The following is a 143,590-nucleotide window of genomic DNA, read 5'->3' as shown; positions in this document are numbered from 1 at the left end:
GAAGATTTTTGATGTAGGGGGGGGGAATGTCCATTTAGGGCTTTATACGTGAATAGGAGGAGTTTGAAGTTGATTCTGTACCGTACAGGGAGCCAGTGGAGAGAGGCCAGAATCGGGGTGATGTGGTCCCTTTTACGGGTACCCGTCAGGAGTCTCGCTGCGGCGTTTTGGACCAGTTGCAGGCGGGACAGGGAAGATTGGCTGATCCCAGTGTATAGGGAGTTGCAGTCGTCTAGGCGGGAGGAAATGAAAGCGTGAATGATTTTTTCTGTGTCGTCGAATTGGAGGAAAGGTTTGATTTTAGCTATGGTTCGAAGTTGGAAGAAGCTGGCTTTTACCACAGCGTTGACTTGCTTATCAAATTTTAATGCAGAGTCAAATATCATGCCGAGGTTTTTGACATGCGGTTTGACTAGGCAGGATAGACTTCCAAGACTGCCTGTTATCGATTTGATGGAGTCGGGGGGGGGGGGGGGGGGGGGGGGGGGGGGGGGTGGGCGAATAGGATGACCTCAGACTTGCTCTCATTTAATTGGAGGAAGTCCTGTGCCATCCAACATTTTATGTCCTCAAGGCAGTGTAAGAGGCTGTTTAAATTTACCTGGTTGTTGGGTTTCAGGGGGAGGTTTGAAGATGGGAATGTTAGACTGAAGGATGTGGGTGCCCTTCTGAGAACTGGAGATTAAGACATAATGCTGGTGCTAAGTAAAGCCATCTTTGCCCAGTACCTTTGCTCTATATCACCAGAGGTGCTTAATTGAGTGGTAACAATAAAATTAGGTGCTCAACTAGACTACTCGTGTGGTTGACCTAGGAGCCTTAAGATCAGGAAATTAGGGCAAAGAGTAGAAAAAATTTCAGCCTCCTAAACATACATCCTTTACCTTGAAAATATCAAAGCATACCCACAACTGCGTTTTCATTTTGTCTGAGGAAATATCAATTCAAATTCTTACATCGCTGTGGTATAGGGTTGTTGACGATGAGTTTATACTAAGATTCAAAGGTTGATTTTTATCACAATTTTTTGAAAAACAGCATGTTAATGACAGTGGTTTGGGCGTTGCACCATGCAAGTTACTTTAAAGCTAATTTTAGTCTTGCAATAAACTGTTACAGTTTCTGGCAAAGTCAAACTGCAGGAGTGATTGCTAAGTAAACAGCACATAATTGAGTGAAATATTATTTCATGTTTAAGTGAGGGTAACTAACATAGACTTTAATACTAGAGAGTCATAATTCCTTCACTGTTATGGTTTCTTGTCAACAGTTGTTAAGTGTTTAGTTTAATTTAGAGGCACAGCATGGAAACAGGCCTTTCGGCCCACCGAGTCCACACTGACCAGTGATCGCTGCACATTAACACTACCCTACACACACTAGTGACAATTTTACATTTATACATTCATATCAAGCCAATTAACCTACAAACCTGTACGTCTTTGGAGTGCGGAAGGAAACTGAAGATCTCGGAGAAAACCCCATAGGTCAGTGTGAGAATGTACAAACTCCATACAATCAAGATCGAACCCAGGTCTCTGGCACTGTAAGGCAGTAGCTCTACCGCTATGTTACTGAACCATCCTGAGTTCTATATTTAATTGCAAAAACGTGACTTAAATACTACAATTTGCAAAGAGATATCATGCAGCATATTCATTTGTTACTTTTTCTTCAGAAGTCTGAAGAAGAGTCTCGACCCGAAACGTCACCCATTCCTTCTCTCCAGAAATGCTGCCTGACCAGCTGAGTTACTCCAGCATTTTGTGATACCTTCGATTTGTACCAGCATCTGCAGTTATTTTCTTCCAATAGCAGTTGATATTTGCCCTCCTTGTGAGTCTCTCAGATCAACCCATAGAACAGAGTTTTGCACTGTGCACCTTGGATGAATTTCGACCAAGACAAATGAATCTCTTTGCAGACTTTCGTGGCAAACACACATTCATCAAAAAAATGACCTTATTCCCAGAGTAGCCGCCTCTAGGGCAACGCTCCAGTTGTACAAAAATAATGTAATGGATAGTATTCTATGGCAAATAAATGGAATGACTTGAGCACTGAAAGGAACCATTTTGTTTGCAACATGACAGACCCACCCTTTTCAACACCAGGGAGTGAGAATACAGAGGGTCTTTGCACAACTTGGTGCAACCATACACAAAGGCAGCAAACTCATCAGATTTGTACATCATGTTACAAAAATCTCCATCAGGGCCCCAACAAGCTCCTTACTCGCTTCCTATGACACGGCGGGATAGATTTCGTCATGCCCTGGGGATTTGTCCACTTTAATGTGTACCAATATCTCAAACACTTCCTCTTTCCTGATACACGTGTTCCAGATTGGCAGTGTACAACTTCCTCTCACCCTCCACCCTGCTTGCTGATGCAAATTATTCATTCAGGACATCACACACATCCCCTGGCTCCACACACAGACTTCCCTTTCAGAAGCAAAAGAAGGCCGAGGAGGCCTGCACTTTCTTGTTTCTAATCTATAAGCTATATACTAAAACTCTCATTTGTTTGTTTGTTTGTTTGTTCCTGAACTACAACCATAACGGTGCACGATAGAGCGACAATTTTAGGCCCACCCTACTCACCGTCGTCCCTTTGGTGCTAATGGAAGAGGTTTAATTGAAATTGATGTTATATTTTTTAAGTTATTCACTTTTTAAAGTTTAAATCTATCTCCTAGGGAGGGAGGGAGAGAAGGGGTGGAGGGAAGGGGAGGAAGGAGGATAAGGGAGGTTGAGGGGGATGGAGTGGGGGGGGAGGGGAAGGGGAGAGTGGAAGAGGAGGGGAAGGGGAGGGGGTGGAGGGAGGCGAGAAGGGAGGGAGGGGGAAGGTGGGGTGGAGGAGCGGAGTCAAACTTCCATCGAATGCACAGGCTGAGAGTTAGTGAATGACGAGAGATCAAAATCAAGATCTTGATTAGTACGGGTGTCAGGGGTTATGGGGAGAAGGCTGGAGAATGGGGTTGAGAGGAATAGACCAGCCATGATTGAATGGCGGAGTAGACTTGATGAGCCAAATAGCCTAATTCTGCTCCCATAACAGGATGCTCATATCACAGCATTATCCGAATGAAGAGTCTCAACCTGAAACGTTACCTATTCATGTTCTCCTGGGTTGCTGCCTGACTCGCCGAGTTACTCCAATACTTTGTGCCCTTTAGTGGTTGAGTTAAATGCCTGGTTTAACTGCCTTGCCCTGACAAGGCCTATGTTTTCATTTAAATACATTGCTGAGATGCCACAAATCCGACTTGCAAACTGTTTGGGTGATGAGCACCTCTCAGTAACAGAACCGTCGCTACCTAGTGAGGACCCTTACAATGGTACAGCTGTTGTGCAGCAATGTAAGCACAGTGGAGTTTGCATTGCACATTGTTGGCTGGCACAGAGAAATATATACAAAGTGGGTTTAGCATGGTGCAGCAGTTTATATAGTGTGGATGGCACAGTGGAATAACACTTGTATGGGTGGGGTGGGCAATGCAGCAATGTACTTGGTGGTGTGACCACAGTGCGGCAACACTTTCAGTGTGGGTGGAAACACTCCAGAATCTTGTACATGATACTACCTTGCAAGAGCAAAGTTGTTCTGCAGCTATGCATTTCAACAGCGGACAGACTTCACCGCTTGAGTTGAGAAGGAATTTTTTTTTTTTAAATTTAAAACGTAACCTCAAATGCCATATACAATGGCAATTCTGGATATCTGAAAATGTGACCTGTGGAAGGAAGAAAATGATTCACAACCCATAATTGCAGTACTTCCCATAAAACGATGGATGAGTAGGTGTCTGATACAGACTGTACACATGAAAATTATTAAAATGATGCCCAGTCCTACTGCATTCTTACTGCTAGTGTTTCTACTGCTAGTGTAGAAACAGGAGGGAACATGGGCAACCTACTCCTAGAACATGAGAACCTACTGTTCTCAATCTATACTATTCTCAGTCAATGCTTCTAATTTTAAACTGAAGTACCAAGCTTCTCTTGCTTTGTGAGTCATCTTACATACTCATCTGCAACAATCATTCTATGGTGCAGTTCAATAGTGTCTAACTTGAAGGTCTAAAGCTGTTCTACCACCTACAAAGCATAAATTAAGAGCATGGATGAGTGCCCTTCTTCTGCCCAGATGAGCACAGATCCAGCAACACCCATGAAACTCAACAACATCCTAGGCATGCAAAGCAGCATTCTTGGTAGACAGAAAAAGAGACAAAGGGCTGGAGTAACTTGGCAGGTCAGGCAGCCTCTCTGGAGAACATGGATTTGGGCTGGGATCCTTCATCAGACTAATGGACATCCTTTGACCACACCAATATTTATTCTCTCCACTGCTGGTGGACCCCCTACAAAATCTACTGCAGCTACTCGTATAGGTTACTCTGACAGGAGCTCCAATTCCTCACCAGGGACAATGGTTAATGAGTATACCACCACCTATAGGTTCTTCTCTGTATAACTTCACATGCTGATTTGGAAATGTATTGTTCAAATTCTCAAACCACCAAACCTGTGGAAATAAATTCACCAGGACAGCTGTTAAAAAAGGCAGCCCACCACAATCTGTTTAAGAAAAATCAGGCACAAAAGGCTGGAGTAACTGAACTCGACCCAAAATTTCACCTATTCTTTTTCTTCAGAGATGCTGCTTAAACCGCTGAGTGACTCCAGCTTTTTGTATCACAAAACGCTGGAGTAACTCAGCAGGTCAGGCAGCATCTAGGAGAGAGGGAATCGGTTCTTCAGACCCGACCCGAAACGTCACCCATTCCCTCTCTCCTAGATGCTGCCTGACCTGCTGAGTTACTCCAGCATTTTGTGATACCTTCGATTTGTACCAGCTTTTTGTGTTTATCTTTGGTGTAAACCAGCATCTGCAGTTCCTTCCTACACAAAGAAAAATTAGGGATAGGCAAGAAATACTGGACACTGACCACACCTCAAAAAAATTATATATAAAAATATAATTGTTGATTAACACCAAAATGGTTTTCTGGAGCTGAGCTATAACTTGCATCCCAAGGTCATTCTGTGTACCATCGCTCCTAAGATCCCTGCTATTTACTATATGTCCCAAGAGAAATTGACCTCCCAAAATACATTACCTCACACTGCATAAATTGCAACTGCCGCCACTCAGTTAAAAAAATCAGTTAATCTGTCCTGCTGTATCTTTAAACAACTATCTTTGCTATGTACAACTTCACCCATTTTCATGTTGTCTACAAACTTACCAATCATCCTCCAATATTTTCATCCAAATATATATACATATATACACATACACATCAGTCTGAAGAAGGGTCTCGACCCGAAACGTCACCCATTCCTTCTCTCCTGAGATGCTGCCTGACCTGCTGCGTTACTTCAGCATTTTGTGAATAAATCGATTTGTACCAGCATCTGCAGTTATTTTCTTATACACATACATAAATGTATATTTTATTATATGTGTGTTTTATATATATAATCTATTAGTTTATTACCACATTATGGTTTCAATTTTTCTACTGCAACCGTTTCCTATTACCCAGCCAATTTTTGATGTATCTCCTTTCAGATGCTGAGTGACCAGCTACATAATTTCACTTTACACTGAGCTGCATTAATCATTTCAATAATTGTGCAGTAGAAAAATTGAAAGTGCTGTTTTTGATGTAGAGTGTGTTTCAAAAAAAGTTATTTTGAAACTCCTTGTTGCTGTCTTATAACTATTGTAGTCTTTGCAGATAGGAAAATGCTTCAACACACGTGCACATACCAGTTTCAGCTTTTAGAAACATAAAAACATAGAAAATAGGTGCAGGAGTAGGCCATTCGGCCCTTCGAGCCTGCACCGCCATTCAATATGATCATGGCTGATCATCCAGCTCAGTAGCCTGTACCTGCCTTCTCTCCATACCCCCTGATCCCTTTAGCAAAAAGGGCCACATCTAACTCCCTCTTAAATATAGCCAATGAACTGGCCTCAACTACCTTCTGTGGCAGAGAATTCCACAGACTCACCACTCTGTGTGAAGAAATGTTTTCTCATCTCGGTCCTAAAAGACTTCCCCCTTATCCTTAAGCTGTGACCCCTGGTTCTGGACTCCCCCAACATCGGGAACAATCTTCCCGCATCTAGCCTCTCCAACCCCTTAAGAATTTTATATGTTTCTATAAGATCCCCCCTCAGACTTCTAAATTCCAGCGAGTACAAGCCCAGTCTATCCAGTCTTTCCTCATATGAAAGTCCCGCCATCCCAGGGATCAATCTGGTGAACCTTCTCTGTACTCCCTCTAAGGCAAGAACGTCTTTCCTCAGTTTAGGAGACCAAAACTGCACACAATACTCCAGGTGCGGTCTCACCAAGGCCCTGTACAACTGCAGCAGAACCTCCCTGCTCCTAAACTCAAATCCTCTAGCTATGAATGCCAACATACCATTCGCTTTCTTCACTGCCTGCTGCACCTGCATGCTTGCTTTCAATTTATTCACAAAATGCTGGAGTAACTCAGCAGGTCAGGCAGCATCTCGGGAGAGAAGGAATGGGTGACGTTTCGGGTCGAGACCCTTCTTTCAGACCCTTGCTTTCAATGACTGGTGCACCATGACACCCAGGTCACGTTGCATCTCCCCTTCTCCCAATCGGTCACCATTCAGGTAACACTCTGCTTTCCTGTTCTTGCCGCCAAAGTGGATAACCTCACATTTATCCACATTATATTGCATCTGCCATGCATTTACCCACTCGCCTAATCTATCCAAGTCACTCTGCAGCCTCCTAGCATCCTCCTCGCAGCTAACACTGCCACCCAGCTTCGTGTCATCCGCAAACGTAGAGATGTTGCATTCAATTCCCTCGTCCAGATCATTAATATACACTGTAAATAACTGGGGTCCCAGCACTGAGCGTTGCGGTACCCCACTAGTCACTGCCTGCCATTCCGAAAAGGACCCGTTTATTCCTACTCTTTGCTTCCTGTCCGCCAACCAATTTTCTATCCACCTCAACACTGAACCCTCAATACCATGTGCTTTAAGTTTGTACACCAATCTCCTATGTGGGACCTTGTCGAAGGCCTTCTGAAAGTCCAGATATAACACATCGACTGGTTCTCCCTTATCCACTCTACTAGTTACATCCTCGAAAAATTCTATAAGATTCGTCAGACATGATTTGCCTTTGGTAAATCCATGCTGACTTTGTCCGATGATTTCACCACTTTCCAAATGTGATGCTATCACATCTTTAATAACTGACTCTAGCATTTTCCCCACTACCGATGTTAGGCTAACTGGTCTATAATTCCCCGTTTTCTCTCTCCCTCCCTTTTTAAAAAGTGGGGTTACATTAGCTACCCTCCAGTCCTCAGGAACTACTCCAGAATCTAAAGAGTTTTGAAAAATTATCACTAATGCATCCACTATTTCTGAGGCTACTTCCTTAAGCACTCTGGGATGCAGCCTATCTGGCCCTGGGGATTTATCTGCCTTTAATCCATTTAATTTACCTAACACAACTTCCCGACTAACCTGGATTTCCCTCAGTTCCTCCATCTCATTAGACCCCCGGTCCCCCACTATTTCCGGCAGACGGTTTATGTCTTCCTTAGTGAAGACAGAACCAAAGTATTTGTTCAATTGGTCTGCCATCTCCTTGTTCCCTATGATCAATTCACCTGTTTCCGACTGCAAGGGACCTACATTTGTCTTAACTAATCTTTTTCTCTTGACATATCTATAAAAGCTTTTAATAATAATAATAATAAGCATTTATTTTATATAGCGCTTTACCAGGTGCTCAAAGCGCTTTACAAAAACAGTCATAACATAAAAACAAACAGACAAACTATCCTGATGGAGAAGCGGCGAACAAACAGCGCCAGCGTCCTCTCACGTCAGGGTCCGGCAGTAGACAACAAAAAGCACAGGACACACAGATACAATTTTAACACAAACAGCCATCACAGTGATTGCTCCTCACTGTGATGGAAGGCAAAGAAAAGTCATTATCTCCTCCTCATTCTTCTCCCGTGGCGCCACGAGGCGATCGAGGCTCCCAACTTTTGAAGCCCCTACCGGGCGATGGAAAGTCCCAGGGCCGAGCCGAGCCGAGCAGGCCGATGAAGGTCCTGAGCCCCCACCGGGCGATGGAAAGTCCCAGGGCCGAGCCGAGCCGAGCAGGCCGATGAAGGTCCTGAGCCCCCACCGGGCGATGGAAAGTGCCGCGGCCAGGCCACGCAGGGCCATGAGGGGCCTGCGAGCGGGTCGATCAAACCTCGCGATCCGGGGCGGTCGAAGCTGCTACGGCTGGAGCTTCCGAAAGCCGGTCGCCAACCAGGGACCTGCGAGCTCCCGATGTTGCGGTCTACAGGGCCCACGGCCGAAGCCTCCGAGATGGTAAGTCCAGGCCCTGCGACCGGAGTCTTCAAGGTCGATCCCAGCTGGAGGCCGCCGACTCCACGATGTTAGGCCGTAGCGCGAACGGAGATACGACACGGTAAAGGTCGCATCTCCGTTGAGGAGGAGATTAGAAAAAAATGTTTCCCCCACCCCCCCACCATCCCCCACATAAACAGAGTTAAAAATAGAACAAAACGTACATTAAACGATGACAATAGACAAAAAACAAAAAAAGACAGAGAGACTGCCGGTGAGCCGCAGCTGCAGAACACAGCCACACTTTTGCAGTCAGTTTTTATGTTCCTTGCCAGTTTTCCCTCATAATCTATTTTCCCTTTCCTAATTAAGCCCTTTGTCCTCCTCTGCCGAACTCTGAATTTCTCCCAGTCCTCTGGTATGCTACTTTTTCTGGCTAATCTGTATGCTTCATCTTTTGTTTTAATACTATCCTTGATTTCCCTTGTTAGCCATGGATACACTACCTTTCCTGGTTTGTTCTTTTGCCAAACTGGGATGAACACTTGTTGTAGTTCATCCATGCGACCTTTAAATGCCTTCCATTGCATGTCCACCGTCAACCCTTTCAGCATCAATCGCCAGTCTATCTTGGACAATTCACGCCTCATACCCTCAAAGTTACCTTTCTTTAAGTTCAGAACACTTGTTTCTGTATTGACTTTGTCACTCTCCATCCTAATGAAGAACTCCACCATATTATGATCACTCTTGCCCAAGGGGCCTCGCACAACAAGACTGCTAACTAACCCTTCCTCATTACTCAATACCCAGTCTAGAATGGCCTGTTCTCTCGTTGGTTCCTCGACATGTTGGTTTAGAAAACCATCTCTCAAATATTCCAAGAAATCCTCTTCCTCAGCACCCCTGCCAGTTTGGTTCACCCAATCGATATGTAGATTGAAGTCACCCATTATAACTGCTGCACCTTTAGTGCACGCATTTCTAATTTCCTGCTTGATGCCATCCCCAACCTCACTACTGCTGTTAGGTGGCCTGTACACAACTCCCACTAGCGTTTTCTGCCCCTTAGTGTTTCGTAGCTCTACCCATATCGATTCCACTTCCTCCAAGCTAATGTCCTTCCTTTCCACTGCTTTAATCTCCTCTCTAACCAGTAACACTACCCCACCTCCTTTTCCTTTCTGTCTATCCCGCCTGAATATAGAATATCCCTGGATGTTGAGCTCCTAGCCTTGGTCACCCTGGAGCCATGTCTCCGTAATCCCAACTATATCATAATCATTAATAACTATCTCCACATTTAATTCATCCACCTTATTACGTATACTCCTTGCATTGAGACACAAAGCCTTCAGGCTTGTTTTTACAACTCTCTTACCCCTTATACAATTATGTTGAAAAGCGGCCCTTTTTGATTTTTGCCCTGGATTTGTCTGCCTGCCACTTTTACTTTTCACCTTGCTACCTGTTGCTTCTACCCTCATTTTACACCCTCTGTCTTTCTGCTCCTGCTCCCATCCCCCTGCCACATTAGTTTAAATCCTCCCCGACAGCACTAGCAAACACTCCCCCTAGGACATTGGTTCCATTCCAGCTCAGGTGCAGACCGTCCTGTTTGTACTGGTCCCACCTCTCCCAGAACTGGTTCCAATGTCCTAAAAATTTGAATCCCTCCCCCTTGCACCATTTTTCAAGCCACGTATTCATCTGAAATATCCTCCTATTCCTACTCTGACTAGCACGTGGCACTGGTAGTAATCCAGAGATTATTACCTTTGAGGTCCTACTTTTAAGTTTATCTCCTAGCTCTCTAAATTCACCTTGTAGGACCTCATCCCGTTTTTTACCTAAATCGTTGGTGCCAATGTGCACCACGATAACTGGCTGCTCACCCTCCCCCTTCAGAATGTCCTGCAGCCGCTCAGAGATATCCCTGACCCTTGCACCAGGGAGGCAACATACCATCCTGGAGTCTCGTTTGCGGCCGCAGAAACGCCTGTCTATTCCCCTTTTAGCAGAGTCCATATCCAATCTAAGGTAATAAAGTGAAAAACATTGTTTCGACTTGGTCAAGATGGTGTCAGATAGTGATAAATCGCTTCCAATGAAGCACTCATACCATCACTCCATTTATTAAATGTATTATAATACATATAACTAGTATCCTACCATACAGCTGCATGCCGCAGGTCAGCTAATGACAAAGCAATTCCTGTGACTGCTGCACAATTGTTGGTCATTCAGGGAACAAACTAGCCCGTGTCAAGCAAACAAACCCTGTCCAATTTATTAAAAGTATTACATACACAATTCCGTAGACTCAGAAAATGCACAGGAAAGGATATTTGGGAGTGATTTCCAGTTAGCAATCCCTCCTGGAGTTCAGACTTCCCTTAATTACGGATGTTTGTGTTAAAATTGTGTGTCTTGTGTCTTTTATTCTGTACTGTTGTGGCTGCGTGGCAAATGATTTTTGTTCGATTTATTTTGAATGACAATTTAATTCAATTCAATATTATTTTATCTTTGCTTAATTCAAATTGCTGATAAGGTAATATTTTAACTGCAAGAATGATCAAAGAATGATCAATCAATTAAGAGATAATTTAAATAAAATACCAAGCATAAAGTACATCTTGATTTCAAAATGTAACCATGATTGTCACATTTCTAAAACAAAGTTCTAATGCAATGCTACACAGGATCATAGAATATCATTTGTAATTCTAATGAGAAAGAAATGACTTGGAAGATTGACCTTATGATATAATACATAAAGTACAAGCCTTGGGTGACACTTTTAACAGAATTCCAGTCATTATGTGTTTTTCTGATTAAGCAGTCCTATAGGATTGAAGATGTTGCTTTTTCTCTGGTTTTGTGGATTCTGAGGTGGCTAATGAAGCTAATGTGGGAATGTGGACACTACATCAGACCCCTATTTATTGATTATAGCTCAGCCTTCAATATCATAATCACAACCAAGCATCTCTAAACTCCTGGTCCTAGGGGTCAGAACTTCTCAGCAACCGGATTCTCAACCTCTTGATGCAGACCATAACTAATAAAAATAGGTGACACCACATCCTCCACGATATTGGTGCTATTTTTCCAATGGCTTGCAATGTCTGCTCTGCGGAATCCAGAAGCAGTTAGGAAAGCTAGGGTCATTGATGTCTGGTAGACTACGTGTATGTGCTCTGTGAGGTCTTGATCTTCAAATACACTTTTCCTCAATCAACCAGAGAGTATGTTAGCACATTGAAGTGTTAGTGAACTTTATCATCGATGACTATCTTGACAAAGAGATATCTCGCAAGTTATGGGAAGTCAGCCATTTTCTCCTTGGCTTTGATGTTATTAGACTGTAGTATTGTGCAGCAGGAGTGGCACAGTAGTTACTACGAAGACCGCGCATTTTGAGAAATATGGGTTCAATACTGATCATTGGTGCTACCTGCATGGAGTGTATATCTTATTATCATACATGTCCACTACAAATCAGAGCATCGCTCAATGCAGGCAAATTAAATAGTCAACATAGAATTATGCAGTTATATTAATTGTAATATTTTTGGTCCAAAAAGATGTTAATGTTGAAAAATCAAGGCAACATGTTTGCAAAGAATGTAGCTGGGTTGGAACAAGTGAGGAAAGTTCCAACGGTTCCAACAGTTGAGGTAAAATGTGGGAAAATGTGCTAATGACAGCTTTGGTTGGAAAAATAGAATGTAGTTTGAATGGAGAGAATGGGTGTCTTGTACATGAAGCACTGAAACTAAGTGTATAATTCAGCAAATAATTAACAAGGCAAGTGGAGTAAAAACTAAAATTCCTGGCAAGGCAATAGTTTCCAAACTGGACTTTAGTTTATGTAGAGTTCAAGTTTGTGGGCTCTGCCTAAGCGTATTTTGTTTTAACAAGATATGCAGTGAGTACAGTAAATACTATGGAGATAACAAAGTTTAGAATGCAGTTTAAATATTAGATTTGTATAATCTCATAATTTTCATTTGCAGTGGCGAACTTGTAAAGTGATGAACATGTAAATAATTAGTAACAAAATCAAACTAGTTAATTCACAAGTTACAGTAGAATTAGGCCATTCAGCACATCGAGTCTACTCCGCCATTCAATCATGGCTGATCTCTGCCTCCTAATCCCATTTTCCTGCCTTCTCCCCGTTCCAATCAAGAATTTGTCTACCTCTACCGTAAAAATATCCGCTGACTTGGACTCCACAGCCCTCTGTGGCCATAAGTTCCACAGATTAACTACCCTCTGACTAAAGAAGTTCCTCTTTACCTACTTTCGCAAAGAGAGCCCTTTAATTTTGAGGCTATTACCTCTGGTCCGAGACTCTCCCTCCAGTGGAAACATCCTTTCCACATCCAGTCTATCTATGCCTTTCATTAATTGGTTTAGAACCTGTAGGACCAAGGAATACATCTGTGGATTCTGCTAAGGAATCTGCCCGGACCCTTAACTAATGTGCTCCCTCCCCCCCCACCCCCACCCCCACCCCCGGACCTTTACCTAATGCGCTCCCCCCCCCTCCTCTTCCACCACCCCCCCTCCTCTTCCCCCCCCCCCCCGCCCCCTCCTGGGAACAGACATTGCAACCTCCTCAATTCACTGTCGCACCGAACACCACTGCCCCACCCAGCTCGGGCACGCCCCGCAAAGAGTGGTTCGGCCTGAACCAGCTCCGCACAGGGGTCGGCCAGTTCAATGCCAACATGCATCGTTGTGGGCTGCATGCATCAGCAGCCTGCGTGTGTGGAGCAGACCAGCAAACAGCGCAGCACTTCATTTTCGACTGCACTGTCCTCCGTCCCCCTGGTGAAGGGGTAGACCCCACGGCCCTCGACAACAGCACATTGCACTGGCTACAGCGCCTGGAGGGCGTTACATTATTACTGCTGCCTCAAACGCAAGAAGAAGCACACCTACAGCACCTGTACACTGTACGCTGCGCCAGTTTGCCGCAGCAGCGGGTTGTTGGCGCCAACTGTTTTGTTAGTGTGTTTCCTTTCTGTAACCTGCTCCATTACAGCTACACAACTAATTAACAGAGGCTTTACACTCGAGTCTTGGGTTCAGCCATTTTAATTCAGGATCTCCTTGGCTACCGCCTCATGGGTAATATATCCTCGGTACTGCACCACCGGGTGCGCTATTTCCATAACATCCCCCTTTATTTACAAAACAGATATGTACAGGAACTTTACATGTATAGCCATAAATTAAATTCTTCCATGGCATCTTATTTCACTGAGTCCAACATGTCTCCAACAGTCCATTTTCCAACATGCCTTTGACAATCCATTTCCGTGGTAGCTTCCAACTTTTCCTCCCTTGGTTCTGCGACAGTTCAGTGCTCGGAATTATCTAAATTTTGGATGGAAGGAACTATTTGGTCACTGTGGATTATTTCTCAGGATATTGGGAAATAGACTATCTAGAGAAAACACTGGCAGTGAATGTCATCCATAAAATCAAAGGCCAGTTCGCAACATATGGAATACCAGATCAGCTCATCACAGATAATGGGCCACAGTTCACAGCTGAGGAGGTTTACCAAGAAGTGGCAGTTTGAACATACGAGCACATCACCCTATTATCCACAGAGTAATGGAAAAGCGGAGAGCAGTGTGAAAGTTGCAAAGTCATTGCTGAGGAAGGCTAAGGCTGCCGGAGCTGACCCTTACCTGAGCATACACCAACACCTTTTCGCAACACACCAACACCTGGCATGAGTAGCAGTCCAGTTCAAAGACTGATGAACAGACGTACCAGGACCATTCTATCTACTACTCAGAGGCTGCTCAAAACCTGAAATTCAGAAAAAAATAGATGAGTTGAGAGCAGCTAGAGACAAACAAGCAGACAACAGAGGATCTCAAGATCTGATTCCCCTGAAAGCTGGCGATCCAGTCCGAGTGAAGCCGACCGATGATCGACTGGAGGAAGGCTGTGGTTGTAGGCCGTGTTGCGCAACCCAGATCTTATGAAGTCAGAAGCGAGGACGGCGTCATCTATCGTCGGAATCGGCGCCATCTGAGAAAGACCAACGAGCCGTGTCATCGCGCTGATGTTGACCCGGATGACCTGGTGACGTCACCTGAACCGGAGCGAGACCATCTGAGGAAGACCAACGAGCCATTTCATCGCGTTGATGTTGACCTAGGTGACCTGGTGACGTTGCCTGAACCGGAGCGAGAAAATCGACCTATGAGCCGACCACCGGTCCCCAGGAAGCATCAAACCCTGACAACAAGATCTGGCAGATGCGTTCGAAAACCACGCTATCTGCAGGATTATGTGCCCAAATAAGGATAGGGCCTGTACATGTAGTTGAGTATAGATATAAAGGCTATTAGGTTATGTTTAAAAAGTTAATGTTATATTTTCGGTTATAGTTTGATATACATTGTTTTATGTAGAAGTAGTGGTGATGACTTCCGGTGGCGTTATGGACTGAACAAGTCGCACGTCAACTAGCTCCGTGAACATTCCGATTTAGGAAGAGAGGAACGGGTCGGGCCCGTTGCAACTTACCGGCAATTTTCAACGAAGGGTGGGTGACGTCATCAGATCGCGACTTTTAAAAGTAAATTTCGACAAGTCGCACCCCCCGGTTAAAAACCGTTAAAAAAGGAACGGTCAGAATAAGACCCGTGGAAGAAGAAGAATCAAGCCAGATGGAACCCTCTGCTACAGCCCAAACCTCAGCATCGGGTCAGGAAGAAACTGCTAGACGAGCAACCCGGAATCCACAGCCTAAAAAAATTGGATTGGAAGAATTTCGCAGCGTTGTGGGTGAGGAGCTTTCAGATATGAAGTCTAAAGTGGTAAATATGACAGTTGAATTACAAGAAATGAAAGCTGAATTAGTTTCCCTTAAAGGAATGAAGGGGGATATACTATCCACTATTAAGGAGCAGTTGGATAAATCAAAGGCTGAAATGAATGAACACATGGAGGAAGTAACCTCCAAGTTACAAAAGTTGGACTCTGATTTTTCTGGTAAGCTGAATCACATTACCGCGTCAATAGAGCAACATGATGAGGCTATAGGTGACTTGGAAAGTTTAGCCGAGACAAGTGCTGAAACTACAAAAGTAGTATTGTCGGAGACTCAGCGTCTTTCTGATTTAGTGATGAGATTAACCGAAAAATGTACTGACTTAGAGGGTCATTCAAAACGACAAAATTTAAGAATCCTTGGTGTTAAAGAAGGCAAAGAAAAAGATAAAAACGTTCGTGATTTTACTGCTGAGTTATTACAGGAAGTTTTGAAAATGGATTCAAAACCCTTGCTGGATCGAGCCCATAGAGCACTGAGAGCACGGCCAGGTGCTAATGCGCCTCCAAGACATTTGATTCTGAGGGTGCATAATGCTCACGTTTTAGAAGATATGCTGACAAAAATTGCTAGTAACAGAGCTTTATCATTCCGAGGCGATGAGATTCGCATCTTCAGAGATTACCCCTTTGAGGTGGTTAAGAAAAGAGCACTGTTTAATGAGACAAGATCTATTCTTAAGAAGATCCCAGCGCTCAGATTTGGTATGTTGTATCCAGCAAAACTCCGAGTGACCTACAATCAAAAAGAATCCTTTTTTACTGACTATAATAAAGCACTGGAATTTGCTCGGGAGATCGAAAGGTCGCTGAAGGCTTGATTATGATTTCATGGCTATCTTAATTGGCAGACATTTAATTGGACTTTAAAAATATGAAAATTCAAAGATTTAAGTTTAGTGTATATACTATACGTATATTAACCGTAATTAATAATTATTAATTAAAAAAAACATGTATATTTTTATTAATTATCACTAATAAGAAGTATAAGTAATATTTGTTTTATGTAAACCTTACTTTGAATGCTTAATTAATACACTTTAGATAGAAAAATCGATTTAATATAGACTAATTAGTTTCGGGCCTGCCCCGTTTATCTCTCTTTTTAAAAAACAAAAAAACAAATAATAATTGTGTTAACAAACGGAGCTAGTATTAATTTTTTTTTACATCTTACGGAAGTCCTTAGATTTTTTGCCACCTTAGGGTGGCTAACACTAACTGCACTAATTGTAGTTGTAGCTTTAGTTGTCTCTTCTTTTTTCCTGCACTCTTTTAACCTTTTAGATATTGATTTTTTTTTTAGATTTAACTTTTATTATCATGTTTTTTTTCAGAAATTATATACTTTTGGGAGATATTTCCGGGAGGCACTCTACGCTGTACAAAAAATCATCCACCCTTCATTCAAGAAAAATGTTGTAGTCCGGGTGCCAGACCATTTGCTTTATTATAGACCATTCATTGGTTAAGATGCAAGATTCTATTAGGAAAACAGGGGTTAAAGGTATTACATTTTGTAGTTGGAATGTCAAGGGTGTTAATGAACCAATTAAAAGAGGTAAAGTACTTTCACATTTAAAATCTATTGATGCAGACATAATGTTCCTTCAGGAAACTCATCTAAAAAATGTAGCACATAATAGACTGAAAGGCAAATGGATTGATAAAGTATTTCACTCATCGTTTCCCTTTAAATCAAGAGGTGTTGCTATTTTAATTCGTAAGGGTATACCATTTATAAATACTTCCTCTATAGTCGACACTGAAGGTAGATATGTTATATTAGTGGGAGAACTATATTCTACAAAATTGATATTGGTGAATGTCTACGCACCAAATTTTGATAATCCGTTATTTTTTTTAAAAATATTTAATACCATTCCAGAATTTGGACAATATAATTTGATAATTGGAGGAGATTTAAATTGTACATTAGATCCTTATTTGGATAGATCTTCAACTCAAAGGAAAACAAAATCCAAGTCGTGTGAATTATTAAACTCTTATATAAATAATGCAAATATAAAAGATGTTTGGAGGATTGATAATCCTTCAGGCCGAGAGTATTCATTTTATTCACCAGTGCATAAAACTTATTCAAGAATTGATTATTTCTTGGTGGACTCCAAACTTATTCCTTATACGTATAATTCAAAATATCATAATATTATTATATCCGATCATGCCCCTTTAACATTTAGGGTAAAACTCCAAGGAGCAACGGGGAAACAGACTAATTGGAGATTTAACCCGCAAATCTTAAATGAAAAAGCATGTTATGACTATCTTAAATCGCAATTTGAGATTTTTTTTAACGCAAATGACCTTCCTGAAACACCTGCGTCCCTGCTTTGGGAAACATTTAAAGCGTTTGTGAGAGGATGTATTATTGCTTTTCAAGCGTCTCAAAACAAGAAGAACCGAGCTGAACAGAATGACCTGGAAAGTCAGATAAGACAGTTAGACATAACAAATGCCATCGCTCCCTCTATTGAAATACATAATAAAATTGCAGTTCTCAAATATAAGTTAAATTATATCCTTTCAGCTCATATTTTAAGGCTTTTTCAATATACTAAACAAAAACATTTTGAATTTGGAGATAAACCACAGAAATTGCTAGCACGTCAACTCCGTAAATTAGAAGATGATTCTACAATTCATAAAATTAGATCAGAAAATGGAGATTTGCTTAAACTACCTAAGGATATTAATCAGAGATTTTTGCAATTTTATCAGTCATTATATTCATCAAAAATAACAGATACTTCTGCGCAGATGCAAAAGTTTTTGCAGGAATGTAACCTTCCTGGTTTGAATGTGAGTGATAGAAATTTACTGGGCGCAGAAATAACTATGAAAGATGTTGAAGAGACTATTAAATCCATGAAAAATGGGAAGACTCCTGGCCCTGATGGCTTAAATAATGAGTTTTATAAAAAATTCAGTGGTTTGATCTCTCCACGTTTGCAAACTGTATATAGTCACGCCTTTAAACAACAGAGATTGCCACAAACTCTGACTGAATCAACAATAATCCTCATTCCTAAAAAAGATAAGGATTCTGAAGATCCTGGTTCGTATAGGGCGATAGCTCTTTTAAATACTGATCAGAAGATATTAGCGAAAATCTTAGCTCAGAGATTAAGTCTAGTTATAGACAAATTGATACACCCCGATCAATCAGGCTTTATAGCCAAACGATATTCATTTTTCAATTTGAGACGCTTGTTTAATATAATTTATTCAAATAGACTATTAAATGAAGATTTAGCAATCATCTCGCTAGATGCTGAAAAAGCATTTGATCAAGTAGAATGGCCTTATCTTTTCTCAGTGATGGAAAAATTTCAACTAGGTGAAAATTTTTGTGCATGGGTGAAACTTTTATATACATCCCCAACAGCTAGAATATTAACTAATCAAATGCTGTCATCTAAATTTCATTTAGCTAGGGGTTGTAGACAAGGATGTCCACTATCACCACTTTTATTTGCCCTAATTATAGAACCACTTGCTGAGAGTATTAGATCAAATTCACATATTTATGGCTACAACACTAAACATACAACCAATAAAATTTCTTTATATGCGGATGATGTATTAATATATATTACAAAGCCAGAAATTAGCATTCCGAATTTATTAAATCTCATAACTCAATTTGGTTCATTTTCAGGTTATAGAATTAACTGGTATAAAAGTGAAATTATGCCAATAATGGAGCATAATCCGGCCATACTTCAACAATTTCCTTTCAAAATTGCCTATGAAAAGTTTAAATATCTTGGAATTTACGTGACTAGGAAATATACTTCTTTATTTAAATCAAATTTTCCTCCTTTACTTGTTAAATTACACAGAAATATCCAATTTTGGAAAACACTTCCTATATCATTAGTTGGTCGTAGTAATGCTATAAAGATGATCTTTCTGCCACAGCTACTATACTTATTTCAAGCAATTCCGATCTACCTTCCAAAAAAGTTTTTTAAAAAAATTGATTCAATTGTTACTAATTTTATTTGGGACTACAAGACTCATAGAATAAATAAAAGACACTTATGTAAGTCTAAAATTAATGGAGGAATTGCTTTACCTAACTTTTTATTTTATTATTGGGCGGTTAATATTAAAAATATAACCTGCTGGTTGGATGATTCTGATCAACAACCGGATTGGTTAAAGATGGAGAAAGAGGATTGTTTACCATTCGATATTGGTGCGATCCTCTTAGCTCCAATAAATTTAAATAAAAAAACATATGGAGGTAATTCCATTATACATAGTGTTATCCGTACCTGGAAACAATTAAAGCTTACGTTAAAATTGAGTAAATTATCTGTTTTCCTTCCTATTGCGAATAATCCTTCTTTTAAACCGTCTGTCTTAGATAGAGGCTTTGCTCAATGGAAAAGTTATGGAATCAAAAGGGTGGGAGATCTTTATCATAAGGGAACTTTTCTTTCGTTTCAGGAGTTACAGCAGAAGTACGGATTACATGTTAATAATTATTTTAGATATTTACAACTTAGAGATTATGTAAAATCACACATGCAAGAATATAAGTTTAGAGGTCCAGAAATACTTGATGTATGCCTGAATCGACATTATAACTCAAATAAATTAATATCTTTTATTTACAATATTCTCCTTGACATTGACATTCCGTCATCAGAATCTTATAGACGAGCATGGGAGGACGAATTGAATCAAGTTATAATGCAAGATATATGGGATGAAAGTTTACAACATATACATCAATGTTCATTGAATACTAGACATTCCCTAATACAATTTAAAATAATACATAGATTACATTATTCGAAGACGAAATTAAATAGGATTTTTCCTAGTATCTCTCCTATGTGTGATAAATGTCAATTTCAAGAAGCTAATTTAACTCATATTTTCGTAACTTGTATAAAAATGCAAAACTTCTGGTTGGAGATTTTTAAAATAGTTTCTAAAGTTATTAATAAAAAATTAGATATGGACCCAAAATTAATTATATTAGGATTATCAGAACATACTACAAATTTTACAGTAAGTCAGGTACATTTTCTTGATTACAGTCTAATAACGGCGAAAAAACTAATACTTAAATTTTGGAAAAAACCAATAACCCCCACAATTAAAATGTGGACTATGGAAATGACAGAGACCCTGCATTTGGAAAAAATAAGGTTTGCCTTAATCGACAAACCTGAGTTATTTTTAAAAATATGGTCTCCATTTATTGAATTTTTAGAAAAGTAAATGGGCTTGGCACAGGACTAAAATAAAAAAATAAAAAAAATTTAAATAAAAAGTTGAAACTTGAGTTGGGGGTTGGATGTATAGCTGTGGTTTTTGTCTCCCGGATCTACTCCCGTTAATTTTTATTGTTAGATCCTTTTTTCTTTTTTTTTTTAACCCTCTTACTCTCTTTCTCCCCAAGTTTATAGTTTTATATTTTTATTTTTACTTTCTCTCTTCAAAAATTTAAAAATTGAAGCTATGTAAGAACTTTGTAACAAATGTGTTTTTTCTTATTTCGATTTGTACATATGCTTTTCAAAAGAAAATAAAAAAAAAAAAAAAAAAAAGATCTGGCAGATGCGTTCGAAAACCACGCTATCTGCAGGATTATGTGCCCAAATAAGGATAGGGCCTGTACATGTAGTTGAGTATAGATATAAAGGCTATTAGGTTATGTTTAAAAAGTTAATGTTATATTTTCGGTTATAGTTTGATATACATTGTTTTATGTAGAAGTAGTGGTGATGGCCATTTTAAAACTAAATAAATAAACAAACAAATTAATAAATAAAAAAGGGAAAGGAAATGAGGAACCAGACATGTTGTGTTCAAAGTTCGCCGACAACCCAGACGACGCGACAAAACCTCCGTTGTTCTCAAGCCAGACAACTGCACATTTACACTGTCATAAAGAGAAATAAGTGCTTACTGACATCATCCAGACAGATAAAACGCTATCAAAAGATACGTCCAATATTCTTTGCTCTTCAATCAGTTTTAATGCTGAATATAGATATTATCTAGTTTCAGGAATACAGGCCTAGCCAACACAACTACCCACTATAGTCCCAAGTCATCGTTGCTAATTAGCATTTTATGCCACTCCAAGGTCATATTTCCTTCCTGGTTTATTTACCGACACTGAACAGAATAATCTAGAAGAGAGTGCACGCATTAACTTTAGAGTTGTATCCTTGATGTTATGGCAAAAATCCATTTGACCTTTTTATATATTTTGCCTTTCCACAAAGGGTTCTTCAGTTAGATTCTTGCTCGTCCATAGTTCTTGTCTTCTTGGGGAAAAACAAATCTGTGGTGTTTAATTAGAATCCAAAATGGATGACTCCACATTCCACAGCCCAGTGGTAAGAACATTGACTTCTCCAACTTTAGATAGTTCCTCTGTCCCTCTCTTCCCCTCCTCCTTCCCAGATCTCCGTCTCCACCTATATCCTTCCTTTGTCCCGCCCCCCTGAAGGGTCTCGACCCGAAACGTCACCCATTCCTTCTCTCCTGAGATGCTGCCTGACCTGCTGAGTAACTCCAGCATTTTGTGAATAAATATCACATTCAATGCTGAACTACATTGTCATCACTCCCAATTTGTTAATGCCATTTCTCAATTTTCTGTTTCTATCTACACAATTTACTGCATGAGGGTGTTGATCTGAAAAGTCACCTATCCATATTCTCTTGAGATGCCTGACTCATTGGGTTACTTCAGCATTTTTTTTAAAATCTTCCTTTGGTAAATCAGCATCTGCAGTTACTTGTTATCACACTATTTACTGTTAGCAATGTCATTAAAAGATTTTACTGGTTTGGGAACTATCCAAGTCTGCAAGAAATTGCAGTGAGGTGGGGATATAGCCCAGTCCGTCACGCAAACCAGGGTTTCCCTCTGAATCCATGTGCACTTCACGCAACCTCAGAAAAGCAGCCAACGTATTCAGAGACTTGTCTCACCCTGGTCATTCCTTCTTCTCCCTGCTCTTTTTGGGCCTCTCTCCTCACTCGCACACAAAAGATGGACGCCGTTAGCGGAGCCGCCCGCCAACAATCGGGCTCCCCTCTCCTCCACAACCGCCGCGAGTAATCCCAGCTCAGCTAGGCCACAGCCACCGTGGCGCTGCCCGTCTCCAGCAGTCCGCCGCTCCGGGAGAGTAATAGTGGGGAGGGGCGGGAGGAGAGAGTGGGGGTGGTGGGGAATGGGGGGGGGAGGTGGTGGGGTAGAGTAAGAGTGGCGCTGGGGGAGGAGAATGGGGGGGATGTGGGAATGGGCCCAACGGGCCCACTTGGTCTAGTAAACAATAAATGTGTTGACTTTCCCCTTTTCAATAAATTAGATAAAACTACAGTAAAACTAGTAAATTCAAGTTATGGAGATACCAGCACCCTGCTTGATTCCCCACTTAATGGCGGTGCTACTTAGATGCAGGGGGAGTCCAATGGTGAAAGGAATACATATCCAAAATGATTGAACGCAAGAACTCTAAAGAAAGCTTTGTATACATACAGCTCCTTTTTATCCTTTGATGCTGAATGGAGTATTTCTAAATAGGCACTGTTGTAACTTAAGGATTTTGTTATATGTAGCACATTTGCTGCAGAATTTTGTGCATATCTGTAGCAATTATTATACTACATGCAACACTGCCATGATTGAGAATCTGACTGCAATTTGTGCACATATCTGGGAGAAAAAGTATGTGTATTATAAATTTATATACTTACTATTTTACTTACCTTCCCTCGCTGTCATATGATGCGGATCAAACACACAAGCTTCGGTGATGTATATGTATTACTGACCCAAGAATATTTTCTTTCAATTAATTTGTGTATCCCATACATTCGCTCAATTGTTGAAATTAACAATGGTTTAACAACATACATCAACTTAACACTATCACTAAACTAAAAGAACAAAGCAGGAAAATGTATGTTCTTGCTACTTAACAGAGCCAGTTGCTTCCAGGACTTCCGCTGTTGGGTAGTATAAGAAAATAACTGCAGATGCTGGCACAAATCGAAGGTATTTATTCACAAAATGCTGGAGTAACTCAGTGTCATTTTCACTTGTACTTGAACAATTACTTGAGGATCCGATGCTAATTGCTGCAGTGGCAACTGGCAAAATTGACTTTGCATCATATGTATAATATATTCCCAAGAATAGTGCAGACAGTTTCTCAAAGATGTTGAATGCCATCTCTGACCAATACAGGTCAGACGGCAGTGGGCTTGATGTACCTCGAGGTAAATAGGCAACAAATTACATAACCCTGTGCAAAATTATAGCAATCTTTTAACTGGACATAAAAGGAAACGTTGCACACTGCTGGAGTAGTTAGCTACACCTACACATATAAAGGTGATTAAAAATGGTTTACCATTATAACAGACTTTGAAATGCTAATTAAACAGGTATAAATAGACAAATCCAGAGCAGTGCAAACCAGCCACCCACATCTCACAAAGCCAGAATTAGATTACTTCAATTTTATTAATGTGATTAGTTGAATAGTCAAAAGCGGTTTAGTTGTCACATATGCAACTGCATGGTGAAATTCTTTTTTCATATATATTACACATGCGGGTGCCGCCATTGTTCAAAGTCGAAAGTCCAGACGGCTCTCGCGCGCTCATCGCACTGGAGCAGTTCCTGCGAACCGACATCCCTCTCCTCTCCTGGCCATCTTTATGTCCCAGCGCACCTCCTGAAGACGCTGGAGGTATTACCCCGGTGCACCCTCTTCGCGTCCGACTTCACCAGCTCATCCTGGTTACACTGGCTGCCAAGCTTTCGGGTGGGTTCCTGATCTCGCTGACCAACGAGTCTTTGGGCTAGGTCCCGCCAACCGCGAGCTTTAGGGTGAGGTCCAGAGACCGAGGCGGGCGAGCCGGGCCTGCTGCTAATCACAATAGCATGAGGAGTTTCTCACCAAAACTCCACCACAAAACAATCTGCAATCACATCTTAAAATCCTCAAATACAAATTTGATTTTATCCTTGCCCCAGACTTCTGAGAGATAACTAAGATTTCATCTCAACATAGCTGACAACAAACATCAGTTTGTGAAAATGTCGAAATGAATTCAATTATCTGCATATGGAAGTCATAATACACAGTGATGGATGTCAGCTATTCTTGTAAGTTTTAAAAGTTATTTACTATAGAATCCATGGGAGGCTTGTTTGCACTTCCAGAGCCTCCTGAAGTCACACTTGCCTAAATAGGGTCCAAACTGCACGTGAAAAGAGTAAGGGACAGAAAAATCATGGTTGCATAAGTTGCATATAACACCACCAGTTTCACATACTATTTAATAAATGATCACAACTCCTCTGTAAAACAAATTTAAATACGTAATGTAGAAATCCAGAAAGCAAAGATTATTCCCACAATGGAAGTGGAAGTACAAACACTTTATTAGAACAGATTTTCAGTGCAAGCCCAAAATACAGCTCATTTCACAATATTGTTGCTTCGCATTGTACAAAAACCCACAAAAACCTGATTATAAACTCAGGTTTCAATGCTCATAGCTCTTACCAAACCCCACCATTTTTCATGTCAAAGCTTCTTGTTTTTTCACTGTTATACTTTTCATTTACCATAGCCACATATTTCCCACCAATGCTCCCCTTGACTAACTTGGAAAGGCAAGCCATACATACAGAAGGCAGTAATTAGAATCTGAGGAATACAGAACCAGTATTGTCAATTCATGTCTATTCTACTACCTTACTACAGAACTATGGAGACACAAGGAATCTTGGGCAAAACACAAACTGCTGGAGTAACTCAATGGGTCAGCATCTCTGGAGAACAGGATTAGACAGTGTTTTGGGTCGGTACCTTTTTTCAGACTGATTGGGTGGGCGTCACAGGAAGGAGGAGGGTTTAAAAAAAGATGGCGGTGGGGAATTATCATTCCTCTTCTCTCCTTATTTGATATCCTCACCCTCGTCTCCTTTTCATATCAAGCCTTTGACCACCCGTCAACCAATCAAAACCCCACACCTGCATCCACCCATCACTGGCCAGGCTTTGTTGCGTCCCCACCTCTTTTCCAGCTTTCTTCCCCCCTTTTTCAATCAGTCTGAAGAAGGGTCTCAACCCAAAATGTCATATCCGTGCCCTCCAGAGATGCTGCCTGACCTGCTGAGTTACTCCAGCACTGTGTGTTCCAATAGAGACCTAGTTACGTAGCAAATACGGGCAATTTTCATCTAATAACAACTCTACGGTTCTAATGCCCGTGGCACTTAATTTTTTTGGAGCTTACAAGCCAAAACAAATAGATCAATCATTTCTGGAAAAGTTTACATTAAATAAATACATATATATATATATATACACAGTGATTAATAGCATTTTACAACATTCTAGTACTTGGATGCAGAGTGGTAGTAAACAGGTTTATTCCTGCATGTTTGAAGTTGAGAGGATTTTCAATTACCACTGCTCCATTAGGGAAAAGCATTGTCCAACTTACTTTGTTGTACAATAAGTCATCTTTTAAATATAGGCCTTACAAAAATACCACATCTAAAGAATCTGTTGATGCAACTTTTCACTCATGAAAGCTATATTTTCCACGATCGAAGCCATATGACTGGAAAGATTTCATTCAAAACGTGGATACCCAAAACACGGAATTCACTTAATAGTTTCAGGCCCAGAAAATAATTTACCAATCCGTGCTCACCAGACTCCACAGGTAATCGCAGATGAAACTGTCGGAGTGCTTAGTAGAATCAATGTTAATGGATTGTGCCAAACCCACTCCAAAGTGAACTGGAATATATAGTTAAGGAAATCACTGCAATCTCATCAATCCCAAAAAGCATTCTACTTTCTAACACTTGAATAATTAAAAGTGATTGAATGTAAAGTTAAGATATAAGAATCTACTGGCATGTTTTGACCAAAAATAATGTAATCAATTTTTATAAAAGACACCTTGATCAATTGTGTAAGAAAATAACTGCAGATGCTGGTACAAATCAAAGGTATTTATTTCACAAAATGCTGGAGTAACTCAGCAGGTCAGGCAGCATCTCAGGAGAGAAGGAATGGGTGACATTTCGGGTCGAGACCCTTCTTCACCCATTCCTTCTCTCCTGAGATGCTGCCTGACCTGCTGAGTTACTCCAGCATTTTGCGAAATAAATACCTTTGATCAATTGTTATACGTGCACACAACGTAAGAAAATGGCAGTATGGAACATAATAATGACCAATATTCTCAAATTTGACCAGAATGCCAGAAGAGAAATGAAACTTAAAGGCCCAAAACAGTCCCTATTAAAACATTATCTTTTAAGCAATTAAAAAAATAAATCAAGTTAATCAGTTTTCTGTGCTATTCATTAATAAAATTACTTTAAATACTAGCTCATTAACTGTTTCTCTGATAATTCTGGCTTGCCTGAAATTTATTTCTTCTTATCTTTCAACCTTTATGATACATTAATTTTCAACCATAATTGCAAAGAAGTTTCAGTTCTCTTACAGAGTAGTTCATGAATTTTAACATGTGGAGCACATGGTCTTTCAAAATGATCCAATTGTATTTCAACTGATCAACCAAATTAGACCCAAAGTAGTTTGCAGCTTGGAAACTGGCCAGTCTGCCCAATCTGTCCAGGTCTCCACCATTTATTTTTAAACTAGCTTTCTTCACACTGCCTTTTATCTTTAATTCAAATTAAATCTCCATATCTTTGGAAGTGAAGGAAAAAATGTAGACCTGCTGATCTATTTTATGGCAGGCAAGTTATTAGAAACTATAACTAAAAATTGAGTGGCTGATCATAAATAAATCTTTGGGATCTCAATTTTTGAATGGTACATGAAAGACATTTTTTAGGATTTCAAATATAATGAATAGGATAAATGGGGTGAAGTGGTTGGTGTGTCAGCCCCCAAGCATAACTTTCAATTCATCAGCTGAATTCATTTTTGTAGTCACATTTGAAAGGATACCGTCTCTTACAAGTGAAGGGTCACAGTCATAGTCCCAAATGATCTTAGTGTCAGCGGTTAAGGGGAGAAGGCAGGAGATGGGGTTAAGAGGGAAAGATAGATCAGCCTGATTCTGCTCCTGTTACTTATCACCTTATAACTTTAAAAAAGACTGGAAATTAAGCATGATTAAGGATGGACCAATCTCCCGAATATTGCTTTAAACATTTTAAATCCGCAATCAATGGATGTGTTCTATTGGGATTAAAAAAGACAAAGCAAGTGGATGGATTATTGAAGAATTTTTTGATAGCAAGAACTATAATACCATCTTATACTCCAATTCATTTGTTCCCCATGAAACACTCCAAGTCTTTTTCTCTGGAAAATGTTGAAAATCTGTGCCACCACTGCTCAATTTACTCCCTTTTAGTTTGAAGATCTCGGCCCCCAAGCATAACTTTAAATTCATCAGCAGAATTCATCTTTGTAGTCACATTTGAAAGGATACCGCCTCTTACAAGTGAAGGGTCACAGTCATAGTCCCAAATGATCTTAGTAACCTTGTGGAAGATGTGGGCCAAGTACCTATGCAAACCATATTTAAATATAAGTACTCCACAAAAAAAAACACATGTTGCCAACAGCAGCAAGACTTCAAGTTGAGACAGTAACATATCTTTAACATACTGTGTGCTGGTCAGAGAAACAGCTTTACTTTGAAATTTCTTATTTGTTTGGAAATTTTTAAGTAATCTTAACTATCTTGCTTGATTATTACAGAATGCTCAATGCTTTGTTAGCAGGTTGCTGGTGCATCTGGAGGTCAGGTGTTCATTTTAAGTACTGCGCAATTTTACTGCAATCTATAACCACAACTTACCATTACGATGGCTCGCAATCCTTCAACAAACAGCATACCGGCTGTCATAAAGACTGAATTATTTATCCGCGCTGAGCAAAGAAGCTGGTTGATCTCCCTCCACACATCACTTAATCCATAAGTCGCTCCATATCAGAATATAATACTAAAGACAGTGAAGGTAGACGTGGCTTTTCAACATAATTTAAAGTATTTTAACTTACTTAGTTGATGGAATAACGACTGTAGTATCTTCATCTACCTCCTCTTCCAATTTAGACATTTCTTTTGCAGACTTCTCAAGTTCCTCCAGTTCTTTCTGTAACAATGTGAACTTTATATATTAAGGAAATTAACAGGATTAAGTTGGTTATTGTAAAATTGCTCATTTTGCAACATTATAAACCTTTTCCTTTAATCCGCTAATGCTGTTGGTTTTCTTTGCTTAAAATATAGATGTGTGTTAATCGAAAATTATGTATTCATTCTAAACCCACACCAGTTTGCCTACAGAGCAAATAGGTCTACAGGGGATGCCATCGACACTGCTCTTCACACTGCACTGACCCACCTTGAACACCAGGGGAGCTATGTGAGGATGCTCTTCCTCGACTTCAGCTCTGCCTTTAACACGGTCATCCCGAGCAGACTGGTCACCAAACTTTCCGACCTTGGATTTTCACAAACCATCTGCCAATGGATCAAGGACTTCCTGACCAACCGCCCCCAGACCGTCAAAATAGGCCCTCACCTCTCCTCCACCATTACACTGAGCACCGGCTCACCACAGGGCTGTGTGTTGAGCCCCATCCTTTACTCCCTCTACACTCACGACTGCGCCCCCACCCATCCCACCAACACCATCATCAAGTTCGCGGATGACACGACTGTGGTTGGACTCATCTCAGAAGGAGATGAGACAGCCTATAGGGATGAAATCCAAAGGCTGGCAGCATGGTGTTCAGTGAACAATCTGGTCCTGAACTCCTCCAAAACAAAGGAACTTATAATTGACTTTAGAAAAACCAGTGGAGATTACGACCCACTCTACATCAATGGGGTCTGTGTGGAAAGGGTACCAGCTTTCAGGTTCCTGGGTACGCACATCGCAGAGGATCTCACCTGGTCTACCAACACCATCACCACAGTAAAGAAGGCACAGCAGAGACTCCACTTCCTGAGGATCCTCAGGAAAACCAACCTGCAGGAGAAGCTCATGTTGTCCTTCTATCGCTGCTCCATCGAGAGTGTGCTGGCATACTGTATAACCACATGGTATGCCAGCTGCTCAGAAAAGGACACGAAGGCCCTTCAGAGGCTCATCACGACGGCCCAGAAGATCATCGGCTGCTCACTGCCCTCCCTGGAGCACCTGTTCAGCCTACGCTGCCTCAGTAGAGCAGACAAAATAATAAAAGATCCATCCCACCCCGGCCACCGTCTGTTTGTTCATCTGCCCTCTGGTCGACGTTTCAGGTCGATCAAATCCCGAACAAACAGACTTAAGAACAGTTTTTACCCCAGGGCCATACGAGAACTGAACACTACCTTTGCACTAGGCAACACCGTTAAAAAATCTTGTACTTAATATAATTGTATTTAATTGTATTTATGTATTTATTTGTTTTTGCATTTATTGCATATATGTTTGTACGCACCGTCAGGATTGGCTATTTTTTAATTTCGTTGTACTCATTGCAATGACAATAAATGAATATTATTATTATTATTATTATTAAATTGTTAGCCATTGTTTGTTGTCAATTTCATGTAGCTTCCCCATCTATTATACCCAAATCACACCATGCCTTTGTAATTTAGCTTTATTCGGATTTGAGGCTCTAGTATCAGATTGGACTAAATCACTTTCAATTTTTGTATAAATCTTCAGTATGGGTGGCAATAAATACAGGCCTTGCCTCTGATGCCCAAATTCCAATAATGAATATAAACATAAACCACAAGAATCTTATCTTCCACTTCAATCAACCCTTTGTCACATTCTCAGATCCAAAATTCCTGAGTTGGTTCACATACTCAACTACAAGATTTCTCTAATATGCTTCATGAATTCATCCTCCACACTGTTATTGCTCATTTGGTTTAAAGTTGGTGTGGATTAAAGTTCTCCATTATTATTATCCTTGTTAATGCATCTGAATGCATCCTCGTCTAGCACCCTCATTCAGCAGGATTGCTCAGCAGGAAGCACTTCAAAGGTCACACCAAGAAACTCTAAACAAAGCAAATTCCACTAAATGCAGGAAATGCAAACCAAAAGCAGAGAATGCCAACCAGCCATTATCTACCGTGATACATTCGTTTTGAACCAAAGCTAGAAATAATCATTTCTATCTCCAAAGATGATCTACTGAATATTTCCAATTTGCTGTTTTACAGTTGAAACTGGACCGGAAGTCAAATTGCAATTAAGAGCTGGAAAAACACAGGAATTTGCATGCCAGTGAGCATTACTGTTTGAGCTAGAAAAAGTACTGAAGTCTTTCTATCTTAAGCACAACATAGGAATAAAGGATATGAAAGTTCCACTTCATTCTTAGAATTCTGTTGTTGAGTGTCTTTCCACTTTTCTTTAATCTTCTGTAATTCCAGATAACTTTTCTCTCTTTGTTCTCCCACATCTATAACTTCCTGTGCCACGTGCTCCTGTGATTGCAGAATCTCTGAAAATACCAAAATATGGACTATAATGTCAAACTCCTTGGACAAACCACAACTATTTTCAGAAACCAAACCTTGCTTTGTAAGCATGAAAAATGTCCCTTCCATTCCAAAAACAGTGATTTGCTTAGAATTTGAATTCTAGTCATTATAAAAATTGAGGAAAGAGTAAGATTGCAAATAAAAAATAATCAACTCACATATACATACACAAATCTAATTTCTCACAAGTTATGAATGCACACTCAATTTGTCCTTCCCCCGCTCCCTCCTGTAATGGAATTAAGTAACGATGACGTCAAAGTCTGCTGGAAAATCAAACCTTCAAAGGTCTAGTTTCAGATTCCAGTTATTTTCTAACTTTTACGACTAAGCTTACTAATGGGAGATTTTAGATAATTTACTTAAAATTCCAAATTTGCTTGGCTTACCCCTTAACTGCTGCTTCACACATTTTTCTACTTCCATATAGACATTCACCATGTTGGCCTTATAATTCATGGCATTCTGCAGAAGTACTTCCCCTTGACAACCAGAGAGGATAATCATCAACTCATCTGCTAATGCCTTAATCTCCTGCATTTGTGCCTCCATCTTTTCAGTACACAACCTGAAGGCAGAAGACAAACAATTTAGTTTGGTGACATTCATTGACAATTTATGCTACAGGAGACTGAGCCCAGTCCATCACAGGCACAGCCCTCCTCTCCATCAAAATAATTTACACGAGGCGGAAGGCAGCGTGTGTCATTACGAACCCAACCATCCAGGCTATGCCCCTTCCCAAAACCACCATTGGGCAGGATGTATGTAATCCTGAAGTCCCACACCAGCAGGTTGAGGAGCTGCTACTTTACTACAACTATCAGCTTCTAGAACATATAATAATAAACCCAACTTGACCTGCTGCTGACCTTCCGTGAAATACCATGGTGTCCGCATCTCCCACATTTCCATTCAATTAACTTTTAAATGGGAGGGTGCCAAGCACGGGGGAAAGGGGCTGATGCCTTTTCCAAGATTGTGAAGGGAGGGTACTGAGCAACCATTCGCAGGGTTACAAGGGGAGGCACTGTTATCACTCCCCACCCAACATCCAGTGGGTGCAAGAGGAAAGACTAACATCCCCCCCCCCCCTCCTCACACGCAGGACTGAAGGGGAGGTATAGACATCTTCCCCACCCTTTGGGATAAGGGGGGGGGGGGGGGAAGAAACTTACATCTCCCCCCCACCCCTTGAGTTAGAAGGGGAGGAACTGACACTTCACCCTCCCTCCCGGGGATGAACAGACATGTCCCCCACTCTTTGGGGTGAGGGGGTACTAACATCTCCTCATCTCCCTCAGGGACGCAAGGCCAGGGGAGGGACTGACATCTCCTCCTACTCCTCCCCAACACCCAGGAGCTGCAATGGGAAGGACAGAAATATCCCCACTCTCCCCATGGTCCTGATGGGGAAGGGACTGACGTCTCCCCCCCCCCCCCCCACCTGGGATGAGGGTCTCGTTGGGGGGGGGGTGGTCTCGTTGGGGGGGGGGGGGAGATGGTCTCGTTGGGGGGGTGAAGGTCTCGTTGGGGGGGTGAAGAGGGTCTCGTTGGGGAGGGTGAAGAGGGTCTCGATGGGGGGGGTGAAGAGGGTCTCGTTGGGGGGGGAGAAGGTCTCGTTGGGGGGGTGAAGAGGGTCTCGATGGGGGGGGTGAAGAGGGTCTCGTTGGGGGGGGGGTGGTCTCGTTGGGGGGGGGGAAGATGGTCTCGTTGGGGGGGGGGGTGAAGAGGGTCTCGTTGGGGGGGGGTGGTCTCGTTGGGGGGGTGAAGAAGGTCTCGTTGGGGGGGGGGGTGAAGAGGGTCTCGTTGGGGGGGGGGGGGTGAAGAGCGTCTCGTTGGGGGGGGGGGGGGGAGAGATGGCCGAAGTTGGTGCTGCACTGACCTGCCGCCGAGTTAGTTTCCGATCAACCTGCCCCCTCTCCCCGCTGACTGTCCTTGAGTCTAACCCCTGTCAGGGCCGCGGCTCCTCTCCACTCCCCCTTGGCCGCCCAGTCCTTCTCCGCCCCTCAACTTGTGGCCGCTGATCTCGTCCCCCAGAGGAGCTGCGGCTCCTCTCTCCCCTCTGTCCCTGTCCCTCCTCTATTCCACGGCTCCCTCCTCTCCTCTCCCCCCGCTCCCTCCTCTCCTCTTCCCCCACTCCCTCCTCTATTTCCCCCCCCCCGCTCCCTCCTCTCTCCCCCCCCCCCGCTCCCTCCTCTCTTCCCCCACTCCCTCCTCTATTCCCCCCCGCTCCCTCCTCTCTTCCCCGCTCCCTCCTCTATTCCCCCGCTCCCTCCTCTCTCCCCCCCCCCGCTCCCTCCTCTCTTCCCCCACTCCCTCCTCTATTCCCCCCCGCTCCCTCCTCTCTTCCCCGCTCCCTCCTCTATTCCCCCGCTCCCTCCTCTCTCCCCCCCCCGCTCCCTCCTCTCTTCCCCCACTCCCTCCTCTATTCCCCCCTGCTCCCTCCTCTCTTCCCCGCTCCCTCCTCTATTCCCCCGCTCCCTCCTCTCTCCCCCCCCCGCTCCCTCCTCTATTCCCCCCCCGCTCCCTCCTCTATTCCCCGCTCCCTCCTCTATTCCCCCGCTCCCTCCTCTATTCCCCCGCTCCCTCCTCTCTTCCCCCGCTCCCTCCTCTATTCCCCCGCTCCCTCCTCTATTCCCCCGCTCCCTCCTCTTCTATTCCCCCGCTCCCTCCTCTCTTCCCCCGCTCCCTCCTCTATTCCCCCGCTCCCTCTCTTCCCCCGCTCCCTCCTCTTCTATTCCCCCGCTCCCTCCTCTCTTCCCCCGCTCCCTCCTCTTCTATTCCCCCGCTCCCTCTTCTATTCCCCCGCTCCCTCCTCTATTCCCCCGCTCCCTCCTCTTCTATTCCCCCGCTCCCTCCTCTATTCCCCCGCTCCCTCCTCTATTCCCCCGCTCCCTCCTCTATTCCCCCGCTCCCTCCTCTTCTATTCCCCCGCTCCCTCTTCTATTCCCCCGCTCCCTCCTCTATTCCCCCGCTCCCTCCTCTTCTATTCCCCCGCTCCCTCCTCTATTCCCCCGCTCCCTCCTCTATTCCCCCGCTCCCTCCTCTTCTATTCCCCCGCTCCCTCTTCTATTCCCCCGCTCCCTCCTCTATTCCCCCGCTCCCTCCTCTTCTATTCCCCCGCTCCCTCCTCTATTCCCCCGCTCCCTCTCTTCCCCCGCTCCCTCCTCTTCTATTCCCCCGCTCCCTCCTCTATTCCCCCGCTCCCTCTTCTATTCCCCCGCTCCCTCCTCTCTTCCCCGCTCCCTCCTCTATTCCCCCGCTCCCCCCCTCTATCTCCCCTTTCCCGCCTCCAGCTCCCGCGCGCCTCCCGCACAAACCATTCAAACAGCGCGCGCCCAACGGTCGCCGGAAGACCCCGCCTGTCCAATAAGTTGCCGCATCATAAGCAAACTCATATATTTTTTATTATTAAAATCCTTTTTTTCCCGATCGTATATATTAAGTCACTGTTGTTTCTTGACGGTGGGGGGGAGAGGGGGAAGGACAACGGGACTCTAATTCAGTGGGCAAATGTAATAGACACCTAAACATTACAACAACAAGAACTACTACTGTTTATTCACTAAATGCTGGAGTAACTCAGCAGGTCAGGCAGCATCTCGGGAGAGAAGGAATGGGTGACGTTTCGGGTCGAGACCCTTCTTCAGACTGATGTCGGGGGTGGGACAAAGGAAGGATATAGGTGGAGACAGGAAGATAGAGGGAGATCTGGGAAGGAGGAGGGGAAGGGAGGGACAGAGGAGCTATCTGAAGTTGGAGAAGTCAACGTTCATACCACCGGGCCGCAAACTGCCCAGGCGAAATATGAGGTGCTGCTCCTCCAATTTCCGGCGGGCCTCACTATGGCACTGGAGGAGGCCCATGACAGAGAGGTCAGACTGGGAATGGGAGGGGGAGTTGAAGTGCTGGGCCACCGGGAGATCAGTGGCGTTAATGCGGACCGAGCGCAGGTGTTCAGCGAAGCGATCGCCGAGCCTGCGCTTGGTTTCGCCGATATAGATGAGTTGACATCTAGAGCAGCAGATGCAATAGATGAGGTTGGAGGAGGTGCAGGTGAACCTCTGTCTCACCTGGAAAGAATGTTTGGGTCCTTTGATGGAGTTGAGGGGGGAGGTAAAGGGACAGGTGTTGCATCTCGTGCGGTTGCAAGGGAAAGTGCCCGGGGTTAGGGTGGTTTGGGTAGGAAGGGACGAGTGGACCAGGGAGTTGCGGAGGGAACGGTCTCTGCGGAATGCAGAGAGGGGAGGGGATGGGAAGATATGGCCAGTGGTGGGGTCCTGTTGTAGGTGACGGAAATGTTGGTGGATGATATGTTGGATCCGCTGGCTGGTGGGGTGGAAGGTGAGAACGAGGGGGATCCTGTCCTTGTTGCGAGTGGGGGGATGGGGAGCAAGAGCGGAGCTGCGGGATGTAGAAGAGACCCTAGTGAGAGCCTCATCTATAATGGAGGAGGGGAAGCCCCGTTTTCTGAAAAACGAGGACATCTCGGAAGCCCTAGTCTGAAACACCTCATCCCGGGCACAGATGCGGCGTAGACGGAGGAATTGGGAGTAGGGGATAGACTTTTTGCAGGGGACCGGGTGGGAAGAAGTGCCATAGTGAGGCCCGCCGGAAATTGGAGGAGCAGCACCTCATATTTCGCCTGGGCAGTTTGCGGCCCGGTGGTATGAACGTTGACTTCTCCAACTTCAGATAGCTCCTCTGTCCCTCCCTTCCCCTCCTCCTTCCCAGATCTCCCTCTATCTTCCTGTCTCCACCTATATCCTTCCTTTGTCCCACCCCCGACATCAGTCTGAAGAAGGGTCTCGACCCGAAACGTCACCCATTCCTTCTCTCCCGAGATGCTGCCTGACCTGCTGAGTTACTCCAGCATTTAGTGAATAAATCGATTTGTACCAGCATCTGCAGTTATTTTCTTATAAGAACTACTACTGTACTTTATTGCTGGAGATTGCTGTCAGTACACAGTCCCGCAGTTCAGAGAATGTATAATTTCCAAATGTAGTTCAATGTTTATAATGTATTTCAGGGTGTCCTATGGTCATAAAGAGTATTATAGAATTGCAAATGAAAATTAAAACACAGCAGATGTAGGAAATCTGAAAGAAAAATTGAAAATATTGGGATCACTCAGGCAGCATGAGTGTAAAAAGAAACATTAATTCAATTATATGAATGGAAAATTATTTAGGGTCTCATTGTAACTGAGACATCTCATTGTAACTTGCACAAGGTGGCGGTGTGGCGCTGTGAATTGAATAACATGTTTGTAGCTTTGCAAAAAATTGAGATAAGAATGTTGAAGTTCTTTCATGTTGCAACTTTACATGAATGTTAAACACAACAAATAAGTGTACAATAAATTATCAGTTATATTCGGGAAACCAGACTACGATAGTGCATGCCAAAGTATAGAGGGCATCTTGTATGCATTGTCCATAATACTTTGGTGCTGAGGTAGAGTGTTGTTATGGTTGTGCAGGATGGTCAACCCCAACCACTTGATGGAACAAGTTGTCTTGAACCCAGACGTTATGGTTCTTGGGCTCCTGTTCCTTTTTCTCAATGGTACAGCAAGATGAGAATGTAGCCAGGGTGTTGTAGGTCTTTGATGATATTCATCATAGAAAGATACAGCACAGGATCAGGCCCTTTGGCCCACCCATTTATCACCCATTTACACTAATCCTATATTGATCCTATTCTCCACATTCCCATCAGCTACCCCAGGTTCAACCATGCACTCACAGACCCTCCCTGGGCTACAAATGCCTGATTTATGGACACCATATACATACAAACAAGCATTTGGCAGACTGCCCAGATGGATTTGCCGGTCGCTGTGTTGCTGCAGGCATCTTTTCCAAGTGAGAGAAGGAATGGGTGACGTTTCAAGTCGAGACCCTTCTTCAGACCCTGCCTCGACCCGAAACGTCACACATTCGTTCTCTCCAGAGATGCTGCCTGCCCCGCTGAGTTACTCCAGCATATCGTGTCAACCTTTTGAATTTCACTGTACCTCAGTACATATGACATTAAAGTACCATTGAACTTGATTCTCTGGCACCATGAGGCAGCGACTCCACTAGCTGCATCACTGTACCACCCATTGAGCGACACACAGGAAGTGCTCTCTGTCGCTGGCTTCTGCTGAACAGACTGATTTTACCTGTGTGAGGTTGGGGAATGCACTCAGTTCCCCTGCTCAAAGAAAGTGAAGTGAAATCTCAGTAAACTTTTCTTTGTTTGATTGTTTTGCATCATCTTACTAATCAATCACATGGAAATGCTCCTTGCAATTTGGATAATGCACCATTCTTGAAAAATGTAAATTATTACTCTGCTGCTGAGGTAGCACTGGGTACAAGTTGGCCTAGCCCTTTAAAACTACAAACAAATTATTCTAAATAGGGACACTTGGGTCAATGAGCAATTGATGAAGGAAATTGCTTCATAACCCCAGCCTGCTTGGGGGTATGAAGTTGCAGGGAGGCAGCCAGTTAGTTGGTTAGTTGGTTAGTTGGTTGGTTAGTTAGTTAGTTAGTTAGTTCGTTAGTTCGTTAGTTAGTTAGTTAGTTAGTTAGTTCGTTAGTTAGTTGGTTGGTTGGTTAGTTAGTTAGTTAGTTAGTTAGTTAGTTAGTTAGTTAGTTAGTTAGTTGGTTGGTTGGTTAGTTAGTTAGTTAGTTAGTTAGTTAGTTAGTTAGTTAGTTAGTTAGTTAGTTAGTTAGTTAGTTAGTTAGTTAGTTAGTTAGTTAGTTAGTTAGTTAGTTAGTTAGTTAGTTAGTTCGTTAGTTAGTTAGTTAGTTAGTTAGTGTGTCTGCCACCTGTTGCTGGCCATGATTTGTTCTGGGCTTTTCTTGCCTCCAGTTTAGCTTCCCCCCCATCTCTACCTTTGGGGGGTGGGGGGCTAAACTGAAGGCAAGAAAAGGCCAGAACAAATCAGGGCCGGCAACAAATGACCTCAGGATGAGTGGAGTTCATAATGGAGTTGCTTGAAATTGGAGAAATCAATCATATAGCTGGGTTGTAAGCTGCCTAAGTGAAATATGAGATGCTGTTCCTCAAATTTGCGTGTGGCCTCACTCTGACAACGGAGGTGGCCCAGGGCCATGACCCGAATTGTCACCTATTCCAGAGATGCTGCTTGACCCGCTGAGTTACTCCAGCTTTTTGTGCCTATCTACAGAAAGGTCAGTGTGGGAATGGGAATGGAAGTTAAAATGTTTAACCCTTGGCAGCTCTTGCCACTCTCCTCTCCCTCACCTTTCACACCGGCTATCTCCTATCCACAGCACTCTTTGAGTACAAAGGAAAGGTCTCAATCTGACACATTGCCAGTCCATATCCCTCCTACAGATGCTGCCTGACCTGCTGAGTTACTCCGGCAGTTTGCTTTTTGTTTGCTCCAGATCCCACCCTCTGCAGACTTGTGGTGTCTCCAACTCTTTAAATAGTTCCGATGAAGATGATGGAGCTACATGAAAATCTGCCCACAGAGATTGTCTCACAATGTTTCTAAAGCAGAAAGGTGTGATGCCTAAATCCACTAAAATAAGGAATGTATGGCAAATGGAATCCTCTGCATCCCAAGTGTTTTAAGATATAATGTAGGTCGTGTAGGAAGGAACTGCAGATGCTAGTTTACACTGAAGATGGACACAAATTGCTGGAGTAACTCAGCCAGCATCTCTGGAGAGAAGGAATGGGTGACGTTTCAGGTCGAGACCCTTCATCAGACTGAGAGTCAAGGAGGGTCTGAGCCCGATAATGTGAGCTCATAGATGCCATGCATGGAAGTGCCAGGGTGAACTAAATGAATGGCAGAATCAAGGCAAGTGATTGATTCTTCAATTAATGCATTCGAAAGATTGACGTTAAGTTTGTGCTCATAAACACAGCACTACACGGATGAATTTCTAGCCTCAGAAGTCTGTGGTGTCACTATATATAGAGTCACTCCTCTCTGTTAGCACGTCATACATCATACTTCCTATACAGTCTAACGGAAGGCTCACGGTGTAAGGTACTGACAGAAAAACTTATCTCATCTAACAACTTGCAGCACCAGCACCCTCCTTACCCCCTTCCCAAACCCCATAATCCATCCAAGTCCAGACCAGGATTCTTTGCAGCTGTGATCATCGGCCATGTAGACAACCATGGGATCCAGGATCAAGTAAGAAACTCAAACGCTTTCAAGACTAAGTTGCGACATACTTATATATTTTTGTCCGATTTCTTCCCTTCTCTGTGATTGTCGCGCTCAGCTGCTGACAGAGAGTTGTTTGAAGGAAGCTCTGGGTCTGAGGGGAAGGAGCTGAGACCGTAGCCGTGCTAATGTTTGAAACAACTGCCACCTTGGTATTAAATAAGCAAATTTGAACAATGATTTGGATAGTTTTTAACTTATTTTCTCCGCTGTTGCTCAATCTTTGCCAACTAATGTGGTGGGTGAGCAAGGACTGACTTCAAGCCAGAGCAGGGTATCGAGTGATTACAAAATGGTCGCTAAAGAACGGAAGTTGATGTAAGATTTCTACCTTCACTACAGGTTTGTCACCTGATAGATTCCGATGATTTTCAAGTTTGTTCTATTGTGTGCATTTTGTTTCAACCAAAGTGTTTTTACAATGTTCAAATGATGTGAGTCTCTGAATAATTTGATAACAGCTTGATCTGCACAAATGAAACCTTTCTAACACCACAGAGGGCGGATGTGAAACAACCTTCAGTGAACAGGTTATTAGTCATTGCTGATGGCCTGATTTCTGAATATGTTACCTTAGTGCAGGCTATTGCCGAAAACTAACTTGTTTTCTCTCTTTCCCAGTTCGGACTAAGGGTCTTTAGCCTGATCTGTTACTGTTTCTCTTTCCCCAGATGCTGCCTGATCCAAACTTTTTCTATCCGCGTACCTGTCTAACTGTTTCTTAAACGTTGGGATTGTCCCAGCCTCAACTACCTCCTCCAACAGCTTGTTCCATACACCCACCACCCTTTGGTGCGGGTCGGTCGCCTCGGTAGGGGTCGAGCTGTCTGTCCGTGGGAGGGGCATGGGGGAAGAGAGAGGAAGTTTTTTTTGCCTCCATCACAGTGAGGGGGGTGTTTGGAGTCACTGTGATGGATGTTTGTGTTGGGGTTGTGTGCCTTGTGTTTTTTGTCTTTTTGTACTGCTGGCAAATTAATCTCGTTCGGTAAAACGAATGACAATAAAGCTATTCTGTATTCTGTATTGTGTAAAAATGTTACCCCTCAGATTCCTATTAAATCCTTTCCCCTTCACCTTGAACCTATGTCCTCTGGTCCTCGATTCCTCTACTCTGGACAAGAGATTCTGTGTATCCAAAGTGTCTGAATTTAAATGACATCTTCGATGTAAACCATCATCTGCAGTTACCTCCTCTACATCCGATCAATCCTTTTTTATTTGCTCCTGTACTTTTGTTCAATCCCCTACCTAAGTTCCCAGGTGTGCCTTTTCGCATCTGTGCATTTCCTTTCACTTCTCTTTTTGTGGTCCCGTGTAAAGCTTTATTCCTTTTCTTGACATTTGTACCTGTTCAGTTCTCATTTCCTACCTCTGCTTTTTAATATATTTTCGAAAACATGCAATTTCAATTAATTTTGTTCAAAGCTCTATTTGTATCTTTTAAACAAACATATGCATCCTTTAGATAAGGCCCCTTACGTAAGGGGAATGGTTTGAATAAGTGGGTAATAAAGGAGAGGCTATTGTTAGATCCAGAAGCCATATTTTGAAGGCAAGGATACACAGGATATGGTTTGAGAAAAAGACTGGGTGTCGATGGAGCAAAGTAAAGATCTGACACCTTTAATGGAGTAGGATGGCGAAGTTGTGCCTAGTGTGTGCAGGACAGTGTCAATAGACAATAGGTGCAGGAGGAGGCCATTCGGCTCTTCGAGCCAGCACCGCCATTCAATGTGATCATGGCTGATCATTCTCAATCAGTACCCCGTTCCTGCCTTCTCCCCATACCCCCTGACTCCGCTATCCTTAAGAGCTCTATCTAGCTCTCTCTTGAATGCATTCAGAGAATTGGCCTCCACTGCCTTCTGAATTCTGAATTCCACAGATTCACAACTCTCTGACTGAGAAAGTTTTTCCTCATCTCAGTGTCGGGCTGAAGGGCCTGTTTCCACGCTGTATCGCTAAACTAAACTAAATTAAACGAGTCAAACTAAAACCACCACACTAGATAAAACCATCACAACAACGACAGCATTTCTGGACCCACCAACTCAGTTTCAGCCCAATCACCAATTCAGTTTCAGGATGTGGACGTTTGCCATCTCTTATGTGTAGGAAGGAACTGCAGATGCTGGTTTAAGCCGAAGATAGACACAAAATGCTGGAGTAACTCAGCGGGACAGGCAGCATCTCTGGAGAGAAGGAATGGGTCTCGACCTGAAACGTCATCCATTCCTTCTCTCCAGAGATTCCCGCTGAGTTACACCAGCGTTTTGTGTCTATCTTTGCCATCTCTTACTCCAGCCAGACGCAAGCCAACATTGAAATCCACCATTACCTGCCATCGCCTTAATCAATGACAATGTGAGCTTTATGTCATTCTGGTTGGTCCACCTTCATGGAGAAGCAGCCCCCAAGGTGTGGGAAGAGGTTCAGGTTTTCTCGGGTATGATCAATTATGCCCGTAGGGTGGGACAGTGAGACTGTGCAGCTGGGTGAAGATCGGTAATGGTTCTTAACCTCCAGTAAACAAATCACCAATGACTTGAGCTCCAAACTGCGCTCATCTTCAAGCTTTATCTTTGCACAATGACACAATGACAGAAATTGGAGCTGATTTGGTTCTGAATTGGGGGCAACAAAGGTTAAACAATTTCCTATTTGCCCTGTAGATTAGCTCCACTTCAGGAGGGAACTTGTCGCTGAGATGCAGCATCGTATGGAGAAAGGTGTTGGAACAATGGTGCAGCTTTGCTTGATACCAACTGCACTATAATTGAGTCCAAAGTGGCTCCCCTTGGTTAAGATTATGGTTTGCATATAAGGGTAGGTGGTAACGTAACCCTGCAGCATAGCGGCAAGAAGGAAATTGAGAAATCGCAGTTAAGATAGCAAAGCTCAATTAATCACCCAGCTATCACTGTTTGACAGGCACAGTCTCAAAGCAGTGGGTAAGTTAAACCCCATCATAAATCACTGATAATAAGAGATAGTTGGGAAACAAGTTCACCAATCTAAAGGATAAAACAGAAAGAAGATGTAGAAACATAGAAAATAGGTGCAGGAGGAGGCCATTTGGCCCTTCGAGCAAGCACCGCCATTCATTGTGATCATGGCTGATCATCCACAATCAGTAACCCGTGCCTGCCTTCTCCCCATATCCCTTGATTCCGCTAGCCCCTAGAGCTCTATCTAACTCTCTTTTAAATTCATCCAGTTAATTGGCCTTTACTGCCTTCTGCGGCAGAGAATTCCACAAATTCACAACTCTCTGGGTGAAAGAGGTTTTTTTTCTCATCTCAGTTTTAAATGGCCTCCCCTTTATTCTTAGACTGAAGCCCCTGGTTCTGGACTCCCCCAACATTGGGAACATTTTTCCTGCATCTAGCTTGTCCAGTCCTTTTATAATTTTAGTGTTCGGAGGCTGGAGTTTTAAAGGAGGGTATTATCATATCATATCATATCATATCATATATATACAGCCGGAAACAGGCCTTTTCGGCCCACCAAGTCCGTGCCGCCCAGCGATCCCCGTACATTAACACTATCCTACACCCACTAGGGACAATTTTTACATTTACCCAGCCAATTAACCTACATACCCGAGGGGTGTTTCAAAGAGGGTGGAAATACTTCCCAAAAAGCATTCAATGGCTTCCAGCAGCAGAGACACAAGAGGGGACTCTAGAGTGGGGGGAGCTGGGTTGAAAGAAAGCAGAAGGATTTCTCAGAAAGCCAAGATTTATTTAATTCTTTCATTTCCACTATGGAAACCGGTTCCTGCCACAACTAGAGAGCAGTCCTGAAATACTATCAACCTCATCGGTGACCCTCTGACTATCTTTGATTGATCTTTACTGGCTTTACCTTGCACTAAACGTTATTCCCTCATCATGTATCTGTACACTGATAGTAATCATGTATTGTCTTTCCGCTGACTGGTTAGCACGCAACAGAAGCTTTTCACTCTACCTCAGTACACGTGGCAGTAAACTAAACTAAAGCCTATCTGAATATGTGTGTATGTATGTTGAAGTATCTCCTAGGTACATGAAAAAAATTCAAGAAACTATGTTACTGTGGAGATGGTAGTACTGTGGAGTATTAGGTATCCCCTTGGGAAAGGGAATAAACCCTTTGGGATAGACAATAGGTGCAGGAGTAGGCCATTCGGCCCTTCGTACCAGCACCACCATTCAATGTGATCATGGCTGATCATCCTCAATCAGTACCCCGTTCCTGCCTTCTCCCTATACCCCCTGACTCTGCTATCCTTCAGAGCTCTATCTAGCTCTTGATGCTATGAATGAATAATTTTCTATTTCCTTTTCTTTATTTTTAGAGAGAACCCTGATAGGACATTTGAATGGTTTATTGAAGCCGTGTGTCCAAAATCAACAGATGTTGGTGAGTGTGGAAAATATTTACCTGAAGGAAGAATAAAAAAGTTGTTCTCAAGTTGATTCTTGAATATTTTCATGAGGTAGATCTTGCACAAAGTTTCTCCATGTCTGAACTGTTTCATATATTAGAACAGGATTTGGCCTTTCAGAACTTCAATCAGACTCTGGGGTCCAGTGGTCTTTGCATCAACTCTATTGCGTGGAGCGATAGGCTACACTGGGTCTATTCAACTGATGTGTATAAATTCTGAGAGGAAAATTAAGAAGAGAAAATTAAAATAAAACTTGCAAATATTTAAATATAAGAAGTATAGCAACTCAACACAAATGGTTCCAGCAGCCAGTTAGATCATTGCCTGGTCTTTAATGTGCGTGCATAACAAACTATTGCTCTTGGTCTTGAATCTCTGCAACCCCAGTCCTTCAAAGGAGTTACATATTACTACAACCCTGACATCAGCCATAATCATCCAAGCACTGAAGTTGAGGATGATTTTGATCTTTTCACGGAATTTTTTTATTCTCTTTACTGTGTCAAATCCTTTTAAGGTTTTAAACAGATCGGTCAGCTGGGCCAACAGTCTTTAAAATTCAGAAGAACACATTACCAAAGATAGACACAAAATGCTGGAGTAACTCAGCGGACGAGCAGCATCTCTGGAGAGAAGGAATGGGTGACGTTTCAAGTCCTGAAACGTCGGCCATTTCTTCTATTCAGAGATGTTGCCTGTCCTGCTGAGTTACTCCAGCATTTTGTGTCCATCTTCGGTGTAAACCAGCATCTGCAATTCCTTCCCACACAGTACATTACCAACTCAATTTAAGATTTCATCATAATTTAACTGTCTGAATCTTATCGAAACGTATAAGATTATTAAGGGGTTGGACACGTTAGAGGCAGGAAACATGTTCCCAATGTTGGGGGAGTCCAGAACAAGGGGCCACAGTTTAAGAATAAGGGGTAGGCCATTTGGAACTGAGATGTAAAAATTGTCCCTAGTGGGTGTAGGATAGTGTTAATGTGTGGGGATCGCTGGGCGACACGGACTTGGTGGGCCGAAAAGGCCTGTTTCCGGCTGTATATATATGATATGATATGATATGATGAGGAAAAACTTTTTCAGTCAGAGAGTTGTGAATCTGTGGAATTCTCTGCCTCAGAAGGCAGTGAAGGCCAATTCTCTGAATGCATTCAAGAGAGAGCTAGATAGAGCTCTTAAGGATAGCAGAGTCAGGGGGTATGGGGAGAAGGCAGGAACGGGGTACTGATTGAGAATGATCAGCCATGATCACATTGAATGGCGGTGCTGGCTCGAAGGGCCGAATGACCTCCTCCTGCACCTATTGTCTATTGTCTATTGAAGCCAGATTGAACAATGACAATCCCAATTTGGGGCACCTTAGATACTACAATGTACAGACACAATACTCAGGCAAGGTGGATTTGGTGATACATATTTGATATTTCAGTGCAGTCTCCCATCCAAATACGAACCAAGCCTTGAATCTATTTCATCCGAGATCAGTTAGGGTCAGACGATCAGATTGTAACATCACTAGATGGGCTCAAAACACTACACATTTTAAAAAACATGGGTCCTGAAGAGTAGTGGAACAGACTAAATGTATTGCTGCTGCCATTAACCAAATGCCACAGGAAATGGGTTTCCACTGTCTCCGGTTTCTTTTCTATTTGGTTATCTAAAAATTTATGATTTTTTTTTTAAAATCACTAAACATGATGTCCTTTTGACAAAACCCTCCCTGGCAGCATTACAGTTCACCCTAATGCAATTGATTAAGGATGTCAGAACATTGCTGAACACTGTGCTGGAAAGTGTGGTTGTGTGAACAGGACCTATTTGGCACCGATGCACACTCTGGTCAAATCTCTGGCAACCCTCTCTCAATAATGAAGAACCCCCACTCTGTGGTGCCCGAATTCCAACTCTGGGGCGATTGACTGGGATTGAGGGACGAGAGGATTAAAAACTAAAGACACTAAGGCGAGGGAAGCGTGACTTCAAGATTTGGAGTGGGCCACAAAGACCGACTCATTTCTGCAAATCTGAAGGGTTTTTTTCTTAAAGTTGTGTTGAAGCCACAGGTTTCCTGTTGAGTTCCTCAGTAGAACAGCACATGGGCAGGACAAGACCCTGCAGATAGCAGAGGCAGGCTTCCAGCATGGTGACGTGTTCACTGGAGCATGTGCCATGGAGCTTTCAGGGAGGGGATTGCAATGCGATGTGTAGAGCAGACATTTTATATGAGAAAAAGAAACGGAATCACGTTCCAGTTAACGATCAACCTCATGTTGTATTAAACCATATCCTGTCTGCTCGGAAGCTGGCAGCATGCAGGGATTTATGACTAACATCTATAACCATGTGTGAAGTTCCCCTCCCCCCCCCCCCCTCTCCTTCTCCTAAAAGAGCTGAGATACATTGCTGCTAGAAGTAGTAATAGCTAAACCAACCATCTGAAGAAGGGTCTTGACCCAAAACGTGACCCATTCCTTCTATCCAGAGATGCTGCCTGTCCTGCTGACTTACTCCAGCATTTTGTGTCTAGCATCAGCTTATGGTGTTTAAGAGGAAGAGAACATAGTACAGCACAGGAACAGGCCCTTCGGCCCACAATGTCTGTGCTGAACATGATGCCAAGCTAAATTAATCTCCTCTACCTGCACATAATCTATATCGCTCCATTCCCTACATATCTATGTACCTATCTAAAAGCTTCTTAAATGCCACTGTCGTGTTTGCCTCTACCACCTCCGACAGCATATTCCAATATGGATGAGGAATGTTACACATAATCCATAAACATTATGGAGGGACAATATGGTACAATTCCTGGGCATCTCAGCCTTCCTTCTATTGAATGGTTTAATGGTTGAATGCTTAAGGTTAATGTAGTGAAGATTAAATAAGTTAATTGAAGACATTAGCTAACAATTTAGAAGCTAGCTGAGGATTGAAGGTGTAGGAAGGAACTGCAGATGCTGTTTAACACTGAAGTTAGACACAAAATGCTGGAGTAACTCATAAATTCATACGTGATAGGAGCAGAACTTGGCCATTCGGCCCATCAAATCTCTGCCATTCATGGCTGATCTATCTCTCCCTCCTAACCCCGTTCTCAACAACAAGACCTGACTGAAAATAGACACAAAATGCTGGAGTAACTCAGCGGGTCAGGCAGCATGCCTGGAGAAAAATGAAAGATATGCAAAAAAGTAACCATGATCAAGGAAAGGTGGAGTTCACAATGGTCCATTGTTGGTTGTGGACTAGGTGATAATGAGTTATACAGACCATGAAACCATAATGAGTTATACAGACATTGAAACCTGACTGATATCTCTCAGGATAAACTGGTTATCACAATATTTATGTTCTCAGGCTTGGAAGGGTTGTTAATTTTATATTCCAACAAACATTTTCAAGGAATGGCTTCAACCACAAACGGTTGACATCAGCACAGTTTCTGCATTTAGCCAAGATAACCAACTTTCATCTCAGCTGCTGCATTAATCTCCAGCATACCTTGCAACAAAAGATCCCCAAGTGCTCTCAGAAAGCCAGTACCTGAAACGGTAGATCAGAGAGGGACCAGGGGCATAGCGTACATGTTGACTGCAGAGACTGGTGGCTGTTTGATGGTTCTGTCATCCCTTGCAGATCCTGCAGTGCTGAAACAATATCCTGAAGAGTACAATGACCAGGTAAGCTGCATCTTCTATCTGGCTCTGTGGTTCATTGATCCTCATTGATGGTTGCAAATTGGTTAGTGATTGAGCTCTGGCCACGTCCAGGCATGAGTGAAGGATTCTGCTTCCTAATTTACCAACAGAAAAACAGGCTATCCAGTGCAAGTGCTATTTCCATCTACACACACTCCATTTGACCTGCCTCCCATTTTCTGTCAACTTCTACTATATTCCTGTCAGATGCTCCATTCCAGTTTCTGCTATTTACCTCAATTCCTCTTTTTGAAACACATTCCACATTCTTACCACTCACTGGGTTCATAAGTTATTAGAGCAGAATTTGGCCATCAAATCTACCCCACCATTCAATCATGGGCTGATATATCTTTCCCCCTCAACCCCCGTTCTCCTGCCTTCTCCCCATAACCCCTGACACCCGCACTAATCGACAAATTAAAAATATCGTCCTTAAAAATATCCATTGACTTGGCCTCCACAGCCTTCTGTGACAATAAATTCCACAGATTCACCACCCTCTGTCTCAACAAATGAAGAACCTTTGAAACATTGACCATTATTGTGATCCAAATAATCATCCCACAATTAAGTATAAATGCACACACTTAAATATAACTCCCATCACTGAATCAGAGTAAACACCATGAATGTGCGACTGGGTTAATTTCTTGGGGAAAAAAAGAATTTTGAGAGGTAACCTGAGTCTTTAAGATTAGGTGACAGTTTTTTGACAGAGTTCCTGTAGAGATATTTCTGTGGGAAATTCCAAAATGTTTAAGTTTTTAAAAAAAGTTTATAAGTTTATAAGTCTACTTTCTTCGGGTAAATACATTATTCACGAATTCCCGATGAATTTTGTCTTATATTTATAGTCGAACAGCCACAGCCAGACATAAAAACAGCTTTTTTCCCCGAGTAGTAGCTCTACTCAATAACCAAAAGTCTGTAGTCTCTTTTTGCTCTGGTTTATTTCACTCGCATTTTAAACCATAATGTTGTATTCTGACATCAATTAATATTCTTAATTGTTTACTGTATGTTCGTGTTGTTACTTGTGAGCGGAGCACCAAGGCACATTCCTTGCATGTATATGCAGGTATGTAGGTTAATTGGCTGGGTAAATGTAAAAATTGTCCCTAGTGGGTGTAGGATAGTGTTAATGTACGGGGATCGCTGGGCGGCACGGACTTGGAGGGCCGAAAAGGCCTGTTTCCAGCTGTATATATATGATATGATATGATATACACTTGGCCAATAAACTTATAAACTTTTTTTTTTAACTTAAACATTTTGGAATTTCCCACAGAAATATCTCTACAGGAACTCTGTCAAAAAACTGTCACCTAATCTTAAAGACTCAGGTTACCTCTCAAAATTCTTTTTTTTCCCCAAGAAATTAACCCAGTCGCACATTCATGGTGTTTACTCTGATTCAGTGATGGGAGTTATATTTAAGTGTGTGCATTTATACTTAATTGTGGGATGATTATTTGGATCACAATAATGGTCAATGTTTCAAAGGTTCTTCATTGTCACCTACCACAACCACAAATGCACAGTCGCCAAAATTTGGAGCCTTTAAATACAAACTGAATGTAAAACCTTTTTTTAATTATTAGTTTGTGAATTAATCTCTCTGTTAGGTTTACACTTGAAAAATGACTATTTCTCCCAACAGGAACCATCCAACACTGAGCTTTTTTCCTGCTGACTCCTATTATAAACCGCCCTTCCCAATCTCCCCATTACTTTGCACAATCAACAAATTGCAAATTAAAGGGAGGAATCTCAGTTTCAAATGGCATAGATCACCCGGCACATGCTACACTCCAGCAAAATCCATAGGAAGAATGGGAATCAAGCACGTCTTTTCTAACTACATGTCTCAATGATGCACTAGCCTGTTTTCCCCACTCTGGTCAACAGTGGCCCTTAATAAGATTGCCCACCCATCATTGCAGATAGCAGGCAGCAATTACTCTGCTGGTCTTAGAGTCTGAAGAAGGGTCTCGACCTGAAACGTCACCCATTCCTTCTCTCCAGAGATGCTGCCTGACCTGCTGCGTCACTCCAGCATTTTGTGTCCACCTTCGGTTTAGACCAACATCTGCAGTTCCTTCCTAAGCAACTACTTTGCCATCTAACTACCTATTTCTCATTTCACAGAAATATTTACAGAACCTGCCGAAGTTCTGCTTCCCGTTTGACATGGAAAGGTAAGAATCAATCCATGGCTTTAGGAGTGAATGCTTGAACTGCTCTTCCTATTGTTGACTATGAAGTCAGTTTGAAAGGCTGCGTCCCAATCAATGCCTGGAGGTAGAATTCCACAACTAGGCTACATCAGGGCTTCATTTCTTCTCAAATTTAGCAATTTTAACTCTGCGCACTTTTAAGTGTGAATGTAATTTTGCTACTTTAACCCTAAATGGTTTTTAGTGTTGTTGTCCTTTCAGAAAGTATCAAAGCCAGAAACAAATTGTCATTAGAGGAAAGAGGTGGAGAATGAGGGGAAATGATGGAGTGAAGTTGAAGGGACAAAGTGAGTGAGTAAAGAGTTGTGCGAGGGAGGACAGGTAAGTGAGCAAGAGGAAGGTAGATAATAGTGAGGGGAAGGACCAAAGAGAGGATGGGAGATTGAGAAGATCTCTGCGGTATAATCAAAGCATTAAATGTTCTCTACAGTGTGCAATGGGACAGTGACCATTACATATTAATGGCATATAGAGTATATATTTAAAGCCAAGGAAGATACAGGCCAGTGGGCTGAGATTGGGACAATGAGACTACTTTCAGATTGCACTACAGCAAAGCTTTGACATACTCATGATTAACTGAGTGTCTTCCGAACCCTGCTGTAAGCAAACTTATAATTACTTAGCTAGAAGGCAGGCACTGATGAAGTGAGTATGGAAGTAAATGCTGGTGTAAAGTGGGTGGTTCAGGCAGTTTGTGCGACTTGTTTCATTCTGCGTCTAACTTGGGCAAATTAAGAATGCTCGATATCAATATTTGAAACGTGTTTTATTAATCTTCATGAAACCCTCTGCTGAAGCGCTTATTGGACTACAGTTACTCTGGTTTACTAAGTCGACCTTTGATGACTGGACTACAAATTCTGCTTCTGTTTGGCAGGGAGTGGGAAAGTTCCACCGTCCAGCAGTTCACGTTCGTGCTGACAGATATGGACGGCTATCAGCGGTTTGGTTTTTGCCGCTTGACCAGCGGATCGAAGTCCTGCATCTGCATCCTCAGGTAGGATGGGAAGATGGACCCAGAACGTCAAATATTTCTTCAAACAAACCTTGTTTAATTCAGAGATTCAACATGGAAACGGGCCCTTCAGCCCACCTAGTCCACGCCAACTATCGATCACCCGTTCACGCTACTTCTGCATTTTCCCACTTTCTCATCTACTCCTTACACACTAGTAACTCAGCGGGACAAGCAGCATCTCTGGAGAGAAGGAATTGGTGACTTTTTCCGGGACGAGCAAGGGTCTCGACCCGAAACGTCACCCATTCCTTCTCTCCGGAGTTGCTGCCTGTCCCGCTGAGTTACTCCAGCATTTTGTGTCCATCTTCCCTTCACACACGGGGGTGATTTACAGAGGCCAATTAACCTACAAACCCACACATCTCTGCAACATGGGAGGAAACCGGAGCACCCAGAGGAAACCCACAGGGTCACGGTGAAAATGTGCAAACTCCACACCGATAGCACCCGAGGTCACCCGAGGTCAGGATCGAACCTGGGTCGCTGACACAGATGAGGCAGCAGCTCTACCAGCTGTGCCTCTCAGCCGCCACTGTGGTTCCCCCAAAAACATTTCTGGAAAATAGCAAAACAATTATTATATTGTCTTCTTCACCAATAACTGCTCTTCACATCCCCACCTGTTGGTGAGACTCCACAATCAATAGACAATCATGGCTGATCATTCTCAATCAGTACCCCGTTCCTGCCTTCTCCCCATACCCCCTGACTCCGCTATCCTTAAGAGCTCTATCCAGCTCTCGCTTGAAAGCATCCAGAGAATTGGCCTCCACTGCCTTCTGAGGCAGAGAATTCCACAGATTTACAACTCTCTGACTGAAAAATCCCAACACCCCTTCCCCAAATAACCCTCCCCAGTTGCAAATCCCAGGCTCCTACAGTCACGCATGCTCCAGAAACCGTACATTGATAACCTCAAGGACAGAATTGAGAGCGCACACTGATTATTGCACAAAGTTGTACAGGTTTCCTTCCAAGTCACACACTTGGGGAGATATCAATATTCCTTCATCGTCACTGGGACTTAGGATTGCACCTCCATGTCCAAGAGCACTGGAGGAGTATCTTCAGGCAGTTATTAGAGAACTATAGACACAAAAAGCTGGAGTAACTCAGCGGATCAGACAGCATTTTTGGGGAAAAGGAATAGGTGACGTTTCGGGTCAAGGTCTGAAGAAGGGTCTCGACCCAAAACGTCACCTATCTCCAGAGATGCTGTCTGACCCACTGAGTTACTCTACCTTTTTATGTCTATCTTCGTTGTAAGCCAGCACCTGTAGTTCCTTCCAACATATGTGAGAATTACAGCTGGTCAATAATTGTTAACCTTGTCTACAAGGTCCGGATCCCAAAAATTAATTAAAATATAAAATATACAAAACTCTGACCAACACAAGCCTCCATTCTCCATCTGTCTTGTAGCTTCCTTGCGTTTCATGATTCATAGAGTCAATCAGTACAGAAACGAATTTCAACATACCACATACATGCCACCCCATTTGCTCATCTACTGTGCGCCCACTTGTTTACTATCGGTCGGTAACCTTCTAGGCCTTGCATTTTTCAAATACCTTACAAATGCTTCTTAAACATAATGATTGTATCTGCCTCCACTCTTCTGGCAGCGCATTCTAGATATCAATCGCTCTCGATACAGAATAGCCCCGTGTAGCAGATTGATGATGTGAGTAACATTTGCCCAGCTAAGGAAGGAAGCATGATTACAAAGAGAAGGAGGTCCTCAAAGGAGAGGAACTAGAGTCAAGAAAATGTGTGTGTGACCAGTGTCGTGGTTACCGGTGTTCAAAATGAAGCAGATGACACGGAGAATTCTTCAAGAAGTTAAAAGCCTTTATTTGCAAACAACGGCTGGAACAATCAGGATGTCAACCATCTGACTGCCCACTTAGTACATCGGGCAGCCTATTTTTATAGGATTCTTTCAGCCTTATCTTCTTTTCCTTATCTCGTCCTCATACTCCTCTTTACAGTTATTCATCTCTTTGCAGTCACCCTGTTTACCCTGCCACCATTAAACCCCACTCATTGATGAATGTCTGTATTTCTTCACATGTTGCCTTCCACTCTGCCACCATTAAACTTTCAAGTAATCACCCCACTCATTGATGGATGTCTGTATTTCTTCACATGTCACCTTTCACCCTTGTCTTCTATCCTGGTTCATCCATCAATGTTTCTCCTCCTCCTGAGCAGCAGTTACAGACACGTGTCAAGGGTAAGGAATGTCTAGAGCGCCTTAATTAGTTACAGAGAGGCGCCTAATGCCTAAGTAGTTACAAACCTTAAACAACAATGTCTAATGTATAAAATAATATCGTATTATCTCCCATACCAGTAACGTCATGTAGTGCAGATTAATATTTCTACTGCCAACCACATTGTGAGGAAGCAAAATGCTTCCTGGACTATTTCGAAATCAAAATTTGCCAGAATAATGAGCGACAGGCTGTGAACAGAACGAAACACAGTGTCTCATTGTGTCATTTGAAGTTCGACACGATACAATACGATAGAACTTTATTTATCCCAGGAGGGAAATTGGTCTGCCAACAGACATAAAACACGAGATACAGAACAAGGGGCCACTGTCTAAGGATAAAGGGGAGGCCATTTAAAACTGAGATGAGAAAAAACTTTGTCACCACTTGAGAGTGGTGAATTTGTGGAATTCTCTGCCATAGGAGGCAGTAGAGGCCAATTCACCGGATGAATTTAAAAGAGAGTTAGATAGAGCTCTAGGGGCTAGTGGAACTCTAGTGGAATCAAAGGATATGGGGAGAAGGCAGGCACGGGTTACTGATTATTGATGGCGGTCCATAATCCATGATGATCACAATGAATGATCATGGTCCATAATCCATGATGATCACAATGAATGGCTCAAATGACCTCCTCCTGCACCTATTTTCTATGTTTCTATGAAACATGAAATTAAAGTGATGAGTGGAAAGGATTGTGGATGTGCAAAGATTGGCGGGGGGGGAGGGGCGGGGGGAGGGGCGGGAAGGGCGGGAAGAGCCAGCAAGCAGCGTGTGCAGAGAGGAACTTTCTCTGTAAGTTTTAGTTTGGCAAACAAAGCAGTAATTCAGTGGCGGGGGTGTACTTAAGTAGCAATGAGATGGGTTCATTTATTTGCAAAGCCATTGGTAATGTCAATAAGGCAAAGACAGCATGAAAGCTGCCTGCTCCAAATATTGCATGGGGATCTTTAATACACTTGGGGGCGGCACAGAGGTAGAGTTGCTGCCTTACAGCGCCAGAGACCCGGGTTCGATCCTGTCCACGGGGGCATTCTGTACGGAGTTTGTACGTTCTCCCTGTGACCCCGTAGATTTTCTCTGAGTGCTCCAGTTTCGTCCCACGCTCCAAAGACGTACAGGTTCGTTGGTTAATTGGCTTTGGTGAAAATATTGTAAAATGTCCCTAGTGTCCCTAGTGTGTAGGATAGTGCTAGTGTGATCGTTGGTCGGCGTGGACTCGGTGGGTCGACGGGCTTGTTTCCATGCTTTATCTCGAAATTCTAAAGTTTAGCAAGGAGAGGGGATTTCACTTTCTCATCTTGCCCAAAGGTTTGCCGCCCAGAGTTGTATTTTTAAGAACGTGCAATCTGAAATTATCAAAGCAACGAGTGAGAGCTTACTACACCCTCTCTACCCTGAGGAAATATAGACCAAGGAGGAAGCATTCTCCCCACATCCAAACATCCTATTTCAGAATATTCGAATTGAAATTTCAAACTCTCGTGCTCAGATCATATTCCAAGGCTAAGGAAATCCAAGCCAAGATTCCAAGTTTTTGTATAAGAAAATAACTGCAGATGCTGGTACAAATCGATTTATTCACAAAATGCTGGAGTAACTCAGTCTGAAGAAGGGTCTCGACCCGAAACGTCACCCATTCCTTCTCTCCCGAGATGCTGCCTGACCTGCTGAGTTACTCCAGCATTTTGTGAATAATTCCAAGTTTTTGTGTCTACCTGTGACATCACATGTTCATTTCTTTATATATCAGCGTTTTCTTTTCATTGTTTTTATTTGTCTTCTAGTTTCCTGCCCTGGTTTGAAGTTTTCTACAAACTCCTAAACAATATAGCTGACTACTTGGCAAAAGGACAGGTAAATATTACAGCACTATATTAATCATGTTTTCATAACATGAGTAAATGTCATCCTATGACATGCATCTGCGGTCTGATCTAGATAGATTTTTACAAAGTTTGTAAAATTAGATTGATTTTACAGATCTCAATACTTACCAAGGGACAATAAAATGCCCCGTCAAATACTCCAGGCAGGAACAATACAAGTTAGACGCAGAGTAAACGCCCTCTACAATGCACATTGTACCACTCTCCTGACAGGTACAGCAGGAGTAACAGAGTTCAGGTTTCTCTTTACTATCCTGTCAAACATGCTCAGGTACAGCACAGGTTACATAAGGAGTAAAGTTTCCTTGACATTGTCCCATCTCACACTCCCTGGGCAAGAACTACACTTTCTTGAAGAGTCTCAACCCGAAACATCACCCATTCCTTCTCTCCAGAGATGCTGCCTGTCCCGCTCAGTTACTCCAGCAGTTTGTGTCTATCTTCGATTTAAACCAGCATCTGCAGTTCTTTCCGACACAAGATCTGCACTTGTTGAGTCAGTTGGAAGCAGATGCATCTAATAAGTGTGAAATTACTCCAATGTAGAGGGTGGGAAATGTGGAGCAGGAGGGAGAAAATCTCTTATCCAATTACTTTTGTTGGTAAGAAAGAGAAGAAAAAAAACTTTTGCAACCCAAATGGAGAACACTGTGATACTGTAAGGTTAATAACTGTGTAAAAAAAAGTCAATGGGGTTGAAGAAAGTGCTAGAACATCCTGCGATGGGGTTTCCTAACTCTAAAGGGAACTTATTCTGGTTACATCTTGCCCACATGTAAACTCTCACCCTGATCTGGCCGCCATTGGTGGTGCGAGAGCACGTGGCCGCTGGCTCGGTGAGGTCACGCGGGGCGGTGATGTCACCCTTTGTCCCTTATTTGGGAGTGAGGAAGTTGGCAACCATACTAATACGGGACAAGGGCGGTCCCGTACGGGACCAACTAATTTAGCCCAAAATACGGGATGTCCCGGCTAATACGGGATAGTTGGCAACCCCACTTGAGAATGTCCTTCATCCCATTCCACACATTGCAGGGAGATTTCATTCAGATTCCACTCCCACACACTCTCCCTACTTCCTTATCACGGGCCCTCTTCCTACTTACTCCCTACTTCCTTATCCTTGCCACGGGCCCTCTGGTGGTGAGGTGGATTACTGCAGAGTTGAGCTTAAAATCGGAACAATAATAGTACTGTAGTAAACAGTGGAGTAGAGCAGCAGCTTACTACTCCACTTCATTTCTATGTTTGTGTGCAAAGGAATTTGCGATGTCTTTTTGTGAGAGTCTGCTTTGCATTTGGAACATCAAGTAATAGAGTAAAAGAAGGGTTTAAGGGCTTTCAGGCATCAATTGGCATTGCTTGAGTGGGTTGGCATTTTAAATACATGGAATATATGAGGTTTCAGCGCCTCTCTGAAGGACTGGCCACACTATGGGCACACGTACCTGATGTTTGGACATCTGGTAAGAGAAGGGCCCACTAAAGGACCTCCTCATTAGTTTGTCCCTGGGCCCGTCCAAGCTGTCTATTCCCAGTAGAAACAAGGAACCAGATGCTGGTTTATACCAAAGGCAGCCACGCACAGTGCTGAAGTAACTCAGCGGGTCACATTTTGAGTTGTGACCCTTCGTCAGACCTGAAGAGGTGCCCTGACCCCAAACGTCACCCATCCTTTTTCTCCAGCGATGCTGCCTACCAGATGAGTTACTCTAGCACTTTGTGTCTATCTGTGGCCATTCCCAGTTCTAGGCTGTTAGAGTGAGTAGTCAGTCCCTGCTGCGAGCCTGTCTATTTTCCAAGGTCATGTCCTTCTCTTCCTGCCTCTGGGGTGAGACGAGATAAGCGTCTGGCTGGTGAGCAGAGTGTCTGTTGGCTGCAGAGGAAAACCATCTCCACTCTGAGGGTTTCCTCCAGGTGCTCCAGTTTCCTCTAGCATTCCAAAGACGTGCGGGTTTGTGGGTTATGGACAATGGACAATAGGTGCAGGAGGAGGCCATTCGGCCCTTCGAGCCAGCACCGCCATTCAATGTGATCATGTCTGATCATTCTCAATCAGTACCCCGTTCCTGCCTTCTCCCCATACCCCCTGACTCCGCTATCCTTAAGAGCTCTATCCAGCTCTCTCTTGAATGCTATTAGTTAATTAGTGATAGAGTGATTCAGCATAGAAACAGGCCCATCGGCCTAACTTCCCCACACCGGCCAACATGTCCCAACTACACTAGTCCCAACTGCCTGCGTTTGGTCCATATCCCTCCAAACCTGTCCTATCCATCCAATTGACCCCCTGTAAATTGTTCCTAGTGTGTAGGTAGGGTTGCCAACTGTCCCGTATTAGCCGGGACATCCCGTATTTTGGGCTAAATTTGTTTGTCCCATACGGGACCGCCCTTGTCCCGTATTAGGCCCGGACAGGTTAACGGAGTGTGTTCGGGGAGCGGGGCCGAGTGTGTTCGCCTAACGGAGGTTGTGCAGCAACCCGCCTCCCGGCCCGGGCGGCCGCCATCGGTGGAGCGGGAGCACGTGGCCACTGGCTGGGTGAGGTCACGTGGGGCGCGGGGCGGCTGACGTCACCTTATCCCATATTTGGGAGTTAGAACGTTGGCAACCCGATGTGTAGGCAATGGAGGAGAAAGTGGGAAAAGAAAGAACTAGTGTGAGCGGGCGATCAATGGCGGACCAAAGGGCCTATTTACCTGTTGTATCTCTAAACTAAACTACATGTTTCACATGGATCAGGATGACATTTCCATTTAAAATTCTTTCAGCATGTGTTTGCTTTGATTAAGTTTTTTTTGTTTTTGTTTAAAGATACAACACAGAAACAGGTCCTTCGGCCCATCGAGTCCGTGCCAGCCAGCAATCACCCCGTACACTAGCACTATCCTGCACTCTAGGGACAATTTTTACAATTGACAGAACCCAATTTTTACAACCTACAAACCTGTACGTCTTTGGAGTGTGGGAGGAAACCGGAGCACCCGGGGAAAACCCACTTGGTCACTGGGAGAAGGTACAAGCTCTGTATAGACAGCACCCGTCATCAGGATGGAACTTGGGTCTCTGGCGCTGTAAGGCAGCAACTCTACCGCTGTGCTGCCATGCCATGTTTAGGTGCTTGCTTCATGGTTAGACTCCGTAACCCTACCTGGCTTGACATATGATGTGCCCTTTTTGTTCCTGCAGGTCGGTGAGATGAAAGAGCTGCTGAGAGTTCTGTACACTCAGCCACCACCCCAGTCAGGCTCTCCACTCAATCTTGAATTTGTAAGTTAAAATGAATAATGCTGCATTTATCCCTTTGGCCGATTCATCCCTTTCACAGCCTCAGTGTATCCAAAATGCTTTGTATCCTAGAACTAATACATGCCCAGTTTCTGCTCCCAGACCAATCCCAAGAAGCAAACGGATCACCAAGGGCACATTGAATTTACAAGATTAACTTGCCCAACATAGATGATAAATCTAGGGTGGGAATAGGGTTGCCAACTTTCCTGTATTAGCCGGGACGTCCCGTATTTTGGGCTAAATTAGTTTGTCCCGTACGGGACCGCCTTTGTCCCATATTAGTAGGGTTGCCAATTTCCTCACCCCCAAATAAGGGACAAAGGGTGATGTCCCTTTGTCATGGCGGCCGCCATTGGTGGAGAGGGAGCACGTGGCCACTGGCTGGGTGAGGTCACGTGGGGCGCGGGGCGGTGACGTCACCCTTTGTCCCGTACTTGGGAGTGAGGAAATTGGCAACCTTAGGTGGTAAGCACACCTGAATTAGACTAAAAGACATTTAGACAGGTATGTGGATAGTTAAAAGTTTAGTGCCAAATACACGCAAGTGGGTCTAGCTTGTCGACATTTTGGTTGGCATGGACGAGCTGGGCCGAAGGGCCTCTTTCTGTGCTGCATAACTTCACCAAACAATGATTCTACGATCTACAATAAATGGCCTCCTTAGTTTGCATCGAAGGTGGGATGGAGCAACAAATGATTGCGTTTAGTTTAGAAATGCAGTACGGAAACAAGCCCTTCAGACCACCGAGCCCTTCAGGCCACCATCGAGTCCCGCACACTAGCACTTATCCTACACTCTACGGACAATTTACAATTTTTACCAAGCCAATTAGCATACAAACCTGTACGTCTTTAGAGTGTGGGTGGAAACCGGAGAGCCTGGAGAAAACCCACGCAGGTCAGTGGGAGAACGTACAAACTCCGTACAGACAGGACCCATAGTCAGGATCAAACCCGGGACTCTGGTGCAGTAAGGCAGCAACTCTACCGCTGCGCCACCGTGCTGCCCCAAAAGATGTCTATATCCCATGAACGACAAATAGAAATTATTGTGGCCATGGGATCTTTTACATCTGCCTGAGAGAGCACTTGTTTGATCATCACTCCTGAAACAGCACAGAACACTCCTGCAGGAAAGACACAGAATGCTGGAGTAACTCAGCGGGACAGGCAGCATCTCTGGAGAGAAGGAATGGGTGAAGTTTCGGGTCGAGACCTTCCTTCAGACCCGAAACGTCACTCATTCCTTCTCTCCAGAGATGCTGCCTGTCCCACTGAGTTGCTCCAGCCTTTTGTGTCTATCTTCGGTTTAAACCAGCATCTGCAATTCCTCCTTAAACACTCCTGCAGGATTATGTGTTCAAGTCTCTGGAGTTTGTTTGGATGGGCGACTGATTCAAGCAGTGCCACCTACTGAGTCATTGTTGAGAGCAAGAACGGCAAAATATGTCAGAGTACAAAAATGCTAAAATGTAAGCTTGTAATGTGATATTTCAGAATGAACAATAATCACACAATACTGTCTCACAAGGCCCAACAGCTGGGAGTTACGACCGAACGATCTCTGAAAGATATGAAGAAGGATATCAGTAGTGGTATGCCATTGGTGAGTCGGGCAAAACCCGATGACCAACACCACTGTACTGGCACTGACCAGATTAACCCAATAACTAAACGGCGTGTAACCCCACACCTGCATGCTGACCAAATTAACTAGCAACCTGTGCCACTGCTGGCTGCAGACTAACCTATTCTTTAACCGCAGTGTGAATAGATTGTTAACCAACCTTTATCAACAAGGGTGAGTGAGCACCTAGTACAAGTTGTTTGCAGGATGTTTACTCTACAATTAGGCCTTTATAATCCTAAACGTGGATACTTGCTGACTGTAGAAATCACCTGGAGAGGTGTAGGAAAGAACTGCACTTGTTTGATCATCACACCTGAAACAGCACAGAACACTCCTGCAGGAAAGACACAGAATGCTGGAGTAACTCAGCGGGACAGGCAGCATCTCTGGAGAGAAGGAATGGGTGACGTTTCGGGTCGAGACCTTTCTTCAGACCCGAAACCATATCAGTCACCCATATCAACTGCTGAAGATAGACACAAAATACCATTATGGCTTAATTCTACTCCAAATTATTTCAGCATTTTTTGGTTAGAATGGTATTCTCCCTAAATTGCAAAAATTGTATCTGGAGACTTTTTCTTCCCTCTTTTTCCCAGCGATTTAAACTTCCCAATGGGAAAAGTGTGAATGTGCTCTTCCTTTCAACCAATTCAGCTGAGATGAATTAGCATGTTGATATGTGATGAATGGATGGTTGAAATCTGCAGACAGACCCAAAATGCTGGAGTAACTCAGCGGGACAGGCAGCATCTCTGGAGAGATGGAATGGGTGACGTTTCGGGTCGAGACCATTCTTCAGACTGAGCTCTGAAGAAGGGTCTCGACCCGAAACGTCACCCATTCCATCTCTCCAGAGATGCTGCCTGTCCCGCTGAGTTACTCCAGCATTTTGGGTCAATGTCTTGGAGAGGTGATGGTCTGGTTCAGCTGCTCATGTCCAACAGACAGGTTCAGGGAGAGCATTTCACACCAGGCGCTGAGGATCATATTAGTTTAGTTTATTGTCACGTGTACCGAGGTACAGTGAAAAGCCTTTGTTGCGTGCTAACCAGACAGCAGAAAGACAATACATGATTACAATTGAGCCATTCACAGTGTACAGATACATGATAAGGGAATAACGTTTAGTGCAAGATAAAGCCAGTAATGTCCGATCAAAGATAGTCCGAGTAGGATGATAGGCCGAGTAGAAAACTGCAGATGCTGGTTTAAATTGAAGGTAGACACAAAATGCTGGAGTAATGCAGGTCAGGCAGCATCTCTGGAGAGAAGGAATGGGTGATGTTTCGGGACGAGACCCTTCTTCAGTCCGAGGTCTCCGAATGAGGCGGGTAGTTAAGGACTGCTCTCTGGTTGTGCAAGGATGGGTCAGTGGCCTGATAACAGCTGGGAAGAAATTGTCCTTGAATCTGGAGCCGTGTGTTTTCACACTTCTGTACCTTTTGGACTGTGGGCTAGATTGCTCACCACGGATCAGAATAAGAGACCATATCCCGGCACTCCGAAGCCTAACCCCACTTGCACCAGAAGGAAGGCCTGAGCCACGACTGATGACTGTGTGGGAGGAAACTGCAGATGCTGGGGTTAACACTGAAGATAGACACAAAAGGCTGGAGCATTTCTCCAGAGATGCTGCCTGACCCGCTGAGTTACTCCAACGTTTCGTGTCTATTCACCGCTGAAGACTAGTAGTCCGAAGTAAGGTGCAGACCCCAAGAAGGATGAGAGGAGATCTTATCAAAACGTATACGATTATTAAGGGGTTGGACACGTTAGAACCATTGTCCAGGAAACATGTTCCCAATGTTGGGGGAGTCCAGAACAAGGGGCCACAGTTTAAGAATAAAGGGTAGGCCATTTAGAACTGAGATGAGGAAAAACCTTTTCAGTCAGAGAGTTGTGAATCTGTGGAATTCTCTGCCTCAGAAGACAGTGGGGGCCAATTCTCTGAATGCATTCAAGAGAGAGCTGGATAGAGCTCTTAAGGATAGCGGAGTCAGGGGGTATGGGGAGAAGGCAGGAACGGGGTACTGATTGAGAATGATCAGCCATGATCACATTGAATGGCGGTGCTGGCTCGAAGGGCCGAATGGCCTCCTCCTGCACCTATTGTCTATTGTCAAACATCACCTATCCATTTTCTCCAGTGATGCTGCCTGACCCGCTGAGTTACTCCAGCACTTTGTGCCTATCTATGGCATAAACCAGCATCTGCAGTTCCTTGCTATTACTACTTGCTATTATTGCTGTAAGTTGATAGATGCAGAGGTCCCTTTGAGCAGACCAATGCACCCATCATCATCGGCGGTCACTCGAAGCGAGTATGACTGTCCTCTCCATTGAGGACGCCTGTGCGTGACTTTGTTTAACGTGGGGAGACTGGTGCACAGACAGTCACCACACGGCCCTTGACAGATCTGGGTCAGGATCCAGTGGCGTGGAGTCCAAGACGACCGGGGACCCTTTTCTGCTGCAGCCTTCATCCATCCGCCTTCCCAGCCGTTGTGACACCCCACTAAAGTCAGCCGTCATCCTCCGCCTGTTCCACCGTTGAGGTCTTGGTCCAATGCACCCACACTGATCAATCGTACCTTGCACGGTACAACACCTCCCCCCCTTGAGGAAATAAAGGAGACAAAGAGGTAATAGAGGAAGAGACGAGGATAAGAAAAGAGAGAGGAAATGAGAGGGGTTGGGTAGAAAGGGGGAAGGATAGAAGAATGAAAGAAATACACCAACATTTCTATTACCAAAACAAAACTTTTATCATTTCAATCTCGTTGCTTTCCATCTCTGTTACTCGCCTTGATGTCCATCTTGTCACGGTTGGACGACATGCCTTCTAGTGTTGATTAATTTTCAGTGTAATCGCTGGCATAACAGCTGACTCTGCAATCTGCAATCTTTATATTGATGTGACTTTTATCTCCTCTTTCCCCCAGCTTTCTTATTTTATTGCCCCCGACGTCAACAGCTTGCCGACAATACCGGAGAGTGTGAGTTATTGCCTGGTGTGTGTGGGGACTGAGGGGAGGTGGGCAGGAGTGCCGTTTCTAGACTGGGTGGTCGATCCATGGATCCATGCTAACACCCTGTGGGCACGCTGGCCAAGTCCACGTTTAGCAAACACCTGTAGGAAAAAAAACTGCAGATGCTGGTTAAAATCGAAGGTAGACACAAAATGCTGGAGTAACTCAGCGGGTTACTGATTTCTGAAGAAGGGTCTCGACCCGAAACGTCACCCATTTCTTCTCTCCAGAGATGCTGCCTGTCCCGCTGAGTTACTCCAGCATTTTATGTCGACCTGTAGCAAACACCTGTCAGGAGACGGCTGATGTCCCCTAGTGTGTGTGTAGGATAGTGTTAAGGTGCGGGGATTGCTGGGCGGCCCGAACTCAGTGGGCCGAAGGGCCTGTTTCTGCGCTGTATCTCTAAACTAAACTAAATATTGGGATTCAATGATGCAGCACTGAGGGTGGAAGGGATGATGCGGGGCATAGGTTCATTGCAACACTGAGAAATATTGCCACATATTGTCGACTGCAATTGTATTATTAACATGTTTGCGCTGTGTGTAAATGTTCTGTGTTACAGAGGAACCTGACAGAATACGTGGTTGCTGCTGATGTGAACAGCATGCTGCATCTCTACGCCAGCATGCTGCATGAGAGACGCATTATCATCACTTGCAGTAAACTGAGCACGGTATGTGCCAGGCGCAGTGGCATGGGAAGCAAGTCCAGTTTAGTTTAGTTTAGTTTGCCAAGTGTACCGAGGTACAGTGAAAAGCTTTTGTTACGTGCTAACCAGTCAGCGCAGGGGCGGCACGGTGGCGCAGCGGTAGAGTTGCTGCCTTACAGCGAATGCAGCGCCGGAGACTCAGGTTCGATCCTGACTACGGGTGCCGTCTGTACGGAGTTTGTACGTTCTCCCCGTGACCTGCGTGGGTTTTCTCCGAGATCTTCGGTTTCCTCCCACACTCCAAAGACGTACAGGTTTGTAGGTTAATTGGCTGGGCAAATGTAAAAATTGTCCCTAGTGGGTGTAGGATAGTGTTAGTGTGCGGGGATCGCTGGGCGGCACGGACCCGGTGGGCCGAAGGGCCTGTTTCTGCGCTGTATCTCTAAATCTAAAAAAATCTAATACATGATTACAATCAAACCATCCACAGTATACAGATACAGGATAAAGGGAATAACGTTCAGTGCAAGGTGAAGTCCAGTAAAGGTAGACACAAAATGCTGGAGTAACTCAGCGGGGCAGGCAGCATCGCTGGAGAGAAGGAATAGGTGACGTTTCGGGTCAAGAACCCTCTTTTTCCCTACATACATACATGTCAGATTAAAGATCGTCAGGAAACCAGAGGTAGGAAAATATATTCATTGAATAATCAACAAAATACAATGTTATAGGTAAACAGCTTGTTATAAGACACTGAAGAATTGTCTCGACCCAAAACGTCACCTATCCCTTTTCTCCAGAGATGTTGCTGAGTTACTCCAGGCTTCCTGTGCGTACCAATATCATGGTTGAAAAAGCAGTCCCATGGAATGTAATACTTTATTGCCACATGTGACAAGACACCAGTGAAATTCTTTGCTTGCATACCCAAGGTATGCAAATAGCAGCCACCTACGGCGCTAACAAAGTTACAAAACACGCCGGCTCCTCCTTTGTTCTCCCCCACAGCGGCTCCTCCATTGCCCCTTGTTCTCCCCCCTCACCCTTCTCCCTCACGGCGCCCCCCCCCCCCCCCCACGCCGAGTCCTCCATTGTTCTTCCATCCCCGACTACTGTGCCCGATTTGTTGAACATGTTATTTTCTCCCTTGCCCACAGTTAACCGCTTGTGTGCATGGTTCATCCGCAATGCTTTACCCCATGTACTGGCAACACATATACATCCCTGTGCTCCCTCCACACCTCCTCGACTACTGTTGGTAAGATTTCCTTTATGTCTTTCTTGGGTGGTTGTAATGGTAGAGAGAGCAAACAGCAAGTTACATCAGTGCACGAGCCTCTGTATTTCTAGGTGGAATTGGGTGCACGCCAGTGTTGCAGTGCTAATTTTTTAGGTGCTATTGAGGGCGTGCAGCGTAGGTTTACTAGGTTAATTCCCGGAATGGTGGGACTATCATATGTTGAAAGACTGGAGCGACTAGGCTTGTATACACTAGAATTTAGAAGGATGAGAGGAGATCTTATCGAAACGTATAGGATTATTAAGGGGTTGGACACGTTAGAGGCAGGAAACATGTTCCCAATGTTGGGGGAGTCCAGAACAAGGGGCCACAGTTTAAGAATAAGGGATAGGCCATTTAGAACTGAGATGAGGAAAAACTTTTTCAGTCAGAGAGTTGTGAATCTGTGGAATTCTCTGCCTCAGAAGGCAGTGGAGGCCAATTCTCTGAATGCTTTCAAGAGCGAGCTGGATAGAGCTCTTAAGGATAGCGGAGTCAGGGGTTATGGGGAGAAGGCAGGAACAGGGTACTGATTGAGAATGATCAGCCATGATCACATTGAATGGTGGTGCTGGCTCAAAGGGCCGAATGGCCTCCTCCCGCACCTATTGTCTATTGTGCCGGAGTGGCCGCTGTTAAATTCCCCGCTGTTTATTTTGGCTTTTTTTTACAGAGGTGCCGGAGCGGCGCTCCAGTGAGCTCCAGCAGCACTGCCCCCCCTGGTGCACGCCCACAACTTTAAAAAAAATTAAGTTGGCTATTGTGGAGCCTTTTCAGAATGACAATTAGCTCACCATGCGATTCTCTATCCACATCTAATCAATGGAGGAGGCAAAACTATAGACTGAATCTGAGTCCATGGTCCTTCAGAAAATTCCACTCGAAAACGAGTTTGCATCACCAACATGTTATTCGATGTAAGTTCTGTAGAAATAGAACAGGAATGGGCAGCACGGTGGCACAATGGCGCAGTGGTTGAGTTGCTGCCTTACAGCGCCAGAGACCCGGGTTCGATCCTGACCACGGGTGCTGTCTGTATGGAGTTTGGACTTTCTCCCCGTGACCTGCGTGGGTTTTCTCCAGGTGCTTCGGTTTCTGCCCACACACCAAAGACGTACAGATTTGTAAGCTAATTGGCTTCGGTAAGATGTAAAATTGTCCTTAGTGTGTGTAGGATAGTGTTTGTTTGCGGGGATCGCCGGTCGGCGTGGACTCGGTTGGACGAAGGACCTGTTTCCGCGCTGTATCTCTAAACTAAACCAAACAAAACAGATACAGTGCCTGTTGGGAATTAATCACAATGAAAATGATCACTTGATTAAAGAAGTAAGCAATGACTATCATCCTATTTGTTCCATCACCCCAAGGAATTAGATTTATCTCCATGGTACAAAAGTAATATTATAAAATAGGATTGTTGTTAAATTTAAAGCCAAATATCTAAATTGTTGATATTGTTCTTTTTGAACAGTGCCATAGTACACATTAAAGTGACGACATTTCCGTGTTGTAAGTCTGAGTTGCTGCAAATTCAGAGAGCTGATTGCCTCACTCTCTCTATCGGGCTGAAGCTGAGCCCTAACAGCAAGCCAAAGGCGTACAGGTTTGTAGGTAAGATAAGAAAATAACTGCAGATGCTGGTACAAATCGATTTATTCACAAAATGCTGGAGTAACTCAGCAGGTCAGGCAGCATCTCGGGAGAGAAGGAATGGGTCCTTTTCTCCCGAGATGCTGCCTGACCTGCTGAGTTACTCCAGCATTTTGTGAATAAACAGGTTTGTAGGTAATTGGCTTGGTAAAATTGTAGATTATCTCAAGTGTGTGTAGGATAGTGTTTGTGTGCGGGGATCACTGGTCGACGCAGACTCAATGGGCTGAAGGGCCTGTTTCCGCGCTGTATCTCTAAACTGAATGAAAATAAGTAAATGTGTTAAAAGTTTATCTTTTTGTCTTCTGCAGTGCTCCAATGCCTTACCTAATAGGGATTCATTCCAGTCTAATGGAGGTGAGTGTAAGGTGGAGTGTAAACATTATCATTGTCTAACAACATTTGTTTCTGCAAACATTATTATTTCCCCAGGAAGACACAAAATGCTGGAGTAACTCAGCGGGTCAGTCAGCATCTCAGGAGAGAAGGAATGGGTGACGTTTCGAGTCGAGATCCTTCTTCATTATTATTTTCCCAGACAACTTCACATTCTGAAACAGAATTTAGCAACTCCTGATTGGGGATTTTACACTCAACTGGTCTCAAAGTCATGGTCAGTACTTATTACGTGCAATCGGTTTTCCAGACGGCAAGGTGGTGCAGTGGTAGAGTTGCTGCCTTACAGCGAATGCGGCGCCGGAGACCCGGGTTCCATCCTGACTACGGGTGCTGTCATTAGGTAGTTTATACGTTCTCCCCGTGATCTGTGCGGGTTTTTCTCCGAGATCTTCGGTTTCCTCCCACACTCCAAAGACGTATAGGTATGTAGGTTAATTGGCTGGGTAAATGTAAAAATAGTCTCTAGTAGGTATAGGATAGTGTTAATGTGCGGGGATCGCTGGTCGGCGCGGACCAGTAAGCCGAAAGGGCCTGTTTCCACGCTGTATCTCTAAACAAAACTAAACAGACGAGAACCTCATTGATCTGAATAAGGGTGAGAATTGCCACTCGTGTAGAGTGAGGCTGCCTCAGCTCTGGTACCCCGGATTCACTTCTGACTCATGACGCTGATTATGGAGAGTTTGCACGTTCTCCCCCTAACTAGTCAGGTTTCCACCCCACATCCCAATGGAGCACTGGTTATCAGGTAAATTAATCGTAGCGTGAGTGGGTGGTGGAGCAATCAAGGGACTGTCAATGGGCATTTAAGAGAGGTTGCAGGGAAATAAGGGAAGAGTGGAATGGGAGTGCTGGGACTGCTCTCAGAGCTGGCAGAAACTTGACTGGTTCAATCGTGTTTTATTATGTCATAAAGAAATTTGAAAAATATGAGGCATTACAATTGACCCAAGAGAAGTCTGTCATGCTTCGGATGTTCGTTAGCATTTGTCTGCTCAAATGGGTTCATCCAGTCCGAAGAAGGGTCTCGACCCGAAACGTCACCCATTCCTTCTCTCCTGAGATGCTGACTGTCCCACTGAGTTGCTCCAGCATTTTGAACCTACGTTCTCAGAGAGGTACCTGGGTTACCCAAACCCAATAGGAAAATTTGTGTCCCTCAGGATGTGCCTTTCCTTTGCAGAGGGTGAGGAACAAGGCCCTGGAGGATGTGGTCATATTAAACGTCGACACAAATACCTTGGAGACGCCTTTCAATGACCTGGATACGTTGCCGACGGACGTGGTGAGTTTAGTTTAATTTTAGAGGTGCATCGTGGAAACAGGCCCTTCGGCCCACCGAGTCCACACTGACCAACGATCCCCGCGCATTAGCACACAATAGGGGCCATTTTTACATCAATTGTACATTTATACCAAGCCAATTAACCTACAAACCTTTACGTCTTTGGAGTTCGCACCACAGCAGTAAATCCACACCTAATGGTTCCTTGCCGAGAACATTACCTCCTTTCTGTATCTTGTCCGAGACTCTGAGAAGCATCTCTCACCCAACCTAGAATGGTAATCTTATCTATCTTGCTCTCTGACACCATGTATTAAATATTGAGATCACTCTCTTGCTAACTAGTGAGATGAGTCTTTCACATTCCTCTGCATTACAATACTCTGACCCCTCCAACACAATGTCCTAACTCAGCGGCTCAGGCAGCATCTGTGGAGAAAAAGGATGGGTGACGTTTTGGGTCGAGACCCTTCTTCTGCCTGACCCACTGAGTTACCCCAGCACTTTGTGTCTGTCATCAGTAATAATCCCAGTTCTCTACTCCACATTATCCTGGGCACATAAAGCCCAGCCAATGGGGCAACACATACTGAAGTCTGCTTCGTTGCACTCTGGGTAACAAGTGGAAGGCAGAACAGCAGTTAGTGCCAACATTTTTCAGAGATCTAGAAACTATGGTCAATGGTATAGTTGACTAGGATCTATAGTCAAAGTTCAGTAATTAGAAAATGCTGTTCTGTCTTCTCCCTCGTGTTACCAAGAGTGCAAAGAAGCAGCCAGATAGTCAGCAGTATGTGTTGCTCCTCAACTGGGTTTTACAGTATGTGCACTGGTTTAAACTCCCTACAGGCTTTAGTAGGGAGTACTTTGGACTTGATCTCTGAACACCTATGCAAGTAATAAGATTGCGACAATTCAGTCCATCAATGCACAGATCACTATGGAATGGGTGACGTTTCGGGTCGAGACCCTTCTCCAGACATTAAGACCGTTCTTCAGATACATGGTGTTGGTGAGGCAAGTTACAGATTGCAGGAACAGGACTTAATATGGAAGTGATTTTTTTAATATCAAAAAATACTTTATTCAAGTAATAAATATTTACAAAACATCTTCTTTTCAAAAACCCCGTCCAACATTTCCGGAGGTTACACATTCAATGCAGATATTCAATTCCAAATTTACACAGAATCCCTTATTTGGAGGGGCGTCTCCACCACATCCTGCCCCCCATGTCCAGCAGCGGAAGGACCCTGCAGCACATGGCCACCTGAGGGCAAAATTATTTCTGAATTGATCGGGGTGTGATTTTTTTTAAAGCTCTGACTGCCATCCCTCTTTTCATCAACTGTGTGGCGTCTGGTTTCTTTCACTGTAGATGTCTGTTCTGAAGATGAAGTTGAAGAAGCAGTCAGCAGTGACTGGAGACGTGGTGTCCCATGCTTTTCTGAGGACGCAAGCTGCAATCTTTGGAAGCTACCAGGATGCCCTTCAGTTCAATCCTGTGAGTGTCCAGGATGGGTTAGAGTCATGTCCAGTTTAGTTTCCTGTCGCGAGGACTGGGGTACAGTGAAAAGCTTTTGTTGCGTGCTAACCAGTCAGCGGAAAGACAACACATGAATCAGGCCCAACTGCATACACCATGCATGCGGCCTAGTACTCGGGTTGCCAACTGTCCCGTATTAGCCGGGACATCCTGTATATTGGGCTAAATTGGTTTGTCCCGTACGGGACCACCCTTGTCCCTATTAGGCCCGGACACTGTAGGCCCGGGGGCCGCTGTGGGCCCAGACAGTGTAGGCCCGAGTGCGTTCGGGGAGCGGGGCTGAGTGTGTTCGCCAATTGGAGGTTGCATAGCAACCCGCCTCCCAGCCCGGGCAGCCGCCATTGGTGGAGCGGGAGCATGTGGCCGCTGGGTGGGTGAGGTCACGTGGGGCGCGGGGTAGTGATGTCACCCTTTGTCCTTTATTAGGGTGTTAGAAACCTGGCACCCCTACCTAGCACATGCACTGGCCGTTCCCTTAATGGTCCTCCTCCCACTGATGCTGAGAATAACTCAACCGAGGAACGAGGAATGCGTGCACCAAGACAGATATTTTAAGAGCTACAATGAAGTAAATCTCAATGCAAGCAATGAGACCACAAACCTGGTCTTTAGATGCCTTTAAGCAATAGGAAGTGATTTTGTGAGACAAAGTGACACAGTTCAGAGGACGGTCAAGATGGTGTAGTAGCTGTGACATTGAGGGGGATACGATAGAACTTTATTTATCCCAGGAGGGATATTGATCTGCCAACAGTCATAAAACACAACATACATGAAATTAAAGTGACAAGTGGAAAGGATTGGGGATGTGCAAATATTGGGGGGGGTGAATCAGTTAGAGAGAATGAGACAATCTGTGGAGAGTTCATAAGTTCTATGAGCAGAATAAGGCCATTCGGCCCATCAAGTCTACTCCGCCATTCAATCATGGCTGATCTATCTTTCGCTCTCAACCCCATTCTCCTGCCTTCTCCCCATATCCCCTGACACTGCCCCCCCCCCCCCCCCCCGAGAGACAGTGAGGCTCAAGAATGGAAGGTTAGGAAGTTTAGGTTTATGTACTGGTCACATGTACTGAGACTCAGTGAAAAGCTGTGCAAACAGATCAGATGTGCCTTCAATCTCCAAAGCATGACTGAAAACAGAAAGAAAAAACATGAAGTGGGGAAATGAAATGGCAGCCAATAGGCTCCTGCAGCATCTTGTTCCAGACTGAGAGAAGCACCCCCTACATGGTCTGGAATAGGAGGCATCCCGCACTGTCTCACTCCGTGATACTGTATATTGAATATAGATGCCTAGGAAAAAAACTGCAGATGCTGGTTAAAATCGAAGGTAGACACAAAATGCCGGAGTAACTCAGCGGGTCAGGAGGCATCTCTGGAAAGAAGGAATGGGTGACGTTTCGGGTCGAGACCTTCTTCAGACTGAAGAAGTTTGAAGAAAGGTGTCGACCCGAAACGTCACCCATTCCCTCTCTCCCGAGATGCTGCCTGTCCCGCTGAGTTACACCAGCATTTTGTGTCTACCTTTGAATAGACACCTTGTGAAGTGATGAGAAGCCACTATGTGTTAGGTCATCACTTTTCCTACAATTCAACATGAAGAGTATTTTGTTTTTAAGTCATAGTCTGTTGACCCTCAGTGACATCCATCACATAATGCTGATGATGTTGTGGTGCAGAAAAGGTATGAAAATGAACTGAACTTTCCCAAGGAAAATGCGGAAATATTTAAAAAGGTGAACGTTTGCAACCTAAAGGTTCGGTGAATTGTAGACCCCTTTCAAAGGAGCTGGCAGGGGCTCAATGGGCTGAATGGCCACCCTCTATACTGTAGCCTCTGACTGACTATTTAAGAAGGCCATAAAGAAAGATAGGAGTGAAGGTGAAGCTGCTGATGGATGTTTTCTTTCTGTCTGCTCAGGGGGAACCAGTTACGTTTTGCGAGGAGACATTTCTGAGCCATAAACCGAGCTCGATGAAGAACTTCCTGCAGCAAGCTGTGCATCTTCAGCTGTTCAAACAGGTGAGGTTTGCTGAGAGGCAGCAATGCAGCCAGAGACCAGAGGTCTATCCTAATCCGAGTCTTGTTCAGGCTCATTGGTGCCACACTCCGCTCAACACTCGGCACGGTGGTGCAGCGGTAGAGTTGCCGCCCTACAGCGCTTGCAGCGCCGGAGACCCAGGTTCGATTCCGACTACAGGTGCTGTCTGTACGGATTTTGTACATTTTACCCGTGACCGCGTGGGTTTTCTCCGAGATCTTCGGTTTCCTCCCACACTCCAAAGACGTGCAGGTATGTAGGTAAATTGGCTTGGTAAATGTAAAAATTGTCCCGAGTACGTGTGGGAAGGTGTTAATATGCGGGGCATATTCTTGCTATTGAGGGCGTGCAGCGTAGGTTTACTAGGTTAATTCCCGGAATGGCAGGACTGTCGTATGTTAAAAGACTGGAGCGACTAGGCTTGTATACACTGGAATTTAGAAGGATGAGAGGAGATCTTATCGAAACGTATAAGATTATTAAGGGGTTGGACACGTTAGAGGCAGGGAACATGTTCCCAATGTTGTGGGAGTCCAGAACAAGGGGCCACAGTTTAAGAGTAAGGGGTAGGCCATTTAGAATTGAGATGAGGAAAACCTTTTTCAGTCAGAGAGTAGTAAATCTGTGGAATTCTCTGCCTCAGAAGGCAGTGGAGGCCAATTCTCTGAATGCATTCGAGAGCTAGATAGAGCTCTTAAGGATAGCGGAGTCAGGGGGTATGGGGAGAAGGCAGGAACGGGGTACTGATTGAGAATGATCAGCCAGGATCACATTGAATGGCGGTGCTAGCTCAAAGGGCCGAATGGCCTCCTCCTGCACCTATTGTCTATTGATCGCTGGTCGGCGCAGACCCAGTGGGCCTGTTTCTGCACTGTATCTCTAAACTAAACTAAACACTCCCTCAGTGATGCTGACAGTATTCAAGTCCTCTATCGTTCATTGTTTCAAGACACCACACATTTCCAGCACAGAAAACAACTATTCAGTTCAACATGGGTGTTCCAGCTATATGCTAGAACAATCCCAAAATAATTCCATTGTGTTGTCTTCACTGTCCTTCATCCTTCCTTTATAGTCATAGAGTGATACAGTATGGAAACAGGCCCTTCAGCCCAACCTGCCCACACCAACCAACATGCCCCAGCTAGACTAGTCCCACCTGCCTGCATTTGGCCCATATCCCTCCAAACCTGTCCTATCCATGTACCAAATCCTTATGCAAGTATTTGTCCATTTTTCAAGATTAATGGTCTCTGCCTAAAGATTTAGAGGGATGTGGGCCTAGATGGGACATGAAATGAGTCTGAAGAAGGGTCTCGATCCGAAACGTCACCCATTCCTTCTCTCCAGAGATGCTGCCTGTCCCGCTGAGATACTCCAGCATTTTGTGTCTATCCTAGATGGGACATGTTGGTCGGTGTGTCTAAACCACTGTGTAGCAAAACATCCAGCAATCCCACGTGCAAAGAAGCTTCCCTTTACTCTCAGAGACAATTTTATATTTTAACACCTCACGCCGACCTCCTTCCTTCCTCCCACATCCATGTAATCAAAGGATTCTCTCCACCTATATCCTTCATTTGTCCCGCCCCCCTGACATCAGTCTGAAGAAGGATCTCGACCCGAAACGTCACCCATTCCTTCTCTCCCGAGATGCTGCCTGACCTGCTGAGTTACTCCAGCATTTTGTGAATAAATCGATTTGTACCAGCATCTGCAGTTATTTTCTTATACTAATCAAAGGGAATGGCAACCATTTCAATCCGCCATTAATTCTTCTTTTGCTCTTTTCTCCGCTGCTCTGCTCACCTTCAATTTGTTTCTTCTTTCATTTTGATTCAGTTTATAGATAATCGATTGGAGAAGCTCAACGAGGGCAAAGTGTTGACGGATGTATTCGAGGAGGAGGTTAATCTGGGTGGTTATTCTTCAGGTGAGGGCTGAGCATGGCGAGCGTGTTCTCACACGAACCAACGCAGGTAACGAGCTGCTCCCCTCTGCGAACCCTTCCCTTCACATTGGTGAGCATTAACTTTGTGTCCCTGCTCATTCCCCAGGCTCCTCCAAGATGTATCAGCTATGGAAGCAAAACGTAAAGGTACATGGAAGCCTCTCTTCTGTTGATTAAAAACTCACACGTGTCGATTGGGCATGGGGTTGGGACACTCACAGAGGAGAAACAGAGATGTGTGGAGTAAAGGGGAAGAGAGCGAGGGCGACAGATTGTTGATAGTACGGGTGTCGGGGGTGATGGGGAGAAGGCAGAAGAATGGGGTTAGGAGGGGGAGATAGATCAGCCATGATTGAATGGTGGCATTGGAATGAATGGGCCAAATGGCCTCATTCTAGTCCTATAATAGGAATTTATGAGACGTGAATGGTAGGAATAAAAGTGCAGGGAGGAGGGAGGGAAAATGTGGAATGAAGGGAAAGGAGAAGATGAGGGAGAGGTGGTGTATGGAGCTCAAGAAGAGAAATAAGGAAGGGACAGTATTGGGAGGAAAGAGAGTAACCTGATGTGGAAGAAGTATGCATTGGTACAGAGATACCACCTGTACAAGAGCTGAGGGCAGTTTTGGCCAAATGGATGGTGATGAGCATTGACCTGAGAGCCTAAACACAATTAATCCCTGGGGTTTACTCCAGTGGAGAGAGAGAAATAGCTGAAACTTGTGAAGCTGAAACCTGGAGAAAGTTAATAAGTTTGGAGGAATGTAGGAGCTTAATGATGAAGTGCGACCTGATGTTTGAACAATCCACTCTGTTTACTTGCAGAGAGGAGGCGGGGCCCTGATTCACACAGTGAAAACTAAAACCAATCCAGCTATGAAGAACATGTATAACATTGTAAGTACTGAGGAACTAATGGAGCCTTCACACCACAGGGTCACTGTGACTCCTGACAACTGACATCAAAGAGCTGTTTAAATGGGCTAATGGCCAGGAGTGTTCACAACTGGCCATTGTGGCGATCTGAAAATAATGCAATCTCTCAGCCTGAAACAACTCATCATTACTTACATCAAAGAACTTGCAATCCACAATCTCGGGTGTTCCAAAGTACTTCACAGCCAGCAATGCATCTTAGAAGTGTTCAGGACCTTGCACTAAAGGAAGTACGGTCATAAATCCTAACAAACATCTAGTTTAGAAACCAAATGTTGGAGTAACTCAGCAGGCCGGGCAGCATCTCTGGATAGAAGGAATGGGTGACGTTTCGGGTCCAGACCCTTCTTCGGGGGTTATAGGGAGAAGGCAGGAGAATGGGATTGAGAGGGAAAGATAGATCAGCCATGATTGAATGGCAGAGTAGACTTGATGGGCCGAATGGCATTATTCTGCTCCTATAACGTAGCAACTTATGAGACATGAATGGTAGAAATAAAAGTGCAGGGCTGAAGGGTCTCAACCTGAACATTCCTTCTCTCCAGAGATGCTGCCTGACCCGCTGAGTTACTCCAACATTTGTGTCTAACTTCGGCGTAAACTAGCATCTGCCGTTCCTTCCTACACGTTTAGTTTATTGTACCGAGGTACAGTTTGTCGGAAGACATGAGTGCTGTTTTGCCAACGGACCAATATAGATAAGATTTGGGATCAGGATTGGAGATAAAAGCAGAGTGAGGGAGGAGAGGGTGAATTAGAAGATGGCAGATTGGAAGATGAGGACCGTGGACCAATGGTGATGGAATCAGGGGCCGAGAGAGGAGGTGTCAATGGTGACGGTTTTTCAGATACAGACATATTAATGCTGTTATTGTTATTTCCAGGCCAAAGGTCATGCTAAATTGGGCTTGAAGGGAATGAAAAATCGTCTGAAGCACAAGGTACTGGTGACACCATCATTTAACCTTTTTTTTCCCCTCTTAGACAAATAATCTTACAAACTTTTTCGTAAATCCCCATCCGAGCTTTAACAAGTTGTTAACACGACTCCAGGGTTTTCTTACAACTTGCCCAGAGTCCAGTCCATGAAATGGTCCGTGTGAAGGGACCGCGTTTGTCATGTCGTTTACAGTGTACAGGTGCTCCTCGACTTACGATGGGGTTGTTCCGATAAACCCATCGTAAATCGAAAATATCGTATGTTGAAAATGCATTTAATACACGTGATCGCGTGGCTGACTGGGGGATGCCCTTGCTCAGCTTTTGCGACATCGCAAAGTCAAAATATCGTAAGTCAAAGAGCATCTGTACTATGTTTACATATTCTGTTGTGCTGCAGAAAGTAGGAATTTCTCCTATCTGGAACATATGACAATAAAACATTCTCGACATTGTTCTACATTCTGCTGCCTTGAACCTGTCTTTAGGTCCGAGACTTGAATGTTGTTTGAATCTTCAGGTCTTCCATCATTGCCTCTCCATCGCTTCAATACACTATCTAGCCTCTCACAAAGATGTCTCCCTTCTGCTTGTTTTCAAGGCCAAGAACCTGAGTAAGGCTGTCCACATTGCTGATTGTAATCCTCCAAAATGTAATAATACTGATAAAGCCTTCGAAACGCTGTAAATCTATTGATTTTAGTTTAATTGCTGCTTGTTACGATTTCCAGAACACCCCCTCCTCACCACACCATTTCCCCTCTGGTTCTGGACTGCATATTTTCCCACTTTCCCCTCGATCCTTCTCAACCATCCCACCCTTTCCCTTGACTAAGGTTGCCAACTGTCCCGTATTAGCCGGGACATCCCGTATTTTGGGCTAAATTAGTTTGTCCGGTACGGGACCGCCCTTGTCCGTATTAGTAGGGTTGCCAACCTCCTCACTCCCAAATAAGGGACAAAGGGTGACGTCACCACCCCGCGCTCCACGTGACCTCACCCAGCCAGCGGCCACGTGCTCCCACTCCACTCCGCTGGCTGGGTGAGGTCACGTGGGGCGCGGGGCTGCGACGTCACCTTGTCCTGTATTTGGGAGTGAGGAAGTTGGCAACCCTAACCTTGACCCATCTGTGGCATTAAATTGCTCAACATACAATAACCCTACCTGACTGCCACACCATTCCGGATGGATGTGAATTGATCACTTTTGCAAGTGAATGCCTGTCCCATCATAGTCATCCATCCCACAGAACATTCACTCCAGACCTGACCTCCTGACATTGTCACATTTCTAACCTTGTTCATTTTTCATTTGTATTTGAATCTGTTTTTTGATCATGCCCTCGTGTCAACAGCCCCTATCAAAGTCAAAATGTCAGCTATACCTCCTCAAGTCCTTACTCAAAACATATTTTATTGTGACCAGGGTCCAACCTTGACCCACTTTAGAGGCGGCACAGCGGTAGAGTTGCTGCCCTACAGCGCCAGAGACCCAGGTCCGATCCTGACTACGGGTGCTGTCTGTACGGAGTTTGTACGTGGGTTTTCTCCGGGTGCTCCGGTGTACTTCCACACTCCAAAGATGTGCAGGTTTGTAGGTTAATTGGCCTAAGTATAAATTGTCCCTAGTGTGTAGTGTGTGTTAGTGTAATGGGGATCACTGGTCAGGTGGGACTCGGTCGAACGAATGGCCTGTTTGCACACTGTATCTCAAAACTAAACACTCCCCTTCCTTCAACAACATCACTTGAAGACAGGCGTTCAGCTTCCCAAGTATCCAGATGTTGCCCAGCTCTGCCATCTCCTCCATCACCTCTGCTTTGTTCAATGTCCAATCCTAGGTCCAATCCTAGACGAGCTGCCGTTTCCTCCATTAAATGTTTGAAAGACTGAACCCATTGCCGTCACTCTTTGCGACAAGTGCTATATTCTCTCCCCTCCCTCGTTGTTTACAACACGAGTCACTGAAGCCAAAAGCACGGTGGCGCAGCGGTAGAGTTGCTGCCTTACAGCGAATGCAGCGCAGGTTCGATCCTGACTGCGGGCGCCGTCTGTACGGAGTTTGTACGTTCTCCCCGTGACCTGCGAGGGTTTTCTCCGAGATCTTCGGTTTCCTCCCACATTCCAAAGACGTACAGGTATGTAGGTTAATTGACTGGGTAAATGTACAAATTGTCCCTAGTGTGTGTAGGATAGTGTTAATGTGCGGCGCGGACTCGGTGGGCCGAAGGGCCTGTTTCCGCGCTGTATCTCTAAATCTAAAAGCACTAACTTCCAACCCTTTATATTCAGTCAGGAAGGCTGCCCACCTGTCCCACCCTCTGCTTGTGCTGAAACACTCTCACCTGTTCTTTTATCACATCCTGGCTACTTCCTGTCTTCTGTATACTTTGAGTATCTGCATTTGTAACTTGAAAGACAACTGCCTTTAACGCATATAAGCATGATGAGATTGGCTGCGGCTGTGTTTTAGTCTAAGCCTGCCAGACTCACTACTGTGTGAACAAGATAGACACAAAATGCTGGAGTAACTCAGCAGGACAGGCAGGTCACCCGAAACGTCACCCATTCCCTTCTCTCCAGAGATGCTGCCTGTCCCGCTGAGTTACTCCAGCATTGTATGTCTATCCACAGTGTAAACTAGCATCTGCATGCTGCGGAAACAAGCACTGTGTGAATGTGGAGGAGCCGAGCTTGGCTTTTCACCTTAGAGTCATAGATCATCTTGTGGCCATCTTGCGGCCACGTGCCACAGTGCTGATTGCCGTTTGATTTCCAGGACCTGGGTGACGATCGAGGGTTTCAGCGTGGCGGTTCGCTGCGGCATCAACCCATCCATCAGCGAAACATCCAGACAGAGAGCTTACAGAACCGCCTCCCAATCACCCAGCACTTTGGTCAAGTAAGGAGGCTCTGTTATGGGGGCATTTGGACACCCAGTAAGAACAATCATCAGGCTTTCTGTATTGTCCTGATTTTGCTTTCCAATACCCAAGTTCACTGCTGTTTTGCTGCCTCACCGAACAACTTAATATTGGCAATATACTAATTGGCAGTAAGCACAGGTGGTCCACAACTTACAATGAGGTTACGTTCCGATAAGCCCATCGTAAACCAAAAATATTGTCCGTCGAAATACATTTAATACACCTGATCACGTGGCCGGGAGCGAGCTGTGGCTCACAGCCATTGCCCAGCGTTTGCACCATCGTAAAGTCGAAATATCGTAACTCGAAGCATCGTTAGTCGGGGAGCATCTGAAATTTGACTGGACAAGGCATCACAGAAGTTTCACTGTTTCCATCCACTTGTTATCAGCTTTTCTGCAACCAACAATGGACCATTGTGGGCTCCACCATTCCTTGCTCATCAGTGCTGGCTTAGTATTGTTTTTTTAATACCTTTCATTCATTTGTTCTTTGTAGCTTTTCATATCTCTCGTTTCCTTTTTCTCTGAAGCAGTGGTCTGACAAGGCCACCCCCTCCCCCCCCACCTCCATGCTAGATCCCCCTATCCCTCTACAAGGCTGTTCGGCCCATCAGCTCCATGCTAGCCCCCTCCCCCTCCCCCTCCAATGGTAGGGTAAGGGAATAATCCCATCATCTCCACTTACAGAAATAGATACAACAAATGCTGCTCTGAAGAAAATGCTTCAGTCTGAAGAAGGGTCTCAACCCAAAACGTCACCCATTCCTTCTCTCCAGCATTTCTGTTTCTATCTTCAGTGTAAACCTGCAGTTCCTTCCTAGGCGAGACCTCGGCTCAGTTTCTGAGGCAAGGTGCTTGGGTGCCAGTCAAGGGTGTGTGTTTTCAGCTATTTCTCCTTCATGATCTCCCTCGCTATAAGCCAGGCAGAGGAGTTGTGTTCCTGGGTGTCAGACAGTGGATAAAGGAGCCCTGAAAACGACAAATTACCTCAAAAATTGAGATTGATGTGGGAGAGGTTTAGAGATACAGCACGGAAACAGGCCCTTCGGCCCACCACATCCGCACCGACCAACGATCCCCGCACATTAACACTACCCTATACACAAACACACTAGGGACAATTTTTACATTTACCAAGCCAACTAACGCACATACCTGCACGTCTTTGGAGTGTGGGAGGAAACCGAAGATCTCAGAGAAAACCCACGCAGGTCACGGGGAGAACGTACAAACTCCGTACAGACGGCGCCCGTAGTCGGGATCGAACCCAGGCCTCCGGCGCTGCATCCGCTGTAAGGCAGCAGCTCTACCGCTGCGCCACCGTGTCACCAACCTGATGACTTGAACCTTTTCCCAGCGTGGTCACCTTCCAGGTTCACAAGACCTTTTTACCTGAGAATATGGCTCCCAGATCAAGGCCAAGTAATGCCCCGGGTATCTGGAACTCTAAATTTAATTTAACATTTTGGAGGGTTTGTATATGGATGGTGGCACCGCGATAGAGTTGCTGCCTTACAGCACCAGAGACCCGGGTTCGATACTGACTATGGGCACTGTCTATGCGGAGTTTGTACGTTCTCCCAGTGACCTGCTTGAGTTTTCTCCTGGATCTCCGGTTTCTTCACACCCCTGCAATAGTCTGTTCGAACTTCTACCATCGGGCAGACGCTACAAGGCCTTCTACGCCCGCACCTCCAGACTCAGGAACAGCTTCATCCCCAGGGCCATAGCTGCTATGAACCGGTCCTGCTGAGCCGGATGGTCGCATCGCACAGTGATCCGGAACAGATCTACTTGCACTTTATTCTGTTTTAAAACTGTTACAATTTGTTTCATTGGGTTGTTTAAATTAATACTGACCAGCTAATTAAATTATTGTATCGTATGGGAGGCGCATTCCCAATCTCGTTGTCCCCCTGTACAATGACAATAAAGATATATCGTATTGTATTGTAGTCAGTGTAGGATCCTGTGAGTGGGGATCGCTGGTCGATGTGGACCGAAGGGCCTGTTTCTCCGCTGTATCTCTAAACTAAACCATAAATCTATCTTAAGTGAGTGGTTCCCCAGCCACAAGGTGCAATCAGTGAAGGTGGATTATTCTATCAGATACGTACATGTGCGTACCAGCCCCTTCCCGGCCTGTTTCATTCTTTCACCATTTCTCCTCCAGTCTCGTCCTCGCCGGCCAAATCGCCACTACACGAACATCGATGGAACCCTCGCCACTGAGACATGCAGGTAACATCCCCCCCCTCCATTCCTCTCGGATTTACCCTCCCAATTCCCAGAGTACATACATCCGCGTTACCCTTGCATCCCGACCTGTTGCCCGGGACAGAAACAGACTCATTGTCACATCAACTAGGAGGCAGATCCAGTTTCCCCACCCCATGGCCTGTGGACTGTGGTTCCTCGTTCAGTTGACATGAATATGGGCCCACTGTTAAGGGAAATAAGTCACCATTTTTGTAGTGGGATAACAGTATAGGTGACGTTTCGGGTCGAGACCCTTCATCAGAAGTCTGAAGAAGGGTCTTGACCTGAAACGTCACCCATTCTTTCTCTCCAGAGATGCTGCATGTCTCGCTGAGTTACCAGGGCCGTCTTAACGCATGGGCCTGATGGGCACTTGCCCGGGGCCCCACGAGCATAGGGGCCCCATGCTGATCTGTGTATGTTAAGTGACTTGCAATAAATAAATACTACTTTAAAAATGTAGGTTCAATAAGTGCTTTTTTCGCCACATTTTCGGCCCCAAAGTGTTTTTTTCGCAACATTTTCCATCCCTAAGTGCTTCTCACAGCGATGTTTCGCAACAATTAGCTCCCTAAGTGCTTTGCTTTTCCATCCCTAAGTGCTTCTCACAGCGATCTGTAAGTGCTTTTCGCAACAATGTAGCATCCCTAAGTCCATCGCTAAGTGCTTTTCGGTAAGTGCTTTTCGCCGGCACGACAGGGGGGGCTGGTAGGGAAGGGGGGGTGGGGGAGAGTAACGGTGGGGGCGACGGGGAGGGTGGGAGGAGGAGAGTTGTCGTAGGGGCCCCAGTACACTGCTTTGCCCGGGGCCCATAATGCTGTAAAGACGGCCCTGTGAGTTACAACAGCATTTTGTGTGTATCTTTAGTGTAAACCAGCGTCGATAGTTCCTTCCGACACACATCATTTTTGTACTTCTCTGCCCGACGTCCTCTGGAGAAGGCGAGACACTTCATCCTGTATCTTACAATCCTACTACTGGCGCTGATGATTTGCTTGGCTTGTGCAGGTCCACCTGTGAGGAGGAGGAGCAGGACAGCGCGCTGGACGAGGTCAGTGATGACCTGCTGCAGGTCGAGGATATGGACCTGCTCGGGGAGATCTTTGATACCCTCAGCACCCAGACAGCTCACGACAAGGGCCTTCTGTACGGGACCCGCAGCCTCGACTTCTTCAACATGGACTCCATGGAGGACATCCGCAGGGTGAGGCCTTGTTTCACCTCAATTGTACCAGAAGCAAAATCATAGAGTGATACCAGATTGATCCCTGGGATGGCGGGACTTTCATATGAGCATAGACTGGATAGACTGGGCTTGTACTCGCTGGAATTTAGAAGACTGAGGGGGGATCTTATAGAAACATATAAACTTCTTAAGGGGTTGGAGAGGCTAGATGCGGGAAGATTGTTCCCGATGTTGGGGGAGTCCAGAACCAGGGGTCACAGCTTAAGGATAAGGGAGAAGTCTTTTAGGACTGAGATGAGAAAACATTTCTTCACACAGAGAGTGGTGAGTCTGTGGAATTCTCTGCCACAGAAGGTAGTTGAGGCCAGTTCATTGGCTATATTTAAGAGGGAGTTAGATGTGGCCCTTTTTGCTAAAGGGATCAGGGGGTATGGAGAGAAGGCAGGTACAGGCTACTGAGCTGGATGATCAGCCATGATCATATTGAATGGCGGTGCAGGCTCGAAGGGCCGAATGGCCTACTCCTGCACCTATTTTCTATGTTTTCTACAGCATGGAAACAGGCCCTTCAGCCCAACTTGCCCACACCGGCCAACATGTCCCTGCTACACTATTCCCACCGGTCTGTGTTTGGTCCATATCCCTCTAAACCTGTCCTATCCATGTACCTGTCTAACTGCTTCTTAAAAGTTGGGATAGTCCCTGCCTCAACTATCAGCTTGTTCCATACATCCACCACCCTTTGTGTGAAAAAAGTTACGCCTCAGATTCCTATTAAATCTTTTCCCCATAAACTATGTCCTCTGGGCAAGAGACTCTGTGGATCTACCCGATCTATTCATCTCATGATTTTATAAAAAGAACCACAGATACTGAAAATCTCAAAGAAAAGTATAATGTTAGAGATATTCAGAAGATCAGGCAGCATTTATGGAGAGAAAAAATATATATTTTAGGTCAATCGCCTTTGATCACCCCTGAAATATTAATCCCACAGACTCTGCTTCAGTTATACTTATCAGTGATGGACACAAAATGCTGGAGTAACTCAGCGGGACAGGCAGCATCTCAGGAGAAAACATAGAAACATAGAAAATAGGTGCAGGAGTAAGCCATTCAAGCCTGCACCGCCATTCAATATGATCATGGCTGATCATCCAGCTCAGTAGCCTGAACCTGCCTTCTCTCCATACCCCCTGATCCCTTTAGCCACAAGGGCCACATCTAACTCTCTCTTAAATATAGCCAATGAACTGGCCTCAACTACCTTCTGTGGCAGAGAATTCCACAGACTCACCACTCTCTGTGTGAAGAAATGTTTTCACATCTCGGTCCTAAAAGACTTCCCCCTTATCCTTAAGCTGTGACCCCTGGTTCTGGACTTCCCCAACATCGGGAACAATCTTCCCGCATCTAGCCTCTCCAACCCCTTAAGAATTTTATATGTTTCTATAAGATCCCCCGTCAGTCTTCTAAATTCCAGCGAGTACAAGCCGAGTCTATCCAGTCTTTCTTCATATGAAAGTCCTGCCATCCCAGGGATCAATCTGGTGAACCTTCTCTGTACTCCCTCTAAGGCTAGAATGTCTTTCCTCAGATTAGGAGACCAAAACTGTACACAATACCCAGGTGCGGTCTCACCAATGCCCTGTACAACTGCAGCAGAACCTCCCTGCTCCTATACTCAAATCCTCTTGCTATAAATGCTAACATATCATTCGCTTTCTTCACTGCCTGCTGCACCTGCAAAGAAGGGTCTTAACCCCAAATGTCACCTTCTCTCCAGAGATGCTGCCTGTCCCGTTGAGTTACTCCAGCATTTTGTGTCTTTCTTCAGTTTAAACTATCACCTGCAGTTCCTCCCTACACAGAGACTTATCAATGGGTTGTTCTGCAAAGCAGTGGCCAGCTTCATCGAGTCATTTCCTTGTCTGATGTACCATTGAAGTGCTCCATTTGTGTATTCACATCATGAGTTCAAGCTCCTCTTGAGATGCACGAACACATGGTGTCAGCCTACAGTGTAGGGGTGTCCTGTACAGTTGGAGGTGCCATCTCTTAGATGACACTTTAGATTAAGGCCCTCAGCTCGATTGGATGCAGCACATCCCAAAGTAGATTACCTGAAAAATCATCCTTCTGCCTTCCTCATCTGATAAAGTCCCACAAGAAAGTCTGGTTACAAAATTGAGGTCCATGGGATGAAAGAATCTGTGGCAGCATGGAATGGAAATTTGCCAACGTGTACATAATGGTCTGTAGTCAGGACGTTCGAAAGGGAACTGGGGAGGCACTGGAGAGAAAATAATCTGCATTGGTACAAGGGACTATTGTCCCTATTGGGGGGGGGGGGTGTAGGATGGATGGATGAATGAATGAATGAATGAATAAGTTTATTGGCCAAGGAAGTGCAGATACAAGGAATGTGCCTTGGTGCTCCGCTCACAAATGACAACACAAACATACAGTTAACAATTAAGAATAAAGCATAACCACATCAAAACCACATAGTGGTAGAGATAGTGTTAATGTGCAGGGATCGCTGGTTGGTGCGGACTCGTTGGGCTGAACGGCCTGTATTTCTAAACTATCTAAACTAAGAACACCCACATTGAGGAAATAACGCTTACAAATATGTTGCCTTTAAGTCGAAAATAGACACAAATAGCTGGAGTAACTCAGCGGGAAAGGCAGCATCTATGGAGAGAAGGAATGGGTGATGTGTTGGGTCGAGACCCTTCTTCTGAAGAAGGATCTCGACCTGAAACGCCACCCATTCCTTTTCTCCAGAGATGCTGCCTTTCCCGCTGAGATACTCCAGCATTTTGTGTCTACCTTCAGTTTAAACCAGCATCTGCGGTTCCTTCTTACCCGCGTTGCCTTTGTGTCTGCAGGTCAGGGGTTCTAACCCCAGCGAGGAGAACATCAACAGCAGGAGAGAGTCGGAGCCAGTGAGACCCAAGGTGTGGAGTTTTGATGGATCCACAGAGTGTATGAAGTCCCTGTCGGCCTCCTTGGAAGAAACATCCGACATGTCCTCTGTGTCCACCAGCCAGGCAGACCTTGGAGATTCTGGGAGTGCCTCAAGTCACGAAGAAAATGTAGCATCTTCCAAGATGCAGCCTGTGAATCTCACTACTCCGAGCACCGGCAGTTCAGAGGACCCTGGATCACAGGACGACTCCTTGTCCCCTTCTGCCAAAGGCAATGAGAAGTGTACAGGGATTCACTGGGATAAAGGATCCTCACTCACGGGAACACTGACTGAAAATGGAGCCCCTCAGCCAGACGCGAGCGAGGCAAGAAATGAAATGCTAATAGAGGACAGGGCCTCGCAGGGTTCAGCTACAGAGATCGACGAGCTGAAACCCTCAGCAGAGGAAGTCAAGGACCACCAAGAACAGGAAGACGCAGGTGCAGAACAAAGAGCCAGCCTGACCGAACGGTCACCTCCACCCACAGCTCCGAAAACATCAACCACGCGGCAGAGAGCGAGGTTAACGTCACAGGTGCTTGAAGGCGGGGGAGGTGAAGCCAGCCTCGGTGTGAAGGAGGAGAGCTCCTGCAGCCATGGTGCTGGGTCGGCTGTGGAGGCTTGCAGCGAGGTGGACACCACGTGTGTTCCCACTGTCCCAGCGACCAGCAAGGAGGCAGCGGCCCCAAGTGAGGCATCGGCCCCGAGTGTGGCATCGGCCCCGAGTGTGGCATCGGCCCCAAATGTGGCATTGGCCCCAAGTGTGGCATCGGCCCTGTCCTACTTCCAAGCCTGTGCTGGCGAGAAAGAGGCCGGAATCTCCAGGGGGAAGGTTGGCCCAACGTCCGTCTCCTTTAGACGTGGAAAAACGGAGCGGAAAGAAGAACGAGTTGAATCCGTCTGCAACACCTCCACCCTGCCCCCTGGTGACGGCAGACCAGCAGAGGAAACACTGTCGGTGGATCAGGAAGAACAAATACCAGAAACTGTGTCCGCACCCGAGACTGATCCAGATATTACAGCAGCCAGAAAGGTCTCGGAGCTGAAAAAGAGATTTGAAACCTAGGAGCTGATAAAATTTAGATTTTTTTTTCCCCAGCGCTGATGGCCCAGTGACAGAATATTTAGTGCTGGAGTAACTCAGCGGGACAGGCAGCATCTCTGGAGAGAAGGAATGGGTGGCGTTTCGGGTCGACACCCTTCTTCAGACTGGTCTCGACCTGAAACGTCACCCATTCCAGACTGTTTCAAAGCCTTAACAAGGCACCCACTCTGTGTGCCACATAACACGGGGCCACATGCGTGTGTCCGGGGAACACTCACCACCTTGATATGTCCTGCTAAACATGTTGAGAAAATGAACATAAAGCTGAGGCTTTTTGATTTTCCCTTTATCTTTTCCTCACTCAAACTTTTAGAAGTCAGCCCTGATGCAATTGAAGGGGAGAGAGCTGTGTGGCTGTGGAGAGGGGTGGGGGGGGGGGGGGGGGCAGAAACAGAGGGAGGGAGGAGGGGGAGTTGACCTTCCAGAAGTTAGGCCAGTGTAATTTGGGATTTGCTGAATTTGGCATGAGGCAGACAAGCCCACAGTTGTCATGAAAAGGTGCACCATTGAACAAATATTTTTAACTGCAAGATAGATTAATATTGAGAATACAACAGGAATATAAATTAAAAGATTAAACTTTAGCCACGTTCCGATGTGCAACCAACCTTTCAAGATGGTGGGATGTTAAGAAAACTCTTTACAAAATACTTAAGGGGGGGGAAACATGGCTTTTTAAACTGAGTGTGAAATCAAAGTTCTGCCAACATCTCGTGAGACCCAGCTGGAAGGATGTGTCCAATACAATAGACAATAGGTGCAGGAGTAGGCCATTCGGCCCTTCGAGCCAGCACCGCCATTCAATGTGATTATGGCTGATCATTCTCAATCAGTACCCCATTCCTGCCTTCTCCCCATACCCTCTGACTCCATTATCCTTAAGAGCTCTATCTAGCTCTTTCTTGAATGCATTCAGAGAATTGGCCTCCACTGCCTTCTGAGGAGAAGGCAGTGGAGAGAATTCTACAGATTCACAACTCTCTGACTGAAAAGGTTTTTCCTCATCTCTGTTCTAAATGGCCTACCCCTTATTCTTAAACTGTGGCCCCTTGTTCTGGACTCCCCCAACATTGGGAACATGTTTCCTGCCTCTAACGTGTCCAACCCCTTAATAATCTTATACGTTTCGATAAGATCCCCTCTCATCTTTCTAAATTCCAGTGTATACTGGACTCCACACTCAAGGAATTTAGAGTCAGATAATTAATGGAATACTACCACGGTCAAGAGAGTTCACTTAACTGGAGGGAAGCACGAGAAACTGGAATTGATCCCTCGTTGAGGAAAGTTAACACGTTCAAAATCACAAAGGTCTTTGATAGAACTAGGCCAGAGAATTTTAGCAAAAGAATGCATTCTGAAATGAAACCTCAAAGGGCATTCAGTAAAAGCTTTCCAAAAGTGGAAATATTTATTGGGCAATAGGGAAAGAACGAAATGGGATTCTTCAGATAGTTTCAATCTCTAATTAGCATACTGCCTTCTGTGGAGTACAACAATGCTTGAAATATAATCAGATTTTGCAATACTGACCTCTGGCCTGATGAGGATAATGTGCAGCAAACAAGCTGGCTGCGTTCAGACAGGAAATGTTGCACCAAAGCGGAAATGATGCATTCACAAGTTCAGGAGATCAAACCTCAACCTGTTGGAAACACAACAAGAGAAATCTCCCCCCTCAACTCCATCAAAGGACCCAAACAGTCTTTCCAGGTGAGACAGAGGTTCACCTGCACCTCCTTCAACCTCATCTATTGCATCCGCTGCTCTAGATGTCAACTTATTTATATCGGCGAAACCAAGCGCAGGCTCGGCGATCGCTTCGCTGAACACCTGCGCTCGGTCCGCACTAACAAAACTGATCTCCCGGTGGCCCAGCACTTTAACTCCCCCTCCCATTCCCAGTCTGACCTCTCTGTCATGGGCCTCCTCCAGTGCCATAGTGAGGCCCGCCGGAAATTGGAGGAGCAGCACCTCATATTTCGCCTGGGCAGTTTGCAGCCCGGTGGTATGAACGTCGACTTCTCCAACTTCAGATAGCTCCTCTGTCCCTCCCTTCCCCTCCTCCTTCCCAGATCTCCCTCTATCTTCCTGTCTCCACCTATATCCTTCCTTTGTCCCACCCCCGACATCAGTCTGAAGAAGGGTCTCGACCCGAAACGTCACCCATTCCTTCTCTCCCGAGATGCTGCCTGACCTGCTGAGTTACTCCAGCTTTTTGTGAATAAAGAGAAATCTCCTTTTGCCTTTAAAATAAGCAGTAAGTGAGGGATAATTATTGACCCGTGTGGGAGAAAAACTGCAGATGCTGGTTAAAATCAAAGGTAGACACAAAATGCTGGAGTAACTCAGCAGGTCAGGCAGCATCTCGGGAGAGAAGGAATGGGTGACGTTTCAGGCAACTATTTACGTGCTAGCCACAGCAGCAGATCTACAATCACATATTATAATCGCTCCACACTCTTAAATCTGGATTCCAACAGCAACATTTCTCACTTTAACTATGATCTTATCTCTACACTGTAAATGGATTGATTGTAATCACGTATTGTCTTTCCGCTGACTGGTTGGCACGCAACAAAAGCTTTTCACTGTACCTCGCTCGGTACACGTGACAATAAATTAAGCTGAACTTTGACTGTTACCAATTTATCCAACATCAATAGTACAGAACTCTTCAGTATCCAAAACATCTCTGTAATTCCTCTATCCAAAGACCACCTCAGTCCTCTGATTTCCGCACAATCTATTCTAACACAGTGAATGTACAGGGTCACTGCTGCGCTTCATACAGCCTCAATCTACAGAGCAAGGTTCCACCTTGTGAACTTATAACGTGGAAACTAAATACATTACCACGGTATAAAGGAGTGCAAACTCATTATCACACTTAGTATAAATACAGTGTAGGAAGCAACTGCAGATGCTGGTTTACACCAAAGATAGACACAAAAAGCCAGGGTAGCTCAGCGGGTCAGGCAGCATCCCTGGAGAAAAGGAATAGTTGATGTATCGGGTCGAGACCCTTCTTCACGTGGAGAGTCGGGGGAGAGGGAACAGAGGGATATGAAAAGGTACATCGAACAAATGAATGAAAGCTGGACCATTAATGCCCCTGCTCTCACAGGGTTAAAATCCCTCAATCTTTTCTTTCTACATATCTATTAAAAAAAATAAAAACACAAAATGACAAGGGAGAACTTATCCAGTTCTGATGAAAGGTGCTGGCTCGAAGGGCCAAATGGCCTCCTCCTGCACCTATTTTCTGTCTAACTTCTGATGTCAGAGGTTATGGGGAGAAGGCAGGAGAATGGGGTTAGGAGGGAGAGATAGATCAGCCGTGATTGAATGGCGGAGTAGACTTGATGGGCCGAATGGCCTAATTCTACTCCAATTCCTTATGAAAGATCCTTTACCTGAATTGTTAACATCTTCTCTCCCTCCTGATGGCACCAAACCTGTTGCCTACACCCAGCACTGGCTTTTATGGCAGGTTTCCACCATCTACAAAGCTAGACACAAAAAGCTGGAGTAACTCAGCGGGTCAGGCAGCATCTCTGGAGAGAAGGAATGGGTGACGTTTCGTGTCGAGACCTTCTTCATCTACAATTCTTTTTGTTTCAAATGTATCCAGAATTGATTAGGGGATGGGTTTGTGGATATTTAACCCAGCTTTATGTAGTTTCCCAGCCTCCAGTTCAAGCACCAGTCATAACTATGTTCAGCCACACATAACAAGAGTGGAGCTTTTAAATCCACAGTAATTGTTGGCACAGAATTCTCATCTCCATCACTCTCATGATCTACTAAACTAACTGACATTGGTTGCTCAGATGAAGCAAAATTATTGGGGGTCGGGATAAATGGCCCCTCAATGGTCAGGACTTGAGTTAAAAGTATTACGGGTAATAAAACATTGAATGCTCTGATCAAGTTGCCATGAGTTAAGTTTCTCCTAAGTTCAAGCCCCAGTGAGGAAGTGAATGAACACATGACAAGTTTACAATATCGAATTCTATTGCCCATTTGGAACAATCAATCATGGAGAAAAAAGTCATTAAAAATAGTAAATGATTTTTTTTAGACAAAGTGCATACAAAATGTATTAATAAAACTGTGTGTACAATTTCTGACTTTAAAAATAAGAAACCAAAGTACCAGAGCACGAACGTCTTAATCTCAGTTTGTGGCGTAAATCCGTGCAGAGTTTACTTAACATCAGCAGTCTTTGGCCCCTGATATATACTAATCCAGTGTTCACATTACAGCAATTAACTTCCTAGCATCGAAGAGATTTAAATTTACACATTGCCATTGAAAACAGCTATAATCTAGGAGAAAGAAGGTGCTGGTCTCTTTGTTGATTGTACGCCGGGACTTTAAAAATATAAATAATTATCTAGTGCAAGATTGTTACATCAAAATCAGCAACAGAAAAAATAAGTGGCTCAAAATTTCCCATTGAGGTATTAACACTTTACCCTTTACCACTTAACGTGGAACTCACACACATCTCTGGGTTCTGTGGTGTTCATATTGCTTTTTCACCCACCCATAGATGTGAGGACATCTTCCAGTGATTCATAGCTTTACCTTAGAGGACCCACTTGGCTAAAAAGAGTCCGTTAGTGGCACAACAGGGAATAGGGGAACCCTGCACCAGAATCTGTGCATCCTAAATTATATTCCAATATTGCTGAACTGTTAATTCGCAGTTGCCATAAACCAGAGAATCCAGCAGTTTCCAGTACAGTGGAGACACAATGAACTGCAGATGCTGGTGTACCTTAAATAGATACAAAGTGCTGGAGTAACTCAGCGGGTCAGGCAGCATCTCTGAATGTTTCAGGTTAGAGGACTGTTGCCTGACCCGCTGAGTTACTCCGGCACTTTGTCTTAGTGTCCAGTAGATTCCTTTAGAAAAAAATACAAACTAACATTATTTTAAATTACAAAGTCATTGAGCCAATGAAGGTCCCTGGTGATGCAGAGACCAATTGACCCAATGAAGGTCCCTGGTGAAGCTGAAATCCATGACTTTCCACCAGGCAATGTTCGCTCATTGACACCACTTAAGGGTAGCTAGAGATTGCCCGTAAAGGAGAGACAAGGCCATGGGTAACCCAGGTATTAGTGGGATTACCAATTGTTACCAGTGCCTGCCGTGTGACGACTCAGTTCACCGCACAGCAGCTGTGACCGTGGGAGAAATGCTTTGCTGGTACTGGGCCTCCGGGTATATGAGGTTAGTTTATTGTCTGCTTCTAATTTCAAGGGAGCGTGTATGCAACACAGCCCCAGTCACAGTTCAGCTTAGTTCTCCTTTCTAAAGTTCTCAGAGAAATGCCATGTGCCATTACCCCCCTCCCCCCCATCTGTTCACTCCGGGTGTTATCCCAGAGCAGCCAGCAGTTCAGTTATGGGCAAGGCACAGTTTAGCACTGACCTTCCCCCAGACTAGCTGGGCATCATTCCAGTAGTCCCCAGCCATCGGAAAGATAGCTCGGTCAAGGGGGAAGATCGTCAGATAAGACAGCAGGATATCCTTAACTTCTCGCCCCTCACGATAAGGCCAGAGATCAGAGTCTCTCTCTCTATCTCTCAATCAATGACAATTCCCTACAAAAAACAAGTGACAATGTTGGGCTTTCTTAGCTCCGATGTTTCCAGCATCAGCTCCCTGGGCCGGGCGGTCTCTCCGCGGTGGGCGCCCGGCTAGATGAGCCGCTCCTCGGGAGGCATCTTCAGGCCTTGCTGGGGCAGCGCCTGCGCTCCATTCTGCTCCTGTTGGCTTGGGTTGTACGTGCCCTCCTCCCTGCGCTTGCCCTTCAGCTTCACGATGCCCACTGCGACGATGATGGCGATGACTAGCAGGCCCCCGACCACGCAAGGAACCACGATGGCTGCAATCTGTTAAATCCCCACAGAGGCACAGGTCAGTAACGCAGTTACTCCTCACACACCACCCCCACCTCAGTTACCCCTCCCACACCACCCCCATCTCACAGTCACCCCCCTCCCCTCCCCACTGCCTGCATTTTGATGCCATTCCCTTATCTGAGGAAATCTGAAGAAAGACATTCTAGCCTTAGAGGGAGTACAGAGAAGGTTCACCAGATTGATCCCTGGGATGGCAGGACTTTCATATGAAGAAAGACTGGATAGACTGGGCTTGTACTCGCTGGAATTTAGAAGACTGAGGGAGGATCTTATTGAAACATTAAGGGGTTGGAGAGGCTAGATGCGGGAAGATTGTTCCCGATGTTGGGGAAGTCCAGAACCAGGGGTCACAGCTTAAGGATAAGGGGGAAGTCTTTTAGGACCGAGATGAGAAAACATTTCTTCACACAGAGTGGCGAGTCTGTGGAATTCTCTGCCACAGAAGGTAGTTGAGGCCAGTTCATTGGCTATATTTAAGAGGGAGTTAGATGTGGCCCTTGTGGCTAAAGGGATCAGGGGGTATGGAGAGAAGGCAGGTACAGGTTACTGAGCTGGATGATCAGCCATGATCATATTGAATGGCGGTGCAGTCTCGAAGGGCCGAATGGCCTACTCCTGCACCTATTTTCTTTGTTTCTATCTCCATTCCCCAACAAATGCTGGCACCAATTATTTACACCTTCCCAGTTTCCTCCTCCAGAGTTCCAGCAATCACCCCTCATTGTCATGCTGCATTGACTAAATCCTCAGAGTGCGTCTCGCCAATCTCCCACAGCGCAGAGATGGCACTGGACTTGACTTTAGAGACACAGCGCAGAAACGGGCCTTTCGGCCCACCGTGTCCACGCCGACCAGCAATGTCCCACACACACCAGGGACAATTTACAATTTTACCAAAGCCAATTAACCTACAAACCTGCACATCTTTGGAGTGTAGGAGGAAATCGGAGCACCCGTAGAAAACGCACGCAGGTCACAGGGAGAATGTGCGAACTCTGTACAGACAGCACCCCTAGCCGAGAATCTCCCAACCCCCCCACCAACACACCCCCCCCCCCCCTCCACCCCCTTCAATCAATCACAACACTCTGCTCTGGTAATAAAGCAAACCATTCCCAATGTTATCAATAGAGATTAGTCAGAGGCTAGTGCAGGGTGAGAAGTTATGGCCGTTCTTCATCTGAAGGCACAGTGATCCAAAACGTCATTGGTGAAGACCCAACCTTTGGTGGAGCCATGGCCAACATTACATCCTAGATAGATGCAAAATGCTCGAGTAACTCAGCGGGACAGGTGGACTGATCATTCTGAAGTAGGGTCCCCAACCGAAACATCACCTATTCCTTCTCTCCAGAGATGCTGCCTGTCCCGCTGAGTTACTCCAGCATTTTGTGCCTACCTTCGATTTAATCCAGCATCTGCCGTTCTTTCCTAAAATTAAATCCTGCCGCACAAACACATTGAACACCCAAGAAAAAAAAAACTTACTGGCGTTTTGGAGTGTGTCGTCAATGTGGGAGAGGGAGAGGGATTCGTTGTGTTGTTTTCTGTGAGGAAAGTTAAAAGATTGTTTCAAAATATACATCGAATGGATAACTGATCGACATGAATCGAAAATGATAAACAGTGCGGATGCGCTTGGCAGGTCAGGCGGTAGTTATTGAAAGGGGAACAGAGTCAATGATTCAGGTGGAAGACTTTGGACTTTAGAGATACAGCGTGGAAACAGACACTGTGGCACACCAAGTCCGCACTGGCCAACGATCACCCTGTACACCGTGGTACACCAGTCATTGAAAGCAAGCGTGCAGGTGTAGCAGGCAGTGAAGAAAGCGAATGGTATGTTGGCATTCATAGCGAGGGGATTTGAGTATAGGAGCAGGGAGGTTCTGCTGCCGTTGTACAGGGCCTTGGTGAGACCGCACCTGGAGTATTGCGTACAGTTTTGGTCTCCTAATCTGAGGAAAGACATTCTTTCCATAGAGGGAGTACAGAGAAGGTTCACCAGATTGATTCCTGGAATGGCAGGACTTTCATATGAAGAAAGACTGGATAGACTCGGCTTGTACTCGCTGGAATTTAGAAGATTGAGGGGGGATCTTATAGAAACTTACAAAATTCTTAAGGGGTTGGACAGGCTAGATGCAGGAAGATTGTTCCCGATGTTGGGGAAGTCCAGAACAAGGGGTCACAGTTTAAGGATAAGGGGAAAGCTTTTAGGACCGAGATGAGAACGTTTTTTTTCACACAGAGAGTGGTGAATCTGTGGAATTCTCTGCCACAGAAGGTAGTTGAGGCCAGTTCATTGGGTATATTTAAGAGGGAGTTAGATGTGGCCCTTGTGGCTAAAGGGATCAGGGGGTATGGAGAGAAGGCAGGTACGGGATACTGAGTTGGATGATCAGCCATGATCATATTGAATGGCGGTGCAGGCTCGAAGGGCCGAATGGCCTACTCCTCCACCTATTTTCTATGTTTCTATGTTAATATCCTTCACACCAGGAAGTGTATCCTCTCAATGATGTACACCCACCACCCTTTATGTCCATTCGTATATTTTGCAAGGCCAGGATGAATGGCAAGCAGGTAGACACAAAATGCTGGAGTAACTCAGCGGGTCAGGCAGCATCTCGGGAGAGAAGGAATGGGTGACGTTTCGGGTCTCGACCTGACCCACTGAGTTACTCCAGCATTCTGTGTCTACCTTCGATTTTAACCAGCATCTGCAGTTTTTTTTTCTACACATGAATGGCAAGCACCTGTAGTGATGGGCGGGAGTCACATGCTGACGTTGTCCTGGACTGTAGTCAATGCCTTAGCCCAGCAAACAAAGTCGATCCAGTGAGGAGAGCGACGGGGGAAATCAGCCTTTGCAAGGCCACAGATGACAGGCAAACAAGCTCGCTGGCCTTGTGCTCAGTATGAAGCGTGGCTCAGAGCCAAGCCACATCACTATGGTAACTGGAACACCTTGAAGAACATTCCAGAATCATGCAACCCAGTTTCAAATTCAAATTTATTGTATTCTCCTCATTAAGATCACAGGCAGTAAATAAATGCCTGTATGTACCAACACACTAATCAGACCTGTGTGTTTCATCAACACCTTGAGGGCGGTCACGGTGGCGCAGCGGTAGAGTTGCTGCCTTGCAGCGAATGCAGCGCCGGAGACCTGGGTTCGATCCCGACTACGGGCGCCGTCTGTATGGAGTTTGTACGTGGTTTTCCTCCGAGATCTTCGGTTTCCTCCCACACTCCAAAGACGTGCAGGTTTGTAGGTTAATTGGCTTGGTAAATGTAAAAATTATCCCTAGTGGGTGTAGGATAGTGTTAATGTGCGGGGATCGCTGGGCGGCGCGGACCCGGTGGGCCGAAAGGGCCTGTTTCCACGCTGTCTCTCTAAACTAAACTCTCACAGGGGGGAGAGAGCAATACCTCTCCAGGCAGGGCTACGTTTGGTTTAGTTTGGAGATACAGCGCTGAAGCAGGCTCTTCGGCCCACCGAGTCCACGCCGACCAGCGATCCCTGCACACTAATGGTCTCCCACACACACTATGGACAATTTACAATTTTTACCAAAGCCAATTATCCTACAAACCTGTACGCCTCTCAGTGTTTGTGAGAGAGTCACTTCACGTCTTCCCGCAGTCTTTCAGGGAAATAGGTCAGAAGACAACTAGCCGACCCCATTCCTAACTCTGCGATCAGCCTCAGGGGCCAGTGACACAGCCGAAGAAGTCACGTGTCCCAGTGCTGCAGGCTGCCTTCAGGAACTGAACACCCTTCAGGTCTGAAGAAGGGTCTCGACCCGAAACGTCACCCACTCCTTCTCTCCAGAGATGCTGCCTGCCCCGCTGAGTTACTCCAGCATCTTGTGTGTCTTCAGTGTAAACCAGCATCTGCAGTTCCTTTCTACACACTATGTGTTTCACTGTACCTGCTACACGTGACAATAAAGAACTCGCTGACCATCGACCATTAAGGGAGACAGCGTTCAGAGGTGTTGTCCTTTAGAGGTGTCAGATGTGAGACAGCGTTAGCCTCTGGTGCAGCAAGACCTTTACTGCTTCGTAAGGAGGGAGAGAGAAAACGGGTAATTATAGACCAGTTAGTCTGACATCAGTGGTGGGGAAGATGCTGGAGTCAATTATAAAAGACGAAATTGCTGAGCATTTGGATAGCAGTAACAGGATCATTCCGAGTCAGCATGGATTTATCATATCATCATATCATATATATACAGCCGGAAACAGGCCTTTTCGGCCCACCAAGTCCGTGCCGCCCAGCGATCCCCGCACATTAACACTATCCTACACCCACTACGGACAATTTTTTTTTAAACATTTACCCAGCCAATTAACCTACATACCTGTACGTCTTTGGAGTGTGGGAGGAAACCGAAGATCTCGGAGAAAACCCACGCAGGTCACGGGGAGAACGTACAAACTCCTTACAGTGCAGCACCCGTAGTCAGGATCGAACCTGAGTCTCCGGCGCTGCATTCGCTGTAAAACAGCAACTCTACCGCTGCGCTACCGTGCCGCCCCGTGCGTTACGAAAGGGAAATCATGCTTGACAAATCCACTGGAATTTTTTGAGGATGTAACTAGGAAAATTGACAGGGGAGAGTCAGTGGATGTGGTGTACCTCGACTTTCAGAAAGCCTTCGACAAGGTCCCACATAGGAGATTAGTGGGCAAAATTAGAGCACATGGCAGGCAGTGACCAGTGGGGTACCGCAAGGTTCGGTGCTGGGACCCCAGCTATTTACGATATACATTAATGACTTAGATGAAGGGATTAAAAGTACCATTAGCAAATTTGCAGATGATACTAAGCTGGGGGGTAGTGTGAATTGTGTGGATACATGGCAGATGCAGTTTAATGTAGATAAGTGTGAGGTTATTCACTTTGGAAGTAAGAATAGAAAGGCAGATTATTATCTGAATGGTGTCAAGTTAGGAAGAGGGGATGTTCAACGAGATCTGTGTGTCCTAGTGCATCAGTCACTGAAAGGAAGCATGCAGGTACAGCAGGCAGTGAAGAAAGCCAATGGAATGTTGGCCTTCATAAGAAGAGGAGTTGAGTATAGGAGCAAAGAGGTCCTTCTACAGTTGTACCGGGCCCTGGTGAGACCGCACCTGGAGTACTGTGTGCAGTTTTGGTCTCCAAATTTGAGGAAGGATATTCTTGCTATTGAGGGCGTGCAGCGTAGGTTCACTAGGTTAATTCCCGGAATGGCGGGACTGTCGTATGTTGAAAGGCTGGAGCAATTAGGCTTGTATACACTGGAATTTAGAAGGATGAGGGGGGATCTTATTGAAACATATAAGATAATTAGGGGATTGGACACATTAGAGGCAGGAAACATGTTCCCAATGTTGGGGGAGTCCAGAACAAGGGGCCACAGTTTAAGAATAAGGGGTAGGCCATTTAGAACGGAGATGAGGAAGAACTTTTTCAGTCAGAGAGTGGTGAAGGTGTGGAATTCTCTGCCTCAGAAGGCAGTGGAGGCCAGTTCGTTGGATGCTTTCAAGAGAGCTGGATAGAGCTCTTAAGGATAGCGGAGTGAGGGGGTATGGGGAGAAGGCAGGAACGGGGTACTGATTGAGAGTGATCAGCCATGATCACATTGAATGGCGGTGCTGGCTCGAAGGGCTGAATGGCCTCCTCCTGCACCTATTGTCTATTGTATGGGGATGGATAGTCCCACCGTCTCTGCTGGGGCAGCAACCCAGGCATAGAAACATAGAACATAGGTGCAGGAGTAGGTCATTCGGCCCTTCAAGCCAGCATCGCCATTCAATATGATCATGACCGATCATCCAGAATCAGTACCCCATTCCTGCTTTTTCCCCATATCCATTGATTCCGTTAGTCCTAAGTGCTAAATCTAACTCTCTCTTGAAAACATCCAGCGAATTGGCCTCCACTGCCTTCTGTGGCAGAGAATTAAACACGTCAGACATGTGAACAATGAAGATCAATCATATAAATACAAAGTGTGGGAGAGTGTGTTTAATAGAGGCACACACACACACGTGCATACACACACATGTACACACACACACACATGTGCACACACACACACATGTGCACACACACACATGTGCACACACGCACACACATGTGCACACACACACACATGTGCACTCACATACAGACTAAAATATAAGATCTCGTTTCAGTAATGTCGGTTTAAGTGGTGCTAAACTTAGTCATCTAGATTCTGTTCTTCAGTTTAAAGAAATGTTGCTTTAAACGGCTGAACACAAGCAGGCTCTAGCTGTGTAACTCAGACGGAACCTATTCCAGGTGACGATATCACAACATGGGCCACGTTAAACAGTTTACATGGATTCCATAAAGCTGGTTAACGACCTGGTCTGTTTGTAATTTTAGTGAATCTTATAAAATGTGGCAATATATTTCCTCCCCAGACTTTGCTCCATCCTGTCCCAATGTTGCTGACTCACTAGATCAGTCCCCCACATTAGTCACCCTCGCCTGTACACTTTGTACATCGAGCTTCAACAAACAGCAAAACCCAGTACAGCACCACTGCCCTGCCAAGCTTTTCCACACAATAGACAATAGACAATAGGTGCAGGAGTAGGCCATTCGTAGCAATGTTGACTTTTCCTTGCTTTGTTAATTGTAACTAAAAGATGCTTACATTTCCAAGATGCTGCCTGACCCGTTGAGTTACTCCAGCACTTTGGGTCTTTTTAAAAAAATATATAGAAACCAGCATCTGCAGTTCCTTGCTTCCACTCTTTAAATTTCCATTGCTCCTTTCACTTTTTTTAAGGCTCTTTACAGTCAAGAAACAGTTTTTTTTATTGGCAAGTCACTGTTACAGCAAGGTATTTTTTCACAAAATGCTGGAGTAACTCAGCGGGTCAGGCAGCATCTCAGGAGAAGGAATGGGCGACGTTTCGGGTCGAGACCCCTCTTCAGACGGTTACAGCAAGATCGCAGAAATAGAAAAGCTCTTGGCCAAAGGCCCTGCTTCCGCGCTGTATCTCTAAACCAAACTAAACTCCGCTCTCTATGCCCCCCCCCCCTCCCATCTCCTCACCGCTCCAAGCACCCCCGTTCTCCAGAGGTAAGAAAGCCGCCAACACTGACCTGCAAAGCTTCTGCCAGAGGCTGCTGCTCCCAGCACAGTGAGGAGCAGTAGATGGTGTAGACCTTCCATCACTGATGTGGACCAGTCCAGAGACACTTAGACACTGTCTTAGAAGATGGCGGCAGCTCCAGAGGTTGCGGGAGGGGAGCGGGCAGGTCGGGCACTGGGATCTCGTCTGGTGGAATCTGAGCGGTGAGCGAACCTTGACGAGGAGGAAGGAATGCCACTAATAATCGCTGTTGCTGCTGCCTCAGGATAGCTGATGCAGGTCACAAAACATTCATCATCACAGCTGGGTTTCCTCCTGGCTTCAGAAAAAAACAAAATATGAATCACTTTGCGTGCAATATTCTAGAACACCAAATTATCACACCATCATAATCAGCCTCAGCCCTTCAGGGTAAAGGGCCGATTGAGCGATACTGCATTGATTAATCCCCTTTGGCCTTCGCAAGTAAGTACAGAGGCATGGGGGTTTGAGTGAGGACTGCATTGAAGCCGGTGGTGGTCTCTCTCTCTCTCTCGGTTTGGTGGCTCAACAATCCTCACAGATGCACAAGGATCACAGAGGAGGAGCACAAGGACATAGGACCAGTAGGATGTTCCTCATGTCTTTGGCTGATCTGCCCCAGACCTCATCTTCTCTTCTGTGCATAGGGTCATATCATATCATATATATTCAGCCGGAAACAGGCCTTTTCGGCCCTCCAAGTCCGTGCCGCCCAGTGATCCCCGTACATTAACACTATCCTACACCCACTAGGGACAATTTTTACATTTACCCAGCCAATGAACCTACATACCTGCACGTCTTTGGAGTGTGGGAGGAAACCGAAGATCTCGGAGAAAACCCACGCAGGTCACGGGGAGAACGTACAAACTCCTTACAGTGCAGCACCCGTAGTCAGGATCGAACCTGAGTCTCCGGCGCTGCATTCGCTGTAAAGCAGCAACTCTACCGCTGCGCCACCGTGCCGCACTAGAGTGATACAGTGTGGAAAAAGGGCCCTTTGGCCCAACTTGCCCACACCGGCCAACAATGTCCCAGCTACACTAGTCCCACCAGCCTGCGCTTGGCCCATAACCATCTAAACCCATTCTATCCATTCGCCTGTCTAAATGTCCCTTAAAAGTTGCGATGGTACCATTTCCCCAAAGCCCTTAATTCCTCTATCTTTCAAAAAAACATTGACCCACCTCCTCTTTAAATGCCTCTGGCGATGTAGCCTCCACAACCCCCAGGGTAGAGACTCCCAGAGAAGTATCTGCACACTTCAGTTTTAAATAACTGCCCCTTGTAATTCACGAAGCCAACTGGACATCTATCTACCTTGACCCCTCTGGCCCTTGTACCTGTCAATAATATCACCCCACAACCTCCTAAATTAAAAAGTATACGCATCTAACTTTTGTCAGCTCCATATTTAATCATATTACTTTTCCTAATACCTCATCCTGCACTATAGGAATAGTTCACAAGTTCTTCCAAGCTATTTAAAAGTAGTCGAAATATTGATTTTTTGAGTGCCCTCACCCACAAAGACTGAAACAAAGTACTGGTTTAAATTACGTGCCATTGCCTGGTTTCCCGTTATCCATTCCCTGCTCCCAACATGGGATATATTCAAGAGTTAGATTTAGCTCTTAGGGCTAACGGAATCAAGGGATGTGGGGAGAAAGCAGGAACGGGGTACTGATTCAGAATGATCAGCCATGGTCATCTTGAAAGGCGGTACGGTGCAGGCACGAAGGGCCGAATGGCCTCCTCCTGCACCTATTTTCTATGTTTCTACTCAATCTCCTGATTGCCACACTTATCTTAGCTAACCACTTCCTTATTATATATCCACTGAAATCTTTGCTGTCTCTTTTGATATTGTTCTAATCTGAGGAAAGACACCTAAACTGAGGAAAGACATTCTAGCCTTAGAGGGAGTACAGAGAAGGTTCACCAGATTGATCCCTGGGATGGCAGGACTTTCATATGAAGAAAGACTGGATAGACTAGGCTTGTACTCGCTGGAATTTAGAAGACTGAGGGGAGATCTTATTGAAACATATAAAATTCTTAAGTGGTTGGAGAGGCTAGATGCGTGAAGATTGTTCCCGATGTTGGGGAAGTCCAGAACCAGGGGTCACAGCTTAAGGATAAGGGGGAAGTCTTTTAGGACCGAGATGAGAAAACATTTCTTCACACAGAGAGTGGTGAGTCTGTGGAATTCTCTGCCACAGAAGGTAGTTGAGACCAGTTCATTGGCTATATTTAAGAGGGAGTTAGATGTGGCCCTTGTGGCTAAAGGGATCAGGGGGTATGGAGAGAAGGCAGGTACAGGTTACTGAGCTGGATGATCAGTCATGATCATATTGAATGGCGGTGCAGGCTCGAAGGGCCGAATGGCCTACTCCTGCACCTATTTTCTATGTTTCTATGTTACTTTTCCCTCAGTCTGCTCCTACCTTATTAGCTTGCTGGTGCCTGCAAATCTTCCAGTCCTGCTACGCTAGTTTCCGATGTCCTATTTCTCTTGACCTCATTTTGTTAACCGAGGCTGATTCATCTTTCTTATCAAGTTCCCTTTTCCAAATGCTGAGTCGTGTGAAATGGTTGCTTAAGTGTCTGCCCCTGCTCATCTATTGGCATTTCCTTTAACACAGTTTTCTTCTCAGCAACTCTTTCCCTTTATACCTTCCCAGTGACAAGTCCTGCGGGCTGCACTTTGCCCAGACATAAAATGAGGTAAAATGGGATAATCTATATACTAAAACTTTCATTTGTTATAATAATAATAATATTCATTTATTGTCATTGCAACGAGTACAACGAAATTAAAAAATAGCCAATCCTGACGGTGCGTAAAAACATATATGCAATAAATGCAAAAACAAATAAATACAATTATATTAAGTACAAAAGATTTTTTAACAGTGTTGCCTAGTGCAGAAGGTAGTGTTCAGTTCTCGTATGGCCCTGGGGTAAAAACTGTTCTTAAGTCTGTTTGTTCGGGATTTGATCGACCTGAAACGTCGACCAGAGGGCAGATGAACAAACAGACGGTGGCCGGGGTGGGATGGATCTTTTATTATTTTGCCTGCTCTACTGAGGCAGCGTAGGCTGAACAGGTGCTCCAGGGAGGGCAGTGAGCAGCCGATGTGACTGAACTTCAGCCAAAACGGTACACGATAGTGCGACAATTTTAGGCCCACCTTGCTCACCATCGTCACTTTAGTGATAACGCAAGTAGTTTTATTGAAATCGGTGTTATATTTTTTGTTATTCACATTTTAAAGTTTAAAAGGAGGGAGGAGGGAAGGGGGGGTTGAGGAGAGAGGGGGGGGGGGGAGGGCTGGACAGTGCTGCACCAATGCAGGAGAGCTTTGGGCCCAACGGGTCCACTTTGTCTAGTAAGATATAAAATTCCCTCTCCTCCCTCCCTCTCCTCTACCCTTGGGGGACCAGAGAGAGTGCTCCACAAAGTTCACATTTACTGCCTTCGTTTTTAAAATAATGTTAATTCTTTAACCTCAACGCAGGTTCAAGATTAAGTTGCGCAAGAAGGAACTGCAGACGCTGGTTTACACCGAAGATAGTCATAAACTGCTGGAGTAACTCAGCGGGTCAGGCAGCATCTTTGGAGAGAAGGAATGCTTGCTGCCTGACCCGCTGAGTTACTCCAGCATTTTGTGTCAATCTAACAAGAGGTGTTATTCCTCAGTCAGAGGAAATGTCCTTCATAACACAGGCACCACAACAGGTAAAGCAAGCCACACAGCTCTGGAGAAGGGTCTCGACCCGAAACGTCACCCATTCCTTCTCTCCAGAGATGCTGCCTGTCCCGCTGAGTTACCCCAACATTCTGTGTCGATCTTAGTTTTAATTTAGTTTATTGCCATGTGTACCGAGGTACAGCGAAAAGCTTTTGTTGCGTGCTAACCGGCCTGATCAGAGTCACGCAGCACAACAGGCCCATCACACCCATCCACACTTCCCATTTACCATCTTTCAACGTTCAACACCTGGCCTCTACACTGAGAGAGATTCCACCTCCATCCCATCTCAGGCAGCTGCTCCAGATCACCAAACACCGTCTGAATGAAAAATAATCTTCCTGTGTGTGAAAAAGTTACGCCTTAGTTTAGTGTAGAGATACAGCATGGAAAGAAGCCCTTCAGCCCAGAGTCCGTGCCAACCTGCCATCCCCACACATTAACACTATCCAGCACACTAGGAACAATTTACATTTATACCAAGCCAATGACTCAACAAGTCTGTATGTCTTTGGATCCCATTAAACCCTCCCCCCCCCCGCCCAAACCTATGCCCTCTGGTTCTCAATTCTCCAACTCTGGGCAAGAGACTCTGTACGTTTACCTGATCCATCCTTTGTATAAAATCATGAGAGGAATAGATCGGGTAGATGCACAGAGTCTCGTGCCCAGAGTAGGGGAATCAAGGACCAGATGACAGAGGTTTAAGGTGAAAGGGAAAAGATTTATCATATCATATCATATATATACAGCCGGAAACAGGCCTTTTCGGCCCTCCAAGTCCGTGCCGCCCAGCGATCCCCGTACATTAACACTATCCTACACCCACTAGGGACAATTTTTTACATTTTACCCAGCCAATTAACCTACATACCTGTACGTCTTTGGAAGTCTGAGGGGTAACTTTTTCCACACAGAGGGTGGTGGGTGTATGGATCGAGCTGCCAGAGGAGGCAGTTGTGGCTGGGACTATCCCAACGTTCAAGAAACAGTTAGACAGGTACATGGATAGGACAGGTTTGGAGGGATATGGACCAAGCGCTGGCAGGTGGGACTAGTGTAGTTGGGACGTGTTGGCCGGTGTGGGCAAGTTGGATCGAGGGGCCTGTTTCCACGCTGTATCACTCTATGACTCTAAAACAAGCAGCAATATTGGATGACGACAGTGTTGGGATTGGACTGAGCCACACTAACTACAGCGTCGCTGCCTGTTTGAATCCAGGCCCAGAACTTTGGGCCTTCTCCGGAGAAATGTATCCGGTTGTGACAAACCAACAAAGGAGGTATTTATTCACAAAATGCTGGGGTAACTCAGCAGGTCAGGCAGCATCTCAGGAGAGAAAGAATGGGTGACGTTTCGGGTCGAGACCCTTCTTCAGACTTAACCAACAAAGGAGGTAGCGTACAAAACACTTGTCCGCCCACTGTTGGAATATTGCCAGACAATATGGCACCCTCACCAGGAAAATAATATTGACACCCTTGACAAAGTTCAAAGGCGTGCAGCACGGTTTGTTTACTCAAGACAGTCAAGCGTCTCCGATATGTTAAATCGCCTTGGCTGGGAGTCGCTGGAGTCAAGACGCACCAAAGTCAACTGATGTACTGTCTACAAAGAGACTCATGGCATCATCACCAGTAACATTCAATCCAATACCCAGAAATTTACAAGACAATCCTCAGGTCACTTCATCTATATACTAAACTCTCGTTTGTTTGTTTGTTTGTTCCTGATCTACAGCCAAAACGGTACACGATAGCACGACAATTTTAGGCCCACCTTACTCACCGCCGTCTCTTTGGTGCTAATGGAAGACGTTTCATTGAAATCAGTGTTATATTTTTTAATTTATTCACATTTTAAAGTATAAATCTATCTCCTCGGGAGGGAGGGGAGGGAAGATAAAGGGGGGTTGGAGTGGGGGGGGAGAGGGATTGGGAGGGTGGGGGGGGAGAGGGAGATTGGGAGGGTGGGGGGGAGAGGGAGATTGGGAGGGTGGGGGGGGAGAGGGAGATTGGGAGGGTGGGGGGGAGAGGGAGATTGGGAGGGGGGAGAGGGATTGGGAGGGGGAGAGGGATTGGGAGGGGGAGAGGGGGATTGGGAGTGGGGGGGAGAGGGATTGGGAGTGGGGTGGGAGGGATTGGGAGTGGGGTGGGAGGGATTTGGAGGGTGGGGGGGGAGAGGGATTGGGAGGGTGGGGGGGGGAGAGGGATTGGGAGGGTGGGGGGGAGAGGGATTGGGAGGGTGGGGGGGAGAGGGATTGGGAGGGTGGGGGGAGAGAGGGTGCTGCACCAATGCAGGAGAGGTTTGGGCCCAATGGGTCAACTTGGTCTAGTTCATACTAGAATTAGAGCAAACAAAAATAGCTAGCGACAGTCACTACAACCATGGACTATCCCAGAGTGGAACATCCTTCCCTCCCCCCACACCACCCACCCACCCACCAGATGTGCACCAACCTCGTCACTCTTCAAGTCACAGCTCGGCAGCTTGGACAGGGATCATCTCGCCAAACTTGCCCACATTTTAAAAATCCAAATAACCCTTTTGCAACAGCTACCCAGGCGAGCGAAACCTGCCCGGGATAGCCCAGCTGTTGGCGGTTGTGCAGCAGAAAACAGAAACAGAAAGGTCGGTAAAGGTGGCCGAGCCACTGAAACACACCGCTTGATAAAACATCCTCACCTGTAGACACACAGAGCCAGCCCGACACACTCACTCACTCACTCACACACACACACACAGAGTCGCCCAGAGAAACTGCATCTCTCCACCGACAAGCACTCACACACACAAACTCAACCTTCATGGACAAGGAATGTAGGATTAATAATTAACACCATCACCAGGTCACGGGAATGATTTGTGCACCAAGCAACGCGTTCCTATTTTAGAAGGAAATGAAAGTCGGTGGAGACCAACATATATGTTGCAGGAGGAGGCCATTTGGCCTTCGAGCCAGCATCGCAAAAGTAATATTATATGTGTGTATGGATATATGTGTGTGTGTATGTGTATGTATGGGTGTGTGTGTGTATGGGTGTGTGTATGGGTGTGTGTATGGGTGTGTGTGTGTATGGGTGTGTGTGTGTGTATGGGTGTGTGTGTGTATGGGTGTGTATGTATATGTATGTGTGTGTGTATGTGTGTGTATGGGTGTGTATGTATATGTATGTGTGTGTGTATGTGTGTGTATATGTGTGTGTGTATGTGTGTGTATGTATATATGTGTGTGTATTGTGTATGGGTGTGTGTGTGTATGGGTGTGTATGTGTCTGTTGTGTGTGTGTGTGTATATATGTATGTGTGTGTGTGTGTGTGTGTGGTGGGAGTGTGTGTGTGTGTGTGTGTGTGTGTGTATATAAACCAATATATATGTTGGTCTATTTATATATCATATCATATTTATATTATATATACATATTTGTTTTATATATATTGGCCTCCACCGATTTTTTCCCTCCTAGCATTTCCTTCTAAATATACATTAAAAGAGAAAGCATATTGCAGAGGGCTTCATAAGTGATTGGAGCGGAATTAGGCCATTCGGCCCATCAAGTCTACCCCTCCATTCGATCATGGCTGATCTATCTCTCCCTCCTGACCCCATTCTCCTGCCTTCTCCCCAAAACCCCTGACACCCGCAATGATCAGTCTGAAGAAGGGTCTCGACCCGAAACGTCACCCATTCCTTCTCTCCTGAGATGCTGCCTGACCTGCTGAGTTACCCCAGCATTTTGTAGATAAATACAGAAGATGAAATACTGAATAAATACATTCGATTTGCACCAGCATCTGCAGTTATTTTCTTATAGAATCAGTCTCTATCTCTCTCTCTCTCTCTCTCTCTGTCTGTTCCTTCTCTCCAGAGATGCTGCCTGTCCCGCTGAGTTACTCCAGCATTTTGAGTCTATGATTGAGGTGTGAACCAGGATCTGCAGTTCCTTCTTACACGTTAAAACATCCCAGCGTTTGGTGCTTGGACTCCCTCCCGACCCCCAGAGCAAACTCACCTTCACTCCCACACGACCCTCCTCCCAGGGATGGCGGTGCCAGTAGATAGAGGCTGTGGTCGCCAGCACTGGCTCCCTGCGGCTGCTTGTCTGGCTGGGTCTGTTGCTCCCTCGATCACATCCCCGCTGCGCCTTCCCGATTGCAACACCTGTAACCCGACAGGATTCATGCTACCAGCGCTACCGTGGGAGGGGAGCCCGGGACAGGCTGGCCAATACCTCCCAGACCCGTCCCTCTCTCTCTCCCCCCCCCATCCTCCTTCTCTCCCCCCATCCTCCTTCTCTCCTCCCCCACCCCCCTTCTCTCTCCCCCACCCCCCTTCTCTCTCCCCCACCCCCCTTCTCTCTCCCCCACCCCCTTCTCTCTCCCCCCCCACCCCCCTTCTCTCTCCCCCACCCCCTTCTCTCTCTCCCCACCCCTCTCCCTCCCTCTCCTCTTTCCCCCCTCCTCTCCTCTCTTCCCCCCTCCTCTCTTCCCCTCCTCTCTTCCCCCCCTCCCCTTCTCACCCCCCCCTCCACTCCCCCCTCCATCCTCTCTCCCTCCCTCCTCTCTCCCCCACCCCCTTCTCTCTCCCCCCACCCCCTTCTCTCTCCCCCACCCCCTCCTCTCTCTCCCCCCTCCTCTTCCCCTTCCTCTCTTTCCCCCCCTACTCTTCCCCCCCCTCCTCTTTCCCCCGCTCCTCTCTTTCCCCCCCTCCTCTCTCCCGCCTCCTCTCTTCCCCCTCCTCTCTTCTCTTCCCCCTCTCCTCTCTTCCCCCCTCCTCTCCCCGCCCCCTCCTCTCTTCCCCCTCCTCACTTCCCCCCTCCTCTTTCCCCTCCTCTTTCCCCCTCCTCTCTTTCCCCCTCCTCTCTTCCCCCCTCCTCTCTTCCCCGCTCCTCTCTTCCCCCTCCCCTATTCCGCCCCCCATCCTCCCCCCTCTCCTCTCCCCCCTCAGTCTGAAGGGTCTCGACCCGAAACGTCACCCATTCCTTCTCTCCTGAGATGCTGCCTGACCTGCTGAGTTACTCCAGCATTTTGTGAATAAATACCTTCGATTTGTACAGCATCTGCAGTTATTTTCTTACACTATCAGGGAGGGTGGAGTCGATAATGGCCCATTCATTGTTGGGTGGGAAAGATGTGCTAACGACAGGAATTGCATGACTGGATAGCATGAAAACAAAGGTCTTTCTGTGAGTTGATTATGTACATGCTGGAAGATGTAAATGCTTTTAGACCGGAAGACAAAGGAGCAGAATTAGGCCATTCGGACCATCGAGTTTGATTCGCCATTTGATCATGGCTGATCTATTTTTCCCTCTCAACTCCATTCTCCTGCCTCTTCTCGGTAATCTTTGATGCCCTTACTAATCTTGAACCTAGCAATCCGCTCTTTAAAAATACCCAATGACTTGGCCTCCCCACTGGCAATGAATTCCATAAATTCGCCACCCTCTGGCTAAATAGTGAAACATCGTGGAAACAAGCCCTTTGGCCCAACTTGCCCACATCGGCCAACATGTCCCAGCTACACGAGTCCCACTTTTGGTCCATATCCCTCTAAACCTGTCCTATCCATGTACTTGTCTAACTGTTTCTTAAACGTTGGGATAGTCCCAGCCTCAACTACCTCCTCTGGCAGCTTGTTCCATTACACCCACCGCCCATTTTGTGTGAAAAATAAAGAAATTCCTCCTCAAAAACCTCCTTCCAGTTCACTGTATTCTAGTCTCCCACATCTGTAGGGACAAGATTCAAACCAGGATTACATTGTTATAATGCACCCTAACCTAGGCACTAACCCTGAGGACAACCTCTTGAGCTCCCCTCTTAAAAAACAACTCCTTTTGGAACCAACATGGTTGGCACAACGGTATTGCTGCCTTACAGCGCCAGAGATACATACGGGTTCGATCCTGACTACGGGTGCTGTCTGTACAGAGTTTGTACGTTCTCCCCGTGACCTGCGTGGGTTTTCTCCAAGAGTTTTGGTTTCCTTCCACACTCCAAAGAGGTACAGGTTTGTGGGTTAAATAGCTTGGTATGGGTGTAAAAATGTCGCTAGTGCGTGTAGGATCGTGTCAATGTGCGGGGATGGCTGATCTGCGGGGACTTGGTGGGCCGAATAGCCTGTTGTCGTGCTGTATCTCTAAACTAAACTAAAGATGGCATGGCTGGTCCCACTTCATCGGTGAACCCTTTGTGCCTTTCATAGTCCTAGACTCGCCCACTGATGGAAACATCCTCCACATCCTTTCAAATACTATATATATATTTCTCCACATCCACTGTATCCAGGACTGAACGCCTTTTGTTCAGTCAGAGGGTGGTGAATCTGTGGAATTCTTTGCCACAGAAGGCTGTGGAGGTCAGGTCAGGATATATTTAAGGCAGAGATAGATAGATTCTTGATTAGTGCGGGTGTCAGAGGTTATGGGGAGAAGGCAGGAGAATGGGGTTAGGAGGGAGAGATAGATCAGCCATCTACTTGAGTCCTTCCTTTGTCCCGCCCCCCTGACATCAGTCTGAAGAAGGGTCTCGACCCGAAACGTCACCCATTCCTTCTCTCCCGAGATGCTGCCTGACCTGCTGAGTTACTCCAGCAGTTTGTGAATAAATACCTTCGATTTGTACCAGCATCTGCAGTTATTTTCTTATACTACTTGAGTCTACGTGATGGGCCGAATGGCCTAATTCTACTCCTATTCCTTGTGACTTTTTCTGTAATAGAAACATAGAAAATAGGTGCAGGAGTAGGTCATTCAGCCCTTCGAGCCAGCACCACCATTCAATATGATCATGGCTGATCATCCAAAATCAGTACCCCGTTCCTGCTTTTCCCCCATATCCCTTGATTCCGTTAGACCTAAGAGCTAAATCTAACTCTCTCTTGAAAACTCGCTGGAATTTAGAAGACTGAGGGGGGATCTTATTGAAACATATAAAATTCTTAAGGGGTTGGAGAGGCTAGATGCGGGAAGATTGTTCCCGATGTTGGGGAAGTCCAGAACCAGGGGTCACAGCTTAAAGATAAGGGGGAAGTCTTTTAGGACCGAGATGAGAAAACATTTCTTCACACAGAGAGTGGTGAGTCTGTGGAATTCTCTGCCACAGAAGGTAGTCGAGGCCAGTTCATTGGCTATATTTAAGAGGGAGTTAGATGTGGCCCTTGTGGCTAAAGGGATCAGGGGGTATGGAGAGAAGGCAGGTACAGGCTACTGAGCTGGATGATCAGCCATGATCATATTGAATGGCGGTGCAGGCTCGAAGGGCCGAATGGCCTACTCCTGCACCTATTTTCTATGTTTCTATATTTGCTGCCAGCCGCCATTCTTGCAGCTAAACAAAACATCCTGTTGGGAAATGCAATGGACCAAGACTCTTCTGATGAAGTATTATATTTAATGCACAGCAGGTAGGATAATGGTGGAAAGGTCAGATATCATGAGGAAAGTTACACGGACCGCTTACACAGACATTTTAATTGACCAAAAAAACGTAATTTTAAGAATAATTGATCATTGAAGCCCAGCTCTTAGGCAAAGATACCTGTTCTCCAATGTATAATAGACACCACACAAACTCTTTCTCGTCACTTCCGGCTTTACTTTACTATAAACTTTAGAGAAACAGCGTGGAAACAGGACTAGCATCTACAGTTCCTTCTTACGCATTTTGTCACTCTTCTGGGTCCAACCAACATGGCGGTGGGTTATTATCTGTTGTAAAGTTTCTCAGGAAAAAAATGTCAAAGTTACAAAGGGGCAGCACGGTGGCAGAGCGGTACAGTTACTGCCTTACAGCACCAGAGACCCCGGTTCCATCCTGACTATGGATTCTGTTTGCTTGCACGTTCTCCCCGTGACCTGTGTGGGTTTTCTCCGGGGTCTTTGACTCCCTCCCACACTCCAAAGACGTACAAGTTTGTAGGTCAATTGGCTTCTGTAAAATTGTGAATTGTCTCTGATGTGTGTGTAGGATAGTGCAGGGATCGCAGGTCGGCGCGGACTCGGTGGGCCGAAGGGCCTGTTTCCGCGTTGTATCTCCAAAACTAAACTAAAAAAACGAAACTAAACTACACTGTGGTTTATCCAATGTGATACACTGCGGCTGGAAACTGACTTTGCTTGTACTTGTTCACAAAATGCTGGAGTAACTCAGCAGGTCAGGCAGCATCTCGGGAGAGAAGGAATGGGTGACGTTTCGGGTCGAGACCCTTCTTCAGACTGTGGTCAGGGGGGCGGGACAAAGGAAGGATATAGGTGGAGACAGGAAGATAGAGGGAGATCTGGGAAGGAGGAGGGGAAGAGAGGGACAGAGGAACTATCTAAAGTTGGAGAAGTCGATGTTCATACTACTTATACGTACTTGTAACAGGATGGCTGACACTCCCAGGCAATAGAAACTTGTTTAGCTTCAGTAAGCACTGTGTGGCTTCTGCAACTGGGAGTTAGCATTGCGTAGTCCCAGCCCCAGGGTTGGTACAGTCTGTGTTTCAGATTCATCCTCAAGGTACAAGTCCTCTATACTTTGCTCCAAATTGTGTTAATTAACAGAAACTTCAAAAGAGTTCTCCAGCACACCCTTCTGTAGTTTAGTTTAGAGATACAGCATGGAAACAGGTTCTTCACCCTGCCCAGCCCATGTCAACCATCGATCACACTAGTTCAATGTTATCCCAGTTTTCACATCCACTCCCTGCACACCAGGGGCAATTTCCGGAGCCCTATTAACCCACACATCTTTGGGATGTGGTAGGAAACTGGCGCACCTAGAGAAAACCCACACTGTCACAGGGAGAAGGTGCAAACTTCACTCAGATAGCACCCGAGGTCAGGATTGAACCCGGGACTCCTGTGGTGTGATGCAGCAGCTCTACCAGCTGCATCACTGTGCTGACCCCAATGCTTCTGTACCAGCCCGCTATGTGTGGTCAAGCTGTTTATGGGATCGCGGGATTGCTTCCAGGCAGTAGTGCCTGCTGACAGTGGTCCTCAATCTGTCAGGGGTGGCAATTCATCCTTCCTTCTCACAAAAAGGAAAACTGAAACTTTGAGACTAGGCTTATACTCGCTGGAATTTAGAAGACTGAGGGGGGGATCTTATAGAAACATATAAAATTCTTAAGGGGTTGGAGAGGCTAGATGCGGGAAGATTGTTCCCGATGTTGGGGGAGTCCAGAACCAGGGGTCACAGCTTAAGGATAAGGGGGAAGTCTTTTAGGACCGAGATGAGAAAACATTTCTTCACACAGGGAGTGGTGAGTCTGTGGAATTCTCTGCCACAGAAGGTAGTTGAGGCCAGTTCATTGGCTATATTTAAGAGGGAGTTAGATGTGGCCCTTGTGGCTAAAGGGATCAGGGGGTATGGAGAGAAGGCAGGTACAGGTTACTGAGCTGGATGATCAGCCATGATCATATTGAATGGCGGTGAAGGGCCGAATGGCCTACTCCTGCACCTATTTTCTATGTTTCTATGTAACGTGACAGGTTAGTATTCCTGGATTCTGGGCTGCAGTGCTAGAAAAATCACAAAGTGCTGTTCAGGCAGCACCTCTGGTGAGGATGGATAGGTGACGTTTCATGTTGGGACCCAAGTTACTCTGTGCCTTTCTTTGTAAACCAGCATCTACATGCAGTTCCTTGTAGAAACAGTAAGAAGTAGGATCCTGACCCGCTTTGTCACCTATCCATGTTCTCCAGAGATGCAGCCTGAACCACTGAGTTACTCCAGCACTTTGTGTCCTTTTCTGCAGTTCCCTGCATCTCCTCAAGAAAATCACAATAGCGGTTCACGGCACAGAAGCAGGATGACAATTTAATGGGGGCTTTTGTGCTGTGGACTGACGGAAGGAACAAGAGTTAGCTAACCATCCAGACAGGGCCTTTACAACAGATGAGTGCACTGGCACCTCTCTAATTTGCACTGTGTGTTCTCTCAGTGCTTCACGCACACAAACCTTTCAGAACGGCTGCTCCTCCCTCCTGGTGGCTGGTGCTTGGTATGTTTTAGAAGATTGGGATCAAAGTTGGGACAAGTGGAGATTGTGATTCCCGGAGACGTTAAATCCGCAGAGGGAAACTGGCAAAGGAGAAGGCCACAGAGAGGGGGTTCAGAAAGTCTTCAGGTTGGCTGCAGTGTAGACGAGATTCACCCCACTGCAGACCACACAGATGAGGTTGCACACCATGGTGATGATGTGGTACTTCCTAAATCTCCAGCTGAGCTTCCTGTACGTGGCGTCGCTCTTCTGCAGCTTCTGGTAGGCCTCGCTTTTGGTGCCAATCCCCACCTCGTCGCCGAGGTCGTTATCACGCTCGATCTTATGCATCATGACCCTAACCTCGCTGGTGGTCTGCCCGAACCATTGGGCGTTGAGACCGGCGAAGATCACGCAGACAAACAGGGATGCGATCTGCCAGAAAACAATTTTTTTTTTTTTTTGGTTTCAGATTTTAGATTTTTTTTAGATTTAGAGATACAGCGTGGAAACAGGCCCTTCGGCCCACCGAGTCCGTGCCGCCCAGCGAGCCCCGCACATTAACACTATCCAGCACACACTAGGGACAATTTTTACATTTGCCCAGCCAATTAACCTACATACCTGTACGTCTTTGGAGTGTGGGAGGAAACCGAAGATCTCGGAGAAAACCCACGCAGGTCACGGGGAGAACGTACAAACTCCGTACAGACGGCGCCCGTAGTCAGGATCGAACCTGAGTCTCCGGCGCTGCATTCGCTGTAAGGCAGCAACTCTACCGCTGCGCCACCGTGCCACAGTTTCAGATTGGAGATACAGCACGGCAAAAGACCCATCAAGTCACCTGCCGACATCAATTACCAACTCACACTCAAGATAGACACAAAAAGCTGGAGTAACTCAGCGGGACAGGCAGCATCTCTGGAGAGAAGGAATGGGCGACTTTTCGGGTTGAGACCCTTCTTCTCGACCCAAAATGTCACCCATTCCTTCTCTCCAGGTGATCTTTTAGAGATGTTTAGTTTAGTTTAGTAAAACAGTGTGGAAACAGGCCCTTCGGCCCAACAAGTCTACCGAACAGTGATTTCCGCACATTAATATCATCCTACACACACAACTCGGGACAATTTACAATTTTTCCAAGCCATTTAACCGACAAACCTGTACGTCTTTAGAGTGTGGAAGGAAACCAAAGATCCCGGAGAAAACCCACGCAGGTCACGGGGAGAACGTACAAACTCTGTACAGACAGCACCCATAGTCAGGATCGAACCCGTATCTCTGGCGCTGTAAGGCAGCAATACCGTTGTGCCAACCATGTTGGTTCCAAAAGGAGTTGTTTTTTTAAGAGGGGAGCTCAAGAGGTTGTCCTCAGGGTTAGTGCCCAGGTTAGGGTGCATTATAACAATGTAATCCTGGTTTGAATCTTGTCCCTACAGATGTGGGAGACTAGAATACAGTGAACTGGAAGGGGGTTTTTGAGGAGGAATTTCTTTATTTTTCACACAAAGGGCGGTGGGTGTAATGGAACAAGCTGCCAGAGGAGGTAGTTGAGGCTGGGACTATCCCAACGTTTAAGAAACAGTTAGACAAGTACATGGATAGGACAGGTTTAGAGGGATATGGACCAAAAGTGGGACTCGTGTAGCTGAGACAAGCCAATTAACCGACAAACCTGTACGTCTTTAGAGTGTGGAAGGAAACCAAAGATCCCGGAGAAAACCCACGCAGGTCACGGGGAGAACGTACTAACTCTGTACAGACAATATCCGTATTCACGATTGAACCCGGGCCTCTGGCGCCGTAGCAAGTCAGAAACTCTACCACACGCACAAACAAGATGGACGCTGTTAGCGGAGCCGCCCGCCCGCAATCAGGGGCTCCCCTCTCCCCTCTATCACTGTACCACTTATAAAAGTGGTGCCCCTTATAAACTGCCCCTTATAAAATCATGTATAAAATCATGAGAGGAATAGAGAGGATGAACACACCGAGCCAGTCTGAAGAAGGGTCTCGACCCGAAACGTCGCCCATTTCTTCTCTCCCGAGATGCTGCCTGACCTGCTGAGTTACTCCAGCATTTTGTGAATAAGTACCATCGATTTGTACCAGCATCTGCAGTTATTATCTTATATATAGAGCCTGAGTATTGCTCACTATCTAAGTTACCCAAGTTCTATCGGAGTTACCTGTACAGTTTCGGCATTGTTGAGTAACTCCTGTGGGTGATAGAGGGCATAAAGAGCCAGATTAATGAAGGATCCTCCCAGGACCGAGTAGAGATAGTAGGGGAAGAGGCTGCTCTGTACCAGGCCGAACTGGTGCCTGCTGATAGTGTTAATCAGAACAAAACCTGTGGAGACAAATTACACCCGTTCAATATCCTTAAACTCTAACCGTTTATTACAGATAAACCAATAATTCAGAATTGATGTTGAGTTGAGTGGCAGAGTTGCTGCCTCACAGCGCCAGAGACCCGGGTTCCATCCTGACTACGGGTGCTCACTGTACGGAGTTTGTACGTTCTCCCCGTAACCTGTGAGGGTTTTCTCCGGGTGCTCCGGTTTCCTCCCAGGCTCCAATAGACAGTCTGAAGAAGGGTCTCCACACGAAACATCACCCATTCCTTCTCTCCAGAGATGCTGCCTGACCCGCTGAGTTACTCCAGCATTTTGTGTCTACCTCCAATAGACAATAGAGGTTTGTAGGCTAATTGGTTTGGTAAAATTGTAAATTGTTCCTAGTGTGTGTAGGATAGTGCTAGTGTACGGGGATCGCTGGTCGACACGGACCAATTACAGAAGCCAATTAACCTACAAACCTGCACGCCTTTGGAGTGTGGGAGGAAACTGGAGCACCCGGAGAAAACCCACGCAGGTCACGGGGAGAACGTGCAAACTCCATAAAGACAGCACCCGTAGTCAGGATCAAACACAGGTCTCTGGCGTGGTAAGGCAGCACCACCTTATAAACGTTGAATGTTCGGGATATTCCTTTATCTTAAGTTCAATAATGTAAATTGATTTAGAAAACAAATCTTGTAGCGATATAATTGTCGGTAATAAATATTATGGATCTAGGGTTTAAAGGTTCTGGCGTCTAAATGTTATTGCTATATCATGTATCTGTACACTGTAGACGGCTGGATTGTAATCATGTATCGTCTTTCCGCTGACTGGATAGCAGGCAACAAAAGCTTTTTCACTGTAGATAGTTCCTCTGTCCCTCTCTTCCCCTCCCCTTCCCAGATCTCCCTCTATCTTCCTGTCTCCACCTATATCCTTTTTTTGTCCCGCCCCCCCCCTGACATCAGTCTGAAGAAGGGTCTCGACCCGAAACGTCACCCATTCCATCTCTCCTGAGATGCTGCCTGACCTGCTGAGTTACTCCAGCATTTTGTGAATAAATACCGTCGATTTGTACCAGCATCTGCAGTTATTTTCTTATATTCACTGTACCTCGGTACACCTGACAATAAACTTAACTGAACTGAACTAAAAGTGAATGAAAAACAAAATAAAAAGGTTAAAAACACAATGTTTGAAAATTGTGGTCTAATACACTCAGAGCTGATTCTTTCCCATATCTTACCTGAGACGAAGGACACCCATATCTGCATGCCCCATGTTGTGGACAGTATGATCAGGTGGGTGGCTTTGACCAGGTTAGTTGGTTCTCCTTCTGTTGGCATTCTGGAGGCTGGGTAGACCCTGTTTTATTGCAATGAAAATGAATGCAACAATGAATTTCCCATCTCCAGCACCTTTCCCTCCCAGAGCAGGGCCCCTGGCAGTGAAGCCCGTCTGATATGGGCTTTAGACAGATGGTGGTGAATCTGTAGTAGTAGGCTGTGGAGACCAAGTCAATGAATATATTTAAGGCCTGTTTCTGTGCTTTATCAGTGCTGTATCCTCCTCCATCATCACCCCTGGCAGTACATTCCAGGTACTCACCACTCTCTGTGCAAAAAGATCTGTCCTGCAAATTTCATTTGAACATTGCCTTTCTCCTTAAAGCCATGCCCTCTAATCCATGACATTTCCACCCTGGGTAAAAGGATCTGGCTGTCTTTGCCCTCTCATCATTTTATATACTTCGATCAGGTCTCCCTTCAACCTTTTTGCATTCCAGAGAAAATAATCTCCATCCTTTGTCCAACCTTGTAGCTAACAGCCTCTAACCCAGGCAGCATTCCATGTTGCCAAATCACAGCAGTGATTTTGTGGTCAGATTACAGTTCTAGAAACTACTGTAGACAACCACTAAAAAAGCCCCTGAAATACCTTCAATACATCTTGGCCAGCAGTTCAACTAACAAACTTTTGCTAATACCTTCTAATCCAGGCAGCATTCCGGTAAACCTTGTCCACACCCTACCTGGGGTGACCAGAACTCTACACAATACTTCAAATATAGCTTCACCAAAGGCTGTAACCTTTTCCCGATGGTTTTCCTGCAGGTTCTATCCATGGTGCCACACAATTTACCTGCTGGAGAATGTGCCTGTCCGTGCCGGATGGTGACCTCTCCTCACGGCCCTGTGTACTCTTCCCAACGCCCTCCCCGTGCAGCCCACAACGTTCAAACTGAAGGCAAACAAGCTGTAATCTCCATTGCAAATACGGCTGAGAAGCACAGATAACAAAGTTCTGAGCATACTGTAATAAACAAAATTCTCAATTTCTTCGCTTGAGACACAGGCTCGTCACACGGCCTCCCCCATCCCCAGATAAAATTCTTAAGGGGTTGGAGAGGCTAGATGCAGGAAGATTGTTCCCGATGTTGGGGGAGTCCAGAACCAGGGGGTCACAGCTTAAGGATAAGGGGGAAGTCTTTTAGGACTGAGATGAGAAAACATTTCTTCACACAGAGTGGTGAGTCTGTGGAATTCTCTGCCACAGAAGGTAGTTGAGGCCAGTTCATTGGCTATATTTAAGAGGGAGTTAGATGTGGCCCTTGTGGCTAAAGGGATCAGGGGGTATGGCGAGAAGGCAGGTACGGGATACTGAGCTGGATGATCAGCCATGATCATATTGAATGGCGGTGCAGGCTCGAAGGGCCGAATGGCCTACTCCTGCACCTATTTTCTATGTTTCTATAATGGTGTGGGGAGAAGGCAGGAAGGGGGTACTGATTGTGAATGATCAGCCATGATCACATTGAATAGCAGCGCTGGCTCGAACGGCCGAATGGCCTACTCCTGTCTTTTGTCTATTGTCTATAATGTCAAGCAATAATTCTTCAGACAAATGCCTTGAGTGTGACAACAATACTGATCAAAGGCAATGTAGACCCTACTCACTTGAACTACTATTGATTATTGACAATGGAGTTGACACACACCACGTTAGTAACACGGTTTAGATTTTGGGTTCCGGTTACAGTTCTCGAGCTGACTGTGGACAACACTAAAAAAAAAACAGTAATACCTTCAATACATCTTGGCCAGCAGTTCAACTAACAAACTTCTGCACACTGTTCACCATTTCCTCTGAAGATAGACACGAAAAGCTGGAGTAACTCAGCGGGTCAGGCAGCATCTCTGGAGAAAAGGAATAGGTGATGTTTCGAGTCGAGACCCTTCAGACTGTCTTATAACAATCTATTTGCCTACAACCAGTTGTTTTTTGTTGACTACTCAATAATTCTGAAGAAAGTTCTCGACCCGAAATGTCACCCCTTTCTTCTCTCCAGAGATGCTGCCTGACCCGCTGAGTTACTCCAGTATTTTGTGTCTATCTTTGGTGTAAACCAGCATCTGCAGTTCCTTCCTACACATTCAATGATACAATATTGTCACATGTACCTAGGTAGTGAAATCCTTTGTCATCCCACAAAATCTGGTAAAACCATACAGCAGACGTCAGCTAGGCAGGACACAAAGGGCTTTAATCTGTTGTTTTCACACCTTACCCTTCCATAACCTTAGTCACCCTCTGCCCTGACTCTCAGTCTGAAGAAGGTTCTCGACCTAAAACGTCACCCATTCTTTTTTTCTGCAGAGATGCTCATAAGTGATAGGAGCAAAATTAGGCCATTTGGCCCATCATGTCTACTGCACCATTCGATCGCAGCTAATCTATCTCTCCCTCCACCTAACCCCCATTCTCCTGCCTTCTCCCCGTAACCCCTGACACCCTGTCCCACTGAGTTACTCCAGCATTTGTTGTGTAAGAAAATAACTGCAGATGCTGGTACAAATCGGAGGTATTTATTCCACAAAATGCTGGAGTAACTCAGCGGGTCAGGCAGCATCTCAGGAGAGAAGGAATGGGTGATGTTTCGGGTGGAGACCCTTCTTCAGACTGAAGCATTTTCTTCAGACCAGCATTTGTTGTGTTTATTTCTGCAAGTGGAGATGATAGGATTGTTCTCCTATCCCACCATTGGTGGGAGGGGGGGGGGGGGGGGCTAGCATGGAGCTGACGGGCCGAACGGCCTTGGTCAGGGATGGGGGGGGATCTAGCATGGAGGTTGGCCTTGTCAGACCACTGCTACCCTTTTAAAGTAGCCACTTTACTTGTGTACTTAGTAAAGCAAGGGGATTCAACTGTGTGTGTGGGGGGGGGGGAGGGAGGGGATGGGTTAAACTGGGGACGGGGGTGGATTTGAGGGGGTTACATTGAAGGGGGGGGGGTGTGGGTTGGATGCGAATAGGGCCGCGCAGTGCTGGCGGCCCTTCAGCCGCTCAAGCTGCTGCTATCACTCACCTGCCCCGGCGCGTAGGCCCGCTCTGGCCCCGCCCCCCCCCCGCGGGCTGAGTGACAGGTTGATGTTGCAAACACTGATGTGTAACAAACGGGGCGGCGGCAACGTCAGGCGCCTGTGTTCAGTCACACAACCCGAGCCTGGTGTGTCGGTCTGTGTGTGTGTCTGTCTGTGTGTGTGTGTGTCTGTGTGTCTGTGTGCGACGCTAATACAGGTAAGGACAATTTTGGATCCGGAATTACAAGGCAGCAATCCTAAATTTATAATTTAGATCCTAAATTATATTTGTACAAAATTTGTACAAAATCATAATGATCAGCCATGATCACATTGAATGGCGGTGCAGGCTCGAAGGGCCGAATGGCCTACTCCTGCACCTATTGTCTATTGTCTATAAGAGTGTGTGGAATTCTGATCCATGATCATATTGAATGGCGGTGCAGGCTCGAAGGGCCGAAGGGCCTACTCCTGCACCTATTTTCTATGTTTTCTATGTTTCTCTGTCTCAGAAGGCAGTGGAGGCCAATTCTCTGAATGCATTCAAGAGAGAGCTCTTAAGGATAGCGGAGACAGGGGGTATGGGGAGAAGGCAGGAACGGGGTACTGATTGAGAATGATCAGCCATGATCACATTGAATGGTGGTGCTGGCTCGAAGGGCCGAATGGCCTCCTCCTGCACCTATTGTCTACAAGAGAAATAGATCCAAGGTATCTATTTCACAAAATGCTGGAGCAACTCAGCGGGTCAGGCAGCATCTCAGGAGAGAAGGAATGGGTGACGTTTCGGGTCGAGACCCTTCTTCAGATCGGGTAGATGCACAGAGTCTCTTGCCCAGAGGTAGGGGAATCAAGGACCAGAGGACATAGGTTTAAGGTGAAGGGGAAAAGATTTAATTGGAATCTGAGGGGGTAACGTTTTCACACAAAAGTTGGCTTATAGAAACTTACAAAATTCTTAAGGGGTTGGACAGGCTAGATGCAGGAAGATTGTTCCCGATGTTGGGGATGTCCAGAACAAGGGGTCACAGTTTAAGGATAAGGAGGAAGTCTTTTAGGACCGAGATGAGAACATTTTTTTTCACACAGAGAGTGGTGAATCTGGAATTCTCTGCCACAGAAGGCAGTTGAGGCCAGTTCATTGGCTATATTTAAGAGGGAGTTAGATGTGGCCCTTGTGGCTAAAGGGATCAGGGGGTATGGAGAGAAGGCAGGTACGGGATACTGAGTTGGATGATCAGCCATGATCATATTGAATGGCGGTGCAGGCTCGAAGGGCTGAATGGCCTACTCCTGCACCTATTTTCTATGTGGTGGGTGTGTGGAACAAGCTGCCGGAGGAGGTAGTTGAGGCTGGGACTATCCCAACGTTTAAGAAACAGGCAGCTACCTGGATAGGACAGGTTTGAAGGGCTATGGACCACATACGGGATATATGTGGGTAAACACAAAATGCTGGAGTAAAAATACTGGAGTAACTCAGCGGGACAGGCAGCATCTCTGGAGTGAACAGATTCTCTAGAGATGCTGCCTGTCCCACTGAGTTACTCCAGCATTTTGTGTCTACCTTCAATTTAAACCAGCATCTGCAGTTCTTTCCAACAGCATTTCGTGTCTACCTTCAATCTAAACCAGCAATTGCAGTTCTTTCCAACAGCATTTTGTGTCTACTTTCAATTTAAACCAGCATCTGCAGTTCTTTCCTACACATGCTGCCTGACCCGCTGAATTACTCCAGCTTTTTGTTTCTGTCTAAGAGTTTATACTAATACTGTTGACATCCAGGTTCAGGAACAGCTTCTTCCCAACAACCATGAGGCTATTAAACACTATAGACTCCAATGCAGTGTACAGAAGGGAATGTGCAACACGGGCCTGATAATCAGGGGGTTTTATAGAAGTATTATTGATTGATGAATAAATATTGATGGAGAGGGGTAACAATCGTGCTCTTCATAATAGCTCTGTAAAGTTATTTTTTACGCAAATAGGAGAAAGGACGATGGACCTCAGCTAATCATCACATCTGAAAGATAGCACAGGTGTATGATGAGGAACTCCTTCAGTACTGCACTGGGAATGTTAGTTTAGATTCTTAGAGTGATACAGCTTGAGAATAGGCCCTTCGGCCTAACTTGCCCACCCCGACCAACATGTCCCATCTACACTAGTCCCACCTTGCCTGCATTTGGTCCATATCTCTCTAAACCTGTCCTATCCATGCACATGTCTAAATGTTTCTTAAACATTGCGATAGTCCCTGCCTCAACAATCTCCTCCAATAACTATCTAGGAAGCCAATTCAATCCACATTGTAAGGAGGACCAGTTCACCGGATTGTTAAAAAACCTCAATCTGATGCTGTGAAGACTCATTTATCAAAGTTTGGATGTTTCTGCACTAAGAGACTACAGAAGTTTAGAAGTAAAAGACTGTGACTAGCAATCCAGAAACCTGGACTAATGCCGAGAGGCACTGATATCAAATTGTTTGTCAGCAGCTGGGGAAAGTAAAGAAATATATTGGGAAATCATTGAAAAAATACATCCATGTTTTTTGGGAGAGGAAATACGAGCATAAGACAGAGGAGTGTCACGGTGGAGCAGCGGTAGAGTTGCTGCCTTGCAGCGCCAGAGACCCAGGTTCGATCCTGACCACGGGTGCTGTCTGTACGGAGTTTGTACGCTCTTCCTGTGATTTTAATCGGTTTTCTCCGGGTGCTCCGATTTCCTCCCACACTCCAAAGACATGCAGGTTTGTAGACTAATTGACTTCGGTAAAAATTGTAAATTGTCCTAAGGGTGTAGGATAGTATTAGTGTGCGGGGATCGATGGTCGACACAGAATCTGTGGGCCGAACGGCCTATTTCCACACTGCTTCTCTAAACAAAACTAGATGAAACTAAAAAGCCGAATTAGGCCATTCAGTCCACTCTGCTGTTCAATCCAGGCTGATTTATTTTTTCTGCTCAACCTCATTCTCCTACCTTCTTGCCCCAATCTTTGATATCCCTCCTAATCAAGAAAATCTGCCATCCTTATTTGTATCTGATTACAGATCCACATAGTTGACTCTGCTGCCTTCTGAAATAGCCACGTCACTCAGTGAAAGGGCAACAAGAGATGGCAATAAATGTTGGCATGGGCAGTGATGTACTGTTAAGGCAGTGCGATTGCTCGAAAGCACCAGTCAGTTACCTGTGGCGGGGAAAGATTTAATGGATCTTTGTGCTTTGTTTTGCAGTTTAATAAATTGGAAAGATGAATACCGATATTTCTCTCATGTCCCGGATAGTCTCTGACACTGATGGGGATACAATGGTAGGTAACGTGCTTACATCCACACGTCCATCTTGTGGGAGAGAAGCAGAAGGACAAACGTAGCTCAATGGCTTTTTTTTAAATAAAAGAAGAAGTCTCGACCTGAAACATCACCCATTCCATCTCTCCAGAGATGCTGCCTGCCCAGCTGAGTTACTCCAGCATTTTGTGTCTATCTTGAGTTTTCGTCAAAGCTAGGTTCTGATAGACAATATAGACAATAGACAATAGGTGCAGGAGTAGGCCATTCAGCCCTTCGAGCCAGCACCGCCATTCAATGCGATCATGGCTGATCACTCTCAATCAGTACCCCGTTCCTGCCTTCTCCCCATACCCCCTCACTCCGCTATCCTTAAGAGCTCTATCCAGCTCTCTCTTGAAAGCATCCAACGAACTGGCCTCCACTGCCTTCTGAGGCAGAGAATTCCACACCTTCACCACTCTCTGACTGAAAAAGTTCTTCCTCATCTCCGTTCTAAATGGCCTACCCCTTATTCTTAAACTGTGGCCCTTTGTTCAGGACTCCCCCAACATTGGGAACATGTTTCCTGCCTCTAATGTGTCCAATCCCCTAATTATCTTATATGTTTCAATAAGATCCCCCCTCATCCTTCTAAATTCCAGTGTATACAAGCCTAATTGCTCCAGCCTTTCAACATACGACAGTCCCGCCATTCCGGGAATTAACCTAGTGAACCTACGCTGCACGCCCTCAATAGCAAGAATATCCTTCCTCAAATTTGGAGACCAAAACTGCACACAGTACTCCAGGTGCGGTCTCACCAGGGCCCGGTACAACTGTAGAAGGACCTCTCTGCTCCTATACTCAACTCCTCTTGTTACGAAGGCCAACATTCCATTGGCTTTCTTCACTGCCTGCTGTACCTGCATGCTTCCTTTCAGTGACTGATGCACTAGGACACCCAGATCTCGTTGAACATCCCCTCTTCCTAACTTGACACCATTCAGATAATAATCTGCCTTTCTATTCTTACTTCCAAAGTGAATAAACTCACACTTATCTACATTAAACTGCATCTGCCATGTATCCGCCCACTCACACAACCTGTCCAAGTCACCCTGCAGCCTTATTGCATCTTCCTCACAATTCACACTACCCCCCAGCTTAGTATCATCTTCAAATTTGCAAATCAGTCAGCTGAGTTTCTCCAGCATTTTGAGCCTATTTCTGGAAGTGGAGTTGCTGGAGGGGGGGGGGGGGGGGGTGGGGGGATGTGCATTGACCTGATGGGCACCTTCCCGGGGGGAGGGCTGTCATACCTTTGGTTCCCCAGGCACGAGCAGATAAACTGGGTGTGGTTTTGATCCAAACAGTGCTGGAAGTACATGCGGCCGTCAATGGTGGAGCCCTGGATGCAAAATGTTGGCGTAACTCAATGGGACAGGCTGCATCTCTGGAGAGAAGGAAAGGGTGACGTTTCGGGTCAGGACCCTCCTTCAGACATTTTACCCTGTGTCTCCTGGTAGAGCAACTCTATTAACCTACAGTGCACGCTGACTAGGGGATGTGCACTCTTCCTCAGCTATCTGAAACTCCAGATCTACTGAGTTGAACAACAGCACGAGTTAATTGGCAAGTAGGAACATCATGAGACGAATGTACAAAATGTACACCGTGGTCATGTACAAAACCTTGAGAGGAATAGATTGGGTAGATGCACACTGTTGCCCAGAGTAGGGGAGTCAATAACCAGATGACATAGGTCGAGACCCGAAACGTCACCCATTCCTTCTCTCCTGAGATGCTGCATGACCCGCTAAGTTACTACAGCATTGTGTGGCTACCTTCAATTTTAACCAGCATCTACAGTTTGTTTGCGTGATATAGGTTTAAGGTGATGGGAGAAAGATTTTATAGGAACCTGAGGGGTAACATTTTCCACACAAAGGCTGGTGGGTGAATGGAACAAGGTGCCGGGGGAAGTAGTTGAAGCAGGTACTATCACAATGCTTAAGAAACATTTGGACAGGTACATGGATAGGACAGGTTTAGAGGGATGTGGGCCAAACGCAGGCAGGACTAGTGTAGCTGGGACATGTTGGCCAGTGTGGGCAAGTTGGGCCGAAGGGCCTGTTTCTACGCTGTACGGCTCTAACATTGGTGTAAAGGGATCACGCGATCGTTGCTAACTAATTGCGGCAGTCTAAGGTAGACGATGAAGAAGGTTGCAGTCAGTCACAAGCTCTCCTGCAAGTTGGTTGTGAGTCACTGATATTATTTTGTTCCCTTGCAGCAGACGTTGAAGTTTGGCGGTTGTCACCAGAAAGGTGGGGACACGATAATATTTGAACTCAAAATATCCAGTTCGCTCGCACTGATTAACAAACAGACATCACTTGTTCAGCAGGTCTGACGAACCTCTCCTGTGTTTCAGACACTGCATTTAACAAGGTGCGGAGCTTCAGTGACACCCATGCGGGATCGCCGCCAGACAGCAAGAACCTGATCGAAGAGCTCGAGGTCATCAAGTTCCACATTGAAGTCCAAACCAGAGTATGGCTCAGGCACAGTTTTGCTCCTGTCGTTTCTTCAGTTACTCTTCCCTCCATTGCAATCCGAAACGAAAATAAAGAGGACATGCTGGAAATGCTCAGCAGTTCGGACAGCGTGGGTGGAGTGGGAAACATTCTGATTAGTCTTCATCGCAACTGGGAATATTTAGAAAGTTGATACAAAATGCTGGAGTAACTCAGCGGGACAGGCAGCATTTCCAGGGAGAGGTGACATTTCAGGTCGAGACCCGAAACGTCACCCATTCCTTCTGTTCGTTCTTCCTCATTTACACATTTATCAAACAGATTAATTGTCGTTGGCAAGAGTTCAGTCAATGCCAATTTCTCTTGGTCTCCACTCAATTGGAGACGTTCCCTTTGTCCTCTCCAGCCTTCCCCATCTCTGCAACTTAACAGTTACTTTGTTCAGGAAGGAACTGCAAGTTTACACCGAAGATAGACACAAAATGCTGGAGTAACTCATTCTCAATCAGTACCCCGTTCCTGCCCTCTCCCCATACCCCCTGACTCCGCTATCCTTAAGATATAGTTGGGGATGAGGGAGTAAATCATTGACCCGAGGCATCAGCTGTTTCTCTCTCTCTCGAGCTGCTGCCTGGCCCACTCAATGTTTCCAGCATCTTGTTGATTTTGTTTCAGATTTCCAATATTTGGAGGTTTTTGCTTCGATGACTTGGCAGCAGAAGACTCCACACCTCACTTCATGATGGTATGGGGTTGCGAGTCAGGCTTGCTCCGTGCTCAGAGAACAATCTTTCTGGGACATAGACACAAAATGCTGGAGTAACTCAGCGGGACAGGCAGCATCTCTGGAGAGAAGGAATGGGAGACGTTGCGGGTCGAGACCCTTCTTCAGACTGAGAGTCAGAGGAGAGGGAGACACTGAGAAAAGGACGGGTAAGGTGTGAAAAACGAGACCCTCTCCCCTGACTCTCATTCTGAAGAAGGATCTCGACCCGAAACGTCACCCATCCCTTCTCTCCAGAGATGCTGCCTGTCCCGCTGAGTTACTCCAGCATTTTGTGTCTCTCTTCGGTTTAAACCAGCATCTGCAGTTCCTTCCTACACGTTTCTTTCTGGGACATGTAGAGCTGCAGATTAAGCCATTGCCTTGTGTTGCTAAGAATAGCAACAACGAATGAAAGAAGATACTGGCTGCAATCCTTCAGCCTCTGTGCTAGAGTGTTATTTGATATCACCCAACCTCACTCACATCAACCATCTGCTCCATGTCGACATCACTCTCCACGTATCAGTGACCTTGTGTAATGTGATCTGTCCCATTTGTCCATGTGCCACGTGGGAGGAGTTGGCTGCGCCTAACGGCTGCGGCTCTCTGGCAGTCTGTTGTCTTTTTTTTCTTTTTTTTTGTTTGTGTCGGTGTTGGGATGGTTTTTGTTTCTGTTTTTGGCTGTGTATGTGTGGTGGGGGTGTGTGGGGTGGGGTGGGGCGGGGGGAAACCTTTATTTTATTAGGTCTCTTCCCCGGGGCGCGGCTCGGCTGCGGGCCTTAACATTGCCGGCGCAGCTCGGCTGCGGGACGTTTCAGTGCCCGGTGCGGCTCGGCTGCGGGCCTTAACATTGCCGGCGCAGCTCGGCCGCGGGACGTTTCAGTGCCCGGTGCGGCTCGGCCGCTGGACTTAACATCGCCCGGTGCGGCCGCGGGACGTTTCAGTGCCCGGTGCGGCTCGGCCGCGGGACGTTTCAGTGCCCGGTGCGGCTTGGCCGCTGGACTTAACATCGCCCGGTGTGGCCGCGGGACGTTTCAGTGCCCGGTGCGGCCGCGGGACGTTTCAGTGCCCGGTGCGGCTCGGCCGCGGGACGTTTCAGTGCCCGGTGCGGCTTGGCCGCTGGACTTAACATCGCCCGGTGTGGCCGCGGGACGTTTCAGTGCCCGGTGCGGCTCGGCCGCGGGACGTTTCAATGCCCGGTGCGGCTTGGCCGCTGGACTTAACATCGCCCGGTGTGGCCGCGGGACGTTTCAGTGCCCGGTGTGGCCGCGGGACGTTTCAGTGCCCGGTGCGGCTCGGCCGCGGGACGTTTCAATGCCCGGTGCGGCTTGGCCGCTGGACTTAACATCGCCCGGTGTGGCCGCGGGACGTTTCAGTGCCCGGTGCGGCTTGGCCGCTGGACTTAACATCGTCAGCGCTGTTCGGCCGCGGGACGTTTCAGTGCCCGGTGCGGCTCGGCCGTTGGACTTAACATCGCCCGGTGTGGCCGCGGGACGTTTCGGTGCCCGGGGCGGCTCGGCCGGGGGGCCTTCCATCCCCTTGCGGGGGCTGTGCGTGTCGTTTGCCTCGGTAGGGGTCGAGCTGCCTGTCCGTGGGTGCGGGGGGAAGAGAGGGGAAGTTTTGTTGCCTCCATCACAGTGAGGGGGTGTTTGGAGTCACTGTGATGGATGTTTGTGTTGGGGTCGGGTGTCCTGTGTTCTTTTCTTTTTTGCTGTATTTTGTGTGACTGCTGAAATTTCGCTCGGTGTTGTGCCGAGTGACAATAAAGTGTTGTTATGTTATGTTATGTTATGTTATGTAATTGTGATAGAAATGCTGGTGTGTTGGAACCTGTGCTCACACTTCACTTCATTCCCAGACCATTGAATCCTTGAATCAGACCGTGAGCCTCTTGGCGAAGGAACGAAGCCACCATCAGCAGCAGATCCGACTACTAGAGGGTATGTACGGGGGGGGGGGGGGGGGGGGTCTCTCGGGAATGTTTGTGGTGCAGGTGGGAGCAACTCCAGTGGGCGGCAGAAGCAGGGATGGTGCTCTACGAGATGCCCGAGGTGGTCCGGTGCATTGCCTGGTAATCTGCTCCTGTTTCATTCCACATCCCAATCCCACATCAGCTGTGATCAGGCAACTGAACCATCCTACCGACAGTTGGAGAGCAGTCCCGCGTTACTATCTACCTCATTGGTGACCCTCAGACTACCTTTGATCGGACTTTACCTTGCACTAAACATTATTCCCATTATCATGTATCTGTACACTGTGAGTGGCTCAATTGTAATCGTGTATTGTCTTTCTGCTGACTTGTTAACACACAACAAAAACCTTTTCGGTACACATAACAATAAACAATAAACCTTCCCGTTGACTCTAACCTCCAACACCTGTCGGGACAAGATTCATGCCAAGTTTACATTGTTATAACGCACCCTAACCTGAGCACTTACCCAGAGGACAACCTTGAGATCCCTCCTAGAAACCAGCTCCCTTTTGGCTCGGACAGGCAGCATGGCAGCTCCCACCTCACCGGTGAACCCGTTGTTCCTTTCGCAGCGGAGGTGAGGAGACTGAGCATGTGTAGCAACATCGAAGAGGACAGGATTAATCTAATGATAGACAGAAAGATTGAAGACTGGAAGAAGGAGCTGTGCCCGAACCCGAACAAATCACAAGACCTGATCCAACAAGCGGAAATCCAGGGGCAATCGATGGATACCAGCAACCATACCGAAGAACTTGCCACGGAAATACACGAGAGGTGAGCCAGACTAAAACAGAGGCTCTCTGACAAACTAGATTTACTATTCTTATCAGAGCTCAGCGGGATTTAGGCCCTGCTTGTGCCAAAATCCGTTAGGGCACATCCAACTCAAGATTAGTGGGGGCACATAGAAACATAGAAACATAGAAAATAGGTGCAGGAGTAGGCCATTCGGCCCTTCGAGCCTGATATGATCATGACTGATCAATATGATCATGGCTGATCAAAAGCAATATGATCATGGCACAAAAGCTTTTTTCTGTACCTTGGTGACAATAAATTAAACTGAACTGATTAATGGGCAAGAATCCAGCCACATCTCTGGGCATTGGACAAGAAGAGTAATTTAGGTGATCGTGGACTCTATAGCCTCCCCCAGTTAAACCACTCACAAATTAGGTTTACCATTAGTAATTGGTCCATTGCATCTGATGCCTGTACAACCATATCCAAGTACAAGTCCAATGGCCATCGATTCCAGCACCATTTCGCCCAGGCCAACATCTAATGAACTCCCACTCATCATTATAATCAGATCTGTGGTGACCTGACAATGCTGCAGCATTAGAGCCACCCAGGAAGTCTAGCTTTGATTCTGTAGGTATTGGCATTCAGATCTTTTCAGATAGTTTCAGAGCAGAAGTAATTTCCCTTACAAGATAATGATGGGATAGGGGGCTTTTTCTTGCTCTAGATCAGCGTTTCTCAACATTTCTACCCTTTGCGGAACCCTTGAAATAATTTCATGTCTCAGGGAACCCCTACATAAATATTATTATATATCTTTATTAATCTCTTTCTTTCCCTTTCATAATCTTTAAAGTTCATAAGGCAAACATAATATATTTTTCTGATAACTGGTTTAAGCAAAAAAATGACGTGCATTTTTCTCAACTTTATTGACAATGCCAAACATAAAAATGACTCAAAAATGTATTTACATATGATGAGCCTATTTATCACTATTTCTCTCGGAACCCCGAGAGACCTCTCGCCGAACCCTAGGGTTCCTGGGAACCCCGGTTGAGAAACGCTGCTCTAGATTTTAGTTTCAGAACTCGGCCCATACATGTTGAGGTGAGAATCGCAATTAAAACACAAAGTACTTGTGCTATAACACCATGATAAACGCTCAACCAAGAAAACCAAACCCAAACCCAAAGTAGTTTCTAAACTGATTATACACACTTGTGCTACGGACAATAACTAACTCCCTGTGTAATAATCAGCTACCTACATGTTAACAAGAACATTTTAAAAAACGATGCACGTATATCATTGGGGTTAGACACAAAAAGCTCGAGTAACTCAGTGGGACGGGCAGCATCTCTGGAGAGAAGTAATGGGTGACGTTTAGGGTCGAAGCCCTTCTTCAAGTGGGCACCTCCCTTCATTGCTGTTTCATTGAGTTAGGCCCACGGCACCTTGGGAAGGTTCAACGGTTAGTTCCGGTGTCCCAGAACCACCCCCCTCAATACCTGCACTCACCATTTATGCTACCAGTATCCACTCCATAAAGGAAACTACAGACGATTCATTCACCCAAACAAACAGGTTGTCAAAGGAGCCCACTCAAGCTGAAGAAGGGTCTCGACCCGAAACGTCACCCATTCCTTCTCTCCCGAGATGCTGCCTGACCTGCTGAGTTACTCCAGCATTTTGTGAAAAAGCCCACTCAAGCTGGCAGGACAACCGCACATTGCACTGGCTATAGCGCCTGGAGGGCGTTACATAATTTCTGCTGCCTCAAACGCAAGAAGAAGCAGCTGGCAAGCCTTGGAGAAACGACAAGGAAAATATAACAGTGAGATTTATAGTCCTAATTCAACCAAAGATATTCGAGAGCAAAATGTCACCAGAATAATCTGATCGGGAAATTCAAGGGAGGGCATCTTATCCAAATGTTGATTGTAAGTTACTCTCGGTGATGCCACAATCAGTGGGTTAACCCAGTTCTCTGTCTCTTGCAGCAAAAAATTCCTTTGGGAAGAATGCGAATCATTGCACAAAGAAATAGAGCAAATTAACAGAAAGCTAAGTCAGTATCCTTTCCCTCCTCTTTGTGTGATGTTAATTGGATTGATAAACAACATGGAGAACCAGATCGAGAAATTAGATTTACTGAATGCTAAAGACTTCTGAACTTAAAATGAACATAAATATTTTTCATCCCTTTTTTGTTGCAGCTATACAAGAGGATGATCTGTTAAGTAGTTTGACAGATTGCAAAATACTCAGACAGAACCAAAAGAAATATAATCAGGTACAGCAACATGATAATCACTCACTTAGGTTTTTAATTTTGTGTAGGGAAATAACTGCAGATGCTGGTACAAATCGAAGGTATCACAAAATGCTGGAGTAACTCAGCAGGTCAGGCAGCATCTAGGAGTGAGGTAACGTTTCGGGTCGAGGCCCTTCTTCAGACTGATGAACTTGGTCTTTATTTTGTTTCTTGATCAGCTATTCCTTAAGGAGCGTCAGAAGTGATCCAGATCCCAGTTAGACTTAATGAGTCTCGCAGCATGGAAACATGCCTTTCAACCCAACTAGTCCATACGACCAAGGTGCCTTCCTGATAGGGGTGCCAACCATCTCACTCCCAAATACGGGACAAGGTGACGTCACCGCCCCGCACCTCACGTGACCTCACCCAGCCATCGGCCACGTGCTCCCGCTCCACCAATGGCGGCCGCCCAGACCGGGAGGCGGGTTGCTACACATCTTCCGTTAGGTGGCGCCCGGGCCTCCGAACCTATACTGTCCGGAGCTAAAATGTCAGGAACCTAGAATGTCGGGACCTAAACTGTCCGGGCCTGATACGGGACAAGAGCGGTCCCGTACGGGACAAACCGATTTAACCCAAAATACGGGATGTCTCGGCTAATACGGGACAGTTGGCAACCCCACTTCCCGAGGGGGGCCTCTTTGCCTGCATTTGGCCATTAACCTTTCCTATCCATAAACCCGTCCAAACGTCTTATTAACTTTGTAATTGTAAGCGACTCAAGCAAAATATGAGGTGCTGTTCCTCCAGTTTGCGTGTGGCCTCACTCTGACAATGGAGGCGGCCCAGGACAGAATGGTCAGGATGTGAATGGGAGTTAAAGTGCAGCAACAGGGAGATCCAGTCCAAGCAGAATATGAGCTTACAACCTAATGATATGAACATTGAATTCTCCAAATTTAGGTAACTAACCTACAAACATCATCCCCATTTTCCCCTCTCTTCCCTGTGGCCGAAACTGCATTTCTCCCTTTCCCCTTCTGCCTATATTCCTCCATTATGAGGTAGCACGTTGGGCAATTGAATTGAATAAATTTTATTAGCCAAGTATGTATACATACAAGGAATTTGCCTTGGTGCTCTGCTCACAAGTAACAACACGACATACAGTAAACAATTAAGATTAAAACATTATAATTTATAAATGTGAAGAATGAAATAAAATACCAGAGCAAAAGGAGGCTGCAGACATTTGGTTGTTGAGTAGAGCTACTGCTCGTGGAAAAAAGCTGTTTTTATGTCTGGCTGTGTCGGCTTTGACAGTTTTGAGTCACCTTTCAGAGGGAATTGTGCAAATATAATCCCAACTTTCCCTTCACTGAAGCAAAACTTCCCCACCAGACCAGTTTCGTTTAGAGATACTATGTGGAAAAAGGCCCTTCGGCCCAGCGTGCCCACACCGACCAGCGACCCCTGTACACTAACACTGCCCTACACACATGAGGGACAATTCACAATTTTTACCAAGCCAATTAACCGACAAACCTGTACGTCTTTGGAGTGTGGGAGGAAACTGGAGCACCCGGAGAAAACCCACGCAAGGCACAGGGAGAACGTATAAACTCTGTATAGACAGCAGCCGTAGTCAGAATCGAACCTGGGTCTCTGGCGCTGTAAGGCAGCAACTCTACCTCTGCACTACTGTGCTGCCCAACCTCTGCTGGTCGGTGTGGATTTGGAGGGCCTGAGGGGCCGTGTCCACTAAATTATATTAATCAACTGGAGCGGAACAGTAGAGTTGCTGCCTTACAGCACTTGCAGTGCCAGGGACCCACCTCCTATAACAGCACAAAGCAAGTTGGAAGCACAGTTTGATAGAGCTTATGGTGTTATTCTTGCGGGTGACATTAGACTGTGAGGGTAACATCCTGTAATTCTTTATTCCCCTCCAGATTCTAGAAAGACTAATACAGAGATGCAGACAAATACAGTCACTGGATCCTGACCAGGAGCTAAAAGACATTAAGTACGTGGCAGAACAACAGGTTCAAATGTAGTTAATGTGGGAGAATGGGTAGGAAAATGCTGAAGGTCCCGATTTGGCTAGGATCTTTATGCCTGGCAAAGGTGACTCGAAAGACCGCATGGCTAACATATGTGGAGCGTTTGATGGCTGAGCTTGTACTCGCTGGAGTTTAAAAGGATGAGAGTGGATCTCAGTGAAGCCTCTGAAACAATGAAAGGCCTGGATAGAGTGGATGTGGAGAGAATGTTGCTACTGGTGGGACAGTCTAGAACCAGAGGGCACAGCCTGAGAATAAAAGGATGTACCTTTCAAATGGAGATGAGGAGGAATTTATTTAGCCAGAGGATGGTGAATCTGTGGAATTCATTGCCATGGACAGCAGTGAAGGCCAAGTCATTAGGCATTTTTAAAACGGAGATTGGTAGGTCCTTGATTAGTAAGGGTATCAAAGGTTACAGGGAGAAGGCAGGAGAATGGGGTTTGAGAGGGAAAAATAGATCAGCCATGATCGAATGGCGGAACAAACTCGATGAGCCGAATGGCCTAATTCTGCACCTATGTATTTTGGATGTCTCTTCCCAATTCCTTTGTCACAATGGCATGAGATTGGACTGCTTGTTGGTCATGCACCAACTGTGTTGATCCTGATCTGTACAAATAATAAGAAACGCCATAAATACAGGGATAAGATGAGAGAACATGCGCCAATATCCTTGCCCTCCTCTGACACTTTGTGGACAGTGAAGGGGGAATTAAACTTGGCAGGGAAATTGATCGTTTTACCCAGGGTCATACACTTAATAATAATAATAATAATAATAATACATTACATTTATATAGTGCTTTTCATATACTCAAAGACGCTTTACAGGGATTTAGAGAACATAGGGAAGTGAATAAATAGATAAATAAGTAAATAAGTAAACGAACAGAGAAAGGAGACAGAGGGTGGGGTGACCTTCAGTGGTTGAAGGCAGTACTGAATTAGTGAGGACAGGCCATAGATCGCACCTTCAGAGGGAGCAGAGAAAATTGGAACAAAAGTGTGGGGTAAAGAATGACGAGGAGGGGTATAATAAATAGAATGACCTCTATCAGGTCTCTTAACCTTCAATGTTGCCCACTCGTATTTCCATGTAGGCTGGCAATGGTCGATATGCAGGAGCAGATCCAGAACCTGTGCTACTCCAGCAAAGGAAACACTACCATAGCCAAGATTAAGAGAGGTCAGTCTTCAGTCTTCAATCAGTCAATGATTTTATGATCTTACTTTAAAAATAAAAAAATCATAGTTAAAGATGATTTATCTCACTTGAAAAGGAAAGCAGAGCACAAAACTTAAAACACATCCACATGTCTTAAAACTGTTACAATTGTTTCGTTGGGTTGTTGTTGGTTAAATTAATTAAATTATTGCATCGTATGGGAGGCGCATTCCCAATCTCGTTGTACCCCTGGGTACAATGACAAGAAAGATATATTGTATTGTATTGTCCATGGTGATAATCTTCATGTTGTGAATGTGTGCTCCCTGATCGTTTTTGGCCATTTGCTTCATTAGTTTAGTTTATGCAAGAGATACATCGCAGACACAGGGCTTTCAGCCCACCGACCCTGCACCGGCCAGCGATCCCCGTGCACAACCACTACCCAACACGCAAGGGACAATTTACAACCAAAGCCAGTTAACCTTCAACCTACACATCTTTGGAATGTGGGAGGAAACCGGAGCACCTGGATAAAGCCCACCCATGGTCCACAGCTCAAACCTAGGTGTTGTATTCCTGCTTAACTAAGCCCAGCCAAGCAGAGGGCAGCCTAATATTTTACCGATAGAGCCTCCCCATTTAAAATATGTGCAGGCTGCAGCATGATAGTGATAGTGCCCGAGCGAAATATGAGGTGCTGTTCCTCCAATTTCCGGTGGGCCTCACTATGGCACTGGAGGAGGCCCATGACAGAATGGGTCACGCCCAATGATTTTTACAACTGCACTGCAAATACATCTAGAAAAAGTGTGCTAATAAAACAGGATTTCTCTTTAACAGGAAGATGTATTGATAACACAAAGAAAGAGTTGATGGTGAAACAAATGTGTAATGCTTCAGATTCTGAGGTAAGTTGAATGCTCAGTATCGTGAATTCCCAACTGCTCTCCCTTGTATTGTCTTGCACTCCCTTATAATTTCTAGATTAATTGTGGGCAAAACCTACCCCCCTAGTCCAAGTAAGGATACAAAGTGCTGGCGTAACTCAGTGGGTCAGGCAGCATCTCTAGAGAACATGGATAGGTGATGTTTCGTTTGGGACTCTTCTTCAGATGGATCCGAAACGTCACCTATCCACATGTCCTCCAGTGATGCTGCCTGATCCGCTGCATACGCTGCTCTAGATGTCAACTTCTCTACATCGGCGAGACCAAACGCAGGCTCGGCGATCGTTTCGCTCAACACCTTCGATCAGTCCGCCTTAACCAACCTGATCTCCCGGTGGCCGAGCACTTCAACTCCCCCTCCCACTCCCAGTCTGACCTTTCTGTCATGGGCCTCCTCCAGTGCCATAGTGAGGCCCACTGGAAATTGGAGGAACAGCACCTCATATTTCGCTTGGGCAGCTTGCAGCCCAGCGGTATGAACATTGACTTCTCCAACTTTAGATAGTTCCTCTGTCCCTCTCTTCCCCTCCACCTTCCCAGTTCTCCCTCTATCTTCCTGTCTCCACCTATATCCTTTCTTTGTCCCCCCCCCCCCCCGTCCCCCCCGACATCAGTCTGAAGAAGGGTCTCGACCCGAAACGCCACAGACTGCTAAGGCGGGCAAGTCATTTGATTATTAATAAAGGGAAGATTGATGGGTTCTTAATTAGTAAGGGCGTCAAAGATTATGAAGAGAAGGAAGGAGAAGGGGGATGAGAGGAAAAATAAATTAACCATTAAGGTCATAAGTGATAGAAGTAGAATTAGGCCATTCGGCCCATCAAGTCTACTCCACCATTCAATCATGGCTGATCTATCTCTCCCTCCTAAGCCCATTCTCCTGCCTTCTCCCCATAACCCCTGACACCTGTATTGATCAAAAATCTATCTGTCTCTGTCTTAAAAATATCCACTGAGGAAAGGTCTTTGACCTAAACATAACTCGACAGTTTGGACACGGATCATTTCACCAAACTTGCCCACATAAAAATCTAAATGGCCTTTTTTGCAAGTGGTACCCATGCGAGCGAAACCTACACGAGATAGCCCAGCTGTTGGCATTTGTGCAGCAGTGAAACAGAAACATGATCGAACGACGGTGCAGACTCGATGGGCCAAATGGCCTAATTCTGCTCCTATGTCTAATGGTCTCACTCTCCACGTCTGTAGCTCAGGACGGTGGAGAGTTAGATGGCGTGCTTGTCAGTTGAACACCTATTATTTATAAAGTAAGTGGTACTAAATCTAGTCATCGCAATTGGAGATTTGTTCTGCAGCGTACCAATGTAATTATTCTCTGCCACAGAAGGTAGTTGAGGCCAGTTCATTGGCTATATTTAAGAGGGAGTTAGATGTGGCCCTTGTGGCTAAAGGGATCAGGGGGTATGGAGAGAAGGCAGGTACGGGATACTGAGTTGGATGATCAGCCATGATCATATTGAATGGCGGTGCAGGCTCGAAGGGCCGAATGGCCTACTCCTGCACCTATTTTCTATGTTTCTATGTTTCTCCCTGCATCTGGAACCCATGGGTGGCCCACAACATTAACCCGCATTTCATTGAACCTCTTCACCAGCCTCTGGTGTTTGTTTTAGGATCTCCCAATATAACCCAAAGTGAGTTGAGTGGAGAGACACTCACTAAACCAGTATCTTGCTGGATGTCAGCTGAGAATTCAAAACCAGAGCTTGGATCCTTGCTCATCATCAGGAATGTCCTTTATTCACAAAATGCTGGAGTAACTCAGCAGGTCAGGCAGTATCTCGGGAGAGAAGGAATGGGTGACGTTTCGGGTCGACACCCTTCTTCAGACTGAATGTCCAGTGTATCTATACAAAGCAAACGGCTCGATTGTAATCATGTATTGTCTTTCCGCTGACTGGACAGCACGCAACAGAAGCTTCTCGCTGTACCTCGGTACACGTGACAATCAACTAAACTGTAAACTGTAAGTGGGGCTTGATCCTTCAAACTCAGATGGGAGTTAGATCACTAAACCAACGTTTGCACCAGAGTTCAAAGAAAGAAAGGCTTGCATTGCTATAACATCTTTCACAATCTCAAAATGTCGCAACCAACTCGGCGACAAATGCCAACCGATTGCTCCCCGATTAGAAATGTAAACCTTACCGTGATTCTGCGGCGTAGATCCATCATCTCCTTATGCTCATCACCTGGATTTCCTGACAAGAACAGCAACTGGGTGAAATTAATAGACAAGCAAGACATCTTATGGGCTACTCAGAAAAGGACAGGAAGGCCCTTCAGAGGGTCATCACGACGGCCCAGAAGATCATCGGCTGCTCACTGCCCTCCCTGGAGCACCTGTTCAGCCTACGCTGCCTCAGTAGAGCAGGCAAAATAATAAAAGATCCATCCCACCCCGGCCACCGTCTGTTTGTTCATCTGCCCTCTGGTCGACGTTTCAGGTCGATCAAATCCCGAACAAACAGACTTAAGAACAGTTTTTACCCCAGGGCCATACGAGAACTGAACACTACCTTTGCACTAGGCAACACCGTTAAAAAATCTTGTACTTAATATAATTGTATTTAATTGTATTTATGTATTTATTTGTTTTTGCATTTATTGCATATATGTTTTTACGCACCGTCAGGATTGGCTATTTTTTAATTTCGTTGTACTCGTTGCAATGACAATAAATTAATATTATTATTATTATTATTAGTTCAATACCGGCTCCATATAACACTGCAATTAAAATAATGTCTACTTTAGATTAGTAACGCAAGTCACAAGTCTAGCTGGAAACTCAGTAACTGAGACTAATCTGCTCAGAGACGAATAATAAGTACAATTGTTTATTGCCATTTGTTCCTCTCCCAAGAATTTCTTCCTCCCCTCTCCCAAACTAAAAAGATTGAACCGTTTCATTGTACATTTCAAATGAGTTGATTTTGATATAATTCAAGATGAACACGGAAAAAATAAGGGAAACTGTCAGCTGGGAGGTCAATAAAATGGGGAATAGATTTATGGCGATTCGTAGCATGATGAAAGGGGAATTTGCTAAAAGTTTACACCCAGAAAGTGGTGGGGGTCAAACAATTGCCTGAAAAATGAAGATGGAAGCAAACACCCCTCATTACATTTATCAAGTATCTATGTGATGTAGCACAACTGTGTTAAAGAGATGTTAAAATGGGATGCGAGATTAATGAGATTATTAGGTGGCATGGACACGAGGTGAATGGCTCTCCATTGTGCTCCAGATTTCAGTCATTCTCAGATACTCTCCAACCTGATCTCCTGGTGGTTCAGCACTTCAACTCCCCTTCCCATTCCCAATCTGACCTTTCTGTCCTGGGCCTCCTCCATTGTCATAGTGAGGCCCAGCGCAAATTGGAGGAACAGCATCTCATATTTCGCTTGGGCAGTTTACACCCCAGCGGTATGAACATTGACTTCTCTAACTTCAGGTAGTTCCTCTATCCCTCTCTTTCCCCTCCCCTTCCCAATTCTCCCACAAGTCTTCCTGACTCCTACTACATCCTATCTTTGTCCTGTCCCCTCCCCTGACATCAGTCTGAAGAAGGGTCTCGACCCGAAACGTCACCCATTCCTTCTCTCGAGATGCTGCCTGACCCGCTGAGTTACTCCAGCATTTCGTGACTACCCTCTCCTACAAAAAGCTCAGTCAAAACAGTTCTATGGTTATTTCAGTGCTGCACACTCTATCCATACATTTAGGCATGCACTTGTCCAAGAGATAAAAAGAGAAAATATTGCTCCTTTTTCTCTTTGACCGATTTACTGTACAATTTTAATAGCACTCATGACTGACTGCATCTTTCCTTTCTGTTTATAGACTGATACATGGTAGAAGAGTTTAAGTGTAAGCTTTTGATGGCTGCTGCCCATAATCCCATCATCTTCGACCAACTGCCTGAACAACATCATAGTCAAGTGCAAGATACCAGCAGCCAGATGCTCAATAAAGTGAAAATACACAAATACCACAGCAGCTAGTTATTAGAGAGCTGGCAAAGTACTCTCATGCCTCAGGAAGTAGGGGTGCACTCTGGTAAGGGGCTCTATGCATAGGATCACTCCAAAACACTGCAGAGCTGGAGGAACTTTGAAGTCAACTTCACTCTCACTGGAACTCCAATTACTCCTTGACTCCTGATGTCTCACCATGATTGTCAACAATTAGAAGCTATTGAACCATGGACACCAATATTTAACCATGCAGGACAGCACGGTGGCACAGCGGTAGAGTTGCTGCCTTACAGCACCAGAGACCCGGGTTCGATCCTAACTATGGGTGCCGTCTGAACGGAGTTTGTACGTTCACCCTGTGATCTTATGGGTTTCCTCCGGGTGCTCCAGTTTCCTCCCACACTCCAAGACCTACAGGTTTGTAGGAAAATTGGCTTCGGTAAAGATTGTAAATTGTCCCTATTGTTTAGGATAGTGCTTTTTGTACAGGGATCACTGGTTGGCATGGACTCGATGGGCCGAAGGGCCTGTTTCCGTGCTGTATCTCTAAACTAAACCTACCAGCAGGAGGCACAAGTAGGCAGATAAGAGCAGGAATGTACATTTCCTTCCGAAGCACAAAAATCCAGTCCCATTGTTCACATCCAGGCAGGTATAACATAAATCATCAAGACTAAAGCTCCCTCTGCAGTAGCCCATTAATCACTTCCATGACAGGAACAGTCGGGATTAAATGCACAATAAATCTCCTTCTGCAGTTGCACACAGCGGAAAAAAGCTAACAGCGGGACCAATCATTATGAGCTTTTATTTCCCCCCCCGCTGATCCTCTGAGTTTCTGAAAGGCCTTGAACGAAGCTGTGAATTAGCAAGCAGTGCATTCGTCCCCAAGGTTGTGGTTATTTTGGTTTTGATGAACAATTGGCTCTACCTTCAATCACTCCATTTATATGGTCTGTTGATCCAGAGTCAAAAGCCGAAACACACAAAGTGGTTAAAAAAAGAAATTGGCGAGGGGAGAGGTGATATCGTACTCGTAACATTTGTAGCGGTGAATTAGAAATACATAGCTAATTTAGCTCCCGTACTTGTATCATTCTGATCCTGATGACTCGTACACCAGGAAGCAATCAATCCCGCGTTCCAAAAGCAAAGAGCGCACTGGTATAATGCCGCTCCACCCCTACTGCGGCAGCCTTGTAAAAGCAAAGCTATTTGATGCTCGAGTGGCCAAGATGCCTGTTGGAATTGCAACTTTTATAATGCCCTACAGGATATCCCAAAGCTCGTCCTTCTGAAGTATAGTCCTCGGAGTGTTACAAGAAATAAGCTGCAAGGAGACATTTCCAACAGTTTTTTAATCTGAAAACAGGATACATGGACATACAGATCAACCAGTGTTCTTAGAGTGGAAATGTTGGAAACACTTAACAGATCAGGCAGCATCTGCAAAGAGATGCTGCCCTATTTATTTCTCCCATACCTTAGAGTCAGACAGGGTGGAAACAGGCCCTTCGGCCCAACTTGCCCACAACGGCCAACATGTCCCAGCTACCTTGCGTTTGGCCCATATCCCTCCAAATCTGTCCTATCCATGTACCTGTCTAATTGTTTCTTAAACATTGGGATAGTCCCTGCCTCAACTACCTCCTCTGGCAGCTCATTCCATAACCTTCTCACCCAACTTTTGTTTTCACTTTCCCATTGCTGACATCTTTGACCCGAAACCTTAATGCCATTTCTCTTTGGAGGAAAGCTGCTTGATATGCCAGGCATTTTCAATGTTCTTCTGTTTTGTTTCAATATTTAGATTTTTGTTTTCTTTCTCACTGATGTGCGATGATCTCTGCTGTGAAGAGTTCTATGGAGAAATGGCCGGGCTGGTACATAACATTTGGTGACACCACCATCCATGAATTATCAGGATATAGCCAAGAAACATAATTAAAATTTCCCCGTTATACATTGTTAACCGTAAGTTCATAAAAAATAGAAGCAGAGTTAGGCTATTCGACCCATCGAGTCTGCTCTGCCATTCGATCATGGCTGATCTATTTTCCCCTCTCAACCCCATTCTCCTGCCTTCTCCCCATAACCCCTGACACCCTTACTAGTTTCATCTCATCTGAACTTTTTCTCTTTAAACACCTCCAGTTATTGAATGACCCAAAGATCCTGGCCCAAATCATCCTCGAAGCTAACCAATTCCTGTCATTGATTGCTATGTCCATGTATAGAAATATTTCATTCACTCTACAATAGTCCTTAATAACCTTAAGCACGATTCTTATTCGCCTTGGAGTTATATTATTTCATGCTCATTCACAAACATGTGTTTTTAAATCTCCAAGTTTATTATAACTTCTTACCTGAGAGTGTTTGAGTCACACCTATTAAATAAAACACCAAAAGCTGGAGAATAACGATTGTCAATTGTGGATGATTCCATTTATTTATAACTGCCAGGTAGCTTTAAATTCAGTTTAATTCTAATCCAAAATAAATTAGAAAGCTTTTGGTTTAATCCTTTGATGCATGGTAAACACAGATTGAGAATTGGGATCGAGACTGTCACACTTTTCTGCACAGTTGCATAGTTCTCTTGCGATGCAAATGTTTTTAAACAAGAACGCTGTGAGGCAAATGTTTTTTTCCTCTATTAACCTTTTTTTGTGGGTCACAGTTCTCAGCCATTTTGTTTTGCAAGTGAAAAAGGGAATCAGTCTCACTCTTCAATGCTACGTCCGCTGGGATTCCCAGTTGCAAAGCCGTGCCCTCAAAGGGGAGGGTGTTGTCAACAATGACCCATGGCCTGTTTTAAATTAAAGTGTGATCTAAGTTCCCAAAACATCTCAAGATGTCCAAAACCCAGAAGGAGGAAGTTCGCTCCAGACTGCTCTGCCAAAAAAAAAAGATTCTCAAAGGATTAAAACTTCCTAGTGTTATCCAAGAACTTTTCACACAAAAATACAAGGAGACTGTTTGGTTTACGAGTACTGCATTATCGTACGGCACTGTGCGCTTTAGGAAGGCCTGCGTTAATTCTGTTAGAAGCTGGACTATCTGCACACGGATAGACAGCATCAGAAGAGGAAGTGTGAAGGAGTCTGCACCCATTCTCGGCCAAACAACCAGACCCCAGGCCGCTACATCAGCTTGTGATGACGCGGACATTTACCGGGATGCAATTCCAGTGCCAGGCATGCTCAAGAATCTCACATGTGAGATAAGGAGGCTGGTTCGCATCTGATATTTATGTACAAGTTCCAGCAGGGTTACTGGGGGGGGGGGGGGGGGGGAGAGAAGGGAATCAGGAATGAAAACCAGTTACTTTCTCCTTTCCCAGAAGTTCCAAAGCGTTAAGCAATCTCAGCTGAGATCAGCAAAATGGAGTGCAGAACGAGGATGGATTCTGGGATCACCCAGATCATTCATGGATCGGTACCACTCATGACAGTGCTGTTAAGGCAGCTAGAAAGTCATTTGAACACTATCATTTGGACACTATCGCAGACAGGCCTTACTAAATCCACACAGCTGGAACAGTTTTCAGTAGTGCATGCACAGTAGCTTCAGGAATGAACAAACAGAATACAAATTTCATTGAAACATTGACAGTGATAAAATCAATTTGCTCTCAGACAACGCAAGGGCTGTTTAGCTGGTTCAAGCAGATGGATTGTAACTTCCATCCAATCTCACAGTAATATAATTCTTCATTTCATGTTTATAAATAGAGCAAACAAAAAACTATGCACATGATTTTTTCCCAAATTCTAGCAGCATTAAATTTGCGTGAAACGCGAAAGTCTGAAACTGAGATGAGACACACACACACACCCCAGTAGGTTTAACCAACCCTGGATATTAAAGCTCCAATTATCAAATCATGACTCAATCACAGAGTTGTGAAAGAGTTCAACAAAATGGGTTAAAGAATACAGGTTGAGCTAGGAAAGTAATAGGCATATACTGCCTCTGGACAGTGGTACAGGATAATCTGGGGAGTGCAGTAAAATGGCCCTAGATTACTGCCGCCAATCACGACCCTTGCCTGAAGTGCAAGCTCCCAATGTCCAGTGCAGTTAAAATGTCTGCCAGCACTCACCAATGCAATTCACACCTTCCCTTGAGAGAACAGAGGGAAGGGGCAGAGGAAGAACCCAGCAAGAAGCAATCAGAGGTTGGAAGGAGTGAAGTAGGCAAGGAGCAAAGAGCAACCACAAATAAAAATGAATCATGGCGAGGACGTCCGACACAGGAATAGGAGTTACAAAAGACTAAACTCTACAAGGATGCCCCCCTGCATCCCCTCACTCTGCTCTTTCGAGCACCCATTTACAAATGGCTCTTGCACAAGCTCGCCAACTCTTTCAGCCAACAGTCACAGCACTAACCACTGCGGAATTTTCCCTCGGGTGTCCTGAATAGGCAATCACCACCTGCAAAGCCAAGTGTGGTAAACGACACACTCAGCATGGTTTATCAGTGTCAGACTGCACAGAATGGAAAAGACCCCAGTATACGAGTTGGCTCCAGTATTGACAGCATTCAGAATACACAGGGAGGAACCAGTACTGGAATGCACTCCT

The 143,590-nt window shown here is 45.5% G+C and overlaps 5 protein-coding genes across 14 annotated transcripts; 2 read left to right on the top strand and 3 right to left on the bottom strand.

Moving 5' to 3' along the window:
* Positions 1 to 24,693: 24,693 nt before the first annotated feature.
* Positions 24,694 to 32,867, bottom strand: LOC144610516 (kinetochore protein spc24-like). Its single transcript, XM_078429287.1, has 6 exons — positions 32,732 to 32,867; positions 31,236 to 31,414; positions 30,663 to 30,806; positions 28,347 to 28,452; positions 27,772 to 27,848; positions 24,694 to 26,090 (listed from the first exon to the last, which is right to left on the bottom strand). The coding sequence occupies exons 2-6, from the start codon at positions 31,396 to 31,398 to the stop codon at positions 25,984 to 25,986; spliced, it is 597 nt and encodes a 198-aa protein (XP_078285413.1). The 5' UTR covers positions 31,399 to 31,414; positions 32,732 to 32,867; the 3' UTR covers positions 24,694 to 25,983.
* Positions 32,868 to 34,706: 1,839 nt separating this feature from the next.
* LOC144610512 (DENN domain-containing protein 1B-like) lies at positions 34,707 to 85,806 on the top strand. Of its 3 annotated transcripts, none has more exons than XM_078429275.1 (23): positions 34,707 to 34,724; positions 43,404 to 43,468; positions 47,148 to 47,191; positions 49,361 to 49,410; positions 50,330 to 50,449; positions 54,537 to 54,606; positions 57,828 to 57,908; positions 59,461 to 59,535; positions 62,505 to 62,558; positions 63,157 to 63,267; positions 64,401 to 64,501; positions 66,484 to 66,529; positions 67,755 to 67,856; positions 69,235 to 69,360; positions 71,329 to 71,430; positions 73,292 to 73,382; positions 73,507 to 73,547; positions 74,225 to 74,296; positions 75,220 to 75,276; positions 78,054 to 78,176; positions 80,377 to 80,444; positions 81,471 to 81,666; positions 84,543 to 85,806. In XM_078429275.1, the coding sequence occupies exons 1-23, from the start codon at positions 34,714 to 34,716 to the stop codon at positions 85,686 to 85,688; spliced, it is 2,952 nt and encodes a 983-aa protein (XP_078285401.1). In that variant the 5' UTR covers positions 34,707 to 34,713; the 3' UTR covers positions 85,689 to 85,806. The 3 variants fall into 3 exon arrangements, with proteins under 3 accessions (XP_078285401.1, XP_078285400.1, XP_078285402.1); XM_078429274.1 differs by lacking the exon at positions 34,707 to 34,724 and adding an exon at positions 38,875 to 39,028; XM_078429276.1 differs by lacking the exons at positions 34,707 to 34,724; positions 59,461 to 59,535 and adding an exon at positions 38,875 to 39,028.
* A 4,798-nt stretch (positions 85,807 to 90,604) lies between these two features.
* crb3a (crumbs homolog 3a) lies at positions 90,605 to 105,374 on the bottom strand. Its single transcript, XM_078429288.1, has 5 exons — positions 105,252 to 105,374; positions 102,795 to 102,906; positions 98,800 to 99,108; positions 93,156 to 93,214; positions 90,605 to 91,637 (listed from the first exon to the last, which is right to left on the bottom strand). The coding sequence occupies exons 3-5, from the start codon at positions 98,867 to 98,869 to the stop codon at positions 91,443 to 91,445; spliced, it is 324 nt and encodes a 107-aa protein (XP_078285414.1). The 5' UTR covers positions 98,870 to 99,108; positions 102,795 to 102,906; positions 105,252 to 105,374; the 3' UTR covers positions 90,605 to 91,442.
* A 4,584-nt stretch (positions 105,375 to 109,958) lies between these two features.
* Positions 109,959 to 119,390, bottom strand: LOC144610515 (transmembrane protein 205-like). 5 transcript variants are annotated; one of them, XM_078429283.1, is made up of 4 exons: positions 119,250 to 119,390; positions 116,131 to 116,249; positions 114,729 to 114,892; positions 109,959 to 112,974 (listed from the first exon to the last, which is right to left on the bottom strand). In XM_078429283.1, exons 2-4 carry the CDS (start codon positions 116,228 to 116,230, stop codon positions 112,672 to 112,674), a joined length of 567 nt encoding a protein of 188 aa, XP_078285409.1. In that variant the 5' UTR covers positions 116,231 to 116,249; positions 119,250 to 119,390; the 3' UTR covers positions 109,959 to 112,671. The 5 variants fall into 5 exon arrangements, with proteins under 5 accessions (XP_078285409.1, XP_078285412.1, XP_078285410.1 ...); XM_078429286.1 differs by lacking the exon at positions 119,250 to 119,390 and adding an exon at positions 117,969 to 117,991; XM_078429284.1 differs by lacking the exon at positions 119,250 to 119,390 and adding an exon at positions 117,842 to 117,947.
* Positions 119,209 to 142,178, top strand: LOC144610513 (coiled-coil domain-containing protein 159-like). 4 transcript variants are annotated; one of them, XM_078429279.1, is made up of 12 exons: positions 119,335 to 119,461; positions 122,489 to 122,565; positions 124,824 to 124,854; positions 124,962 to 125,080; positions 127,689 to 127,770; positions 128,381 to 128,585; positions 130,559 to 130,626; positions 130,775 to 130,851; positions 132,768 to 132,841; positions 133,982 to 134,067; positions 134,890 to 134,957; positions 138,865 to 142,178. In XM_078429279.1, exons 2-12 carry the CDS (start codon positions 122,506 to 122,508, stop codon positions 138,877 to 138,879), a joined length of 885 nt encoding a protein of 294 aa, XP_078285405.1. In that variant the 5' UTR covers positions 119,335 to 119,461; positions 122,489 to 122,505; the 3' UTR covers positions 138,880 to 142,178. The 4 variants fall into 4 exon arrangements, with proteins under 4 accessions (XP_078285406.1, XP_078285403.1, XP_078285405.1 ...); XM_078429278.1 differs by having other exon boundaries at positions 124,821 to 124,854; XM_078429277.1 differs by lacking the exon at positions 122,489 to 122,565 and having other exon boundaries at positions 119,218 to 119,461.
* The last annotated feature ends 1,412 nt before the right edge of the window (positions 142,179 to 143,590 follow it).

This window comes from Rhinoraja longicauda, chromosome 37 (assembly GCF_053455715.1).
Source record: "Rhinoraja longicauda isolate Sanriku21f chromosome 37, sRhiLon1.1, whole genome shotgun sequence".
In the NCBI taxonomy this organism is placed as follows: domain Eukaryota; kingdom Metazoa; phylum Chordata; class Chondrichthyes; order Rajiformes; family Arhynchobatidae; genus Rhinoraja; species Rhinoraja longicauda.
This window is presented reverse-complemented; position numbering and strand designations above follow the sequence as displayed.

Bases quoted from the DNA above. Each gene is read 5' to 3' on its own strand.
- LOC144610516 (XM_078429287.1), bottom strand. From the start codon at position 31,398: ATGGAGGCACAAATGCAGGAGATTAAGGCATTAGCAGATGAGTTGATG. The intron at 30,807-31,235 runs GTAAGCCAAGCA...TGGTATTTTCAG, and splicing joins TGTGAAGCAGCAGTTAAGGG to AGATTCTGCAATCACAGGAG. The intron at 27,849-28,346 runs GTAAGTTAAAAT...TGGTTTGCATAG, and splicing joins GTCGTTATTCCATCAACTAA to GTACTTGGCCCACATCTTCC.
- LOC144610512 (XM_078429274.1), top strand. The intron at 75,277-78,053 runs GTACTGGTGACA...TTTGATTTCCAG, and splicing joins AAAATCGTCTGAAGCACAAG to GACCTGGGTGACGATCGAGG. The intron at 78,177-80,376 runs GTAAGGAGGCTC...TTTCTCCTCCAG, and splicing joins TCACCCAGCACTTTGGTCAA to TCTCGTCCTCGCCGGCCAAA.
- crb3a (XM_078429288.1), bottom strand. From the start codon at position 98,869: ATGGAAGGTCTACACCATCTACTGCTCCTCACTGTGCTGGGAGCAGCA. The intron at 93,215-98,799 runs GTCAGTGTTGGC...CTTTCCTCACAG, and splicing joins CTCTGGCAGAAGCTTTGCAG to AAAACAACACAACGAATCCC. The intron at 91,638-93,155 runs GTAAGTTTTTTT...GGGATTTAACAG, and splicing joins CGACACACTCCAAAACGCCA to ATTGCAGCCATCGTGGTTCC.
- LOC144610515 (XM_078429281.1), bottom strand. From the start codon at position 117,009: ATGGATAGAACCTGCAGGAAAACCATCGGGAAAAG. The intron at 114,893-116,130 runs GTAAGATATGGG...TTGTCTCCACAG, and splicing joins ATGGGTGTCCTTCGTCTCAG to GTTTTGTTCTGATTAACACT. The intron at 112,975-114,728 runs GTAACTCCGATA...GTTTTCTGGCAG, and splicing joins ACAATGCCGAAACTGTACAG to ATCGCATCCCTGTTTGTCTG.
- LOC144610513 (XM_078429277.1), top strand. From the start codon at position 119,312: ATGTTGCAAACACTGATGTGTAACAAACGGGGCGGCGGCAACGTCAGG. The intron at 127,771-128,380 runs GTATGTACGGGG...TTCCTTTCGCAG, and splicing joins GCAGATCCGACTACTAGAGG to CGGAGGTGAGGAGACTGAGC. The intron at 130,627-130,774 runs GTCAGTATCCTT...TTTTTGTTGCAG, and splicing joins GCAAATTAACAGAAAGCTAA to CTATACAAGAGGATGATCTG.